Source organism: Panicum virgatum, chromosome 9N (genome assembly GCF_016808335.1).
Source record: "Panicum virgatum strain AP13 chromosome 9N, P.virgatum_v5, whole genome shotgun sequence".
Lineage (NCBI taxonomy): Eukaryota > Viridiplantae > Streptophyta > Magnoliopsida > Poales > Poaceae > Panicum > Panicum virgatum.
The window spans coordinates 24,700,982-24,845,160 of NC_053153.1; the positions used below are offsets into that span (position 1 = coordinate 24,700,982).

Sequence of the window (144,179 nt, forward strand, 5' to 3'; positions counted from 1 at the left end):
CTAGTCTCTGGTAAAAATTTGAGAACCAAATCCTTAGTAAAACTTTCGGTAGATTTAATCTTTGTTGATGGCTTGCTGTTTTTAATCTTTTTATCACCTCTGCTATATAAGTGTATAAAATCTGGAAAAATTTCAGTACTGAGTTTATGCTTTGAAGTTGCTTGCATAAAATTTGTAGCACCAGAATCCATGTTGAACATTCTGTACAAAAATATGAAGTAACTAGAGTAATCCATTTGCATGAATAGTTATAGTTTTTGCTCTATGATAGATGCTGAAATTTATACCCTGAATGTTCAAGTTTGAATCTGAGTTACTTTAGTGTTTCATCACTAGCTCTTTAGTAGTTGTGTTGTTAAGGAATAATGAAAGCATGCTATGTGTTGAAATTGAAAATGAAAACCCAAAACCCCACTCATTCATGAATAACCGTAGTTATGCTTGCTACTCTATAAACGATTGCCCATGCAATGAAATGTGAAATCATCACTAAATTAACTTTCGTGGACTACAACTTTATCGTGAAGGAAAGAAATTATATCCCTGAATAACTCAAAATCTTGCATTGCATATAGAAACGGTTAACCTCGCGGACGGAGACTACGAACTGGTGCCCGCGGACTCTTGTGCGGAGCAGGAGGTTAATCTGAACTGTACTAACTTGTCTCAAGACCTGGGCCAAGCCCCAGAAGCTTTTCTGTCTGACAGTGCCCAAGAAGGCAAGCCCCGGAGCATAATCCCACTATTTTTCCGAATTACCATTCTGCTATCTATTTATTAATGTATGGTAACAGTTGGTTTTCTGCATTTAAGTTCTCTAGGCGTTGATCGAAAACCCTAGATGCATGATCCATAGGAACCTATGTTTGATACCGGATCTTTTTATCGACTAGTTGCCATGCTAAATAGGCACGGTAGAAGTCGAGTGGTTCCCTGCCTCTCGCGAGCAAATAGGAAATGTACTGACTTTATTTCCTGTTGAAATGTAAGGACAACAGGCGGGGTTGTGTAGTTGTGATACCCCGCTGGTGTAGTCAAAAATGGCTAAGGTCGCGGTGTGTGGCTCATTTTGTTAAGCGTTTGAAAGTACTAGCCACATACCGAGAAATATGGTAATCGGTAAGCTTAAGTACCTGATTGGACCGGCGAGTGGAACGATCTCGCACCCTCCTGGTAGAAGTAGGGTTTATTTTTATGTCGCGACGTACGGGTGCAGAGTGGTCGGACTCTGTAGTCGGGGAGGGTGTTCCGGATCCACGGACTGGAAAGAAAGGGGAAAAGTAGCGTGGGCGGGAGCGAAGTCGATCCCCATGCGTGTGGTCTAGGTTCCCCTGGCCAGGTTGAAATTCGATTCAGAATCGTCCGCCTCTCACGGCATGAGATTGCTTAATGATTTCGGTCACATAGAGCAACAAGTGGAATACGATGATGAAAATACTGCTGGTTGATTAAATGATTGCTCTACCATGTTTGAGTAGAGTTAGTTGCAAATTTAGAATGGTTAATTCCTCTAGAATCTGGCTAAGTAAAACCTGAAAGTAAGGATCAACACTTAGCGGCATTTTTGGCAAACAAACCTTACCAACCAAAAAGCTTGCATGTCTAGCTATCGGACTATGTTATATCCGGAGACGGGTCAGTCTTGCTGAGTATTAGTATACTCAGCCTTGCTTGTGGCACTGTTTTTTAGGTACTAACTTTGAAGATCTGTTTGCGAGTCTTACTTGGCCTTGCACTCTGCCTCCGGGTTGGTCTGTTGAGTGGGATGGCCCTTCAGCTGGTGCTAATCACCCTCCCGCTGAGTGACACATTCGTACGGGCTTTACCGATGCGTCACGTTATTTCGTTAGTTATCTTTTAATGCTTCCGCTGAACTTTGAGACTTGAATAATTTGAGGAGCTGGAACTCCGTAGTACTTCACTAGTCTGAACATGGTTTGTAATAAATTTTTCTTTCCGCTGCAATCACTCTGAGATGTATGAAATGGTTTGTGTTGTAATCTCTGGGCTCACCTTCGTGTGAGTGTTGTCTGCTGATCCTGGAATAGCGTGGCTTTTATCGAGGCTTCACTCGAGGAACTACCGGTGAGTGCCAAATTGGGTCAGAGTTGCTTAGCAACGAAGATCAGTGCACCCGGGCCCAGTAGTTTTGGGTGGTTCCGCCACAGCTGGTATCAGAGCTCGCAGACAGCCTACCAGAGATGACAACCTCGGTTTTCAAACAACAATTTAAAACTTGACTTCAAAACTACCAAAGTTTTTGAAAGAGTTTAGGATCTCCAAGGACAAGTCTAGGACGTAAAGCCCTAGGGAATCTTATGGGTATAATCAGGTGGCTTATTTTGTATGGCTAACTTCCAGCACATTACTTTTCAGTATTTAAATTCCGCAATTTAAATTCTGCAACTACATCGTCGCCGCGGAGGTATGCTTACTCAGTCAGCTGAGGGAGTCTGACCTTCCCGTCGGTGATGCGAGCCGAACGCTGGAGCTCAAGCAGTGGCCTACTTGAGCTGCTGCCCATATACCAACTTCGGTTGAGTATATGGGGAGTAATAGTTCGAAATTGGAATTCAATTCCCCGTCAAAGACGGTACTCAGTCAATACGTTGTTTCGATAACGTATGCTTAACGTTGTCCATACGGCGGTAATGGTATGGATGCCGATTCTATAGTGATCGGTAATGTATGGGGACGCTTTCGTGAGTGCTGGCACGAAAGGTTCATTTTATATACTGTCAATCTTCTGCAGGTACGCTAACTCGAAATCGAATTATAGGCTATCTAGCTATATCGAGTAGCTATATAGTGAGAGACGTAATAGGTATGCCACCAAAGTCATTGCGGAAGACCAAGATTACTTGGCAGTTTTTCCTTGGTGAGGACGTATAGGTTCTACATTCATTCTCAAAAAGATTAGCAAATAAATCTCTGGGGAAATCGCAAGCAAATCAGTTAAAACACTATCCTAAGGAGCATCCAGAAAGTCTGCAACCTGGTTTCCAAGAATTTTAACCTTCTGTTAAGTCACTCAAATCGACTTGGGGTAGTAAGACTAAACGATGTTTCCTAAGTTATCAAGCTGCTGTAAAAATTTGAAAATTTTTGAAGCCTTCTAGCATGGTATTTGTATTTTTGGATCAACCCTGTGTAAAACTGTTAACTCTGAACCGTCTATACAACTGAAATTTTTCGACCTTTATAAGTTGCTCAAACTAAAAATCGTTCAACATGAAAGTTGTAGACAACTAAGTGATGAGATTACCATAAAAATTTGAAGAATTTTTGACGTCTAGGTTGAGAGTTATAGTCAAAATACACCCTCTCTGGACACTCAGTTTTCCTGGTTGACGTCACTCCGAATACCTGATCATATCACCCCCATGGAGTCCGAATTGATCTTAGTGGTGACTAGATGAATTGTTCCTTAATATCAGAGGGATCTTGTGTAAATTTTTGAGAATTTTTTAAGCAAGTTCTCTACAGTTTTGGCCATTTCTTTCACTGTTCCAGAGTTAGTAGTTCTTGTTACCATCAGCTGATCCATCGGTCTTTTGTTGGGACAGATGGAAGAGCTGCTGGTCGTTGACGCGCAGGGGCACGTGCATTCCGCTTGCCTGCACTGGGACGGGTTTCCCCGCCGTCTTTGGGAGCTGTTGAGTGCAGCCGGTTACCTCCAGCCACCGGTTTACGATGGCCACGAGTTTGTGGAGGACGGAGTTCGTCGCTGCAGTGTGACGATGGTGATCCCGCAGCACCCGCTCAACGGGTGGGAGCCGATCGTGACTCAGATGGTCGGTCACTACCTGCTGGACACCTGGGAGCTTACCGCCATGAGGGCGATGACCACCTTTTGCTCTTTGCGCCCTCTGGAGGTGGTTCTGACCGCGTTCGGGTTGTTCCCTGCACCTGACCCGGCAGACCCGCTTTGGCTCGACCGGATGGCACACGTGGACGTGGTCACTACCCTTGACCCGGTCGGGGCCCTTCGGACGACAGCGAGGTGCTTGGACGGTCTCTACAGACTTCACACTTACCAGGGTTACGCCGTCGCTCAGTTGGTGGACCACGCTCAGGCCTTGCACCTGGCGGTCCAGCTGAGAGATGGGCAGCTTCAGGAGGCTAGAACCGAGCTCGAGAGCAGGGCTACTCTTATCGCCCAGCTCCACGGCCAGGTTCACGAGCTTCAGGACACTGTGTCGGATCGTGACGCTACGATCAACTTCCTGGAGGACCAGTTTCACGACCTGCAGCTTGAGATGGACGAGGCTCAGGGGCAGCTCCACGCGATACAGCACGCGCAGGATGCCCTTCACGCACCTCCCGACGAGATGCAGGTGGACGAGGAGGACGAGCCCCAGGAGATAGAGGGCGTTTCAGAGATGGACTCCGAGGACCAGGCGCCGCAGCCCGCACCGGTTGAGGTTCACACTCCCGCGGCGAGTGAGGCATCGGTCAACATGTAGACCGAGGCGCTGTTTCTTAGCTTTTGTAGACTCCTCTTAGTGTGGCCTACTTTTGGATCATGGCTACTAGGCTAACTTAGAGTTGAGTAACCCCCTTAGTACTGATGTTAGGAGTGACCAAGTAGAAAGGAGAGAACGATGGATGTAATGAACCCCTAATGCTACTAGTGTTAATTATCAGTGATCTGCAAAAAGCTGAAGGCAGCAGTTAGTTCGAATTTTTATCCTCTTTTCCTTTCGGATTTAGCTCCTGAGTTGAATACCAAAGTTGTTCCAAATTTCATCAGGAACCTGCTCGCAAAATTTCAGCCCAAACGGATTGGTATTGCAGGAGATAATCGCAAATTACAGAAGCTCTGTTTTCTGTGAAGCAGAAAAACCAGAGGAGGAGTAATTGAATTTTTCGACTAACCTACTCTGGAAATCTGACTTTGTGATGACTACCAAAGTTGTAGATCATGAAATTTCCTATCTCTTGTAAAAATTTCAAGTCCATATCATGTACCGAACTCCAGTTATGAGCGTTTTCGTATCGCTGGTTTTGCTGCACAACCTGATTAAGCAATTTCCAGTATTTCCATGTCATTTTGAGATGTATATTCCATTTGAAATGATGATAATGATGAGCCTAATGCAAAAGTACTCACATTTCAGATGGTTGGATCAACTCGAGGCACCCCTAGTGGTTTTGGAGCCGGAGGGAACGGCGATCCACCTCCACCTCCTTCACCAGTGGGTATTGCTGAGGTTCTTGCTGCCCAGACAGAGATTTTGCGGCAGTTGGTTCAAGCTCAGCAACAACCGCGGGGTGGGCATCATGCTCATCACGCACAAGAGGCGAGCTACCAAGATTTCCTCAGCACTCAGCCTCCGCTGTTCAATAAAGCGGATGAGCCTCTGGACGCTGACGCTTGGATTCGCACGATCGAGTCCAAGTTTTCTCTATTGACTACTCCTTGTTCCGAAGCGAACAAGACTCGCTATGCCGCGCAGCAGCTTTGCGGATCAGCTCGTATGTGGTGGGATCATTACCACGGGATGCTACCGGCTGATCATGTGGTGAATTGGAATGAATTCAAATTGGCTTTTCGAGATCATCATATTCCAGCTGGACTTCTTGACCGTAAGCTCAACGAGTTCTTGGCCTTGACTCAGGGCACTCGTACCGTGGTGCAGTATGCTCAAGTATTCCATCAATTGTGTCAGTATGCTGGACATCATGCCGATACCGACGCTAAGAAGCGTGAACGCTTCCGTCGAGGCCTTAGTACCAAATTACAGGAGAGGCTAAATCTTGTCCGAGCAGACTCATTCAATGAATTGGTGAATATGGCTATATCTCAGGAGGATCTAATTTCTGCACACCGCGCTGAAAAGAAGCGCAAGGCACCTGCTGGACCCTTGAGTGCCTCTGCACCGAGGTATCGTATTGTGCAAAATAACCCACCCGCGTCCTCTCAGAAGGCCCCTCAGCCAGGGCGTTGGATTATTCGGCCTCCTCAACAGCAGCAGCAGACTCGATTCGGGCTTCCCCAGCAAGCTCGATTTGCACCTCAGCAGCAGCAGAACGGCCCTAGGCCGAATGCTCAGCCAGCCGCTCGCCCCGATAATAATAACCGCTGTTTCAGATGCGGGAGTCCGGATCACTTTGCTAAGATGTGCCCCCAGGCGGGACAATCTCAAGGGCAGGCTTCTCGCAGGAATGATCAGAACAAGGGCAAGAGGCAAACCATTCAAGTCAGGCAGGGCCGACTTAACTTCACCAACCTTGCTGAACTACCCGAAGGAGCACCAATCATGTCGGGTACATTCTCTATAAACCAACACCCCACAGTTATCTTATTCGATTCTGGTGCCTCTCATAGCTTCATTAGTTCTAAATTCGGAGCAAGGGTTGGGTTAGATTTCTGTCACACAAAAGGGTCATTCATGATATCTACCCCGGGTGGTAAAGTCGCATCAAACCAAATCGTTCATAATGCGCCACTTAGTTTGGGTAGTAAAACTGTTCCTACCACTTTAATCTTGTTGCCACTAGAAGGTATGGACATTATTCTGGGAATGGATTGGATGAAAAGACATGGGGTAATGTTAGATATCTCTTCCCGAGCCGTTGAAATAAATTCTCCAACTCATGGTCATTCGGTTCTATATTTACCTCATCACCAATACAACAACTCTTGTGCCTATGCCATGAAAGATATTCGTCTCGAAGATATTCCGGTAGTCCGTGAATATGTAGATGTTTTTCCGGAGGATTTACCTGGTATGCCGCCAGACCGGGATATCGAATTTGTCATTGAACTTCAGCCTGGTACAGCACCTATTTCAAAAAGGCCATACCGAATGCCGCCTAAAGAATTGGCTGAACTAAAAATCCAGCTACAAGAACTGTTGGACAAGGGTTTTATCCGCCCAAGTGCTTCACCTTGGGGCTGTCCAGCATTGTTCGTAAAGAAGAAAGATGATAGTCTGAGGTTGTGTGTTGATTACCGGCCTCTCAATGCGGTGACCATCAAAAATAAATATCCACTTCCCCGCATTGATGTATTGTTTGATCAATTGGCTGGAGCAAAGATTTTCTCCAAGATTGATCTTCGTTCGGGTTATCATCAAATTAAAATCCGGCCTTGCGATATTCCCAAGACCGCCTTCTCAACCCGATATGGTCTCTATGAATATTTGGTTATGTCTTTCGGTCTCACCAATGCTCCGGCTTATTTTATGTATCTCATGAACTCGGTATTTATGCCGGAACTTGACAAGTTTGTCGTGGTCTTTATTGACGACATTCTGATCTATTCCAAAGATGAGGCAGAACATGAGCAACATTTGCGCATTGTTCTTCAACGTCTCAGAGATCATAAGCTGTACGCAAAATTCTCCAAGTGTGAATTCTGGCTGGACACAGTCAAATTTCTGGGTCACACTATATCTAGTGAAGGCATTTCAGTTGATCCCAGCAAAGTACAAGAAGTGATGGACTGGAAACCTCCTACTTCAGTTCATCAGATCCGCAGTTTTCTCGGCTTGGCGGGGTATTACCGCAGATTTATTCCGGACTTCTCCAGAATTGCTAAGCCCATGACAGAACTACTAAGGAAAGATGTCAAGTTTAAATGGAACACGAAGTGTGATGAAGCATTCCATACATTGAGAGCACATCTAACCACTGCACCAGTCTTGGCTCAACCTGACAACAATAAACCATACGACGTTTATTGTGATGCTTCAGGCACTGGTCTTGGTTGTGTTCTAATGCAAGACAATCGGGTGATAGCTTATGCTTCCCGAGCTCTTCGGCCACACGAGCTAAATTATCCCACTCATGATCTGGAACTAGCCGCCGTTATTCATGCTCTCAAGCTTTGGAGACATTATCTTATGGGCACTCATTGCAATATCTATACCGACCATAAGAGTCTCAAATACATTTTCACTCAAAGTGAGCTGAATATGAGGCAACGAAGATGGCTGGAATTAATCAAAGATTATGATCTGGAGGTTCATTATCATCCGGGCAAGGCGAATGTTGTAGCCGATGCGCTCAGTCGCAAGGTTCACTGCAATTGCCTATCAATGGAGTCATATAATGACACATTGTGTGCTGAAATGCAAAGGCTGAAATTAGAAATTATTCCTCAGGGCTCTTTGAATCATATTTCGGTGGAACCGACACTCTATGACCAGGTCATCATGGCACAATTACACGACAAAAGTGTTGGTATCATCAAGCAGCAAGTAGTAGAAGGTGAAAATAAATATAAGTGTTTCCGAGTGGACCATAAAGGAATTTTGTGGTTCGAGGATCGCCTAGTCGTTCCCAAGAATCCTGACCTGCGGAAACAAATCCTGGACGAAGCACATCTCTCTAAATTCTCTATTCATCCGGGCAGCACCAAGATGTACCAAGATCTCAGGCAAAATTTTTGGTGGACTCGCATGAAGAGAGAGATTGCCAAATATGTCGCAGAATGTAACACCTGCCAGAGAGTGAAAGCGAGTCACTTGAAAGTTGCTGGAACTCTCCAACCTCTACCGATTCCGTCTTGGAAATGGGAAGATATCAGCATGGATTTCATCGTGGGCTTACCAAATACTTCTCAGCACCATGATTCCATTTGGGTCATTGTTGATAGGCTCACAAAGACTGCTCATTTTATTCCAGTGCATACTGAATATCGAGCCAAGAAATATGCTGAGCTCTATATGGATCGGATTGTCTGCCTACACGGTATACCCAAAACAATTATATCGGATCGTGGTCCTCAGTTTGTGGCAAGGTTGTGGGAGCAACTCCAAGAGGCTCTCGGAACTAAATTAATTCGAAGCTCAGCTTACCATCCACAGACTGACGGACAGACCGAAAGGGTTAATCAAATTCTTGAAGATATGCTTCGAGCATGTGTCATCCATTATGACAAGAACTGGGACAAATGTTTATCCTTGGCGGAGTTTTCTTATAACAACAGCTATCAGGCCAGTCTGAAGATGGCACCCTTCGAGGCCTTGTATGGTCGACGGTGTCGAACTCCTTTGAGTTGGTCCCAGACCACGATTTGCACGTCAAAGGATGAGCTCTATACGAACTAATGAACTGAAATAGTGATGATTCTACTATGCATAAGGTATAATCTAGAATAGCAATAAACAATATAGTATTGAACATGATCAATTAAGCACAAAGCCAGAACTATAGCAATCAAGATTAACTTGATAATTACAAGAGAAAAGTAGCAATTAAAGGATTAAGAACAATACCAGAAGCTCTACTTCTCCTAGTGACTCCAGAGCCAAGCGAAGCTTGATCTCCTTCTACTTCTAGCTAGCTAACTATGCCCTAGGATAGGGAACCCTAATGATCTTCTGAGGAAGCCGTCATCTTCCGAGAATTATGAGGTATTCAATGAGAGAGATATGCCTCCAAGGAAGGGAGGGGTCTACCCATATATTTATACTCCGGTGGAATGAATATGAGCCCTCGGATCAAACCGACTTAGATGGACGGCGATGCGGATGGATTCGGAAACCCTAGTGCGGGCCCACAAGTCGGTCGCGCACCCTGGCTAGGTCGGTCGCTCGCCCTAGCTGACAAGTGGGCCCCAGCCTCGGTCAAGTGTCTTCCCGAGTCTTCTGGAGTATTCTTCCACCGACATTGCACTGGAATTCTGTTTTCCTTCTCCGTTTACGTATTCCTCCGTCTTTTTATAGATAAATCCCTGCAAGTATACAAATTCACCAAAACTGTGGAACTCTGCCAGTTTGAACCCTAATCTTTCATTTCTTCTCTGATTTATCCCATTTCTCATGTCCATTTGACCTTATATTTTAGACCATAAGAGCCGTTAACATTGTTCTCTAGAGGTGGTTCTAACCTAATCTCTTCATTAGCATCATTATTCTCATTTCTTGCATTACCATCCTCATTACCAGCCAGTTCCTCATCTTCCAGTTCTTCAACTTCTCCATCATTATCAGGATCACTAGGATTGCTGACTTGATCAAAGCCTTCGACTTTGAAGGTGATAAGAAAGAGCTCCTTCTGAAAGACAAATACTCTCCTTCTAGGCACCCTAGTTGGGTCCCTACACTGAATCTTGACTCTAACAGTGCTGAAAAAGTTGTTGAATAGTGTCTGCCAATCAACTTCCACCATTAAGCCTACACTTGATGCCACTTCTCTCATAGTATCCCAATCAATCCATTTGGGGGGTATTCTCATGATCAGAATCCACACCCCAGTTAAGCTGCCCACAGGTTCCACATCACCACTCCAAGCCACCACATTGGGTTTGTTCAACTGAAAGGAGGAGGCCTTTCCAATAACCAGATTTTTCAACTTTCCTATGTGGTGGGAACCTAATGATGTAGGTCTACTCTTCTGTCTTGTTCAAGTGCCAGGCCCAGCCTTTGTCAAACAGCTCCTTTAGATTCCCCACTATACCCTCCTCATCTATCTCACCTCTTTCTATCTTGAACCTTCCAAAATTATCAATTCCACTCCAATGACTAAACCTATTTCCTCTAGCAGCAACATCAATATAGTAGAAACCCAGACCACGATTTGCACTTGAGTACTAAGCTGTCATTGGTGTCTTGGACCATTCTAGGCACAATTCAACTCCATGATCTGTTTTGTGGCAGATAAAGCAAATCTTTGGATTGTTACAGGATGAGCTCAGGTGCCCAAATTCACCACAATTAAAGCACATAGCATGGACACTACCCTCAATACCAGCAGCCCGACCCATGTCTACAATAGCAGCCTCAACAACAACAACCACAACATCATTACCCTGACCAGCCTGAACCCTAGCATTGCCTCCCTGATTCTGATTAGCATTCTACCCTAGAGCAGGTTGCTGACGCCCAACCTGCTGGTTCCCACTCCCACAACCTCTACCCTGCATCCCTCCACTCCTAGGTTGAGCACCCTCAGGACGGAAGAATGGAGGATTTGGGTTTACCTGAGGGGGATTTGGGTAGAAGCCATAGGGGTGCTGTCCTGGGTGGTTGAAGAACGGCGGTGGAGGAGGATGCTGTGGGGGCGGGAACTGGAATTGGTTCCAGCCAGTAGCACCCCAAGCATCCTAGTCTTCTTTTGGAGCTCGAGCCCTCAATCCGCGCCCTCTTCCATGCGCCACCATAGCCTTTACCACCTCCACAAAACTCGCCTTCTCCCCTTTCCTCCAACAATCTTCAGCAAAAATTGAGCTTGACAGGATCTTTCACCCACCGTTCGCCTTCACCAACAGGATGACAATCTTCAGGGGTGAAGGATTTGGACTCCCATAGGTCCTTTCGGATCCAGACGAGGCCCTCCCCTTTTGCCATAACCCTAGCCGCCATGGCGGGAGAGGAGGATGGGAAGGACCACAACTATCCCAAGAAGCACTGAACCTCTTCTTCATCTTTGAACTCCAGTCGGGTTTGGGCCATGGATGTCGTCTTCCTCCGCACATCCGCACGAACCCGAGACCTGGCAATGGACGGATGGGATGAAGCCACCTGCTCCAATCTCTCGGAGCCACATCTCCCCCATTCTTTGGGGAAATAGACAGGTGGGGTAGGAAGCGGAAATGACTTGAGATGTCGTGGGGGTGTCCCATGCTCCGAACCGGGTATGACGGTGGACGAAACGTCGCTGGAAAGCCGTCCGGGGTGGCCGGAAACGTGGGGGACGAGTCGCCCCACCATTCGCCTCTCATAGCTCCTCAACAATTCCGCTTCCCCTGATTCAAGGGACACTTCTATGTGACGATTATGTTCTAGGCTGAAAGTGGACAACACACATGGTCAATCCTTAGTGCACCACGTGGCATAGTAAAACGAGACACGAGGCCCATTAAAAACACAACACGTGGGCCAATTAAAACGCGACACGTGGCCTTGTACAAAAGAGACACGCGACTTCACTTAAACTAGACACATGGCCAGCTTAAAATACAAAACGTGGACCATTGAAAATGTGCCACATGTCGCAACCTTGGTGAGAAACATGGCCTAATGAAAATGGGACATGCAGCCCATTACAAATGTGCCACATGGAACGTTAAAAACAAGCCACATGGCGGGTTAAAGAAGAGCCACGTGGCACCATGAAAACGAGCCACGTGGCTAGTGAAAACACGCCAAGCGACACATTACCAAAGCGCCACGTGCCAGACTAGGAATGGGCCATGTGGCCCAATGAAAATGCGACACGTGGCTAGTTAAAACAACAACACGTGGCATTGTTGAAAAGTCCATGTGTCGCTTTCCTAAAGGGACACATGTCTCAAGGTAAATGCCATGTGTCCATATAGTAAAGCATCGGGTGGCCATCAGAAAATTCGACACGTGTCCCATTGGCATAGCGACACACGACCAGTTGGGAATGTGACACGTGGCCCAATAAAAATGGGACACGTCATGCTAACAGACATTAAACGGACATTTGATGGACGTTTGGGCTGGCCATTTATGACGGAAAACAGCGTTACCCTACAAATAGAGTTCATCATAGTAGATCACGTTTCTACGAAGAAACCGATGTTCCGTCACGCTTGATCAAATCTGACACGCGTTCTATGACTACTCATTTTTTGTCATAAATTCATCACTGAAGCTTTGCTGTGACGGAAATCGGCTTTTCTGTGACAAAAGTGAGCCGTCATAGTAGCCAAAATCTCTACTAGTGATGACGGACATGGCAAGTGAGGGAAATTGGAAGGACTGCGTCGGATGTTCTTGCAGGCAACCACTTTCATGGTGGTGGCATCGTGCAACCTCAACTGCTCCATAGTGCTCGTGCTCGTTCTTGTGCTCAGCAAACACCATGTCTCATACGAGCACCCATGAATCTAACATGTCTGCATCCCACCATACGCATGGGGTAAGTTGATCGGGGTTAGGGGGTGAGAATCCCTAGTTTGGTTTTGGCTAATTGATGAAACCATAAGTGCTAACCATATTTTTAAGACTATTTTACAAGTGGTTAAGCACGTGGCTCTCATGGTGGAGAGACGACATCCTTTTGGTGTAAGCCCAACCCCGAGATCACTTGATCCAAATCTAAAGCCTCCAACATGTGATCAATGGAAACAAATGGCTCAAGGCGAAGGTATAATCATTAGGGCCATTTTGTTTCACACCCAAGACACTATAGAGAGTGTGGGTGATTTAGGATAAATAACCAAACTATCAAGAGGGGACAAAGTTCATTCACTTGGTTATCATTTTGTGCCTCTAGGTCATGACTAGGTGCATTGCATTTGAGGACTTAGAGAACAAAAATAATCCTAATGATGAAATATAAAAGTTGGTAACAATTGGCCAAACTTTTCTTTAAAACTTGGTGTTAGCAAACTTACAAAAGAAACGACGCAAAAATCTGATCGTGAAAAGGATCACATCACATTGCTTAGAGGAGCAGCGGATGCTACAGTAGCATCCGGTGCCTATGCACTGAAGCCTCCGGTGGCTCGGCGCGCGGCCAAGCAGTTGCACGCAGCGGTGCGTCCGCTGCGGCACGACAGCGGTGCGTCCAATGATGCGGGCCCACATGCGGTGCGTCAAATAAACACCAAAACTCGTGGAACTCGTTAGAAGTAGACCTTATATCTATATGTTGAATTGCATTTTATATCATTTTATGTGATTGTTGACGCTTAATTTTATGAGTTAAGAGCCGTCAAAAAGTTCCCCCACACTTGCTCTTTACTCGTCCTCGAGTAAAGGTTAAAGATAAAAGTAAACGTGAGTATAACATCTTAAGATATTTAGCCAACATAAAAACGATCCCAAAACATTCCTTACACAGGTGGGATATGTGGCATTGTCTAACATATATCCTTGGGCAGTTGAAGAGTGGAACAGCTCTCAAAGCGAAGTCATCTTCCCAAATTCTCATCTCTGTAACTTGGAGTTTTTAAAATTTTCAAAAGAAAAGCATAGATCATTTATACTCCTCAAATGATAGTCTCAGATCGCTCAACAGTGTATGATTTCTCACCAAGGCATTTGTTTTTACCTTCTTTAACATCCTACTTCTAGAAAGCTTATGTGGAGTTTAGGTATGGCAAGGATGGAGCATACTTACCTTGCATGTATTGTCGAGTCAAAGCTCGGATCCGAGGAGAGAAGTGCCATACTCTTAGATCAAGACGTGCATGTGTGTGGATATATATGTGGCTATCCTAATTCTACTATGCTCATATGGAAACTATGCTTCTCTTGCTTGGAATTTGGAAATGCTTCCAGGAGGACATGGGCTATTCTTTCTTTCTCTTTCTTCTTTTTTTTTTCTTTTTTTCAGGTGGGTAGCTTCGTACCCCTAATTCTACTGCGGACACTTGTCCATTTTTTTCATATGCTTTGAGCTTTTGCTCTTTTTTCATCTTCTTTTTTCTCTATCTTTTTTTACAGCCCATACTTCCTTTCTGCAAAAATATTTATGCAAGAGAAACACTTGAAATTTTGAGCATTTATTTGATAAAACCTATCAAGCATCTTTTTTCTATCTACTTCCAGTGTAGGAGTAGAACATTTTGTATGGATCAAAAAGGCATGTTTTTGCGCCTACTCCCAGTGTAGGAGTAGTGCATATATATGTGGGTGTACGTGAATCTCGATCTTGGGAGCATGATAAGTCTCTCAACAAGGGTCAACAAGACTTGACAAGACTCAACACAAAGCAAGCAGCTTATGTAGAAAGTATAAAAAATCATGTAAAGCATATATGGCTCCGGTCAAGGTTCACCAAACAGGTGGGAATTGGTTCGGTTTGACCGGTTACCGGTCAAACCGGTCCGGCCCGGTTCCGGGCCCAAATTCAAAATTTAAATTTAAATTCAAAAAAATGAAAATTCCCAAAAAAATTCCTAAAAATACTTCAAGGTGCGACGAATCTAATGGTGTCAAATTTTCTCAAAAAATCATTCATTTAGTATAGTTTGCGGGGATTTGAAGTTAAACAAAAAAAACGTGCATACAAAAGTATACAAATACAATGTAAAAGTAGTACAAAAGAGGGTTAGAGGGTTCATTTAGGCTAAAATATGTTATACAAATATTTATTTAGTATAGTTTGTGGGCATTTGAATTTAAACCAAAAAAGAAAAAAAATTGAATTTGACCTGTTACCAGTCAAACCGACCGGTAAACCGGTCAAACCGGCCGGTATACCGGTACCGGACCGCGCCGGTTTGGCCGGACCGGTCGGTAATTAAAACCCTGGCTTCGGTAGGAATTTCATTACCATTGAGAAGCATGTGACACTATGGTTTTATTCATTTTTATCAACAAAATCTCCAAGCACTTTGAATTGAACCGGTAGGATTTCTAAGCCAGAACTATATCACACTCCACAACAACTTAGTCAATATGATTGTCCTATAAAGTTGTTTTCCCACAAGCATATGTATATGTGTGACACCTCAGGTGTTAGCACATCTAATGCAATCAAGGTACCTTAGTTAAAGTTAAAAGAAACATTTGAGAAATTAATTCAAAAAGAAAGGATCAAATAAAAGACAAATCATACAAAAGAAATTAAAGGAAAAAGAAAAAGGAGTGGGAAGCAACTCAAAATTTATTTCAAAAATTGTGCACAAAATTTTAGTTGCTCATGAGAGGTGTTTCAATTGACATGTGCTCAATTGAACTTCAGCCAAAATCAATTCAAACACTGAATAAAACTAAAGTCCTTTTGTGCAAATATGCAAATGTACCAATAGTTCAAAATGTGAGTTTCAAATGAAATTTTGCATAACACAAAAGTTGAAGATCTTGAAAAGTTATGCAAAAGTGGTATTCAACACTTTTCCATTTGAGCCCTCCAATTAGGAGATAATTTTTGTTTACCGAGAGGTCCCTGAAATTTTCAGAAATCGCAAAAGAGCCCCTACCTCCATCTCTTTCTCCCGGCTTGCTCTGTTTCAGCCGCCGCCTGCCGTACGCCGCCGGTGGACTTCGTCCACCGCGCGCCCGCGGCCAAATGGACCCGGGGAAACCTCTCCACGCCACCTGGCCTGCCCCTTGGCGCCCTCCCACGCCCACATGCGTCCCAGGCCGCTCCCGAGCCGCCACGACACCCCGGCCGGCGCAGCGCCGCTGCCCTCCTCCGCCCGCTCGCCGTCGAGCCACCCAGGACCAAATCAACCGCCCCCAGTCACTGCATTCCTCCCCAGGAGCTCCTTGGCCTATAAAGACCCCCAGCACCCCACAGTCGCGCCCCTTCTTCCCCTTCTTCCTCCTCCCGCCGCTCCGCCATGGCCGCCGAGATCCAGCTCGCGCGGACCGGCTAGCCCAGCCCCACATTGCCCCCTCCGACCACCGCAGCAGCTTCGCCACCTCCCAGTTAAGCTCCACGCGCGCGGAATCGAATACAAATTTTGTAACATTCACATTTGCAGAAACTCAACCGAATTTAATCTAGGGAAAAGATTAAGAAAATCAACTTATGCATGTTCATGAAGTTCTGCTCATCAAATGACCTTGATTTTTGGATATGTTATAACTAATGGGATGCTAAGATCACAGTAAAAAGATGACACCAAACCAAAACAGTTATCAGGTTAGAACAATCAAGATTCTCTAATCTGTTGTTAGCATTCTCGATTTAATTCTGGAAAATATGTACATGAACTTGCTCTGAAAATTTTACTACAGCCTTGTGCCACTGAATCTCTGCAAATCTCTAAATTTCAAATTTATTAGAATTCATTTGCTTTATACCATGATTTATGCTTGTCTTATCAACTTAATTCCTTATATATAGTTCTTATGCTCAGAAAAATCCATGTTTATTTCTGGAGTCTCTTTTTAGCTCTGTGTTCCTGTCTAAGAATTTTGAGCTGCATTTACTGAGTTTTGCCTTGGTGAATAATCATGCTTAGCATCTTAGGGCTAGATTTACTATTTTTGTTCTGAGTAATCTACAATGTTTCTGATCTTTATTTTTGGGCATGATCTTGTTTAGAGTATGTTCTACCCGTGATAAAAAGTTCAGATGCAATGCTGGTCAGATGCATCTTGAGAAATTTATGCAAACTCATGTTAAGTTAACTGAATAACTAATTTAGTATAGTGAGTTAAATCTTGAAAAATTTTCTGGAGTATGTTTAACTCAGGACTAGTCTCTGGTAAAAATTTGAGAACCAAATCCTTAGTAAAACTTTCGGTAGATTTAATCTTTGTTGATGGCTTGCTGTTTTTAATCTTTTTATCACCTCTGCTATATAAGTGTATAAAATCTGGAAAAATTTCAGTACTGAGTTTATGCTTTGAAGTTGCTTGCATAAAATTTGTAGCACCAGAATCCATGTTGAACATTCTGTACAAAAATATGAAGTAACTAGAGTAATCCATTTGCATGAATAGTTATAGTTTTTGCTCTATGATAGATGCTGAAATTTATACCCTGAATGTTCAAGTTTGAATCTGAGTTACTTTAGTATTTCATCACTAGCTCTTTAGTAGTTGTGTTGTTAAGGAATAATGAAAGCATGCTATGTGTTGAAATTGAAAATGAAAACCCAAAACCCCACTCATTCATGAATAACCGTAGTTATGCTTGCTACTCTATAAACGATTGCCCATGCAATGAAATGTGAAATCATCACTAAATTAACTTTCGTGGACTACAACTTTATCGTGAAGGAAAGAAATTATATCCCTGAATAACTCAAAATCTTGCATTGCATATAGAAACGGTTAACCTCGCGGACGGAGACTACGAACTGGTGCCCGCGGACTCTTGTGCGGAGCAGGAGGTTAATCTGAACTGTACTAACTTGTCTCAAGACCTGGGCCAAGCCCCAGAAGCTTTTCTGTCTGACAGTGCCCAAGAAGGCAAGCCCCGGAGCATAATCCCACTATTTTTCCGAATTACCATTCTGCTATCTATTTATTAATGTATGGTAACAGTTGGTTTTCTGCATTTAAGTTCTCTAGGCGTTGATCGAAAACCCTAGATGCATGATCCATAGGAACCTATGTTTGATACCGGATCTTTTTATCGACTAGTTGCCATGCTAAATAGGCACGGTAGAAGTCGAGTGGTTCCCTGCCTCTCGCGAGCAAATAGGAAATGTACTGACTTTATTTCCTGTTGAAATGTAAGGACAACAGGCGGGGTTGTGTAGTTGTGATACCCCGCTGGTGTAGTCAAAAATGGCTAAGGTCGCGGTGTGTGGCTCATTTTGTTAAGCGTTTGAAAGTACTAGCCACATACCGAGAAATATGGTAATCGGTAAGCTTAAGTACCTGATTGGACCGGCGAGTGGAACGATCTCGCACCCTCCTGGTAGAAGTAGGGTTTATTTTTATGTCGCGACGTACGGGTGCAGAGTGGTCGGACTCTGTAGTCGGGGAGGGTGTTCCGGATCCACGGACTGGAAAGAAAGGGGAAAAGTAGCGTGGGCGGGAGCGAAGTCGATCCCCATGCGTGTGGTCTAGGTTCCCCTGGCCAGGTTGAAATTCGATTCAGAATCGTCCGCCTCTCACGGCATGAGATTGCTTAATGATTTCGGTCACATAGAGCAACAAGTGGAATACGATGATGAAAATACTGCTGGTTGATTAAATGGTTGCTCTACCATGTTTGAGTAGAGTTAGTTGCAAATTTAGAATGGTTAATTCCTCTAGAATCTGGCTAAGTAAAACCTGAAAGTAAGGATCAACACTTAGCGGCATTTTTGGCAAACAAACCTTACCAACCAAAAAGCTTGCATGTCTAGCTATCGGACTATGTTATATCCGGAGACGGGTCAGTCTTGCTGAGTATTAGTATACTCAGCCTTGCTTGTGGCACTGTTTTTCAGGTACTAACTTTGAAGATCTGTTTGCGAGTCTTACTTGGCCTTGCACTCTGCCTCCGGGTTGGTCTGTTGAGTGGGATGGCCCTTCAGCTGGTGCTAATCACCCTCCCGCTGAGTGACACATTCGTACGGGCTTTACCGATGCGTCACGTTATTTCGTTAGTTATCTTTTAATGCTTCCGCTGAACTTTGAGACTTGAATAATTTGAGGAGCTGGAACTCCGTAGTACTTCACTAGTCTGAACATGGTTTGTAATAAATTTTTCTTTCCGCTGCAATCACTCTGAGATGTATGAAATGGTTTGTGTTGTAATCTCTGGGCTCACCTTCGTGTGAGTGTTGTCTGCTGATCCTGGAATAGCGTGGCTTTTATCGAGGCTTCACTCGAGGAACTACCGGTGAGTGCCAAATTGGGTCAGAGTTGCTTAGCAACGAAGATCAGTGCACCCGGGCCCAGTAGTTTTGGGTGGTTCCGCCACAGCTGGTATCAGAGCTCGCAGACAGCCTACCAGAGATGACAACCTCGGTTTTCAAACAACAATTTAAAACTTGACTTCAAAACTACCAAAGTTTTTGAAAGAGTTTAGGATCTCCAAGGACAAGTCTAGGACGTAAAGCCCTAGGGAATCTTATGGGTATAATCAGGTGGCTTATTTTGTATGGCTAACTTCCAGCACATTACTTTTCAGTATTTAAATTCCGCAATTTAAATTCTGCAACTACATCGTCGCCGCGGAGGTATGCTTACTCAGTCAGCTGAGGGAGTCTGACCTTCCCGTCGGTGATGCGAGCCGAACGCTGGAGCTCAAGCAGTGGCCTACTTGAGCTGCTGCCCATATACCAACTTCGGTTGAGTATATGGGGAGTAATAGTTCGAAATTGGAATTCAATTCCCCGTCAAAGACGGTACTCAGTCAATACGTTGTTTCGATAACGTATGCTTAACGTTGTCCATACGGCGGTAATGGTATGGATGCCGATTCTATAGTGATCGGTAATGTATGGGGACGCTTTCGTGAGTGCTGGCACGAAAGGTTCATTTTATATACTGTCAATCTTCTGCAGGTACGCTAACTCGAAATCGAATTATAGGCTATCTAGCTATATCGAGTAGCTATATAGTGAGAGACGTAATAGGTATGCCACCAAAGTCATTGCGGAAGACCAAGATTACTTGGCAGTTTTTCCTTGGTGAGGACGTATAGGTTCTACATTCATTCTCAAAAAGATTAGCAAATAAATCTCTGGGGAAATCGCAAGCAAATCAGTTAAAACACTATCCTAAGGAGCATCCAGAAAGTCTGCAACCTGGTTTCCAAGAATTTTAACCTTCTGTTAAGTCACTCAAATCGACTTGGGGTAGTAAGACTAAACGATGTTTCCTAAGTTATCAAGCTGCTGTAAAAATTTGAAAATTTTTGAAGCCTTCTAGCATGGTATTTGTATTTTTGGATCAACCCTGTGTAAAACTGTTAACTCTGAACCGTCTATACAACTGAAATTTTTCGACCTTTATAAGTTGCTCAAACTAAAAATCGTTCAACATGAAAGTTGTAGACAACTAAGTGATGAGCTTACCATAAAAATTTGAAGAATTTTTGACGTCTAGGTTGAGAGTTATAGTCAAAATACACCCTCTCTGGACACTCAGTTTTCCTGGTTGACGTCACTCCGAATACCTGATCATATCACCCCCATGGAGTCCGAATTGATCTTAGTGGTGACTAGATGAATTGTTCCCTAATATCAGAGGGATCTTGTGTAAATTTTTGAGAATTTTTGAAGCAAGTTCTCTACAGTTTTGGCCATTTCTTTCACTGTTCCAGAGTTATTAGTTCTTGTTACCATCAGCTGATCCATCGGTCTTTTGTTGGGACAGATGGAAGAGCTGCTGGTCGTTGACGCGCAGGGGCACGTGCACTCCGCTTGCCTGCACTGGGACGGGTTTCCCCGCCGTCTTTGGGAGCTGTTGAGTGCAGCCGGTTACCTCCAGCCACCGGTTTACGATGGCCACGAGTTTGTGGAGGACGGAGTTCGTCGCTGCAGTGTGACGATGGTGATCCCGCAGCACCCGCTCAACGGGTGGGAGCCGATCGTGACTCAGATGGTCGGTCACTACCTGCTGGACACCTGGGAGCTTACCGCCATGAGGGCGATGACCACCTTTTGCTCTTTGCGCCCTCTGGAGGTGGTTCTGACCGCGTTCGGGTTGTTCCCTGCACCTGACCCGGCAGACCCGCTTTGGCTCGACCGGATGGCACACGTGGACGTGGTCGCTACCCTTGACCCGGTCGGGGCCCTTCGGACGACAGCGAGGTGCTTGGACGGTCTCTACAGACTTCACACTTACCAGGGTTACGCCGTCGCTCAGTTGGTGGACCACGCTCAGGCCTTGCACCTGGCGGTCCAGCTGAGAGATGGGCAGCTTCAGGAGGCTAGAACCGAGCTCGAGAGCAGGGCTACTCTTATCGCCCAGCTCCACGGCCAGGTTCACGAGCTTCAGGACACTGTGTCGGATCGTGACGCTACGATCAACTTCCTGGAGGACCAGTTTCACGACCTGCAGCTTGAGATGGACGAGGCTCAGGGGCAGCTCCACGCGATACAGCACGCGCAGGATGCCCTTCACGCACCTCCCGACAAGATGCAGGTGGACGAGGAGGACGAGCCCCAGGAGATAGAGGGCGTTTCAGAGATGGACTCCGAGGACCAGGCGCCGCAGCCCGCACCGGTTGAGGTTCACACTCCCGCGGCGAGTGAGGCATCGGTCAACATGTAGACCGAGGCGCTGTTTCTTAGCTTTTGTAGACTCCTCTTAGTGTGGCCTACTTTTGGATCATGGCTACTAGGCTAACTTAGAGTTGAGTAACCCCCTTAGTACTGATGTTAGGAGTGACCAAGTAGAAAGGAGAGAACGATGGATGTAATGAACCCCTAATGCTACTAGTGTTAATTATCAGTGATCTGCAAAAAGCTGAAGGCAGCAGTTAGTTCGAATTTTTATCCTCTATTCCTTTCGGATTTAGCTCCTGAGTTGAATACCAAAGTTGTTCCAAATTTCATCAGGAACCTGCTCGCAAAATTTCAGCCCAAACGGATTGGTATTGCAGGAGATAATCGCAAATTACAGAAGCTCTGTTTTCTGTGAAGCAGAAAAACCAGAGGAGGAGTAATTGAATTTTTCGACTAACCTACTCTGGAAATCTGACTTTGTGATGACTACCAAAGTTGTAGATCATGAAATTTCCTATCTCTTGTAAAAATTTCAAGTCCATATCATGTACCGAACTCCAGTTATGAGCGCTTTCGTATCGCTGGTTTTGCTGCACAACCTGATTAAGCAATTTCCAGTATTTCCATGTCATTTTGAGATGTATATTCCATTTGAAATGATGATAATGATGAGCCTAATGCAAAAGTACTCACATTTCAGATGGTTGGATCAACTCGAGGCACCCCTAGTGGTTTTGGAGCCGGAGGGAATGGCGATCCACCTCCACCTCCTCCACCAGTGGGTATTGCTGAGGTTCTTGCTGCCCAGACAGAGATTTTGCGGCAGTTGGTTCAAGCTCAGCAACAACCGCGGGGTGGGCATCATGCTCATCACGCACAAGAGGCGAGCTACCAAGATTTCCTCAGCACTCAGCCTCCGCTGTTCAATAAAGCGGATGAGCCTCTGGACGCTGACGCTTGGATTCGCACGATCGAGTCCAAGTTTTCTCTATTGACTACTCCTTGTTCCGAAGCGAACAAGACTCGCTATGCCGCGCAGCAGCTTCGCGGATCAGCTCGTATGTGGTGGGATCATTACCACGGGATGCTACCGGCTGATCATGTGGTGAATTGGAATGAATTCAAATTGGCTTTTCGAGATCATCATATTCCAGCTGGACTTCTTGACCGTAAGCTCAACGAGTTCTTGGCCTTGACTCAGGGCACTCGTACCGTGGTGCAGTATGCTCAAGTATTCCATCAATTGTGTCAGTATGCTGGACATCATGCCGATACCGACGCTAAGAAGCGTGAACGCTTCCGTCGAGGCCTTAGTACCAAATTACAGGAGAGGCTAAATCTTGTCCGAGCAGACTCATTCAATGAATTGGTGAATATGGCTATATCTCAGGAGGATCTAATTTCTGCACACCGCGCTGAAAAGAAGCGCAAGGCACCTGCTGGACCCTCGAGTGCCTCTGCACCGAGGTATCGTATTGTGCAAAATAACCCACCCGCGTCCTCTCAGAAGGCCCCTCAGCCAGGGCGTTGGATTATTCGGCCTCCTCAACAGCAGCAGCAGACTCGATTCGGGCTTCCCCAGCAAGCTCGATTTGCACCTCAGCAGCAGCAGAATGGCCCTAGGCCGAATGCTCAGCCAGCCGCTCGCCCCGATAATAATAACCGCTGTTTCAGATGCGGGAGTCCGGATCACTTTGCCAAGATGTGCCCCCAGGCGGGACAATCTCAAGGGCAGGCTTCTCGCAGGAATGATCAGAACAAGGGCAAGAGGCAAACCATTCAAGTCAGGCAGGGCCGACTTAACTTCACCAACCTTGCTGAACTACCCGAAGGAGCACCAATCATGTCGGGTACATTCTCTATAAACCAACACCCCACAGTTATCTTATTCGATTCTGGTGCCTCTCATAGCTTCATTAGTTCTAAATTCGGAGCAAGGGTTGGGTTAGATTTCTGTCACACAAAAGGGTCATTCATGATATCTACCCCGGGTGGTAAAGTCGCATCAAACCAAATCGTTCATAATGCGCCACTTAGTTTGGGTAGTAAAACTGTTCCTACCACTTTAATCTTGTTGCCACTAGAAGGTATGGACATTATTCTGGGAATGGATTGGATGAAAAGACATGGGGTAATGTTAGATATCTCTTCCCGAGCCGTTGAAATAAATTCTCCAACTCATGGTCATTCGGTTCTATATTTACCTCATCACCAATACAACAACTCTTGTGCCTATGCCATGAAAGATATTCGTCTCGAAGATATTCCGGTAGTCCGTGAATATGTAGATGTTTTTTCGGAGGATTTACCTGGTATGCCGCCAGACCGGGATATCGAATTTGTCATTGAACTTCAGCCTGGTACAGCACCTATTTCAAAAAGGCCATACCGAATGCCGCCTAAAGAATTGGCTGAACTAAAAATCCAGCTACAAGAACTGTTGGACAAGGGTTTTATCCGCCCAAGTGCTTCACCTTGGGGCTGTCCAGCATTGTTCGTAAAGAAGAAAGATGATAGTCTGAGGTTGTGTGTTGATTACCGGCCTCTCAATGCGGTGACCATCAAAAATAAATATCCACTTCCCCGCATTGATGTATTGTTTGATCAATTGGCTGGAGCAAAGATTTTCTCCAAGATTGATCTTCGTTCGGGTTATCATCAAATTAAAATCCGGCCTTGCGATATTCCCAAGACCGCCTTCTCAACCCGATATGGTCTCTATGAATATTTGGTTATGTCTTTCGGTCTCACCAATGCTCCGGCTTATTTTATGTATCTCATGAACTCGGTATTTATGCCGGAACTTGACAAGTTTGTCGTGGTCTTTATTGATGACATTCTGATCTATTCCAAAGATGAGGCAGAACATGAGCAACATTTGCGCATTGTTCTTCAACGTCTCAGAGATCATAAGCTGTACGCAAAATTCTCCAATTGTGAATTCTGGCTGGACACAGTCAAATTTCTGGGTCACACTATATCTAGTGAAGGCATTTCAGTTGATCCCAGCAAAGTACAAGAAGTGATGGACTGGAAACCTCCTACTTCAGTTCATCAGATCCGCAGTTTTCTCGGCTTGGCGGGGTATTACCGCAGATTTATTCCGAACTTCTCCAGAATTGCTAAGCCCATGACAGAACTACTAAGGAAAGATGTCAAGTTTAAATGGAACACGAAGTGTGATGAAGCATTCCATACATTGAGAGCACATCTAACCACTGCACCAGTCTTGGCTCAACCTGACAACAATAAACCATACGACGTTTATTGTGATGCTTCAGGCACTGGTCTTGGTTGTGTTCTAATGCAAGACAATCGGGTGATAGCTTATGCTTCCCGAGCTCTTCGGCCACACGAGCTAAATTATCCCACTCATGATCTGGAACTAGCCGCCGTTATTCATGCTCTCAAGCTTTGGAGACATTATCTTATGGGCACTCATTGCAATATCTATACCGACCATAAGAGTCTCAAATACATTTTCACTCAAAGTGAGCTGAATATGAGGCAACGAAGATGGCTGGAATTAATCAAAGATTATGATCTGGAGGTTCATTATCATCCGGGCAAGGCGAATGTTGTAGCCGATGCGCTCAGTCGCAAGGTTCACTGCAATTGCCTATCAATGGAGTCATATAATGACACATTGTGTGCTGAAATGCAAAGGCTGAAATTAGAAATTATTCCTCAGGGCTCTTTGAATCATATTTCGGTGGAACCGACACTCTATGACCAGGTCATCATGGCACAATTACACGACAAAAGTGTTGGTATCATCAAGCAGCAAGTAGTAGAAGGTGAAAATAAATATAAGTGTTTCCGAGTGGACCATAAAGGAATTTTGTGGTTCGAGGATCGCCTAGTCGTTCCCAAGAATCTTGACCTGCGGAAACAAATCCTGGACGAAGCACATCTCTCTAAATTCTCTATTCATCCGGGCAGCACCAAGATGTACCAAGATCTCAGGCAAAATTTTTGGTGGACTCGCATGAAGAGAGAGATTGCCAAATATGTCGCAGAATGTAACACCTGCCAGAGAGTGAAAGCGAGTCACTTGAAAGTTGCTGGAACTCTCCAACCTCTACCGATTCCGTCTTGGAAATGGGAAGATATCAGCATGGATTTCATCGTGGGCTTACCAAATACTTCTCAGCACCATGATTCCATTTGGGTTATTGTTGATAGGCTCACAAAGACTGCTCATTTTATTCCAGTGCATACTGAATATCGAGCCAAGAAATATGCTGAGCTCTATATGGATCGGATTGTCTGCCTACACGGTATACCCAAAACAATTATATCGGATCGTGGTCCTCAGTTTGTGGCAAGGTTGTGGGAGCAACTCCAAGAGGCTCTCGGAACTAAATTAATTCGAAGCTCAGCTTACCATCCACAGACTGACGGACAGACCGAAAGGGTTAATCAAATTCTTGAAGATATGCTTCGAGCATGTGTCATCCATTATGAGAAGAACTGGGACAAATGTTTATCCTTGGCGGAGTTTTCTTATAACAACAGCTATCAGGCCAGTCTGAAGATGGCACCCTTCGAGGCCTTGTATGGTCGACGGTGTCGAACTCCTTTGAGTTGGTCCCAGACCACGATTTGCACGTCAAAGGATGAGCTCTATACGAACTAATGAACTGAAATAGTGATGATTCTACTATGCATAAGGTATAATCTAGAATAGCAATAAACAATATAGTATTGAATATGATCAATTAAGCACAAAGCCAGAACTATAGCAATCAAGATTAACTTGATAATTACAAGAGAAAAGTAGCAATTAAAGGATTAAGAACAATACCGGAAGCTCTACTTCTCCTAGTGACTCCAGAGCCAAGCGAAGCTTGATCTCCTTCTACTTCTAGCTAGCTAACTATGCCCTAGGATAGGGAACCCTAATGATCTTCTGAGGAAGCCGTCATCTTCCGAGAATTATGAGGTATTCAATGAAAGAGATATGCCTCCAAGGAAGGGAGGGGTCTACCCATATATTTATACTCCGGTGGAATGAATATGAGCCCTCGGATCAAACCGACTTAGATGGACGGCGATGCGGATGGATTCGGAAACCCTAGTGCGGGCCCACAAGTCGGTCGCGCACCCTGGCTAGGTCGGTCGCTCGCCCTAGCTGACAAGTGGGCCCCAGCCTCGGTCAAGTGTCTTCCCGAGTCTTCTGGAGTATTCTTCCACCGACATTGCACTGGAATTCTGTTTTCCTTCTCCGTTTACGTATTCCTCCGTCTTTTTATAGATAAATCCCTGCAAGTATACAAATTCACCAAAACTGTGGAACTCTGTCAGTTTGAACCCTAATCTTTCATTTCTTCTCTGATTTATCCCATTTCTCATGTCCATTTGACCTTATATTTTAGACCATAAGAGCCGTTAACATTGTTCTCTAGAGGTGGTTCTAACCTAATCTCTTCATTAGCATCATTATTCTCATTTCTTGCATTACCATCCTCATTACCAGCCAGTTCCTCATCTTCCAGTTCTTCAACTTCTCCATCATTATCAGGATCACTAGGATTGCTGACTTGATCAAAGCCTTCGACTTTGAAGGTGATAAGAAAGAGCTCCTTCTGAAAGACAAATACTCTCCTTCTAGGCACCCTAGTTGGGTCCCTACACTGAATCTTGACTCTAACAGTGCTGAAAAAGTTGTTGAATAGTGTCTGCCAATCAACTTCCACCATTAAGCCTACACTTGATGCCACTTCTCTCATAGTATCCCAATCAATCCATTTGGGGGGTATTCTCATGATCAGAATCCACACCCCAGTTAAGCTGCCCACAGGTTCCACATCACCACTCCAGATACTTAAGGAAGCCACCACATTGGGTTTGTTCAACTGAAAGGAGGAGGCCTTTCCAATAACCAGATTTTTCAACTTTCCTATGTGGTGGGAACCTAATGATGTAGGTCTACTCTTCTGTCTTGTTCAAGTGCCAGGCCCAGCCTTTGTCAAACAGCTCCTTTAGATTCCCCACTATAACCTCCTCATCTATCTCACCTCTTTCTATCTTGAACCTTCCAAAATTATCAATTCCACTCCAATGACTAAACCTATTTCCTCTAGCAGCAACATCAATATAGTAGAAACCCAGACCACGATTTGCACTTGAGTACTAAGCTGTCATTGGTGTCTTGGACCATTCTAGGCACAATTCAACTCCATGATCTGTTTTGTGGCAGATAAAGCAAATCTTTGGATTGTTACAGGATGAGCTCAGGTGCCCAAATTCACCACAATTAAAGCACATAGCATGGACACTACCCTCAATACCAGCAGCCCGACCCATGTCTACAATAGCAGCCTCAACAACAACAACCACAACATCATTACCCTGACCAGCCTGAACCCTAGCATTGCCTCCCTGATTCTGATTAGCATTCTACCCTAGAGCAGGTTGCTGACGCCCAACCTGCTGGTTCCCACTCCCACAACCTCTACCCTGCATCCCTCCACTCCTAGGTTGAGCACCCTCAGGACGGAAGAATGGAGGATTTGGGTTTACCTGAGGGGGATTTGGGTAGAAGCCATAGGGGTGCTGTCCTGGGTGGTTGAAGAACGGCGGTGGAGGAGGATGCTGTGGGGGCGGGAACTGGAATTGGTTCCAGCCAGTAGCACCCCAAGCATCCTAGTCTTCTTTTGGAGCTCGAGCCCTCAATCCGCGCCCTCTTCCATGCGCCACCATAGCCTTTACCACCTCCACAAAACTCGCCTTCTCCCCTTTCCTCCAACAATCTTCAGCAAAAATTGAGCTTGACAGGATCTTTCACCCACCGTTCGCCTTCACCAACAGGATGACAATCTTCAGGGGTGAAGGATTTGGACTCCCATAGGTCCTTTCGGATCCAGACGAGGCCTCCCCTTTTGCCATAACCCTAGCCGCCATGGCGGGAGAGGAGGATGGGAAGGACCACAACTATCCCAAGAAGCACTGAACCTCTTCTTCATCTTTGAACTCCAGTCGGGTTTGGGCCATGGATGTCGTCTTCCTCCGCACATCCGCACGAACCCGAGACCTGGCAATGGACGGATGGGATGAAGCCACCTGCTCCAATCTCTCGGAGCCACATCTCCCCCATTCTTTGGGGAAATAGACAGGTGGGGTAGGAAGCGGAAATGACTTGAGATGTCGTGGGGGTGTCCCATGCTCCGAACCGGGTATGACGGTGGACGAAACGTCGCTGGAAAGCCGTCCGGGGTGGCCGGAAACGTGGGGGACGAGTCGCCCCACCATTCGCCTCTCATAGCTCCTCAACAATTCCGCTTCCCCTGATTCAAGGGACACTTCTATGTGACGATTATGTTCTAGGCTGAAAGTGGACAACACACATGGTCAATCCTTAGTGCACCACGTGGCATAGTAAAACGAGACACGAGGCCCATTAAAAACACAACACGTGGGCCAATTAAAACGCGACACGTGGCCTTGTACAAAAGAGACACGCGACTTCACTGAAACTAGACACGTGGCCAGCTTAAAATACAAAACGTGGACCATTGAAAATGTGCCACATGTCGCAACCTTGGTGAGAAACATGGCCTAATGAAAATGGGACATGCAGCCCATTACAAATGTGCCACATGGAACGTTAAAAACAAGCCACATGGCGGGTTAAAGAAGAGCCACGTGGCACCATGAAAACGCGCCACGTGGCTAGTGAAAACACGCCAAGCGACACATTACCAAAGCGCCACGTGCCAGACTAGGAATGGGCCATGTGGCCCAATGAAAATGCGACACGTGGCTAGTTAAAACAACAACACGTGGCATTGTTGAAAAGTCCATGTGTCGCTTTCCTAAAGGGACACATGTCTCAAGGTAAATGCCATGTGTCCATATAGTAAAGCATCGGGTGGCCATCAGAAAATTCGACACGTGTCCCATTGGCATAGCGACACACGACCAGTTGGGAATGTGACACGTGGCCCAATAAAAATGGGACACGTCATGCTAACAGACATTAAACGGACATTTGATGGACGTTTGGGCTGGCCATTTATGACGGAAAACAGCGTTACCCTACAAATAGAGTTCATCATAGTAGATCACGTTTCTACGAAGAAACCGATGTTCCGTCACGCTTGATCAAATCTGACACGCGTTCTATGACTACTCATTTTTTGTCATAAATTCATCACTGAAGCTTTGCTGTGACGGAAATCGGCTTTTCTGTGACAAAAGTGAGCCGTCATAGTAGCCAAAATCTCTACTAGTGATGACGGACATGGCAAGTGAGGGAAATTGGAAGGACTGCGTCGGATGTTCTTGCAGGCAACCACTTTCATGGTGGTGGCGTCGTGCAACCTCAACTGCTCCATAGTGCTCGTGCTCGTTCTTGTGCTCAGCAAACACCATGTCTCATACGAGCACCCATGAATCTAACATGTCTGCATCCCACCATACGCATGGGGTAAGTTGATCGGGGTTAGGGGGTGAGAATCCCTAGTTTGGTTTTGGCTAATTGATGAAACCATAAGTGCTAACCATATTTTTAAGACTATTTTACAAGTGGTTAAGCACGTGGCTCTCATGGTGGAGAGACGACATCCTTTTGGTGTAAGCCCAACCCCGAGATCACTTGATCCAAATCTAAAGCCTCCAACATGTGATCAATGGAAACAAATGGCTCAAGGCGAAGGTATAATCATTAGGGCCATTTTGTTTCACACCCAAGACACTATAGAGAGTGTGGGTGATTTAGGATAAATAACCAAACTATCAAGAGGGGACAAAGTTCATTCACTTGGTTATCATTTTGTGCCTCTAGGTCATGACTAGGTGCATTGCATTTGAGGACTTAGAGAACAAAAATAATCCTAATGATGAAATATAAAAGTTGGTAACAATTGGCCAAACTTTTCTTTAAAACTTGGTGTTAGCAAACTTACAAAAGAAACGACGCAAAAATCTGATCGTGAAAAGGATCACATCACATTGCTTAGAGGAGCAGCGGATGCTACAGTAGCATCCGGTGCCTATGCACTGAAGCCTCCGGTGGCTCGGCGCGCGGCCAAGCAGTTGCACGCAGCGGTGCGTCCGCTGCGGCACGACAGCGGTGCGTCCAATGATGCGGGCCCACATGCAGGCGTAGTTCGAGTCCCCAGCAGACTCCACGCAGCAGCGTCCGCTGCTCGCACACCGGTGCGACTGGTACATTCTAGAGAGCTCCCAGGCTCCCTCGACGCCGCACCGGTGCATCCGCTGCCAGGCCACCGGTGCGTCCGGTGCGGCCTGCAGCGCGCACGCCAATGGCTCTCCCCGCGCATAACGGCTAGTTTCAAATCAATGAACACGGGCATGACACGTGGCCACACCGGTGCGTCCGGTGGACCCGACCAGGCTGATAACGACTAGTTTACAACCCATCTCTATTTATAGTTGCTTGGCCAGCTTGGGGTCTTTCTCTTGTGCGATTTTCATTATCATTCATCCATGGACACCAAACAAACCCTCCCAACTCATCTCTAAGAAAAATCACTCACACATATTGAGATTGAGTTAGCTCCAATAGTGCATTTCATCTAGTTCATCATCTAGAGGCACTTTGATAGGCGAGCGAAGGTTCTTCTTCCTATTACTCTTGGCAATCACCGTTGCCTAGTCGGTTTGGAGCTTGGAGGCAGTGTGGAGGAGGTTGTGTTTGTTTCCGGCCACACCCGCGAGGATTCATTGTGAAGGGTTCTTGGGCTTTCCCAGAAAAGCACCTCTAGTGGATTGAATCGTGGAGTTGAACGCTCCCATCTTGTGTGATTGTTGTTGGTATTTCTTACGTTCACATATGAATTCGCAAGCGCATGGAATACTGTTGTAGCTTTTACCCAGGAGTATTCCAGGGATCGTATTTATCCACATGGAAACAATGGTTAAAGAATTTGATAATTAACAATCATGTATCCACTAATTAGTATACCGACTAGACTATTGTGGGGGTATGTGATAATAGATAAGAATTTTGTATTGTAATTGATCACACACAAGAGAACTCAAATAAGATAAAATAGCAATCCAGCTAGATGAGAGGACAACGGGAGAAAACAAGGTTCCTGTTTACTTTTCCATTACTGTGGTTCTATTCTAGATCAGACCATAGAGATAAGCTAAGCAAAAGTTAGACATAGCGATCACACCTTAACACTTCGGAGCAACAGTTCCTTTCCGATCCTTGAAAAGACTAGGAAGGGGTGATCAGGAGAAGGCTGCCAAAAGCTCTACGAAACACCAACCCGAACGTGGTGGAATACAAAGGCCTGGTCGGAGCTGTCACCCCCGGGGCTACCACAACAATCCGAGGGGTTGGGAGCAACCTCAGGTAACCCACAATCTAGACACCACATCTAAACTATCGGTTACTACTCTAATCTCTCAATAAAACTAGAGCACTCGGTCGAGCGGAGATCCCATATTAAGATATAAAAACTATATTCTAAACAAACTTAGCTAAATCACTAAAAGTATGAACTAGAAAACCATAAAGAATTCAATAATTAGAAAAGATAAATATATTAAATACTTGAGTCTTACAAAGGAGCGATAAAAGAATTATACCGGACCTCTGAGGACTCCTCTGGAACTTCTCCCTAACTCTCAACTATCTATACTACTACATCTTGAATAAATGAAAAGGAGTAGCTCTTGTGGTGTGTTGTGTGTTGTAGAGGGGGGGTGCCCCTCTATTTATACAAGAGAGGAGTGTGGCCTTTTTACACATGGACCCCTAAGATATGGCGGTGTACATCCTGCTAACGCGCGAGTGCATGGAAGAAGGAGTCTTGGAGCTCATCCATCCAACCACCGGAGCAAGGCGGTGGCGAGCCGGCCCACTGGAGGTTTGGTCGAACCCCTGATTCGGCCAAATCAGGAGTGGCCCAGCTGAGGATCAACTTTTGCAGGTGCGTCGGCCTCATCGTTAGCTTTCCAACACCGGGTGGATGGCCCAAAACGGAGTCCGGATGTGTCCGGGGCACCCATTTTACTGAGACAAGGTCCTGCAGCCCGCGCCGGATTCGGACTGGGTTTTGGGCCTCCACTATTTGGGTCAATTATTGGGCTAAATGTCTCATGATGCTCCAATCTTGATTGATGTGCGTAGTTCGTGGTTTTCTTTTGGCCCAATGCGAAGTTGTTTTCAGGTGTTTTCATAATCTTTTGCTATTTGCGCCTGCAAATCAAATAAACACCAAAACTCGTGGAACTCGTTAGAAGTAGACCTTATATCTATATGTTGAATTGCATTTTATATCATTTTATGTGATTGTTGACGCTTAATTTTATGAGTTAAGAGCCGTCAACAAGTTCCCCCACACTTGCTCTTTACTCGTCCTCGAGTAAAGGTTAAAGATAAAAGTAAACGTGAGTATAACATCTTAAGATATTTAGCCAACATAAAAACGATCCCAAAACATTCCTTACACAGGTGGGATATGTGGCATTGTCTAACATATATCCTTGGGCAGTTGAAGAGTGGAACAGCTCTCAAAGCGAAGTCATCTTCCCAAATTCTCATCTCTGTAACTTGGAGTTTTTAAAATTTTCAAAAGAAAAGCATAGATCATTTATACTCCTCAAATGATAGTCTCAGATCGCTCAACAGTGTATGATTTCTCACCAAGGCATTTGTTTTTACCTTCTTTAACATCCTACTTCTAGAAAGCTTATGTGGAGTTTAGGTATGGCAAGGATGGAGCATACTTACCTTGCATGTATTGTCGAGTCAAAGCTCGGATCCGAGGAGAGAAGTGCCATACTCTTAGATCAAGACGTGCATGTGTGTGGATATATATGTGGCTATCCTAATTCTACTATGCTCATATGGAAACTATGCTTCTCTTGCTTGGAATTTGGAAATGCTTCCAGGAGGACATGGGCTATTCTTTCTTTCTCTTTCTTCTTTTTTTTTCTTTTTTTCAGGTGGGTAGCTTCGTACCCCTAATTCTACTGCGGACACTTGTCCATTTTTTTTCATATGCTTTGAGCTTTTGCTCTTTTTTCATCTTCTTTTTTCTCTATCTTTTTTTACAGCCCATACTTCCTTTCTGCAAAAATATTTATGCAAGAGAAACACTTGAAATTTTGAGCATTTATTTGATAAAACCTATCAAGCATCTTTTTTCTATCTACTTCCAGTGTAGGAGTAGAACATTTTGTATGGATCAAAAAGGCATGTTTTTGCGCCTACTCCCAGTGTAGGAGTAGTGCATATATATGTGGGTGTACGTGAATCTCGATCTTGGGAGCATGATAAGTCTCTCAACAAGGGTCAACAAGACTTGACAAGACTCAACACAAAGCAAGCAGCTTATGTAGAAAGTATAAAAAATCATGTAAAGCATATATGGCTCCGGTCAAGGTTCACCAAACAGGTGGGAATTGGTTCGGTTTGACCGGTTACCGGTCAAACCGGTCCGGCCCGGTTCCGGGCCCAAATTCAAAATTTAAATTTAAATTCAAAAAAATGAAAATTCCCAAAAAAATTCCTAAAAATACTTCAAGGTGCGACGAATCTAATGGTGTCAAATTTTCTCAAAAAATCATTCATTTAGTATAGTTTGCGGGGATTTGAAGTTAAACAAAAAAAACGTGCATACAAAAGTATACAAATACAATGTAAAAGTAGTACAAAAGAGGGTTAGAGGGTTCATTTAGGCTAAAATATGTTATACAAATATTTATTTAGTATAGTTTGTGGGCATTTGAATTTAAACCAAAAAAGAAAAAAAATTGAATTTGACCTGTTACCAGTCAAACCGACCGGTAAACCGGTCAAACCGGCCGGTATACCGGTACCGGACCGCGCCGGTTTGGCCGGACCGGTCGGTAATTAAAACCCTGGCTTCGGTAGGAATTTCATTACCATTGAGAAGCATGTGACACTATGGTTTTATTCATTTTTATCAACAAAATCTCCAAGCACTTTGAATTGAACCGGTAGGATTTCTAAGCCAGAACTATATCACACTCCACAACAACTTAGTCAATATGATTGTCCTATAAAGTTGTTTTCCCACAAGCATATGTATATGTGTGACACCTCAGGTGTTAGCACATCTAATGCAATCAAGGTACCTTAGTTAAAGTTAAAAGAAACATTTGAGAAATTAATTCAAAAAGAAAGGATCAAATAAAAGACAAATCATACAAAAGAAATTAAAGGAAAAAGAAAAAGGAGTGGGAAGCAACTCAAAATTTATTTCAAAAATTGTGCACAAAATTTTAGTTGCTCATGAGAGGTGTTTCAATTGACATGTGCTCAATTGAACTTCAGCCAAAATCAATTCAAACACTGAATAAAACTAAAGTCCTTTTGTGCAAATATGCAAATGTACCAATAGTTCAAAATGTGAGTTTCAAATGAAATTTTGCATAACACAAAAGTTGAAGATCTTGAAAAGTTATGCAAAAGTGGTATTCAACACTTTTCCATTTGAGCCCTCCAATTAGGAGATAATTTTTGTTTACCGAGAGGTCCCTGAAATTTTCAGAAATCGCAAAAGAGCCCCTACCTCCATCTCTTTCTCCCGGCTTGCTCTGTTTCAGCCGCCGCCTGCCGTACGCCGCCGGTGGACTTCGTCCACCGCGCGCCCGCGGCCAAATGGACCCGGGGAAACCTCTCCACGCCACCTGGCCTGCCCCTTGGCGCCCTCCCACGCCCACATGCGTCCCAGGCCGCTCCCGAGCCGCCACGACACCCCGGCCGGCGCAGCGCCGCTGCCTCCTCCGCCCGCTCGCCGTCGAGCCACCCAGGACCAAATCAACCGCCCCCAGTCACTGCATTCCTCCCCAGGAGCTCCTTGGCCTATAAAGACCCCCAGCACCCCACAGTCGCGCCCCTTCTTCCCCTTCTTCCTCCTCCCGCCGCTCCGCCATGGCCGCCGAGATCCAGCTCGCGCGGACCGGCTAGCCCAGCCCCACATTGCCCCCTCCGACCACCGCAGCAGCTTCGCCACCTCCCAGTTAAGCTCCACGCGCGCGGAATCGAATACAAATTTTGTAACATTCACATTTGCAGAAACTCAACCGAATTTAATCTAGGGAAAAGATTAAGAAAATCAACTTATGCATGTTCATGAAGTTCTGCTCATCAAATGACCTTGATTTTTGGATATGTTATAACTAATGGGATGCTAAGATCACAGTAAAAAGATGACACCAAACCAAAACAGTTATCAGGTTAGAACAATCAAGATTCTCTAATCTGTTGTTAGCATTCTCGATTTAATTCTGGAAAATATGTACATGAACTTGCTCTGAAAATTTTACTACAACCTTGTGCCACTGAATCTCTGCAAATCTCTAAATTTCAAATTTATTAGAATTCATTTGCTTTATACCATGATTTATGCTTGTCTTATCAACTTAATTCCTTATATATAGTTCTTATGCTCAGAAAAATCCATGTTTATTTCTGGAGTCTCTTTTTAGCTCTGTGTTCCTGTCTAAGAATTTTGAGCTGCATTTACTGAGTTTTGCCTTGGTGAATAATCATGCTTAGCATCTTAGGGCTAGATTTACTATTTTTGTTCTGAGTAATCTACAATGTTTCTGATCTTTATTTTTGGGCATGATCTTGTTTAGAGTATGTTCTACCCGTGATAAAAAGTTCAGATGCAATGCTGGTCAGATGCATCTTGAGAAATTTATGCAAACTCATGTTAAGTTAACTGAATAACTAATTTAGTATAGTGAGTTAAATCTTGAAAAATTTTCTGGAGTATGTTTAACTCAGGACTAGTCTCTGGTAAAAATTTGAGAACCAAATCCTTAGTAAAACTTTCGGTAGATTTAATCTTTGTTGATGGCTTGCTGTTTTTAATCTTTTTATCACCTCTGCTATATAAGTGTATAAAATCTGGAAAAATTTCAGTACTGAGTTTATGCTTTGAAGTTGCTTGCATAAAATTTGTAGCACCAGAATCCATGTTGAACATTCTGTACAAAAATATGAAGTAACTAGAGTAATCCATTTGCATGAATAGTTATAGTTTTTGCTCTATGATAGATGCTGAAATTTATACCCTGAATGTTCAAGTTTGAATCTGAGTTACTTTAGTGTTTCATCACTAGCTCTTTAGTAGTTGTGTTGTTAAGGAATAATGAAAGCATGCTATGTGTTGAAATTGAAAATGAAAACCCAAAACCCCACTCATTCATGAATAACTGTAGTTATGCTTGCTACTCTATAAACGATTGCCCATGCAATGAAATGTGAAATCATCACTAAATTAACTTTCGTGGACTACAACTTTATCGTGAAGGAAAGAAATTATATCCCTGAATAACTCAAAATCTTGCATTGCATATAGAAACGGTTAACCTCGCGGACGGAGACTACGAACTGGTGCCCGCGGACTCTTGTGCGGAGCAGGAGGTTAATCTGAACTGTACTAACTTGTCTCAAGACCTGGGCCAAGCCCCAGAAGCTTTTCTGTCTGACAGTGCCCAAGAAGGCAAGCCCCGGAGCATAATCCCACTATTTTTCCGAATTACCATTCTGCTATCTATTTATTAATGTATGGTAACAGTTGGTTTTCTGCATTTAAGTTCTCTAGGCGTTGATCGAAAACCCTAGATGCATGATCCATAGGAACCTATGTTTGATACCGGATCTTTTTATCGACTAGTTGCCATGCTAAATAGGCACGGTAGAAGTCGAGTGGTTCCCTGCCTCTCGCGAGCAAATAGGAAATGTACTGACTTTATTTCCTGTTGAAATGTAAGGACAACAGGTGGGGTTGTGTAGTTGTGATACCCCGCTGGTGTAGTCAAAAATGGCTAAGGTCGCGGTGTGTGGCTCATTTTGTTAAGCGTTTGAAAGTACTAGCCACATACCGAGAAATATGGTAATCGGTAAGCTTAAGTACCTGATTGGACCGGCGAGTGGAACGATCTCGCACCCTCCTGGTAGAAGTAGGGTTTATTTTTATGTCGCGACGTACGGGTGCAGAGTGGTCGGACTCTGTAGTCGGGGAGGGTGTTCCGGATCCACGGACTGGAAAGAAAGGGGAAAAGTAGCGTGGGCGGGAGCGAAGTCGATCCCCATGCGTGTGGTCTAGGTTCCCCTGGCCAGGTTGAAATTCGATTCAGAATCGTCCGCCTCTCACGGCATGAGATTGCTTAATGATTTCGGTCACATAGAGTAACAAGTGGAATACGATGATGAAAATACTGCTGGTTGATTAAATGGTTGCTCTACCATGTTTGAGTAGAGTTAGTTGCAAATTTAGAATGGTTAATTCCTCTAGAATCTGGCTAAGTAAAACCTGAAAGTAAGGATCAACACTTAGCGGCATTTTTGGCAAACAAACCTTACCAACCAAAAAGCTTGCATGTCTAGCTATCGGACTATGTTATATCCGGAGACGGGTCAGTCTTGCTGAGTATTAGTATACTCAGCCTTGCTTGTGGCACTGTTTTTCAGGTACTAACTTTGAAGATCTGTTTGCGAGTCTTACTTGGCCTTGCACTCTGCCTCCGGGTTGGTCTGTTGAGTGGGATGGCCCTTCAGCTGGTGCTAATCACCCTCCCGCTGAGTGACGCATTCGTACGGGCTTTACCGATGCGTCACGTTATTTCGTTAGTTATCTTTTAATGCTTCCGCTGAACTTTGAGACTTGAATAATTTGAGGAGCTGGAACTCCGTAGTACTTCACTAGTCTGAACATGGTTTGTAATAAATTTTTCTTTCCGCTGCAATCACTCTGAGATGTATGAAATGGTTTGTGTTGTAATCTCTGGGCTCACCTTCGTGTGAGTGTTGTCTGCTGATCCTGGAATAGCGTGGCTTTTATCGAGGCTTCACTCGAGGAACTACCGGTGAGTGCCAAATTGGGTCAGAGTTGCTTAGCAACGAAGATCAGTGCACCCGGGCCCAGTAGTTTTGGGTGGTTCCGCCACAATATGGAACAATCTTTAGGCTAGCTTATATATCAGAATATCATACACATGATACTTTTCAAAATTTTAGATTAAGTGTGGTCCTGATTCATGTTAAGATTGCATATGAAGCATGTCGAGCAAAATGCATGAACCAAGAAGGTGGGAAAGACGTCAAACCAGCGTTTCAAAGTGAAGCATTAGTAGTTGAACCTGGCAGCATCATTGATGTAGGTTGAGAACTTCCACTTCTAGAGATTGGGGGATCGTTTCCCCCACACTTGGTTCAAAGTGTGTTCTTCTTTTGGAGACGTAGATCGTAGTCCCTCCTTGAGCGTCTTTTGCCTACAATGGCGGGCGAAAATTTGATCTTTGTTGATACGTCAGCCATCTTCATGGTCAAAGATGGAACTTCATGTGGATACTTCGTCTTCTGCAAAATGTTAGTGGATGCATACCCGAAGGGTTTGCAACAATTTTAAATAAAGGGTTGTTGTCCACACTTTTTTATTTTTTTAATATCTTTTAATGCTATGTTAATGGAGAGTTGATTAGTTTATTATGTTTGATTTTGAATGATCATCATTTTATCCTTTTTTGAAACATAAAATTTAAAGGGAGATGAGGGGAGTGTTGCACAAACCATCGTTGAAGATGAAGGAGTTAAATAAGTCTGAGTGGGTTAGCTAAACCAAAGGTTCAACCTATCCTCTCTGAGATTGTTCGTCTTGTCCTTCTTGCATGATGATCGTTCAATGTTGTACAATGTGTTGGTGGGAGATCTCGATTGAGAATGTTCAGTGTGCATAAGATGTCTCCCCCACACTTATTTTTATACCTAGAAAAACAAAAACATACAACATATATATGGACTCTACCGGTTGGAACACCAGTGAGTCGGCCATTTTTTTTATTGTTATAAAGAAATTTTATTTATTATTATTTTTATTATTTTATGTTATCATGGTGAAGAAAAAAAAACTAGATCCATGGTTCCATGAAAATTAAACTCAAACTCAAATAGCATGGATCGAAAAGAATTGTCATGATAGTTTTTTATCATTATTTTATTTTAGCTCAACCAACTTTTTACATTACAACCAACAAGGCAAAGATAAGATTTATAAAATCAACATAGCCTTAACTCATCTCCAAAATAAATTACTTCCATTATTTATGAAAATATTACTCAAAGTTCATTAACCAAAGTTCAACACCATGACAAAATTTGATTAAAGAAGGTCATTTTAACCTAAGCACCATGCTTAATTTAAAAGACCTATGGGTGTACCAATTGAATACAACCAAACTAGAGCATATAACATAAACATAAGAAGCATGAAGTTACATGATCAAGATATATTCTTATGGAGACAAAATTGAGTGATGGTGTTGGTGAACATTTATTACCTTTTTACATACCTGAGTGTGTTTGTCGATGACGGAAGTAGATGAAATCTTGGAATTACCGCCTTAATTTCATGATCACGTATAGCCCCACTCAGGTGAGTAGTAATACTTTTTTTTCTTTTTTTAAGCAAGACGGAGCTAACATCTTTCTTTTTTTTAAGATTGCCCTTGGTGTGCATGGAACTGGAAAACAAAGCTCTCATTCTCCTCCCACACACTTGGACTTTTGTGAAAGTCAAGTGTGCTGAGCTGAAATCTCCTTTGTGAGTGTGTTCTATCACCATTAGTGTGATGTAGCTCTCATGTTCTCCAATGTTATATCTTCCTTCATTCTTCTTGTTCTTGACCTATAAGGGTTAGTGACAAGAATACCCGAAGGTGCATACAAACGTTGACAATACGCTCTTGCCTTTCATTGATATTTATATCCCCATTTTTTTAATAATTTTTTTGGTGTTGGCTGCACTCTAACATGGTTCAAGGTGAAGATAACTTGCAACAGAAGACAAACTAAATATAAGTTGATACTTACATTTCGTCCAACCATGATGAATGATTTGTGTCTCTAGTGCAAAGTTATTTGAACTTCAACATATGCCTTGCTTCATCTCCAATTTGAATCTATCTCTTGACTTACCCAAATTTGAATTTGAACATTTCCTACAGGGGTTAGTCCAACAGAACAACCAGAGTCTACACAAGCAATTTTTAGTTCAATAAACAAACTAGACTCCATGTCTAATTTGATTAAGGTAAGCTAGTTAACCAAAGCTCCATGCTTAATTTAAAAGCCCATAGAAGTTTGTCGAGTACTTCCAAACCAAAAATTACTAGCATAGAAACAGGAAGCATGATAGCATTTAGAGATTAACTCAAAATGCGATGAAAAAAACATGATCAAGGTGAGAGTTATTTTTTATATTTTAAATGCAAACAAAATGGATGCAAATAAGAAACCAAACATGCAGTGGGTTTGATATGCAAAAATAATTCAAACTAAGTGGAAAGGAATGCATGAATATTTATTTTCTCTTTTTTTTAAAACAAATGCATAAATATGAAAATTATTTTTTTATGCAAACAAGATATAAGCATGCAATGAAATTGAATTGAGAAGATAAACTAAGTGGAGCAGATACATTAATTTTTATAGAATAAACATGCAGTTGAATGCAAGAATTAAAATATAACTGCTCATCAATTTTTAAGTCCATGAGCAAGACTTTCTCACCTTCTGATCAAGCTTACCATGACTCACAATTTGATTTTTAAACTTTGTGAGTAGTGCAGCATTTCTGAATTCTTGTGAGATGTCTCTTTCTCCATCTGCATAGAGTTAGTGTGTACATATATATACCTATCTATGAGATGGCAGGGTGGTGGTTTGATTGTTCATGAATGATAGGACACCCCTCATGATGATTATAAATTTTTTTAACCCACAAAAGCTTGTGGTAAACTAGATTAGCAGATATCAAAATTAATATTAAAAATTTTATGCCAATTGTTTCCCCGGCAACGTTTTACGCCAATTGTTTCCCCGGCAACGGCGCCAAAAAGCTTGTTGGTATTTCTTACGTTCAAATATGAATCCGCGTGCGCACAGAATACCATTGTAGCTTTTACCCAGGAGTATTCTAGGGGTCGTAATTATCCACAGGGAAACATTGGTTAAAGAATTTGATAATTAACAATCATGTATCCACTAATTAGTATACCGACTAGACTATTGTGGGGTTATGTGATAATAGATAAGAATTTTGTATTGTAATTGATCACACACAAGAGAACTCAAATAAGATAAAATAGCAGTCTAGCAAGATGAGAGGACAACGGGAGAAAACAAGGTTCCTGTTTACATTTCCATTACTGTGGTTCTATTCTAGATCAGACCATAGAGATAAGCTAAGCAAAAGTTAGACATAGCAATCACACCTTAACACTACGGAGCAACAGTTCCTTTCCGATCCTCGAAAAGACTGGGAAGGGGTGATCGGGAGAAGGCTGCCAAAAGCTCTACGAAACACCAACCCGAACGTGGTGGAATACAAAGGCCTAGTCAGAGCTGTCACCCCCGAGGCTACCACAACTATCCTGGGGTTGGGCGCAACCTCAGGTAACCCATAGTCTAGACACCATGGTCAAACTATCGGTTACTACTCTAATCTCTCGATAAAACTAGAGCACTCGGTCGAGTGGAGATCCCATGTTAAGATATTGTTGACACCAGATTTTGGCACGTGTCAAGGAAGGGTGTTGCAAAGGGGAAAAGGTTCTGCATTGTACGATCGGTGGATTTGGAGGGGTGGTCGCATGCCATGGTTGAAAATCTTGCTGACCGAGGAAGGGGAGATTAACCAGATATTTTGGTTTCGGTTTGGCAAGAGTTATCTTATTTTTAGAATAGTTTTTTATTTCTTAAGATAGAATCTACTTTGCCGTAATCGGCTAGGATTGTGTTAGCGTGGGTTATAAATATGAGCCCCCCCGGCTATTGTAAAGATTGATACACATCCAACAAACACAAATTTACTATATTTGCAATTTACTTTCTCGTCGGCGGCTCCGCCATCTTTTTCTTTTCCGCAAGTTCTTTCAAGCTGATCAAGGACGCCTCACATTCGAGCGACTTGGTTTGCTGGTAAGTTTTTGTTTACCGAGTAAATATAAGATTTAGCTTCCGGGCGCATCGTTGTGGCTTCATTCATATCTATTCAAAATTTATCGAATTTATCTAAGCTTTGATCTCGAGCGTATCGTTGTTTTCTCGTTTAGATTCATTCACAAACTACCCGGCTTAGTGATTTGTTTAATCGGCTGTAAGCTCCTTGTTTATCACGATAAATTTGTAAAGCCAATTAGATTGATCATAAGCTTAGCATTGTCCAGATCCATACATTCATGGGTTTGTACATTGTTATTTGTCACGTGTCGGCTTTAGATCTAGCCGTCTAGTTGCTTATCGGCATCGGCAGCTCATTGCTGATCCCTTGTAGATCGCTTTTATTACACGCTCACCATACCCGATCTATTGTTGTCTTCTGTATCGGCAGGGCCTTGCAGAAACGCCGCGTAAGAGTGATTCGGAAATCCAGCCGATACACTCTTGAATTTGACGGTTTGCTGTTTCTTTGTCAATTTACATGTCAAATTGACTGGCACGCCTTGGTTCAAAGCAAGTGCAGTCCGGGCTTGGCGTACGGGGCTCCTGAGCTTGATGTGTGATCATCTCGCGTCAACACATCTTTTTGCACGCCCGGTGGGATAAGAAACATCAAGATGTCAACTGACTGGAAAGCAGAGGTTTCTGAGCATAACCAGATCCCGGTCGACAAAGATAAGCTGAAGAAAGAACAAAAGGCAGAACTCCAGGCGATCGTGGAAGCTTTTGAGCGGCAGTGCCTCTTATCCTACAGTAACAACAGAAGTGGAGAGGTAATCAAAAAGTATAATTTTCCTACTCTTCCACCCTACAATGAGTCACAGAAGGAGGACAGGATGATACATCAGATGAATCTGGTGATCGGACACACTTTTGTGAATCATGCTCCGATCATGGCTAACTATGTCCACAATGCTGTGCTCAAGACGCTGCAATATAGGAGGGCACTTGGCTTTGTGGGACCGGCCTATCAACGGGCCAGTCAGATGGTTTTTTCTCCTACTGGATTGGCTACTGGGACATCACAGATTCATCCTCAAGCTCAGGCAGATGAGGGTGTCATAAATGCACAGCCGATTAGTACTGTGGCATCAACATAGTTTCCTCCTATGTACACCAATTCCATGCCAATGGCTACATATGCACAGGGAAGCTTCATGTCAGGATACCCAGCTGGTTGGGATCCTACTACTGGACTTGGTATGCCTCCAGAATACATGATTGCATCTCCAACAGGGCAACCAAGTACATCGGCTTCTCAGCCGATGAATCAGCAAGTCAATGCGTCAGCTCCACAGCCGACCCAGACTCAAGATACCGCACCGGCTTCACAGCCATCGGTTACACCTGCGTCAGTACCTTCGCCAGCAAGCCCAAGCAACGTGTCGGCCCCATGGCTGACGCCTCAACAACAGAATCTGGCAATGATACTACAGCCCAAGTCTCCTATAGAAGTCCTGGCAAATAGGATTCCCCATGTCAACGGGGTCACCTGGGTTTTCCATGATCTTGCGACTGGCTTTGTGCATCACGTGAATGTGCCCAACATACCTCCTATGGCACAACAGCAGCCTAGTCAGAGGGCAACACAGAGCAGTCATGGTAATGAATTGGTGCTCTACCAATCACCATCCAATCAACCCCCTCAGCAAGTCACACAGACCGCATCGGCTGCTCAACCGATGACCACACCGAATGTCCAGCCAGTATCGGCAGCATTGCCGATGACTCCACCAGCACCACAGACGGCATCAGCTGGTGGTCAACAGATTGACTGGGCGTCCAAGATTGCTGAGGTGATGAGAGATCAGTTTGGTTTGAAGCCAAAGCAGCAGAATCTGATGTACAGAACTCCATATACAACTGCTTATGATCATTTGCCATTACCCCACAAGTACAAGCTTCCAGATTTCACCAAGTTTTCTGGACAGGGGGAAGTCTCCACAGTGGAACACATCAACAGATTCATCATACAGTGTGGAGAAGCAGCTCAGAACGACGCATTGAAGGTGCGTTTGTTCTCCATGTCTTTGTCTGGATCGGCCTTTACGTGGTTTATGACGTTGCCAGCCAACTCCATAATATTCTGGGCCGATATGGAGAAACAGTTCCACTGGTTCTTTTACTCTAGTATAGAAGAGATGAAACTGACCGATTTGACCAACCTGAGGCAAAGGAATGATGAATCGGTCGCTGCCTTCATTCAGAGGTTCAGAGATGTTAAGAACCGGTGCTTTAGTCTGGTTCTATCTAATCAGCAGCTTGCAGAGGTTGCCTTCCAAGGACTCCTGCCACACATCAAGGAGAAGTATGCTTCCTGGGAGTTCTAGAGCATGAATCAAATGGCTAACAGGATGACAGGGGAGTCAAGACCATATGAGCAGAAGAGGAGCAACTTTCAGAAGAAAATCAATTTCGTTGACTGCTCTGATACTTCTGATTCAGATGATGACCAGATGGTAGGATCGACTGAATGGGTTCAGAACAATAAGAAGCTGATCTCATGTCCTTTCGGTAATAAAGAACCCGAGAAGTATGGGTTTGATATTACCAAGGCTGACAAGATCTTCGACCTGTTACTGTCAGAGGAGCAGATTAAGCTAAAGCCATATCACAAGATCCCGACAGATCAAGAGTTGAAGGATATCAAGTACTGCAAGTGGAACAATGCAACATCTCATGACACCAATGAGTGCAAAGTGTTTCGTCAGCAGATACAATCGGCTATAGAATAAGGTAGGCTTAAGTTTGAGGCACCCAAAAAGCCGATGAAGATTGATGGGCATCCGTTTCCAGCAAACATGGTGGATGTTGGAAAGAAATGGAATGCATTACAAACGAAGATGCTCCCATCACAATCGGCCAAGGATTCTGGAGCTGTTGATCCCAAAGCACAGGTAACGGCTGATGAAACCAAGGGTAAGGAGCCGCAACGGAAAGAAGAATCAGCGGCGCCAAAGAAGAAGGTCACGTCTCAGATGTTGCTAAACAAGTTCCAACGTGATCAAGAAAGGAGAAAGTACAGAGAAGAGTCTGCATGACGACATGAAGGGCACTGGAGATGTCCTTTCTTTATGTACTGTTGGGAGGAAGGCTTGACTCTGCCGACAGTGGATAACTGTCCAGAGTGCAATGGTTTCTACTATGAAAACCGATCGCACAAGAAACCACGTTTTGACCAGAGGCCTCGAGTGCCGATCATCAGAGGGAGAGATGATCACAGACGCATCTCGGTACATGATCGGCTGGGGGGCAGGGTTTCGGTACATGATCGGCTGGGAGGCAGGACCATGCTAAGTGATCCTGCAGGAGGGAGGATTTCTGCTGATGAGCGAGTTGAATAAGCTGTTGCTGCTCGAGTTCCAGATGAGTACCCACATCGCAGGGATCCAGAGAGAGAGCCTGTTCATGATAATATTGATTGGCCTCGATGGTGTCCGAGAGGTTTGACCAGATCGCAGAAGAGACGATTCAGAGGTTGCGTCAGATAGAGGCACTGGAGGAGGATGAGGAGAGAAGGGATGCTCCCAGGAGAGGGGTCAGGTCAGAAGTTTGGCGTATCAAGCCAAAGGCTGATGATGGACAGCAATCAGGATCATCGGCTACAACTGTTAACATAGCTACCATGCTTCTACCGATCCAAGCAGTCGGTTCTCCAAACCATTCCTAATGGATGAGTTCCTAGAAGATGAAGGGAAGTTGGGGCACGGGTTTACGTCGGCCGATGCATTGGAAGAAGTAGACATTGGAGATGGAGATAGATCAAGGCCGACGTTTATTAGTGCTAAGTTAGATCCCGAGTATAAGCAAGAGTTAGTCAAGCTGTTGAAAGAATACAAATATTGTTTTGCTTGGGAGTATTATGAGATGCCAGATTTGGATCGGTCTATTGTTGAACATCGGTTGCCTATCAAACCTGGGCATCGGCCACATTAGCAAGGTTCAAGGCGGTGTAATCCTAAGATCTTACCTGATATAAAGGCCGAGATCACAAAGTTAATAGAAGCAAAGTTCATCTGGCAATGTAGATATGCTGAGTGGATATCCAATGTGGTTCCTGTATACAAAAAGAATAGGAAACTACGTGTATGCATCGACTTCAAGAATCTCAACAAAGCTATGCCGATGGATGGTTACCCAATGCCAGTTGCCGATATATTGGTGGATGCTGCTGTAGGAAATAAAGTGATCAGTTTCATGGATGGGAATGCTGGATATAATCAAATATTCATGGCTGAGGAAGATATTCATAAAACTACATTCAGATGTCTAGGGCATGTCGGTTTGTTCGAATGGATTGTCATGACTTTTGGGTTGAAGAACGCTGGAGCAACATACCAGAGAGCCATGAACTGTATTTTCCATGAGATCATTGGCAAAATTGTTGAGATTTACATTGATGATGTCGTGGTGAAATCCAAGGGGTATCAGGAACATTTAGGACTTACGCAAAGCTTTGGAATGTACTAGAAGACATGGATTGAAGATGAACCCTAACAAGTGGGCATTTAGTGTGTCGGCTTATCAGTTCCTTGGGTTTATGGTTCATGAAAGAGGGATTGAGATTAGTCAGAAAACTATTACAGCCATTAACAAAGTAGTGGCTCCAGAAATAAAAGTTGAACTTCAATCATTGATCGGCAAAATTAATTTTATTCGGAGATTTATTGCTAATCTATCTGGTAAAATACAGCCGTTCAATCCTCTATTGAAGTTGAAGGCCGATCAGAAATTTGTATGGGGAGAAGCACAGCAAAAGGCATTTGATGAAATCAAGCAGTATCTAACATCGCCTCCTGTGTTGGTTCCACCACAAAAGCACAAGCCGTTTAAATTATATTTATCGGCTGACGAACGTGCTATCGGATCGGCCCTTATTCAAGAGTTCGAGGGAAAAGAACGTGTGATATATTTTGTCAGTAGAAGACTCTTGAGTGCTGAAATCAGGTATTCTCCTGTTGAAAGATTATGTCTTTGCTTATACTTTTCCTGTACCAAGCTTAGACATTATCTGTTATCGGCTGAGTGTGTTGTGGTAAGCAAAGATGATATTATTAAATACATGCTCTCATTGCCGATTCTGAGTGGGAGAATTGGAAAATGGATTCTGGCCTTATCAGAATTTGATCTGAGATACGAGTCGGCTAAAGCGGTTAAAGGGCAAGTCATGGCTGATTTTGTTGTTCAACATTGTGGGCCAGAATTGGGAGTTGTCGATCTAGTTCTATGGACATTGTTCTTTGATGGTTCATTATGTGGAGTTGGATCTGGAATTGACATTGTCTTGGTGTCGCCTGGGGGGGGCAACGTTTGAGTTGTCTTTTCCAATAGAAGCTACGGCTACCAACAACCAAGCTGAGTACTAGGCTTTGCTTAAAGGAATTCGGCTATTGCAAGAGATCGGAGCTGATGCAGTAGAAATATTTGGGGATTCCATGTTAGTGGTCAATCAGTTGATCGGCATATATGAATGTAAAGATGATATCCTACGAGTCTATCATGAAGAGTGTTGCCGATTGTTGAGAGAAATCAAAAAGGTCACTATAAAACATGTACCCAAGCTTTATAATGGAGATGCTAATCGGCTGGCACAGCATGCTTCTAGTTATCGGTCGATGGAAGGTGTGATGACTTTGGAATTACCTGCTGATGATTGGAGGAAGGAGATTGTAGAGTATTTGGAAAATCCCTCCAAGAAAGTAAGCCGGAGGATCAGATTTCAAGCGGCTAAGTATGTGTTGCTAGAAGGGGAATTATATTATCGGACGATTGATGGAGTCTTGCTCAAATACCTTAATAGGGAAGAAGCTAAAGTCTTAATGGGAGAGATACATGAAGGTGTTTGTGGGTCACATCAATCGGCATATAAAATGAAGTGGGTGATCAGGAGAAACGGATACTTTTGGCCAACCATGTTAGAAGATTGCTTCACTTATTATAAAGGTTGTTAAGGGTGTCAGAAATTTGGCAATGTGCAGAGAGCACCGGCATCGGCTATGAATCCTATTATTAAGTCGTGGCCATTCAGATGATGGGGAGTTGACTTGATTGGATAAATTTATCCACCATCCAGCAAGAATCACAAATTCATATTGGTAGCAACAGATTATTTCACCAAATGGGTTGAAGCAATTCCTCTGAAAACTGTGACGTCCAAAGAGATGATTGAGTTTGTGAAGGAGCATATTGTGTATCGATTTGGTACTCCACAGACCATCACAACTGATCAAGGCAGTATGTTTATTTTAGAGGAATTTGGAGAATTTGCTGCGAGTATGGGGATCAAGTTGTTGAATTCTTCTACGTATTATGCTCAAGCCAATAGTCATGCAGAAGCTTCCAATAAAGGGATCATCAAGTTAATTAAGAGGAAAATTGACGAACAGCCAAAGAGGTGGCACACGACTCTTAGCTTTACGAGCCTACAGAATTTCTTGCCATGGGGCTACCAAAGTATCTTCGTACCAGTTGGTCTATGGGCATGAAGCTATACTTCCATGAGAAACTCGGCTTGGTTTTAGACGGGTTACATTCTAGGATCAGTTAACAGCCGAAGATTATACCACATTGATGAAGGATGAATTGGAAGATTTGGCTGGGCATCGGCTGAACGCTCTCATCAATATCGAGGCTAACAAAGCTAGAGTGGGCCGATGGTATGATAAGAAAGTAAAAGCCAAATCTTTTGACCAAGAAGACTTGGTGTGGAAACTGGTCTTGCCGATACGAACAAAAGACCCTAAATTCGGCAAGTGGTTCCCTACATGGGAGGGGCCATACAAGATTATTAAATGTGTTCTTGGGAATGCGTACATTTTGGAGACACTAGAGGGAGAAGAGTTTTTCAGTGCGCTTAATGGCAAATATTTGAAGAAGTATTACCCAAGTGTGTGGGTAGATGCATAACCGATTACACAAAACAATCGGTTGGTTTCAAGTATAGCCGATACAGAAAAAGTATCGCCTTTAGAACAAAATAAGAAAAGACTTGATCATGTCATAATGCGTTCGAGTGTTTTCGTGGCTGATATGACATATATCACCCTTAGATCAAAAATACAGTCCAAGCATATGGTTCGGATCTAATTCGGATTTCTCGTCCAATTTTGGATCTTGGAGATGGGTTGGTTTGTTCAGCGCGATGGATGTGGATTGCAAGATAGAAAATTAAATCGATGCGCAGTAAAGGCAAAAACAGGAAGCAAAGGGGGGAGGACACCCATCCATTAATTATATTTACAAAGAGCCAGATAGGCTGTTACATGCTACAACCTAATCTGACTCTGCTCCGAAGAGGTTGCTGACAACCCCGTCCAAGCTCACGTCGGCCACGATGGCGTCGGCAGGAAGACTGAGGTCGTCAACCAGCTCGTCGAAGGCATCCCGCGCCGCGCCCCACTTGGGGAAGACAGGTTCCCACTGCCGGTAGTCTGCCACGGACATGTGGGAGACGACGGCGATGGCCCTGGCGGCACCCGCATGGACCCCATGCTCGGCGACCTCCGTGACGCGGGCCGGGATGTTCCGAAGGCGTGCGGTGACGGTGCTTCCCCTCGCGTTCACCGAGTCTATGGCGACTCGGGAGGCTTCTAGGAGGGTCTGGACCTGCGACTCCAAGTCTGGGAGGTGGAAAGATTAGAGCAAAAACTTGGAGAAAATCACCAGCGAAGGCATGGCCAAGAGGACTCACTTGCGACCTTGGTGTCGGCGTTGGTGAGATGGCCGCGGATGACAACCTGATCCGTCTGTGCCCGGTCGAGGTCGCGGCGGGCTTCGGCGAGTTGGCGGAGGAGGTCGCGGATGTAACCCCGGGTGCCCTCATCCAGGTTCTGGAAGTTGGCGGGGAGCTCGACGGCGGCGTCTCTGCAGAGATGAGAAAGTGGTCAGAAGAAGATCTGAGATGCAGCATTGATAAGAAAAAGAAGCATTTTACCCGAGGCGAGGACGGAACGGCGGAGGAGCGCCGGAGGAACCCTCGCCGACACGCTTGTTGCTGGCCATTTGCTTAGAGAAAGGAAGAGAGGCTAGGGTTTTTGGGAGCTTGAAGAAGAAGAAGGCAAAGAAAGCTCTGGCCGATGGAGAAACTACAGTGCCGATGGGGTAATTTATAGCCCAAGATGGAGGAGATGAATCGGTTGCGTGCCCCGGTGCAGCTTTTACCCCTAGGATTAATTGAGGGGCATGAAGGTAAAAAGACGGAAGATGAATCGGCAGATTCCCGTTGTGCGGATGAGAAGATGAAAGGCTGAGGGCAAAGAAGAGATTTTCGCTCGCCACCCGCACGAGAAGCGAGATAGCAGTAAGTGAAGAGACCGTTCGACAGCGTAATCATGACAAAACTTAATTTCAAAGTAAAAAAGACATTTTTACTCCGAAATTGGGGGCATGTGTTGACACTAGATTTTGGCACGTGTCAAGGAAGGGTGTTGCAAAGGGGAAAAGGTTCTACATTGTACGATCGGTGGATTTGGAGGGGTGGTCGCGTGCCACGGTTGAAAATCTTGCTGACCGATGAAGGGGAGATTGACCAGATATTTTGGATTCAGTTTGGCAAGAGTTATCTTATTTTTAGAATAGTTTCTTGTTTCTTAAGATAGAATCTGCTTTGCCGTAATCGGCTAGGATTCTGTTAGCGTGGGGTATAAATATGAGCCCCCCGGCTATTGTAAAGATTGATACACATCCAACAAACACAAATTTACTCTACTTGCAATTTACTTTCTCGTTGGCGGCTTCGCCATCTTTTTTTTCCGCGAGTTCTTTCAAGCTGATCAAGGACGCCTCACATTCGAGCGACTTGGTTTGCTGGTAAGTTTTCGTTTACTGAGTAAATCTGAGCTTTAGCTTCCGGGCGCATCGCTGTGGCTTCGTTCAGATCTATTCAAAATTTATCGAATTTATCTAAGCTTTGATCTAGGGCGCATCGCTGTTTTCTTGTTTAGATTCATTCACAAACTACCCAGCTTAGTGATTTGTTTAATCGGCTGTAAACTCCTTATTTATCACGATAAATCTTGTAAAGCCGATTAGATTGATCATAAGCTTAGTTTTGTCCAAATCCATACATTCGTGGGTTTGTACACTATTACTTAACACGTGTCGGCTTTAGATCTAGCCGTCTAGTTGCTTATCGGCATTGGCAGCTCATTGCCGATCCTTTGTAGATCGCTTTTATTACACGCTCACCATACCCGATCTATTGTCGTCTTCTGTATCGGCAGGGCCTTGCCGATACGCCGAGTAAGAGTGATTCGAAAATCCAGCCGATACACTCTTGAATTTGACGGTTTGCTGTTTCCTAGTCAATTTACATGTCAAATTAACTGGCACGCCTTGGTTCAAATCAAGTGCAGTCCGGGCTTGGTGTACGGGGCTCCTGGGCTTGGTGTGTGATCATCTTGCGTCAACAGATATAAAAACTATATTCTAAACAAACTTAGCTAAATCACTAAAAGTATGAACTAGAAAACCATAAAGAATTCAGTAATTAGAAAAGATAAATATATTAAATACTTGAGTCTTACAAAGGAGTGATAAAAGAATTATACTGGACCTCTGAGGACTCCTCCGGAACTTCTCCCTAACTCTCAACTATCTATACTACTACATCTTGAATAAATGAAAAGGAGTAGCTCTTGTGGTGTGTTGTGTGTTGTAGAGGGGGGTGTGCCCCTCTATTTATACAAGAGAGGAGTGTGGCCTTTTTACACATGGACCCCTAAGATATGGCGGTGTACATTCTGCTAACGCGCAAGTGCATGGAAGAAGGAGTCTTGGAGCTCATCCATCCAACCACCGGAGCAAGGCGGTGGCGAGCCGGCCCACTGGAGGTTCGGTCGAACCCCTGATTCGGCTGAATCAGGAGTGGCCCAGCTGAGGCCCAACTTTTGCAGGTGTGTCGGGCTCGTCGTTAGCTTTCCAACGCCGGGTGGATGGCCCAAAACAGAGTCCGGATGTGTCCAGGGCTCCCATTTTAGTGAGACAAGGTCCTACAGCCTACGCCGGATTCGGACGGGGTTTTGGGCCTCCACTATTTGGGTCAATTATTGGGCTAAATGTCTGATGATGCTCCAATTTTGATTGATGTGCGTAGCCTGTGGTTTTCTTTTGGCCCAATGCGAAGTTGTTTTCAGGTGTTTTCATAATCTTTTGCTATTTGCGCCTGCAAATCAAATAAACACCAAAACTCGTGGAACTCGTTAGAAGTAAACCTTATATCTATATGTTGAATTGCATTTTATATCATTTTATGTGATTGTTGACGCTTAATTTTATGAGTTAAGAGTCGTCAACAATTGTGAGGCGCCCTTTTGTGGGCTCGGGCGTGGATCCCGATTAGCACTTGAATCACCAAGTGGAAAGCTTCCACAACGAGGACATAGCATGCCGGCGAGCCGTGAACCTCGGGATAAATTGATTGTGTCAATTTGATCTCCCGCAAGGTTTAGATATTGTTGATAACTCGGCATTCTTGGCATTCTCATTGTGATTGATCAACCTGGTGATTGGCATTGGTGATTGGCTCCGAAGGCGTCTATCCAAAAGGCGCGGTTTGCACATTTCATACCCACTCCCGCACATTTCTTACTTTACTTCTTGTTCTTAGTTTGTTTAGCTAGAGTAGAAGTAGTTAGAGTAAGTAGCACACTAGAGTAGCTCTTTGTTGCTTGCTTAGTCGCTAGCTCTCTAGTGTAGTTAGTGCAACTAGCCTAGCCTTACTTGTGTAGTTTAGCTAAGTCTCTTTAGCTAAACTAGTTTTTCTAGTTAGTTTTGGTAGCTCTCTTCCTTGTGCCTTAGTGGTAGCTTTGTGCGGTTGGTGTGAATAGAAATAGACAACTAGACTTGTGGATAGGACGGCTTGCAACCTCGAGTAGGCTAGCGCCAAATCGCATCACGCGGTTTGTCTTACTAATAATCTTTGTCTAAGTTTTCTTGAAGGAATTTTTATAGGCTATTCACCCCCCTCTAGCCATTTAGGACCTTTCAAGTGGTATCAGAGCCGAGGCACCGTTGATTTGAGGCTTAACATCCTAGAGTGTTAAAATGACTCAAATTCAAATCAACCACATGGGGAAGCCACCACACTTTGATGTCAACGACTATGATTATTAGAAGAGCAAGATGAAGGCTCATTTGAAATCAATGAACCCGCAAGCTTTGGGGAGTGGTTGAGAAAGATTTTGTTGTTCTTGATCCCAACAACACCACTCCAAGAGACGAAGAGAATCTCCAACTCAACGACATCGCCATCAACACCTTCTATGATGCCTTTGATCCAAAGGTGTTTGAGATGATCAAGGACCTTGAGATGGCCCATGATGTATGGAAGAGGCTAGAAGAATCATATGAGGGCACCAAGGCGGTGAAGGGTGCTAAGCTCTACATCCTCAAGGGCAAATGGGGGCACTTCAAGATGGAGGAGAATGAGGGCATTCCAGAGATGTTCCATAGGCTCCAATGCATATAAAATGAGCTCAAGTCCTTGGGCATGAAGATTGAAGATGAATACATCTCACACAAGTTCCTTCTAGCCTTGCCAGAGAGGTTTGAGACCTTGAGGCTAATCATCTCAAAAGAAGGGCTTGACAAGGTCACTCATAATCAAGTTCTTAGGGATGTCATGACCCAAAAGACATGGCCCAGTGACTCTCCCGCGGGGCGCCTGGTTGCCTCGCATCGCGGTTGGATCAGCGACGGACGTGGGAGATGCGCGACTGGCGAGTAACGTCGAAAGTAGCGACTGCAGAGGATCTTGTTCCCAAAAAAGGCACCGAGAAATTGTCAAGGGCATGCCCGTGATTTTCCAGAAGTTCAGAGCGCTCACAGTAATTTCGCGCCGCCACCCGGCGCCAAATGAGGACTAAAATGAAAAAAGAACCCAGGATGACACAATTTCCCACTCCACTCGAATTAGAACCCTAGCGGCAAAAACCTCGGTCCGCGCCGCCGCCGCCTGCTCCTCCCGTCCCGCCGCCGGCGCCGCCACCCGCTTCCGCCGAGAGGCTTGCCGTCCGGGGCACTCTCGCGTGGCGCCGCGCCTCTCTACGCGCAGCCGTCTTCCGCCGCCATGATCTGCGCGAGTAAACGCCTTCCCCCCCTCTGCCTCGCATCTCCGCCCCGTAACCCTAGCTTGCCTGATCCGTCGCCTCGTGAGCTAACTCGTCCCGTGTCGCTTCTCCGCAGTCTCCGGCGAGGTGCCGGACGAGCCGGTGGTGTCCAAGAAGTCGGGGCTCCTCTTCGAGCGGCGGCTCATCGAGCGCTACATTGAGGTCGGTAGCTCCGTCCCAGATCCCGCGCTGCAATTTTTTATTCGGGAAAATTGTTTCTGCTAAATTCATGAGGCGGCGGTGGCGTTGCAGGACCATGGCAAGTGCCCGGTCACCAAGGAGGAGCTCAACATGGACGATATCGTGCCGGTCAAGACCAACAAGGTGAGGCTTCCATGGTATGCTAACAAGTTGTTGAAACAACATCTTCCAGTAGCACTAGCATACGTGTGGACTGTAGAGCATCACAGTAGCCAATTTATGTCTCGTAAGGTTGCTTGAGATATTTTTGAGCAAGGTAAGGAGGGGATCCCTTGCATCATGTGAAGAAACCAAATTATGCCATAAGATTGTTGTGAAGTATCAAACTAGCAACAGGTAGCACATTGCCAGTCTGCACGTACTTAACACTACTTAAGCAAGTAAAAGCCTATGAACCATACATCTGAGATTCAAAAGAAATCATAAAATATTGTGGTTTGGGATCGGTTCGTAGCCGCTGCATAATCCTTTATCTATTGATGTTTTCCTTGGTCGGGTGATGCGAGTGGACAAAAAAATATTTTAGGGTTTTAGTTTACTGTCATAGGAAATGATATACATGGCCAATCCTAGATCGATATCGTGTTGTTTAATGTTTTCTTTTTGCACTATGCTGTTAGAACACTATCCGATAGCTGCAAAGGAATTGTAGCTCTTCTGCTACTTGCAATGCAAAAATAATTTCCAAAAAATCAAGCTGATGAAATCGATGAAAATTTGATTGATTCTTTTGTCTGCACATTTAAAACATTGGGAAAATTCGATTCATGCCACCACAACTCCGTGAAATTGGGTGTCACGTTCAAAATCATACCACTCAATGGCATGATTTTCAACATGAGATCTAATTTCAAGAAATTGGAGTGGCATGGATCCATCTGACCCTAAAGCATTTGACCGCTACTCTGAAATTTTGAGGACTGAATTTATGAACTTTTGCATTCACATTGATTGATGTATTTATTTTAGGACTACAACAGTTGTCTTATCGCTCATTAGGTTAATGACTCTTGACGGTCTCATGCAAACCTGAAATATTTTATTACTGCTGTTCCAATATGCCAAAACTCTTGAAGAACTCTATCCTTGGCAGGTCGTGAAGCCGAGGCCTTTGCAGGCTGCAAGCATTCCAGGACTTCTTGGGATATTTCAAAACGTAAGGGGTTCCAACCTTCGCCAGTTATTTCTACCAGGCATATCTTAGCATATCTAAACTCTGATTATGAGTTGTTGATGACATTTCTTTGATTTTTTATTAGCATTTGTATCCTGTAATGCAAAAAAACGTGTGTCTGGGTACAACACAGCATGAGCGCCTGAACCCCCTCCAGGACCAGTGCATTTGCTCACGCCATTTTGTGCTTAAGCGCAAAGCGGCAGGGTGCAAAGCGGTTGCCTTTCCCTCCTCCGAAAACCTTTGCATTTTTAACTTATCTGTGACCTGTATGCTGTTGCTATTAACTATACGTGCCTTTAAATCTGCACAGTCTGGTCTCTTCTATACTTTTTATCGAGGTTTTAAACAGCGTTCATAGCGGCCTTGCAGCATTGTACCAGAATAGACTGTACCACTTATAGCAGCATGTATTCACACCACTATAGATAGCGATAGAGGATCTACAGAATCAATAGCTGGCTATTTAGGACCCTGCTATTTATATTATGGATGGACAGATTAGACAGCTCTATCCCATTGCATCCATGTGTGTCCATACTACTATTAAATCCTGCAGAGCTTACCCTCTTCTACTGTGTAGTTAGTAGCAACAGCATATTACTGAAGCTTTATTTTCATCTGCCTCCTACCGGAAAGCTGTTTTCTAAACAATGCGCATGCTAGTAGATCCATAATTGTTCGGTAGGAGGCTATCCTACATGTAATATGCTAAATTGTGATCAATCAAATATTGCTCCAGGTTATGGATTGAACTTAAACACTACATGCTGGTGAAACATTCCTATTTAATACTTGCGCATGATGTTGCTCATGCACGTGCTTTTTGCGCCTTGCACCTAAGGTGATTTAGTTCATCTCAAGTGTGCTTTCCACCTTTGGCTGCATGAGTGTTCTATTTGAAAGTGAATATGACAATTGACCTTTTCTTATGAATAACCTTGAATAGTTTGATGGCTCTTTACTATCTTTAATTATCATGAAATTTAATATCTTTATGCGATCCATGTCATATTACTTCCCTTTCAAAAACATTTGAATCATGATCCTATCTAGCACTAAGCAGGACTTGTTTTTCTTGAACTTTGCAGGAGTGGGATGCTCTTATGCTTTCTAATTTTGCTTTGGAGCAGCAGCTTCACACAGCAAGACAAGAACTTAGTCATGCACTCTATCAGGTCTTTCTTTTACCTATGCATTTTCTCCATATCCTGTTTATGGAATATGTTATAGTTTGCTTGAAACAATATATCAATGTTTGTTTTTAGCGTAGCATAAGTCTGTTAATTAGATTGATCAAGGGTTTGTTTGGCTTTATTGTAGCTTCTCCATAGCTTTGTAGTTGGAGCATGGTAGATTCATGTTGAACTTACCACTTCAATTGAGGAGACTGAGTTTCCCTCCTCACACTAGTTGTGCTAGGATGCCAAATCATTCAGTAGCTGAACTATGTTTGCTCGCTCCATCCATCTTTAATGGCTTATAACTCTTTTTTGGACATATAACCTTTGTTTGAAGATGACTTTTTTGAAACAAGATTGGCGATCTTGAATTACGATCTGTATTTATATAATAAAAAAGTGTAGTTTTGCATGTTGCCACAAGCCTGAAGCTTACTCTGACAGTAGTTTGTACTAGATGTATTTTTTTTAAATATGCTGAGATTATAGTGAACTTATAATATCATGGAAATACTTTTTTTTTGCTGAAAATATACTCATGTGTTTCAAAATTCAGTCACAATATGCAAAAAGGTTTACATGGTTTGATTGCTAACAACCCTAGGCATTTTTCTTATTTGTGAATGGATGGAGTGTCAATTTTTGCATGTGTTACTCTTGTAGGTTTTCTTGCTGGTTGACCTTGAGAGGAGCATTGGTCTTGCATTTCAGTGCTAAAAAATAGGCTTGACTGCCAAAATTTATATTGTTTACTTCAGCAGTGCACGTTTTAATGGTTGTTGACTTAATGGCACTGGGCATTTATTTCTGGTATTTAAACTGAACATATGCTGAGCTATTGATAAGGGATTCTATTTTTGTTTCCGTTTGCATTATAAAATATACGAAACGATGGTTTGGTCTGCATTAATGCTTAACTGGAACTAGGAGTCAACTGAAGTACTGAACCATAAATATTATTAGTGTAAACTGCTAATTCATTTTTAAAGATACATGTCTAGTGGTCAACAATCTCAACTACTGAGTTCTTTTGGTAAAGAACTGTACCTACCTTAGTTTCTTCAATTTTTGATAGAAAAACTCTGTATGCTCACATTCTTATTACTGCTAGAATTTTCTGCTGCATCGAAGTTCAGACGTTAAACTCGTTCTCAACTAAATGGTTTGGTTATATACGTTTTTTTTTTCAAAAAGAAAGAAAGAAAGAACATTATCTGGTAACTGATCTGTGTACTTGCTTTTTTGTCCCTTCCAGCATGATGCTGCCTGCCGTGTTATAGCCAGATTAAAGAAGGAAAGAGATGAGGCAAGAACACTTTTGGCTCAAGCTGAGAGACAGATTCCTTCATTAGTTGCCGGAGCTGCTCCTGCAGCTGTAGTTTCCAACGGAAAAAGAGGTATCAGCTATTCAATGTGATACTAACTTAACCTCACATCATAAATGGAATTCCCTACTGTGAGCACAACTGTATCTACAAGTTCAGATTCTCCCTATAAATTGATCATTCAACTGTATCTATAGCAATGGAAGATGAAATTGGCCCTGATGGCAAGAAGATTCGTCCTGGTATCAACCCTGTCATGATTGAAGAACTTACAGAGTGCAATACCATGCTTTCCGCACAGCGTAAGAAAAGACAGGTATACATTGTGCACCTTATCAGTGTTAAAAGTAGAACAAGGTCAAAAACATTCATTATGGTAGTTATACTTTTATCAAAAAATTTCTACGTGGTAGGTTAAGGCTCTAGTTTCATACCCTTACATGGTAGTTTAAGCTTTATTTGCATTTTGTTGTTCAGTTAGTAACCATTTCTTTCTGTTTTCTCTTAGGTTCCGCCAACTCTGGCACCAATCGATGCACTTGAGAGATATACTCAGATCAGCAGTCATCCCCTTCATAAGACAAACAAACCGGGCATTTTGTCCATGGACATTCATCCTTTAAAGGTTAGTTTGTTACTGTGCCTTGTTTGGATATTGTTATTCCTGAACAAATCGAATCACACATTGTTGTTACTGGACATAAGGTTAGTTTGTGGCACTTCTCGTAAACAACCACCAATAGGGGGCATCCCATTACACCTTATGATTTTGTTGCCCATTTATATCAAAGTGTTTGGAGTGTACTTCGCCTTGATATGGTATATCAGTGAGCAGGAAAACCAGTGTTTTGTTCTTGAGGCAAGAGCCTTCTGTGAAAATGTTGAGTTATACTCCTTTACAGTCACTAGTTTCAGTTATCATCATGATATTATCGATGTACCTTTATATTAATTGGAGCTTTGCTTATTTCAACTTTAGATTAGTTAAATTGGTGGAGAATTTTGTTCAGTTTATTCAGTTACTTTATTCTCATGATGGATTCACAGGACATTGTTGCAACTGGGGGTATTGATACAAATGCAGTACTGTTTGATCGGCCATCTGGTCAAATCTTGTGCACACTTACTGGTCACTCAAAGAAGGTCCTTTCCCCATGTGCTTTTAAATTTTACTGTATCCTCTATAGTTTTCACCAAATATCTTTCTAAGGCTGTTATAACACTATACTCCATCACACAGATAACCACTTTGAAGTTTGTTCCACGTGATGAACTCTTTGTAACTGGATCCGCAGATAAGGTAATTTCCATTTATTATGGGTTTATTTGGTAATCGCAGAAATAATAGGTCATAGTAATATTGGATTACTGACTTATTCTCAAATGTTGCAGACTGTTCGCATTTGGCAAGAGAGCGAGAATGGGAACTATAACTGCATCCATACATTGAAAGATCATACTGCTGAGGTTAGTATTTAGGTTGTCTGGTTTCTGTAATGGTGCTTGCTTTGTTAATTCCGCAATTATCCTGTCTTTGGTAGAATAGCTTCTTCAGACAGCATTGATATGCTATTTAGGTTGTATGGTTTCAGTAATGGCACTTGCATTATTCCACAATTTTCCCATCTTCTGAAGACTAGTTTCTTCAGACAGCGGTTAATATGCTCCATGCGTAGATTTATATTCCTTTGTTTGCATTCAGATTGCCATTGCTGTAAATTTGGCAAGGCATACAAATTTGCTATTATTAATTTGGTTATCTGATTGAAAGACTTTATGGTTTGACGTAACAATAAACTGAGGTGAAATTTATATGGTAAATTATAATTTGCAAAATGTTTTCTGATGGATATATATGATATGTATATGTTTTTATCACAAAGTCATAAGAAATATGACTCTTTTTCAGTCAAGTTTTCTTGATTATTGCACTCTGAACTGTTTTACTAATTTATCAATGCTAGTAATTACAGAAATGTGAAATGCTCCCTGTCTTGTTCACTTCTGTACCACAACAGTTCTTGGCACCTTTTTAGTTAGCAGGGATTGTAGTGCTACTTCAATAATTCCTGTTTAATTTTTTAGGTACTTTCTTATTAATAAAAAGCCTATTGTTCCTTTTTGTATTCTTGTAGGTTGAAGCTGTTACAGTCCATGCAACTCAAAAGTATTTCGTGACTGCTTCCAAGGATAACTCCTGGTGCTTCTATGATATTTCAACAGGGTCTTGCCTCACACAGGTCACCTCCTCCCTCTACACACATGAACACAGCACTTGCACATATTCTTACTGCTCATCAATATGCAAATAAATATGCGTGATTATTTCACCAGGTTGGCGAGGCTTCAGGACAAGAGGGATATACTTCTGCATCATTCCATCCGGATGGTCTTATCCTTGGAACTGGTACCACTGATTCTGTTGTTAAAATTTGGGATGTGAAGACTCAGGTATGATTTGGTATTATGCATCATTTTATTCAAGAATATATTTTTAGGTGATCATGCTATTGAGACACGCCTGATAATGAATATTTTCTATCTGTAGGCACAGGCCGCAACGTTTAAGGGGCATGTTGGACCAGTCACTGCTATGTCCTTCTCTGAAAATGGTTACTTCCTTGCGGTAAGTACTTTTCCATAAAAGCAGTGCACACAATGTTGAATTTATTTGGTGTCTGATTTTCTCCCATCACATTGCAGACCGCTGCTCATGATGGTGTCAAGCTTTGGGATCTTCGGAAATTGAGAAATTTTAGGACCTTCTCTCCTTATGATTCAGAGACGCCGACCAATGCTGGTAAGTAGGTTGTGAACAACCACAATGGTGCACATGCTTGCATCTTTATAGTTAGAGCTAATTGAACAAGGTCATCTGAATTATGAAATTCACTATGCACATGTTACTTCGATACTGTACCATCCTTTGTGGTATTCAGAATGTGCCTGTTTTCTTTAGTATTTATTTGTTCTTTTCAAGTATATTGTGCTTAATCATATGATATCACTCTTTTGTCCTGCAGTGGAATTCGATGTTAGCGGAAACTATCTTGCAATTGGTGGTTCAGATATAAGGTACTTTCCTGTAACTTGAGTCCTATTTGTAATTACTGGCATTTGAGGGTCCATGAATTTCCTGGCAATGTTATTTTGGGGGTTCCTATTTGTAATCTAGTTAAGGTATATGGACCTCCAGTTTGCAGGCTGGTTACTTGATTGCCTAGTGGTTGCTGAGTTCTTTTAGATTGTTTTGCTATACATGCCTGTTACTTGTTTAAACTTTGTTGATTTTCAAATTAGTTGCTTTTGATGTGTTTTGTATAGTACGGTCATACTTATTCCACAAGAGACTGCTTGAAATGCTATGGTTTCTTCCATTGAGTCACTTAAAAATGAGAATGCAATTATGCGTTGGTCTCTGGGCTTCTGTCTGGTACAGATGTTAAACTTTATAGACAAGACCACACGTGTATCTGCATTATTTTTGTTGCATAAATAATATGAACTCCTTGGTCCCCATGTAGAACCTGACAAATATTAGAATTATGTTTTCAGTATTAAACTATTAATGCCTAGTATAAATGCTTCTGCAATACAGAAGAATAATCCCTAGTGGTAGCAAACTGAAAGACTGCCTTCTGACCGTGTCTGTAGGGTTTACCAAGTAGGTAATGTCAAGGTTGAATGGAATCTTATCAAGACATTACCAGACTTATCAGGAACAGGTATATCCCTCTTTTGTCGCAGTCTTTGATTACCATCCCAACTTGGAGCACACTGATGACCTACTGTTGTGACATGTCCTTACACAGGTAAAGTAACTTCTGTGAAGTTTGGAGCCGATGCTAAGTACATTGCCGTAGGTTCTATGGACCGCAACCTACGGATATTTGGACTCCCTGGGGATGACCAAATGGAGGAATCAAACACAGCAGCCGAGTGAGGAAAACCATTGTACTTGATTTATTTCTTTTTGCGATGCTCCTGCTCTCGTTTGATGATAGGGCTGCGTGCGCATGGATACATCACCACTGCAAGAGGGAAGGAAGGGAGCACTGGGCTTGGCTTCGGTCGGTGTAAACAAGCTTGTGACATTATTGTATTGTAGGGCTTACTAATTCGTCTGATGAGGATATGAATTGTTTTGTTTTGAACACGAGTACGATGCTGAAGTCCCCTTGCAGAGAGTTAAGCGATTCAAAGGTCCTTTCTCTGCTTCTTTATCACATGTAGGCGCACTGTTTCAATGTCTAGTTTGCGAGTGTGGCCCAAGTAGTCTGGTCGGTAACGGACTCCGCTGCAGGTTATCCACTGTCGGCAACGTGTAGGTGTCGCTGTCAGTTTGAAACCAGGGCTGCAAGAGTTACATTTCTATGTTTCTTTTGTTTCTATAAAGGAGTCGAAAGAACGGAAACTCTTTGCGGTAAATACCTCCTTAGCAAAACGAGCTACTGTGCAGCTCACCAGAATATGGTCGATGTCTCCGAACTTTTTTCTATTGTACGAAATGATAAAAAAGGTACTGTTCTACATGCGTCGAAGTCTAGTAATCTTAGGCAATAAAAATTCTTCTCTAATTATATTTGCACTATCAAATATGCCCATGAGTTACCATGGTCGAAGGTCCTGTACGGGTCGTGGCTGTTTTTTTTTATGGTGGCTGATTTTTTTTTGTGCGATGGGTTTTTCTTCGATGTGGATTTTGTTGTGTTTTCACTGCACATTTTCTCTTTATGACTCGGAAGCAGTTCCTCTTTTGTGCTTTTTCTAAAGATTTGAAACATCATATTGAAAGATTGGTTGGCTGTTGCCACCACTTTTGTTTAGCAATTCTCTCATTGTTCACTATCTTTTCCCTCTATCACATTTACCCTTTTTATGAGTTGGGTGCTATGATTTTCTAAAGCCTTGCCCCCTCCTCTCACATCCTCTCACTGCACATTTTCTCCTTATGACTCGGAAGCAGTTCCTCTCCAATACTGCAAAGGGACTCTCCTTCACTGACGTGTAGGCTCCATTGCACTCGGACCCACACGTCAGCTGATATGAATTGGGTCCGATCTTCTGAAAGGTTCAAGATAACCATCTATTTGACCGACTCGAGACACCGCTTCGGCTTCAAATCCAAAGAGCTGACCCCACAACCATAGCACCATGAATCCTATGGTTATCAACCAAGCTATTGCCGGTCGACCACGCCAAGAAAGCTTACTCTTGCCTACGAAACGAAGAACACAATCAAGTGCACGGAGAAGCAACCAAATCACAAAAAGCAATTGATTCAACTCATGATTGAGGTTCTACAACTGATGAACGGTGAACTGTTCTAGACAGATTCGAAATAAGCAAAACCCAAACCCTAGAGAAGAGGGTGGCGGTTGGATAAGTAGTCTTAGGGGCGGTCAATACCCTCTGGGCGCAACCCTAATGGGCCTAAACAAGATACACGGTCCAGAAGACCAAAAAGCAGTGGCACAGCACTGAGGCAGATTCTGGACGCCAACTTGTTGAATATTTTCCCGTCAACTCCGGATGAGTTTGGGCCTGGAACCAACGTCATTTGAAAGGTTATCTTCTTAGCTTTCCATCCATATAAAGATCTCCCAAATTCGAGTCCATATGCTACCTGGGTGGCCGTTTTAGTGCAGACTGCTCCTGGACATCGAAACAAACCCACGGCCAACTTGTTTCGATCCTCCCTCTTGACTTGGTCGCCCTAACTGATCCTGCACGTCTCCAAGCTCATCTCCAAGCATTCCTTCACCTTCTCCATAGTTCCTAATCATAATACAATTATTAGTAGCAATCTATCCTCATGATCATACGTACAAAGAGGTGTTTAGAAACAAGCTCACCTTTAGATCCAATTGTCGTGCTCGAGCTCTAGTTATTGAACCTTGAATGTTGTTTGTATCTAAAGAAGTGATGTCCTTATCATCCTCCCCCTCTTGAATCGGAGTCGTTCTCGACTCAAGCTCATCTTCCTCTTCCAAGTATGCCTTCAATCTGAAATGTTAAAGGTGGGACTAACCCCTAACCCGGGAGGCAATTCAAGATTATATGCATTGTCATTTCTTAATTATTTTAAATGGACCATCAACCCTAGCCATCCCGTTTGACTTTCTTAATTCTGGAAATCTATCCTATCTCAGGTGTAACCAAACTAAATCTCCCCAGTTGAAGCTTAATTTTCTGTTTACCTTTACTACCAATGATTTTATACTTTTCATTTATCTTCTCAATGTTGTGCTTAGTTGTCTCATACATTTACAAATAAAATCAGCATGTTTCTTGACATCACTATGAATCCTCACTAGTAAGTAAAGGTAATATATCAATTGGAGCAAGAGTATTAAAACCGTACACTATCTAAAAAGGACTTACCTTGGTGGTAGAATGTGTTGCCCGATTGTATGCAAACTCCACACGAGGCAAACATTCTTTCCATACCTTCAAAAAAAATTTCTTCAAAATAGCCCTTAGCATGGTGCCAAAATGTCCTATCAGCCCTCCTTCATGCACTTCTTGTATCAATAAAAGACGAATGGAACCAATTGGAATGCATATGCGGTTAGCTCTAAACAAAATGCCATCATTGATCACAAATTTGTTCCATGCACGACCCTCTCTAAATTCAGTAACACATCTTTAAAATCAGTAACAAAACTGTTACACCTTGGATCGGTCAGACCGGTCCCTCTGACCGATCAGACTGGTCAGGGCCAGAAAACTCCAAACCCAAGTTAAAGAGTTTCACTTGATCCACCAAGCTAAGACTTGATCATCAAAGTAGCTCAAAGTTAGTTCACAAAGATTTCTCTCAAGATTCTCAGTTGGGTGACTTATAAGCACTTTTAACCGTTGTCAATCAACCAATGTTGCATTTCTCTTAATAGTACAATATACCTATACTTAAGATTAAATATAAATCACAGATCATCCACTTGAGTTTTGAAACACTTTAACTTTGACATACGTGGTAAGTCGTTGCTTCACCCTACCAATTCGCACATAGTAAACTGTCGGTTCACCAAAGCTTGCTTAGTCCCTCGTACTAGTCATCTCGGTTGGTTTTTTCGTCACTTACCTTCACCTTATTGAGTTGAGTTTTGCACATCAACAATGAATTATATTTTTCATTCTCATATCTTTATATCTTTGTCTTGCATTGTAATTATGAACCTTTGATCCTTTTGACAAAGAACTATTCATATGTCAAGCCATAATTAGAAACCTTCATTGATCAAAGCATGAACACTTGTTTTTATTTTCCTTCACAGTATGCTTGACTTTCAACAATATTTTCTTTTTGTTTGATTCTTCATCACATGAGTCAATGACATCAAACATACCTATACTTAAGATTAAATATAAATCACAGATCATCCACTTGAGTTTCGAAACACTTCAGCTTTGCCATACGTGGTAAGCCGTTGCTTCACCCTACCAATTCGCACATGGTAAACCGTCGCTTCACCAAAATTTGCTTAGTCCCTCGTACTAATCATCTCGGTTGGTTTTTTCACCACTTACCTTCACCTTATTAAGCTTTGCACATCAACAATGAATTCTATTTTTCATTCTCATATATTTATATCTATCTTGCATTGTAATCATGAACCTTTGATCCTTTTGACAAAGAACTATTTATTATGTCAAGCCATAATTAGAAACCATCATTGATCAAAGCATGAACACTTATTTTTATTTTCTTCACAGTATGCTTGACTTTCAACAATATTTTCTTTTTGTTTGATTCTTCATCACATGAGTCAATGACATCAACTCTTTTACAAATAAATCCCTGCTCATGATATCTTCAATAAAAATATTAGTTATTTAATCATATTGTCATTCAACTCACCAAAACTCATTAGGGGTCTTGATGCACTTACAATAATTCATCTTTATCTCTTGGTAGGGCTACCAAAAAAGTTCAAGATTTGTGAGCTGTTTAAATTTGACTTACTAAAAACTCAATTCTAGCTAGGCTATACTAGGAATCAAGTCGGGCTTGGACATAATCTAGAGCTCGCGACCTCCGATGTTCCGAGATCGAGATGAAGCTCAATTATTTTTATTTTGCATAGCATGTATATACACCCTGCTACCTCTATTAAATTTCCAATCATTAAAAATTATAATAATATAGCTGGGGACTAGAACCTTCAGGCCCTGTTTAGTTGGTGAAAAATTTGCTACAGTACCCATCACATCAAATCTTTAGACACATGCATGGAGCATTAAGTGTAGTTGAAAAAATAACTAATTACATAGTCTAACTGATTAGTATGAGATGAATTTTTTAAACCTAATTAGTCTATAATTTGATATTATTTGTCAAGTAACAATGAAATATGCTATAATATCAAACCCAAACTTTTTCACCAACTAAACACACCATCAGTTAGCTAGGGAGTTATTGTATCCGCACAAGCTAAAATAGGTATAAAATAGTAAATCTAAAGATTTAGATATGCTTCTCTTTTCATTTATTCGTAAAATTAAATCTGTCTTTTATACTAGCATTTTCTCATCTACCATCAATGCTGAGTCTGCTGTTGTGGAGTCGCTGTGTCATGGTCTTAAGGCCAGTCTCAATGAAAGTGTCATAGTAATATCATGAGAATTAAATTTACTGACATAGTAAATTTTTTATGAAAAAAAAGATGAAGAGTGTTATAAAATATGAGAGGAGTGTGTGGATAACTCATCCGATTTGATTATCTAGTTTGATCTTGGTAACTGTGTGTGGATAATCCTTTCACTAAGACTGGCCTAAAAAAAAAGTTCAGATCGACCTCGGCTCGGGATGCTCCGGCTTGAGGTGGCAGGCTCACTCGAGCTCGGCTCCGGGCCTCGGTTCATCTCCTCCCTCTGTTTCTTTCTTCGACCTTTCCCTTCTCTCGGTCTCGGACTCTCTCCTCCCTTGCTTTTCCTTCCCTGGCAGCGACGACTGGGCGAGCGGCGGCGCCATTTATCACACGGTCTTCGCCCAGCCCTTTGCCTGCGACGAGCATCCACCAGGTATGCCCGCCCCTTCTCTTTCCTTCTGCTGTGCGAGACGGAGCACCCTAAACCCTAACAAAACCATCTGTATTCGGATCTGAATCCAGTTAAAATATATTTCCTACTAACATGGATTTCGTTTGCAAAAAACATCGGGTGTACATGTGTACACCCATGTCCTATGCTGGGTCCGCCCCTGCTTCCCATTTGGATCTTGAGAATACTGAGTAGTGGCTTCTTGATTTGTTTTCCTCTTTGATTTTCTCCTCCCCCCATTCTGATCCATGACTTGTAATTCATTTCTCGCACCACTGAGCAGTGCTAGTGCTCCATTATGGGGTCATGTAACCATTATAAATCAGGTGGAGTCAATATTCTCTGGTGAGGCAAATAATGCTCACTGGAGAAATTCACTAGCTACATTAGAGTTGAAGCTGACTTGCTGCAGAAAACAGGAGAGGGAATTATAAAAGTGTCCAAAGGTGTCATATGATATGCTTTGAGATATGAGTAGGGAAGTTCAAAGGTGTCAAGAACTAGTGGCAGACTGGCAGTTTCCTAAATTTGACACTTGCTATAATGATATGCTACCTTAGCATTGTTGTTTATTTATTTAAAAAAATTCTGAAACGTACGCCACAGTTTTTTTTTTTGAAAAATCTTGTATCTGTTTATCCGTATCGGGTCCTGGTACTGATACGAGTATCTGTATCTGCGATTCACCTGACAGAGGAAAGCTGAGTTACTGATTAATTAATTCCTGTTGCAAATACGGCATATGTCTCTCTAACTAGATGTTCTTTGGCTCTGCCCAGAGTCGTATATTCAGTCAACTCAACAAGCCAAGTTACATTACTATTGGATTGGACAGCTGTTATACATTTCAAGAATACCATCTTTCCCTTGAAGGTTAGAGTGACATTTCTGTCTTGAAGGTCCTTTTGAGTATTGCTCTCCGCGCTTGCCACACAGTGTTCTTGAAGGTTCACTGTAGTAGATGATTCCAGTGTTCTTGAAGGTTCATTGTAGTAGATGATTTTCTTTTATCTGTTCCTGAACGACGACTAGTTACACTGGTCATTTTGAACTTTGATTTGGACCTGATGCAAATTTCTTGACATCTGGGCTAAGTTCTATTGACCAGGTAGCTTCAGAAATATTTCATGTGAAACTTTCTTCTTAAGCCCAAAGTGCTTCAGAACTCTGGGAATCTAATGGAGGACAGACCCTGCACTAAGTGGGATGTCATTTTAAGCTACTGCTTTACTGACTCAGAAAATGATGGATTGATGGAACCTTTTCTTATAACGCAGATATTACTCTGAATGATGGCAACTCTGAAAGATGCTGCTGCAAGGAAGCCTGTACTGGCAACAATCCGTCTTATTGTTTCAGCTGGTGCTGCACGTCCTGCACCTCCAGTTGGTCCAGCGCTGGGTTTCTATCGGCTCAATTTGATGGCTTTCTGCAAGGATTTCAATGCCAGGACCCAGAAGTACAAGGCAGACACTCCAATGCAAGTCACCTTAACTGCTTACAAGGATAGCACCTTCGAGTTCGTTGTCAAGTCACCCTCAGTATCATGGTTCCTCAAGAAGGCTGCAGGAATAGAAACAGCCAGCAGTCGCCCAGGCCACAGCAATGTGTCATCCCTCACTCTCCACCATGTGTATGAGATTGCAAAATTGAAGCAGGCTGACCCCTTCTGCAAGCACATGTCGCTTGAGGCGCTGTGCAAGTCCATCATTGGCACAGCTAACTCCATGGGCATTGAGATTGTTAAAGATCTATGAGAAGCTTAGTCAAGGAAGAATTCCGTGACATTTGCATGTTCCTAGTTTTTAGTTCGTTCTGGAGAGGTAGAACTCTGTAATCTTACTGAGCTTTCTACCATCGTGATGTCTGATGCCCTTCTGGACTTTTATACAATTTCTGGTATACCCTTTGGTCCAGCCTTTTTTTTTCCTTTTGTTGTTTTTTTTTGGTGGGCAACTTAACTGGTATTTGTGGTTTCACGATGGTGTTTCAAATAATACATTGCAATCCTAGTATCTTCCACATGGATATGTTATACTTTGGAAATGATCGAAAATTGCTGACTGAAGCTCATCAGATTCTTATGCCATAGGCCAGTCTGGAATGTAGTATTTGTTGATAAGTGAAATGCAAATCTGTAGCTTGCCTTGCCCTGTATATTTTTGCTGTACTTTACTAGCCGTTTTCAATTTTTCATGAAGCATTCAATGGAAAAGCATAAGCACGGAATGAAGCATTCGGTGGAAGAGCTAGCGAAGGCAAATATTTAACAGAAATATGCCTGACATTCAAATACATTAATCTCATTAAGAATGGTGAAGTTGTCTACTTAGTTGTCACTTTGCTCGTGCCAAGGATGATCATAAAGCAAGACCTTGCTGCTTTGTTAAATAGTTGTCAGGCACATGTAAGCAATACAGTCCAACAACTAGAACAGTTCCTGAGCTTCAGGAAAGATGAGGACATTGGAAATTTGTCAATACAACATGCTTGCTTAAGTTCAGTACAACATTTCAAACCGGTTGTGGTTTGGCGCAACTGCAAAATTCCCAATATCAACTAGGGATGCAAATTTTCATTTACAACAAACTCACATGCACCATGTAACTGGTAGAAAATTGAATGCTAAACTAGCCATTGGCTACTTCCATCTTTGTTTCCAAATTGCCTAAGGTAACTTTTCCAGATTCTTGGGCACTGATGTGTAATAAAAAAAGGGAGAAGTTTTAATTGCTGATCTCTTCAAGAACAAGATATTGCAGGGCTACTGAGTATTTAGCTTTTCTTGCTTTTTTGGTTTCACTTTCTGAACTCCAAATATTCTTTAGTATGTAGGATCCTGTGCCATCAGCTACAAAAGGACAAGAAAAATTATTTAAACATGCTAACTCAAGCAATATTAAACCTCAATTCAGCCATGAACAACATAATTGGAACTAGCTTATGAAATAAAAGAAAAGGTCAATTGGCATTTTCAATAATAGATCTACAATTTTGTGCAGATTATTTGACAGGTAGTTTGACATGTTCACCTGGGTATTTTAAGTTGGATAAATAATATCATGCCCCAACATGCTTTCTATTCTGAGTACGTCAATGTAAACTATTCTACCATCTCAATGATCGAAACTTTTCAGGTGATAAGTGGCAACACAAAAAGAATTGCATAATAAAAGTAAGAACTGAATGAATAAGAATAGTGTCTACTACAGGATTTACCTCGGATTGTATGTATGGAATTTATCCATCTCTTGTAAATAAACAGTGATCTTGGGGTATCACCTTGCTGTACATCAGATAGTAATAGATTGCAAGAACCAAGGGTTCCAAGCTTTGCACTATGAAAGAGATTTAGATGGTTACTCCAAACAACAAACCAGTAATAAGAAATTCCATGATTTTTCATTGACTGCATCACTTACTTCGCATGTGCAATAGCATTGTGGCACAAAGCTAATACACGGACCATTGCCAGATCTCGAGCTCTAGTAGTTCCATATCTTTGTTGGCAGCTCCTATTACAGTTTCAGCCAGGTCAGAACTACCTAAATAGAAAAATGAAGACTGCAATTCTACTATTGTGTACTGGTGTATAACTTTTTTGTATAGCGGAAAGTGGAATCAAACACAAACGCTTTTTCAGAGGTTATATTATCCCTAAAACATAGAGAAGTAGTTGTGCTATAAGGAAATGCTTAACAACTGATGACAGCATTCTAAATGAGATATTCTGAACTATGGGACAATATGAAACCAAGTAATATGTACAAAGGATTGAGTATAACATTAACAATTCAATAAAGAGCACACAACAAAATATCTGTTTTTCAGATATCAGTGCCCTCAATTTCGTAATTTAAGTTTGCTTAGAAGAACATAAAAGGGGCATTTCAAGGTTGCTGCCTATTAGGAAACAAATGCTGAATCAGACTTACATGCCATGGCATGAAGTTAACAATATATGTAGAAAAAATGTCATTAACATCACAAGACAGAACAGAAGTTACACCTTTCGGAGAAGAAATCTGCAAAATCGTCAACAATGACTGCAGCAGGGAAGTTGTCAAGAAGGTGAAATGCAGCAAAGTACTTTCTGATTTCATCACCATCTTCAATGTATCTAGTTGCAGATAACACATAATTTGAGCAAAAATTAGCCATCGCTGCATCAAACGGCTACCATTTAGCAAAATTTAGACAAGAGACTAAGAGAAAGAACAACCGGCATCACAGTCTATTGAATACACAACGTTGCACAATGCCACAATCTATCACCTTCATGACGACAAATATGAAGAAAAAGAACCACATCCACGAGTCAAAGATCCCTTACTTGATTTGTATCCTCTGAAGTAAGCTCATCGATGGATCAACACCCTGGAATCAAATGAGAAGGTGTGGCTTCAGAAAATGAGGAACATCGGTCCAGCACGTGCAATCCCCGCAGGTTGCTCCCGTTCCCCGTAAGCAACGCTGCCAAGCAAACGAAGGCTCCTCACCTGGGACAAGAAAGGGGGGTTGCTCTCCAGCCTCCCCTTGCTGCAGATGAACACCACGCCGCGGCCGCTCTCCGCCGCGCGGTTCACCGCGAACTGGAAGAGGAGCGAGGTCTTCCCGCTGTCCTTGCAGCAAAACAGGAGCACGGCGTGATGCGTGGGCCGCTATGCTACAGCTCGATCCCGGCGCGGCGTGTACGCGAAGGACGGAAGGAGCTAGCTGGAGCAACGCGTGGTGAGCACGAGGCGCGTACCAGCACGGGGGGCCCGAGAGCAGGATGATGCCGGCGCCCTCGTCCCTCCTTGGGGCGGTGGAGGTGGAGGAGAAGAACCTCTCCATCTCCGCCGGGGATTAGCCGACGGGGGCGCGGAGGAGACGGGGGTGCCGGCGACGTGTTCGACGGAATGGCAGCGTGTGGGGGTGGCGGCCTGGCGGGGCCAAGCGGGAGCAGAGTCTGTCAACGAGCCGAGGTCGATGCCTCGATCGAGCCCAGGGCAGCTACAGCTAGACGGGTACCTCGAGCGGACCTCGACGAGCTCGGCTCGGATAACGCTACTTGGAGTTGGAGCCCGAGCTCGGCTCGAACAACGCTACTTGGAGTTGGAGCCCGAGCTCGGCTCAAATCAACTCGAGAACCGATAGGCCAAGAGAAAACGGGATCGAGCCGGCGAGCAGCATTAGCACAGCAGGGGCCAGGGGGAGATGGAAATTTGGGAGTGGGCTTGGCCGAGTGCGATTTGTCTCGGGCCTTGGCCCTTGCCCCTCGGCCCTTTTTAAACAACGGTCTAAGCATGTGCAACTCCGCTGGAGGAAAAAGTCTTATCTTTACCTCCAAATATAGGTCGAGTATGCTTCAATCTTAAACTCGAAAACAGGGTATTTTGACTCTTCGGACTCGAAACCGGATATATGATCTCCCTTTGTGGTTTTTCGTAAATGGAGAACTAAATAAAAATACCGGTTTCTAAGACATGTAACATTTATATTTGTTATGATAGAAAATGAACTGATCATTGATGGGATAACTTCTAAATATTTGCTACTAGAATATAGATACATCTTCTAAATCTTTGCTAGTATCTCATCAAAAGTTTACAACCTTACCATTGGCATTCTATATTTTTTCTATGATTATATATCTAATACAATTATTATGAATTATGGAATTGCTGGCTAGCTACATGGTTAACTCCCAAGTCCAAACGTAGGATCCAAACGTGCAGCCATCCGCGAGCAGGGAGGCGCACTATAATGAAGTGTCATAGAAAGGTTTTGCAGGACGATGAGCATATAGCTGAGATACTTAAGAAGTCTACGAGGATACAACACTAGGGCGCGAAGACAGGTGATGTGATGCAAGTATGGCCTAGATGATACTCAATGTATTCATGTTCATGCACATCCAGCTTTAAGATAAATCACATCTTCTTCACTCAGTGTAAGCAACAACTACCTCTCCTGCATCTGGACAAGGTGCATCAAATCCACCAAGTGAGAAGACAACACAAAATAATCCACAGATTGCATGTCAAAGAGAAATTTAATAGTTAGTGTATCAATATCAAAATACAATAGGCAGCCATCTTGCTAAGGGCCTATGTAGGCCACAAGATCAAAACATTCTTGCAAGACACTATGGGTCCGTTAGACTTAACCAGCTAATTTTAGCTGGATGGATCCAAATGGGCTGGGTTAACGCAATAATAACCGTTTAACTAGTTGAATACTAACTATCTAATTAGGTAAGCCTAATTTCAGTTTGAGTACGGTGCATATCCAATCTCTTGTGAATTAATTGGAGATATTGAAAAATAAAACCATATTTCATATAGTAGTATAAAAGAATGGAAAAGAATATGTGATGTTCCTAATACTGGTTTAAGAGATACATAGTTGGCACCCAATAGATACTAAAGAAGACATGACTTTTGAATATTTACTATTACTACTACTTAAGAAAAAGTGACACACATTGAGCATGTGAACCTTTTAGTAATTGAATGTTTGTTACAACTAATTTGGAAGCTTTACAATAAAGTAGTAGGAGATATTGGAATATATCTATACTTATTTCTAAAGCGAGTAAGATTTCCACCTAAATTTTTTTGTTTGGTTCATTGGTTTGGTCCATCTTGTGTCACTGACAGGTGAGCCTTTAGTCCATCCCATATGCGAGTCGGACCAGCTTTCCGACCATAACTCGACTAGATCTCTACAAATTAACGCACGTGCAACTATGTGTATCTAATACTTATACCAACTTTGTTTGCAGCAACGTGCAGGCATATTTGCCTATCTCCTCTCCTAATTGTAAAGTAGGGTGTAAATCCTTCCGTTCTACTTTAGCTTCGTCCGTCCAAGCAAAATAGGAAATCCCTGACCGTGTGCGTATTAGTTTACGTTTTCTAAAGTTTTCTCTGCTCCAGCTATAAATCCTATTGGCAAGACTATACACGGTCTTCATACCCCATGCCGACGGTGATACAACAGCATCCATGGTAAAAGATCAGCACATGTCGCTTTCACCCAGGCATGATGCTCCTTCCTCTCTTTGCCTCTTCTCTCTCTCTCTCTCTCTCTCTCTCTCTCTCTCTGACACGGACATTCACCTTGCAAGTAAGCATGCATTATGCAACATGCTTCTTTTCTCTTTTATTCAGAATAATTCTACAACCAAATATCCAATTCAGGAACGGTTGATGCGGCTAGATTGCTCATATTCTTTTGCACACTTTGAGATCCATTACAAATATATTTTTAAAAAATATTTTAAATTCATAAATTTACACTTTGGAAATATAATATAAATGCAGTTTTATCATCGACACTATCTTGCACACATGTAAGAGGTGACAGGGCCGTCTCCAGAATTTGGAGGCCTATGTGCGAAACACAAATGGGGGCCCTAAAATATATGAAATCGTATCTAATAGAAACAAGGCATGTACTTTCACTAAATAATAGAACTTCAATATATATGATTCATATAGTATTTAGCAGTCTATCAAATGATTATTGATAAACAAGTCAACATAGTACTGACCTCACATTCCATGAAAAAGCATCATCCTTCTAGTGTTTGTTGAAATGAAAGCCTCAATTATATCTTCATAATTAATCTTCTCCAAGACATCAATTTCAAGTGCTATCGTCGCTAGCCCATTAAGTCGTTCTTGTGTCATAGTTGAACGCAAGTAAGACTTAAACAACTTCAGTTTAGAAAAACTTCTTTCTGCAGATGCAACAGTCACAGGAATGGTTAACAAAATTCTATATGCAATAATAGCATTAGGATAAAAGGTCATAATTTTTAACGGAATAATCAATTAATAGTCACAATCAATTCTTGTTGACTGATGTACCGCATTGCAGATTATACACTTGCAAAGATCATAATTTTTAACGGAATAATCAATTAATCAAACAAACTAGGATACCTACTGGATAGGAATTTGGAAATTAGAAAGCAACAACAAAACTAGGTTAAAGGTTTAAAGCTCGGTGCCATGTGCTCACCTCAAATGTCTAATGCGGCGATGGCGTGCAGCAATGACCGGTGAGCGGTGTAGGTCAGCAGGTGCAGGCGTGGCGATCGGCGACCCGGCGACGGAGCTGCGACGGCGTGACGCGGCGAGCCGGCGACGGCGCTGCGCGGCAAGCTGGTGATGGTGCGGCTGGCCGCTGGCGGCGCGGCGACCGGCGACGGCACGGACGGACGTCGAGCGGAGGGAGGGACGAGCGCTGCGGTCACGTCCAGGCGATCGGTCGAAGGAAACTAGGAAAGGAAGCATCGGCGACGGCGACGATTCGTGTTCTCGTGGAAGCAGGCCTGCGTGGAAAGAAGCCAGGAAGGCAAGTCAATGGGCCACTCTGCTTCATTGGCCGACGGTTCGTGACTTCGTGTGCTGCTATGGACCTTGACACTATCGATTTGCGGACCCTTAGTTTTTGGAGGCCCTGCGCAGCTGCTCACCCTGCACATGGCCTTCAACGGGCCAGAGAGGTGAAAGAGGAGAAGAGATGAAGCTAGGGTTTCAAAGGAGTTGACATAGTTGTTGTTTTCAATTGACATTACAATATTTCCTTGTGGCATCAAATGGTATCGCAGGATCTATGGTCTGGTATGAAAACTTGACTATAAGTATTTTATTATAAGTTAGGGATTGCATAATAGCTGGTCGAAACTTTCACTGTGTTTTTTCATAGAAAGATAAATGATGTGTCTAAGGTATGTATAATCTTTGCAGTAATAATAAAGCAAATAATTATGTAAACATGTAATGTTAGCCCGTAGCAACGCACGGGTATATTTAGCTAGTAAATTCTTATGTGCATGTGAACCTCATAGTGATTGAATATTTGACATAGCTAATGTTGGAATCTTTACATTAAATACTAGAAGATATTTGGAATATGTGAACCTCGTAGTAATTGAATATTTGGTATATCTTTACAACAAATAGCAACATATATTTGGAAGGTAAAAATTATTGCTCTGCATGCAAACCTCATAGTAATTGAATACTTGATGCAACTATTTTTAAAGCTTTACAGTCAAGTAATTGAAGCTATTTAGAAGATACGTATGTGAATCCCGTAGTAGTAGAATACTTGATACAACTAATTTTGGAAGCTTTACAATCAAATAATAGAAGACATTTGGAAGATATGTATGCGAATCTTGTAGTAATTGACTGCTTGGTAGAACTAATTGAATACTTGGTATACTAGTACCAAATAATTTTGAAAAACAACCAAGTAATAGAAGGTATTTGGAGATATATTGTTGTCGTGCATGTGAAGCTTTATATTAGAGTACTAGAAAATATTTGGAAGATAGTCATTAAACCGTTAAGATCTTCTTAGCTGCAAAATATCTTCTCAAAGATTTTTCGTATTTTTCATCATTTTGAACAACTAGTATAATAAACAAAATAAACATATTAAATAATATTCTCAACAAATGTATTATCTACATGCTTGAAATAACATGTGTCAAGGATACCATGTGTGTTATTGTACATGACCATAATGCGGATTGTACCCACTATGAGGAAAGATAAATATATAGTAATATGAAAGTTGTATTTTATTGTTACGCTGGTATTACAACAGTATAATGATATCTGTGTGTCAAATTTACATTTGATAATTTTATTCTTTAGCAAGATAATTATATGATTTGCACCCATATAACATATCTACGTTGAACTCATTTATTTTACCTTAAACTCACTATTTTAGTTCGCACTCCAATCATATACAAGATTACTCAACTTGTGGTTGCAAGTTGAGACTAACAATATTGATGATGATATAGTTCTAAGAGCTAAACTCAAACAAGTTCATATATTTGAACATATATATTAACGTTGAGAAAAAAGCTAGTACGAACTCATATGCGCATAATTTAAATTTGGACAATACCACATGTGGCAGAACCGCCTAAATTATCCCGGCTCAAGTGCGTAAACCATCACCATAAAGGCAACATTAGCTTAAACGCACTTCAAACGGAACAATTTTTGGTCTGTCGGGTAACGTCCCGATACAACCACCGATTCTCGGATCGAACAAGCATACCCCGCACGAAGGCGAGTTCAGAGATATTACAACCACAATTTTACAACTCAGGCATAATAATGATTACAAACCAGTTAAACGCATTATTACAAAGCCAACTTAAATAACAGTTATACAAGCTATGATTATAAGTTCAGAGTCTAAACAGCGGAAGATGAAACACGATGACTACAACACGTCGCAAAAGTATACCAAGCTAGCCCAAGCATGGTATCACTCGTCATAGTCATTGCCGGCCGAAGACGTATCCCATTCTACGGACCAGCCAGGAGGCAATGAGCAAGGATAGGTTAAGCTAGCGATCTGATCCTCAAAACTCATACCTGAAAAAGAGTTTCAACAGCAAGGCTGAGTATTCTAATACTCAGCAAGACTTAACCGACAATGGGTATAAGTAGCCCACTTTAACTAGACTATGCAAGGCTTTGTGAGGCTCTGGTTTTCCTTTTGTTGAAAAGCAATAAGAGTATGTCCTTACTTTTAAGTTTTAGCTTCAAGATTCTAGTTGATTAACCATTCTATGTAAGCAGCTACTATCCAATCATGGTGGAACTTCTAAGCAAACATCAAGATTAATAAGAATATTGTTGCTCTTATTACTCTGTGTGGCAGATCAATTAAGCAGTCTCATTTCATCGTGAGAGGCGGACGATTCTGAATCGAAATTCAACCTTGCAAAGGACAACCTAACACACGTCTGGAACACCGTCGGGTCATTCCCAAACAACCGTTGACCTTTCTTTCCGGCTTGTGGATAGTGTCACTCTCCCCGACTACAGGGGTCCAAGGCCGAACCTTGTCCCTTGAAGTCGTAGTGTTGCGCAACATAAAATAAAACCTATCCCTACTGAGAGAGTGAAAGGTATATCCACTCCCCGGTCCAATCGGCTACTAGGCTTGCCGCGTACCATATTTACGGCATGTGGCTAGTACTTTCAAAAACTTAACCGGCACTACCACACACCGCGACCTTAGCAAGTTCATCAACACAGACGGGGTCTCACATAAGGTCATGATATCGAACACAACCCCGTCCGTCGTCCTTATATTGATAACAGAAAGTAAACAGGCAATTCCTATAAAGCTCGCGAGTGACAGGCAATCACTCGACTTTTACCGGTCCTATAAGCTTAGCAATTATTCGAACTCAAGTCTAGTGTTCAGTACATAGGTTCCTAGGATCATGCATCTAGGGTTTCAATTCAACTCCTATGAACTGTAAATGCACAAGTAAAATAATACAGTAAATGATATTAATTTGAAGTATAGGTTATGTCCGGGGCTTGCCTTCTCGGTAGTCGCTAACTATTTCAGCTCTAGGCTCTTCCAAACTTTGGTCCGGGGCTTCAGTTAGTACGGCGGTGTTCACTTGAGCTTCGAGATCACCACCGTCAGACTCCGGAATCAGCTCGTACGTCCCGTCCGATAAGGCAGTCGTATCTAAATGTAATGCAAGAACAACATTAAAAACACACATGGGCAATCGTTTATAGAGTAGTTAAATGACAAATTTAACTACACAAGGCATCATGATCGACAGCACAAAAGAAGTTAACTAACTTCATAAAATGAGTGGTGGTGATTTCCTATACGATTAAGTCATGGTTTGTAAATAAATCAACAACTCAGAATACAAATAGTAATAAAATCTACCAAAAATTACACTAAACAGAACATGAACAAAGAAATCTACCCTACAAAAATCATATCAAGACATGTAACCATTTAATCACAATAAATCATTTATGCAGGCAACACCTAGTACAAGCTTGAATTATACAGATCAAAATAGAGAAAAACAGAAGCTCAAAATTTAACAGCAGATCTACACAGGGATTATTTATCTACTGTGAATTTTTCATGATTTTATCTACACAGAATTAATTATGAGAAAATAAACAAAACAGACATCATTTTAGAAAGATTCAATTTTAGCTTCTGTTCTAGCCATGAACTAAGGCTTAAACTTCCTGGACAAGTTAAGGTATTCCAGATGAACACTCAGGAATATTTTCAGGATTTAACAAGAACAGAAACTATTTATCATAAATAAAGTATACTAAACAAGGATTAAATCAAATAAATAGCTACAACAAAGAACTGATCATGAAATTTTTATATCAAAGCTAGTGTAATAAGAGTAAACTATCACCAAAATTTCAGAGCAATATCAGCTTTCAAGCATCACATAGGAAAAAAAAAGATTAAAGAACAAGTATTTATATACCTAGTAACACAAATCAAAATCTACAGCAAAAACTTGCAACTAAAGCCTAACATATTATGGTTCTACTGCATAGAGCTCTTCAAGAGGATTCCAAAACATCAAGATTTGCTATTTTACGAATTTTCTACGAATTGATATTGAATTTCAAAGATCACTGCTAGAAATAACAAAGAGGTCCTTGAAGCACTATTCAAATGAGTCTAGGGCCATGCAGATAACCCCCCGGGTTTTCTTGAATTTGAATCCGAGGTCCCTGGCCGGCAAACAAGAACAGAGCAGGGAGGGCGCGGCGTTTCCCGGCGAGGTCCGGCTCCGGTGACATGGGGAAAGTTGAGGAAACACTAGAGGAGGTCGAACCGCACCCTATGGTGCTTGGAATCGAGGCTAGGGTGGTCGGATATGGCGGATCGACGGAGGAGGGCGGTCGGCGGCGGAGAGGACTCGACGGCGAGGGGGTTCCGGTGGTCGAGGGCGGAAGAGAAGGGGCTGGGAAGCTGCGCGGGGTCACGGTGGTGCTCGCTAGGGGGTCAGAGTGGGCGGAGGAGCTGCAGAGAGGCGGCTCGACGGCGGTGTCAAGCTCGCCGGCGTTCAAGGTGGAGCGGCGGCGGCGTTCTGAGCTCTGGGAGCGGGGAAATGGCAAAATAACGAGGGGATTAGCTTGCGGGGTATATGTAGTGCTGTTGCGCGTGCTAGGGGAGGGCGGCGGCTTCGGCCGCGGGCTTGCCACCGCGGCGGCGAGGTGGCGGCCACGCGGGCGGCTCTGCGCTCGGTGGGGGCGCGTGGCACGACAGGGGGAGGCACAGCACGATGGCAAGGGCGGCGGGGAGTTTCTGGGCGATGCGTGGAAGCTACGAGGAGCAGGAGGTGGCGCGGGGAGGTGGCTCTCCACGGCGGGCGGGCGGCGCACGGCTCTGGCGGCGAGCAAGCAGGCAAGCAGGCAGGGGAAGAAGACAGGGACCCAAACGAAATTTCCAAAATTTCAGGGGCCTATCTGTAAAACATCGATAACTATTAATCTAGGGCTCAAATGAAAAAGTGCCCAACATGAAAGTTGTTCAACTTTTCAAGATCTACAACTTTGATGTTGTGCAAAAACTTATTTGATCAAAGATTTAAGAGCTAATTTTTAAAACATAAGAGGGATTTTGAATTCCAGGAATTTTGTCTTTTTCAATGCAATTTCACTTTAAATTTAGACTTAAAAGCAAAATTTGCTGCCATGCAATAAATGCTCTGAATTTTGCAAAAACACCCTCCACAAAAGCTATAACTACACAACCTATTCAACATAACTATAGAAAGGGCCTTGCATAAAATCATAATTACACATATAACCTTTATATTTACAAAAAGATCCTTTTTCAAGCAATTCAAGCACATGATGCATAATTTGATTCTAATTACCCTAAATTGGCTATTTAAAACTCTGGGCCGTTACACCACAACTAAGATTGATGAGGGGAAACATGGAGATGTAGGATGTCCACCAGGATTTATATTGACAAAAAATGTTAGGATTTGGTCTTCTAATTTTCGGAGCAAGATACATACACACAATACACAAAAGTGATGTGCAGAGCAAAAGGAATGATTTACCATATACGTACTAGGTAGTATAACTCCTCACGTGTGCGCACGCCAACAATTATGTATGAGTCAATGTATTAAACTTGACAAGCCAACAAAATTAATATGCTTAGAAATCCACCAATGGAAGTAGCTCAAGAAAAGGTGGGAAATAAGCTCATTGGCTCATTGCAGTACTAAGAGCTTGGCTAATAAAGTCGCCAGCAGCTGGCGGAAAAAAAATCCAACGTGGCGAGTATTAAATGCGGCAGCGTAGTAGGAAAGAGCAGCACAACGCATGCAGCCAATATGCCGCTGAGCACAGCAGCAACGCAGCCAATAGAGATGCAGGCGCGCGCATTCGCCCGCTTTTAGCCAGCGACTCGTGACTCGCTCATTTCATTCTCTCTTTTTGTTTCTCACTCCACGTTGGATTCGGGTGATGTGGCAGTTTATTTTGCTAGCTGATTGTACATTATTATACTTGCTCCAAAGGCACGTTGGCGCGTGCGCTTTCTATGTCGTCTGCCTTCAACCGTTACAGAAAATCCATGCTAATGAAGTCATAATTATTTTCAACCGTAGCCTGTCAACCTTGAAACTGCAGCCATATACATGGCACAATTCACTGTCTCCATTTCCTCAGCAAGCTCTGAAAGTTCCATTCCATCTTCTATCAAGGGTGGCCAAAAGACATTTGAGGTTGAGTCAATCCAAGTCAATCCCCCAAGCGGATCTGACCCCACAACCCGTTACCCCGCCTCAACGGACCTAGGCACGGCTGCACCTACACGGCGCACCCTCCTCCTCCATTGCGCAAAGAATAAATCAGAGGGCCTGCACTTCTCTCCCATGGGCCATGGCCCATAGGAATACCGTTAGAACGATGCACAGTGGCAGCGGAATTTAACATCAGGATTTCTTGGGAGATTTGCGTCAGAGGTGATGAACAGTCTGCTTCACCTGCTCTCTCCCCAGGAAGCCAGAAAGAAGCGACCTTTCTCTTCTCCCCTCTTCTTCTCCTCCACCGAGGAGAGAGAGGACTTTTAAGGTTTGCACACATCTCCTCCCCCTGGGCGCGTTTGTTTTTGATCTTGTTAATCGTAGCATCTGCTGTTCTGAATCGTCTTCCTTCGGCGATGTTGACGGTTTGGGGGTGGTTCATCGCTGAATCTGTTGGTTTCATCGTTTCAGGCCCTTTCCGCACCCCATCGCCGCCGGATTTCGCTGTTATGCGGTGAATCCCTTCGCGTCGATGGGCACATCGGCTCCCGGATGAACTAAAGATTTGCATTCTGATGGGATAGGGGGCGCTGCTGGTCGCGTTTCTTGGGGACCCATCCATGGTGTCCGGTGACATGTCGAGCTCACCTTTCCCCCACTAGCTCTTGACCGGGGAGTGTTGCTTGGTCCCTGGGGGTCCCCTTGAGTTGTTCGTTTGGGGGAAACCTGTGCGGCTGCTTAAGGTTTCCTGATTCGGGGTTTCAATGGCGCCGGTGGGGGGTGTTGTGGATATCAGCTCCGATGAGGAGGACGTTCTCCTCGGCGATGCCCTCGCGCCCTTTGACCCCCACAGATGGACGGCAGACCTCTTCGATGTGGTTGATAATGCAACCGGGGGGGATTTCGACGACCTCGTGATTATGAGTGAGATATCGGCTCCACCGGCACTGCATCAGACAGCCAAACCTGATGACCTCGTGGTTATGAGTGAGTTATCCTCCCCCCCTGTGCTGCAGAAGGGGAATGCTGATGCTGGTTGGGACAAGGACGATGATGACTGCGTGGTCCTAGATGGTGACCCTGATAAGGCGGTTACTGTTGCCGATGAGGAGGGAAGCGTGGGAGATGGCAGCTCGGATGAATTGCAGATAGTTGCGGAGAAAGGCCCGGTATGTGATTCCTTCCTTTTTGATCTGTAGCACTAGCACTGCATTGTGTACATGCCATAAAAGACCCTTTTATATTTTAGAGCATGTGTAGAGAGTTGAATCATTGAGTTGCATACTTGCATTTATGTATTAGTAGGAGAAGCTCTGCATAAAAGGCTAATGATTCTCTATATTTTAAGCTGTGTGTGTAGTAGTTATCTTGTGCTGATTTCTTGTTATGCCTATGTGTGGCTGAGAAGGTAGTTAGTTTCTGCAATGTGTGGTACATTGATTTCATGTTGTTAATGCTGTGGGATGTATCCTGAGGTCCGTATACTATGAAAGTGCTTGAACGTGCATTGCTGTAGTGTGGTATGATCAACTTAAGTGCGTATACATTTCTGTCTGTATGGTTCATATTGATATTGCCGGGTGTTTGTTCATGTGAAGCCTTTTCGTAGAAACTACAATCAATCTTCACTAGTATTCTTTTAATATTTGCTTTTAGCAATTGTTCTACTCTTTTGCAGATAGCATGCAGGGACTTCCCTCATTCACGCCATTTATGTTCAAACTTGCCCTTCAGCACTACTTCTCACGTGAAGCATTGTGTCATGGTCAGTAACGGACATTTTCACTCCTTGATATCGTTGGCACACATTTAGTCAAACATGCTAGAAGAGTAACCAATAAAATGTTAGTAATGCAACTATACTATTGTTTTTCCAAATGCAGTGCCACTGTTATGTATGTGACGCTCCAGCTCCATGCAAATATTGGGGTAACAGTATGTCAGCTAATGATCATTGTCATGCTACGGATAAGGAGCCAAAATGGAAACTAATGAGGCAAGTATTCAGGGGATGCCTGCCAGCATCTAGTCCAGAAAAACTCCAGAATGACTTGTACTCAGCAACAGTGTCGCCCAGACAGCAACCTATGCAGTGTCATGGTGCAGTCCCTCAATCACCTCGGTCTTCAGTATTACATGTTGGTTACCCTTCTCGTGCCATCCAAAGTCGTCTTGTTAATGAAGGGAGTCATAACCGGCATCACTCAGTAAGAGTCTCACTGAGTGTAGGGGGAACAGTCAGTTCACCAAGAGCTGGAAGAGGTACTAGCAGTGCTCATATTGCTCAAAATACTCATTCACGTGCAATTTTCGAAAGAGCAGGGGCTGTTTCTCCGGGCTTTGCATCCCCAAATGCTAGCCAATTTGGTTCTGCTGGTCCAGATAATTCCCTGATGCACCAGGTATTGCCACATGTATCTCAGCCAGTTCAAGTTGCACCTGCAACCAATGCTTTCACTGAAACTGCTCAGAACAATCCTTTCCAGAGATCTTTCAGTGCACCAATAGCATATCAGGTGCAACAAGATCAGCCAGCGGCATATTATCAGGTTGCCACAAATGGGATGGATGTCATAGGGCCGCAACTTTCACGGTGCACCTCGCTGGTAACTGAGAGAACACAATGCCTGCCTGAACCATTAACAGATGTTTGCACAAAAAGCTGGCAAGACATACTTGCTACCGTGGCATCTGATCTGGGGGTGGCAGATTACGATATCAATACTGCAGAGTCTCCACATGTAATGACTGACTCTCAACCTGAGCATTCCACAACAAACCAGGTTTTCGGTCTTCAGCATGAGTCTGTTGCAGCAAAGGAGAACTTGACATCTTCTCATATGCATGATTTATCCGGTCACACAACAGGTGACAATGTTCAGGCAGATCATCCTCTGGAAACAGCACAGAATTGGAACCATCCGATTGGCGGGAATGATTTTGTGAGTGCCCCTGCTGATGTGTTATCGGTAGATGAAGCTACTCACCAGCTTGAGGTGTCAAGTCTGGAGTCTGCAGACATACACTTTGAGCTCGACTGGAGTTAAGCAGTGCCTGGCTGCCCTTGCATTTCAGGGGCACCATAAACAATAAAATCGATGGCATCGACATGCCTCTCTCTAGGTTTCCTTCAGAGGAGACAGAGTAGATGTTCCTTGTACAGTATGTAGAACCTGTGGTAGAAGTGTCTTGCTACCTATGCTGTTGTTAGCATGTCGTCATGTCAGTCGAACTTGTGTCTTGGCCTCTTAGGGCTTAGATAGTCATGCCTCTTAGGGCTTAGATGCTAACAGCTACCCCCCCCCCCCCCCCCGCCCTGAAGTTGGGGGGCCCCAGAATTTCAATCCCATACTGCTGGTGGATATATCAATGGTTCAAATCTGTTGCCAAATTGCGCGTTTGAGGCAGTACCCTCGCCCATAGGTCTACCTCCTTACAATCTGAACTTTTCAGGTACATTTGGTTGAGTTGGATATCAATTCTTTTAGCTGCTGGATGATGTATTCATGGCTCACAGTACAATGTACACAGATAGTGAGTTGGTTATGAGGGCACAGGAGCTGGAATTAGATGAAATGATTGGTTTTGCTGATCCATCATCTGCAGCACTTGTTCTGTTCTTCAGTCTACAGCTTTCCACATTTGAATCACTGTGCGAAGAGCAAGGTCTTCGATTTCCTCCTGTCATGATGGATCGAAGGCGTAGTGCATGTCGACGGCGGAGACGATGTGCCAGGTGCACCGCGTCCCCCTGGCGACGAAGACGAGGTCGCCGGCGCCGAACTGGATGGCGGCGTCCGGCGAGCCCTCCACGGTGGCGCTCACCCTCCCTCTCACGACGTAGCACGTCTGCCGCGCGCCGTAGCTCAGCTTGTACCTCCCCGGAGGGCCGCCCCACCTGCAATGTGTTCCAACGGCAGCAGGTGACGCCACGTGTTTCGCGACCCGTACAAATGACAGCGTGCTCGTCGTCGACTCACTTGGGCCAGGACCTGACGCCGAGCTCCGACAGGCGAGCCGCCGCCGGCCTCCGCTCGACGGTGACCGCGACCGTGGCAGCGGGCGGCGGCGCATCGACGGCGTCCGCGCCCACCGGCGCCGAGCCGGAGCTCGAAGCCATCGAGTCGACACTGCAGAGGAACGATCCGACGAGGCAGGAACGAAGCCGTCTGCAGTCTGCTGCAGCGCTGGGATTGGATTCAGATTGGTTTGGTTTATATCAACGCAGGACGCAAAGGGGAAGTTCCAAGCTGATTTGGAGTTTGCTCTCCCCAGCCCAACGCACATGGACGGAAACCTTTGCGACTACTCGCCGCCGTCGTGCACCGCACCTCGACATGTCGGCGGCGGGCGGCGGCGGGGTATCTCGTTTGCCTGCTGAGTATTGCCTGTGTCGTTGGCTCGTTGCCGGTGGCGCCTGGTCAGAAGCGTTGACCAAGCGCCCGGTCGATGACGTGGCGACATGAGATTGGGCCTAGCTATACAACCCCAAGTGTTGACCACTTTACAAGTTCACAATTGGAAGGCTGCTAGGGTCTCCTTTTGCAACTGCCGTCCATGATGGTGACCACTTCTGAATTTACAAATGGCAGTTCAACTCAAACATTCCACCTGCTCTGCACCCTCCAAAGTTCAGAGGCTTTGCCTCGGTCTATCTCTGTTCAGCCAACAGAATTTCTAGAAGCACAGATTCAAGTGGCCAAAAATCAAATTTAAAAAGAGGGAGGAACTTTCAATTCCTTGTGCTGAATGATACTCTAGCTCGCCATGTATCTGCGGACTTCTAAACAACGAGCCGTTCTTTTATTCCGGGTCCTTTGTTTTGTAGCTGACAACACAAATGGCATGATTCTGACGGCACCTGTCTTCTGTCTAGCACACTGGCAAAGGAACTTGGCCACCAGGCGTGGATGAGACAGCCAAGGTAGACCAGCCAGCCAGTGCGCCGAATCTCACGGCACTATGCCAGCCTGAAACATGAACAGCAGGCACGGCATGATCAGCTCAACCAGGAGCAGCGGCAATTGAGTAAAGCTGTCTCCTTTGCATCTCCAAAGCAGGAGGTAACTGTGCTTACCACTTGACAAGCAAACGGAAGCGTCTTTTCCGGCGATTTCTCAGAGGATAGTCCTGTGCACGATGAACAACAGAAACTGTAAGCTCACAAAGGTTGAAAAGGGTACCATATCGACGGCTTATAAGGTGATAAGGTCGTAACTGATTGTTGAATATATATGCGCAGAAATGATAAATCATGTAGGACACATACTCCCAATATCAATCAAACCCAATTCCAGCAAAAGCATAACAGTTTTGGTACATTTTAAGAGGAATTGGATAGACATTATGCAGAAAAGTAATTGAAAGGCATTCTTGAGGGAGCTATAATCATTTTTTTTAGACGGACAGGCGAAACTCGCCCTGCCCCATCTATTTCATAACAAACAAACAAAGCAAACATGGATCTGTTCAGGTTTACAGCACTAGAGTTGCACAACCAGGTAATGACAGAGTAAGAGCCAGGCCAACATCGGCCAAGAGAGATTCAAGCAAACTTATTACAAAGAACGACTGAAAAGACCATCCAGCAAAACCGAGCTTGGATCACAGCTTGCCAGCAGCCAGCTTGAACTTCTTCAGGAAGGGATTGCCAAGGGGTCTTGAGACGATCCTCCAAAAAGCTGCACCATCGGGCAATATTGTAACACTCAGCTATTAATTCACTGCAATTAAGCTAATTAAGTTCATTAGTTTCGAACCTAAATAATAAACCATAAGTTAGCAATCTTTTTGTCAGTCTAACCCGACCGGTCTGATCGGTAGGAGCGACCGGTTTGACCGGCGGACGCTGGGCCAACCATTTTTTTTCTTGGGCCCACATCATTTAAACCACTCTTCTCTCTCCCAACAACTCACTCATCCTCACCAGCTCTCTCACTCACCTTCCCCGAGCTCACCCCTCTCCCCAAGCCCTAGAGTTCCAAATCCTCACCCCAACTTGATCCCAAGGCCGGAAAAGAGATTAAATCGGCGTGGGATGTGTTCCTCTCCACGGTTCCCTCCCTGGGGTGCTTGGGATTCAAGTTCTTGTGCACAAAGGAGCTCACTCAAGGTATAAACGCTTGTGTTGGCCGATCTCCTTTTCTAGATAGTTTTAGGTGATTTCCTCTGGTCAAAAACCTCTAAAGGTATACCTGAACTAGTGCCTAGAAGGGTTTAAGGATTTGTTGGCGATTTTCTCCGCGCCAAGGATTCCAGCTTTTGGTCTGGGTTGGACCGGTCTGACCGGTAGGGGTCCGGACAGTCCGGCCACGTGTCCGGATACTCCGGGTTTGTGGTAGTCTGGACATTCCGGGTTTAGGTCCGGATTCTCCGGACTTGGGAGTCCGGATACTCCGAGAATACGTCTGGATACTTTGGATTTTTTATCTCGAGTCGCACACAGGCCAGACCGATCTGACCGGTTTGGTATACCGGTCTGACCGGTGCTAGCCGGGCTGAGAGGGTTCAATTAGGGTTAGTTGGCACAATTGAATATAAATTAATTTGGTTGTTGATTACTTGTAATTTTTGCAAGTCATGCATGCATTCTCTCATATCATATGCATATGCATACGTATAGCAGCCGCAGCGGAGGAGGTGATATACGAGGTGGTTGCGGAGCCCCCGGAGCCATTAGAGCAGGCCCAGCAGGAGGAGAGGCATGAGAACCAGGCCCAGGGCCCAGTGGACCCCGGTGTTGAGCAGCAGACGCAAGGCAAGCCCCGGTGCACATTCTATTATTTCAAATTTATGACACCTAAATATGTATCTATTACTTGTGCATTAGATTTAGGAATTATTTGGAATCCTAGTTGCATGATCCCTAGGTTCCCTTGAGTTATACTAGTATGTATAAGACGATAGAAGTGCTATGCTTAATGGTTCTCGATAGAAGACGAGTGATCTCTGGTCACTCGCGAGAAATAGGATGATTAGAAGTCGAGTAATTTCCGGTTACTCGCGAGATACAAGATATATTAATATTTCAGTATATGAGTTGTTGAATTTGATATGTAATGAATGGAGAATTGAGACCGGACGGGAATGATGAGGATATGTAGGTATGGCAGCAGGACAGGGTTCCTGGGTGTCAAAGTCCCATCTGAGTCGGTTAAGGACCGTACCGTTGTTGGCCCTGCTGATCATGTTTGAATTGTACTAACCGCATACTGGGAGTCAGAGGTAGTCGAAACCGGTAAGCCGAGTACTGCTTTGCTTCGAAAGTACAGGAACCCGCACCCAACTCCTAGGGCGAGTCGAGAGACCGCGGAGAAAGGGGTCGCATATGTTTACTTTTGGTGGTCTCACGTAGGGCTCGGCTGACTATATGTCGTTGGGCTGGTTCCTGTAGTCCGAGGCGGGGAGGGGAAAGGTTGGTGCGTGGGGTCCGACGGGGCTTTTGCGTGCCGTGTTGGTTAGGTCCACCTTGCAAGGTTAAATCGAATCGATTCGCCGTCAGTCGCTCTCGGATATGAGCACCTTGATCACTGCGTCTCATCGTAGTGTTATGACGAGATGATGAGTATATTTATATACATATGATGATGAATACCTTGAATTATTATTGATTGCACCACCATGTTTGCTATAGTTGATTCATGCAAATATTAGAATAGAGTTAATTTGTATAGAATCTGGGGCTAAAATACTGAAAGTAAGGAATTACTTTAGTCGCTTTTCTGCAAAATAACCAACAGCCAAAAGACTTGCATGTCTAGATATGTGGGCTAAGTTATACCCACTGGTCGGGTAAGTCTTGCTGAATATTAATTGATCAGGGCTTGTTGCTACCCAAATTATTTCAGGAGCCCAGGACGTTGACTTCTGCCCTACTGTGCCAAGTTCATCTGCCGCAGTGCAGAGAGGTGGAAGATGGATGAGCGAGACCCTTAGACTAGGGCGTTGGCGGGCTGCACGCTTGCGGGCTGAGCGTGCAGCCTCTCTGTTTTGTTGCGACTGGTCTGACTGATAGTCCTCGGCCGGTCTGACCGGTGTGGCTAACCGGTCAGACCGGTGGTGTTAGGCTGTGAGTGGGCAGCAGTGTAGTGTAGTCGTTGTTTGGGTGTAAATTCTAGTTGATAGTTGTAACACTTGTAATTTATGTTTGTATTTAAACCAGGTTTGTAAAATTATTGTAGTTGAACTCTTTTTGTAAAAGTGATGGTTATTTCTATTATTGTCGTGTTGTTGTATTTTCAAGTATTCGTCGTGCTTGTACCATCTGCGCCCGCCTTCGCGTGGGACTTCCGGTGTTGTTTCGATCGGGCCGTGGGTTGAGAAAGAATCGCCAAATTAAGCCATTAAAGTAATGCGCCCGATGTGTTCAAATAATGGCCATTACGCTTAATTTAGATTTTTAATTTGGCGGTTCCGTCACAAATATCCTCCTTCGAAGATGTTGGAAGCAGGGGCTTCATGCACGTCCACAGCTTCCTGAAAACAAGCTTGATGTCTGACCATTTCTGTCCACGAAAAACAAAATCATTTCTGATTAGCCACAAGCACCAAAGACTCCTGCAGAGATTGTGTTTGTAGACTTAATTTTTTTTTGTCAGCAATCCATTTCCTTGCCATGTCTGTTTAAGAATTAATGACAACACCATTAAAATCAGAGACACACTTCCAGGCTTGCTTAGCCACAATGCAATCATAAAAAAGATGCTGGACAGACTCAGGCTCACAGCAGAATTGACAAAGTGGGGGCTTCTCAACCCCTCTTTTTCTCAGGTTATCTAATATAATCGTGAAGTACTTGTACTGCTCCTTGCATCCCCACAACCAGTGGTATCAACAAGCTGTGAAGCAATAATGACAAAACTAAATGGCGTGCTCCCACCATCATAAATCTGCGAGCATGATCAAAAAACAATATGAGACACAGAAGAAGGCAGAAGAATATTCAGAAATTTCAAAAACGGGATATATTTAGCCAAAAGCTCTACAAGTCCATCGTTCCATCTCCTTGAACAAAATAACAAACCATGTACTCTTCTGAATCCTCACAGGTAGATGTAATCATCTATGTCATCGTCATCTTAATAGTGAAAGCCATCATCCAAGTCCGAAGTAAATTCAGAAATTTCACAAACTGGATATGTTGAGCAAGAAGCTCTACAAGTTCATCTTTGAAGATCAGAACAAGCATTGTAATCTTTATCTTCTATAAAAACATGTTCCAGGAAGATGCAATCATCTATGTATATTCATCTTAGTAGTGAAAGCCATCATTCAACATTTCAGTAAGCATGCAGTAGTCGCCTCAATCAATACTGAAACAAGGGATATTGCCAGCTTGACTGTTGGATACAAGGAAATGGGTACCAGATGGGTATCTGTGACAGACCCGCCGAGTTAAAACACTTAATTAAGCGTAACCGCCATCATCTGAAGGTATCAGGCGCATTAGCTTAATTAAGTGTAACTTGACAGGCTGCTTTCAACCCACAGGCTGACCGAAACACACCAGAAGTCTCGCACGAAGGCGAGCGCAAAAGGTACCAGCACGATACAATCTTACAAAAATAGCAAAATATATTAAGGCTTTTACAAACAGCTTTAAATTTAAAATTTACAAAAGAAATGACAGCACGGAAGAGAATCTAACTTATTGAGCATTTTTACTAGAGAATAAATAAAACAAACTAAATAAGCCGAGGACTACCGAGACGTGAAGACAATGCGCCACATCGAGCCCACCGATGGGAAACCTAGTTAGCTTCTATACCTGAAATAGGGTAAACAACAAACCTTGAGCAACTAATACTCAGCAAGACTTACCCGACCAGTGGGTATAACTTAGCCCACATCTCTAGACATGCAAGACTTTTGGCTGGTGGTTATTTTGCAGAAAACAGCGACTAAAGTAATTCATTAATTTCTATATTTTAGCTCCAGATTCTATATAAATTAACTATAGTCCAATATTTGCTTAAACCAACTATAGCAAACATAGTGGTGCAATCCATAATAATTCAATGTGTTCATTATCATATATAAATAAATATACTCATCATTCCATTATAACACTACGTTGCGACGCAGTGATCAAGGTGCTCATATTCGAGAGCGACTGACGGCGAATCGATCCGATTTAACCTTGCAAGATCGACCTAACCAACACGGCACGCAAAAGCCCCGTCGAACCCCACGCACCGACCTTTCCCCTCTCCGCCTTGAACTACAGGACCGCCCCACCATCATATGGTCAGCCGAGCTCAACGTGAGACCACCAAAAATAAACATATGCAACCTCATTTCTCCGCGACTACTCGACTACCCCAGGAGGTGAGATGGAGTCCTGTACTTTCGAGGTGAGGCAGTACTCGGCTTACCGGTTTCGACTACCTCCTACTCCCGGCATGCGGTTAGTACAGTTCAAACATGATCAGCAGTGCCAACAACGGCTCGGTCCTTAACCGACACAGGCGGAACTACACCTCTCCCGCCCGGTCTCAAGCTTCCATTTATATCAAAATCAACAGCTCGGAACCGGATTGTCAAATATTATATATCTCGCGAGTAACCGGAAATTACTCGACTTCTAATCATCCTATTTCTTGCGAGTGCAAGAAGTCACTCGACTTCTATCGAGAACTATTAAGCATAGCATTTCTATCGTCCTATACATGCTAGTACAACTCAGGAAAACCTAGGGATCATGCAACTAGGGTTCCAATCAACTCCTGAAACGTAATGCACAAGTAATAAATACATATATAGGCGTCATAATTTCAAATAATAGGATGTGCACCGGAGCTTGCCTTCGGGCTGCTGCTCGACACTGGGCTCAGCTGGGCCTTGGGCCGGGGTGCTCAAGCCCTCTTCCTGCTGAACTTGCCCCTGCTGCTCCTGTGACTCGGCGATCACCTCGTACACGGCTCCCTCAACGGTGGCGTCTACACGTATGCAAATGATATGAGAATGCATGCATGGGTTGCAATCTAAAAATAGACAATGACTAGATGCAACTACTAGTAATTTACACAAAAAATGCACTCCCAGGCCCAAAACATTCCCCAAAAATCCGGAGTATCCGAACGAATACCCAGAGTATCCGGACTCCCAAGTCCGGAGTTTCCGGGCCTATATCCGGAGTTTCCCCCGGAGTGTCCCAAACCCGGAGTATCCGGGCTTATACCCGGAGTTTCGCCCGGAGTGTTCCAAAACCAGGAGTATCCGGGCTTATACCCGGAGTCTCTGGGTCCGACAGCATTTTCGCCCCAAAAACTGAAATCTTGATTTTGGCAAAAACCAACCCACCAAAATCAAAACCCTTTTAGATCCTAGTTGAGGGATGCATATAGAGTTGATTGACCAAAAGAAATCACTTAGAACCTCCTAGAAACATAGATCGGGGCGGCACAAGTTGAATACCTAGGATGAGTTTTTCTTGAATGAAGAACTTGAAATCCAAAGCCTCACCGAGGAGGAGCACATGGGGGAAAGGGTTGTCCATGCCGATTGAAGCTTCCTTAGCCTTGGAATCAAGTTGAGAGGGAGGATTTGCACTCTAGGGCACTAGAGAGAGGGAGGGAGCTTATGAGGGAGAGGGAGAGCTCATGAGGGAGAGGGAGAGAGTGCACGTGAGGGGGAGAGGGAGAGTGAGCTGTGAGGGAGAGAGAGGGTGAGATCCCTGTTTTAATGATTGTGGGGCCCAGAGGATACAAATTACATAAACTAGGAACTCCATGTCCGGAGTATCCGGGCCTATGGCCAGACTATCCGGGCAGGGTGTTACAATCCTTCCCCCTAAAAGAAATCTTGTCCCGAGATTTAAAAGGAAAGCAAGGGTCAAATATTGACCTCTAGGAATTGTATCGGACTCATGAAAGTTGGACATTTTTAAAAGAAACTAAGGAAATATTTGGAAGAAGAAAAACGCTTCAAGTCACCTGCATCAGACCAAACAAGGAACGGAACACCGGAACACATCAAGTCGTTCAAGTGAAATACACGGAGAGACTCTCGATGGATATTAATTAGAAAAGATTACATCAAGGATGTCTTTCCATCTTTGGTTGGAAGCTGGAACCATGATTATACTAAGTGAGTTTCAAGGAGCTGCTGGAATCAATATAGAAAGGGCATCAAGGCAAGTTTCTGCTCAAGAACATTCTTGTTCAATATCGTTTATTAATTAGGTAATATGATGCAAGATGTACATGTTACTATGCAGGTCAATGGCTATGATCCCCAGAAATTCAAACATCAAACAACCCGTTAGCACACTCTCCGAGAGCCTACCCCCTTAAAGAACAAACGCAGAAGAAATAAATTCTAAATATTGCACAAAAAGGAATGATTGTGTAGTTTCATCCACACGTACTTAAGCACCGGCGCGCTCCCAGGAGCACAATCGCGTGGCGGCCGCACACACGAGGCCCTAGGTCTCGTCGCAGCACTATAAGTCATGGGGCAAATCTCCACCACATAAGATCCCATAATAACACTCCGAATAACACAAATGGATCGGAATAGATTAAGTAAGCAGAAAGCAGCCAGAAAACATTTTCAAAAGTACGAACACATATAGTCAGCCAAACTACCACCAATGTTTCCCTAACCTTGTATGGCCCAATGCAATGTGATGTGATGTGATGCAATAATGTGGTTGCTATGCAACAAACATGCGACCTTATTCATGTATGACGAATATAAGCACGCATGATGACAACAATGAATGCAATCAAGTTTTTAATTTATTTATATTTATTTGAGCAAGAATGCAAACGGTCCACATAAGATATAGGAATCAAGGTGAGTAAAAATTAAACAATATCAATGCTAGAAGAACAACCAGATGTTCTTAGTCATCAAGGATGACTGGGATGAATTATCTTGGAGCATTTGAAGGTATGGCCCAACGATGAGGATATACGGTTTCAAATTACCATTGACCAAGAGTAGGAAACATTATTATCCAGATAAAAGGAAATGGTCATTGAGCCACTAATGAGTTATCGATAGCATGGTTATGAATTGGAGGTCAGACTAAGATAGTCAACCAAGGATATCGCCTAAAGATCACATCGTTATTTCGACCCTCAAGGGTAATAGCAATCGACCAGAAGACTTCATCCTCAGAGACAAGAAACACAGACCAACACCAAACTCGTATCTTTGAATTTTAGTTGTTTAAACGCGAAGATAGGTTTTGCTCAATTACAGCGCACTAATCTTCCTATTTTTCTAACCACATCAGGTCCGACATCATCAAAAGTGAGACGTGCACAGCGCACAGAAACTCATGCGGAGATACTAATAAACATCCAAAACAAAATAACATGTATGATATGATGCACGCATGACCTATACGTCCTCACAAAAAAATAAATTTTTGCCCATCAATCCATGGCAATATACGAAGACCATTCGGTGGCACAATACGTACTCTCACTATATACACTAGCAGTCTACTATGAACTTTCCCTACGTAAGCGGGGTTAGTGTACCTACAGAAAAATCACAATATATACATCTATTCATAACTACTACATGGCTAGAAGTTAGTTGATATTATATATATAGCCACCTGACATATCCTATGCTATATAGGGCTTACGATCTAATCTCTCCTAATCCCTTAATCGCAAATCAATGTAGATTTCTGAAATTCATTTTTAGTCTTGAAAACACCAAAATAATATTGCTGGTACCCCCTGGTACATTTCTGTGACAGACCCGCTGAGTTAAAACGCTTAATTAAGCGTAACCGCTATCATCTGAAGGCATCAGACACAATAGCTTAATTAAGTGTAACTTGACAGGCTGCTTTCAACCCATAGGCTGACCGAAACACACCAGAAGTCTCGCACGAAGGCGAGCGCAAAAGGTACCAGCATGATACAGCCTTACAAAAATAGCAAAATATATTAAGGCTTTTACAAACAGCTTTAAATTTAAAATTTACAAAAGAAATGACAGCACGGAAGATAATCTAACTTACAGAGCATTTTTACTAGAGAATAAATAAAACAAACTAAATAAGCCGAGGACTACCGAGACGTGAAGACAAGGCGCCACATCAAGCCCACCGATGGGAAACCTAGTTAGCTCCTATACCTGAAACAGGGTAAACAACAAACCCTGAGCAACTAATACTCAGCAAGACTTACCCGACCAGTGGGTATAACTTAGCCCACATCTCTAGGCATGCAAGGCTTTTAGCTGGTGGTTATTTTGCAGAAAACAACGACTAAAGTAATTCCTTAATTTCTATATTTTAGCTCCAGATTCTATATAAATTAACTATAGTCCAATATTTGCTTAAACCAACTATAGCAAACATAGTGGTGCAATCCATAATAATTCAATGTGTTCATTATCATATATAAATAAATATACTCATTATTCCATCATAACACTACGTTGCGATGCAGTGATCAAGGTGCTCATATCCGAGAGCGACTGACGGCGTATCGATCCGATTTAACCTTGCAAGGTGGACCTAACCAACACGGCACGCAAAAGCCCCGTCGGACCCCACGCACCGACCTTTCCCCTCCCCGCCTTGAACTACAGGACCGCCCCACCATCATATGGTCAGCCGAGCTCAACGTGAGGCCACCGAAAGTAAATATATGCATCCCCATTTCTCCGCGACTACTCGACTACCCCAGGAGGTGAGATGGAGTCCTGTACTTTCAAGGTGAGGCAGTACTTGGCTAACCGATTTCGACTACCTCCTACTCCCGGCATGCGGTTAGTACAGTTCAAACATGATCAGCAGGGCCAATAACGGCTCGGTCCTTAACCGACACAGGCGGAACTACACCTCTCCCGCCCGGTCTCAAGCTTCCATTTATATCAAATTCAACAGCTCGGAACCGGATTGTCAAATATTATATATCTCGCGAGTAACCAGAAATTACTCGACTTCTAATCATCCTATTTCTCGCGAGTGCAAGAAGTCACTCGACTTCTATCGAGAACTATTAAGCATAGCATTTCTATCGTCCTATACATGCTAGTACAACTCAGGAAAACATAGGGATCATGCAACTAGGGTTCCAATCAACTCCTGAAACGTAATGCACAAGTAATAAATACATATATAGGCGTCATAATTTCAAATAATAGGATGTGCACCGGGGCTTGCCTTCGGGCTGCTGCTCAACACTGGGCTCAGCTGGGCCTTGGGCCGGGTGCTCACGCCACTCTTCCTGCTGAACTTGCCCCTGCTGCTCCTGTGGCTCGGCGATCACCTCGTACACGACTCCCTCGGCGGTGGCGTCTACACGTATGCAAATAATATGAGAATGCATGCATGGGTTGCAATCTTAAAATAGCCAATGACTAGATGCAACTACTAGTAATTTACACAAAAATTGCACTCCCAGGCCCAAAACATTCCCCAAAAATCCGGAGTATCTGGACGAATACCCGGAGTATCCGGACTCCCAAGTCCGGAGTTTCCGGGCCTATACCCGGAGTTTCCCCCGGAGTGTCCCAAACCCGGAGTATCCGGGCTTATACCCGGAGTTTCGCCCGAAGTGTTCCAAAACCCGGAGTATCCGGGCTTATACCCGGAGTCTCCGGGTCCTACAGCATTTTTGCCCCAAAAACTGAAATCTCGATTTTAGCAAAAACCAACCCACCAAAATCAAAACTCTTTTAGATCCTAGTTGAGGTATGCATATAGAGTTGATTGACCAAAAGAAATCACTTAGAACCTCCTAGAAACATAGATCGGGGCGGCACAAGTTGAATACCTAGGATGAACTTTTCTTGAATGAAGAACTTGAAATCCAAAGCCTCCCCGAGGAGGAGCACATGGGGGAAAGGGTTCTCCACGCCGATTGAAGCTTCCTTAGCCTTGGAATCAGGTTGAGTGGGAGGATTTGCACTCTAGGGCACTAGAGAGAGGGAGGGAGCTCATGAGGGAGAGGGAGAGCTCATGAGGGGGAGGGAGAGGGAGAGAGTGCACGTGAGGGGGAGAGAGAGTGAGCTGTGAGGGAGAGAGATAGGGTGAGATCCCTGTTTTAATGATCGTGGGGCCCAGAGGACAAAAATTACATGAACTAGGAACTCCATGTCCGGAGTATCCGGGCCTACGGCCGGAGTATTCGGGCAGGGTGTTACAGTATCCGTCCTTTTCGTGATCCGACAAGTTTCATTTAATCAACAAAGATGCTCAAGTTCAGCTCTAACTGCTGTAACATGAGATATATAAATCCCAGCTTCATTGAGGCATTGAGCTCGGAAAGAACTGATTCCCCAAATTCATTGTTGGCCACCTGAAGAAAACAATAGGCTGGGTGAAATGCATACTAGTGGAAGATGAATTGGTATATTCTACCCTGCGATTGAATGCTACAGTGAAGTCTATTGGGTGGTGGAAGCCTTCAGCAGAAGGGTTGCCTTGGATATGAGCCTCGTGTTGAAGCCGAGACGATCCGCGCATGTCAGCGCGCTCCCTGGATGTGTAAGAAAAAATGTTATCATGGAACCACCAATGGGGATTCAGCAGCAAGGAGGCAGCAGGGTTTTTTTTTTTTTGGGAATTGGAGGCAGCAGGGTTTGTCAATGGGCTACATTGTACGGCCCAACACGAACCAGACAACCAGTGCCAGGAAGCCCACTCAAAAGAGCCCAGCTCAGCACCAGCATCTCACCCAGCCCCGAGCCGTTCCCAGCTGGCCAGCTCCACCCCACCTGTATAAAACCGCATCACCCTCAAACCCTCGCAAACCCTAAGCGCCCGCCTCCCACCCGCTCCCCGCCGCCGCCGCCGCAAGCAGGACCAGCCAGGATGCCGGCCGGCCACGGGCTGCGCTCGCGGACGCGCGACCTCTTCGCGCGCGGCTTCCGCAAGAAGGGGTACATCCCGCTCACCACCTACCTGCGCACATACAAGATCGGCGACTACGTCGATGTCAAGGTGAACGGCGCCGTCCACAAGGGGATGCCGCACAAGTTCTACCACGGCCGCACCGGCCGCGTGTGGAACGTCACTAAGCGCGCCATCGGCGTCGAGATCAACAAGCAGGTATAGAACGCAGATCCCCATTTTCTCCCCCTCGCTGCCGAGATGCTGCGCGCAGCTGCTCAACTGATTATGTTGGGCGTTTGTCTTGGCGCGCTGGAGACTCTTTGTGGGTCTTGCTTTAGGAATCGGGACGTTTTGTATGATTTAGATTGGCGATAAGGTTATGGTGTTATGTTTCGGACTTACATTTGTAAAATTTGTGCGGCTTGTTGATTGTTTCAGTGCGAGATTAGGTTTTGTAGTTGCAGGAATGGGCAGCTATACCCATTTCTTTTGAAGGCTAAACTCAGATCATGAACAAGATTAAGTCTGCTCTGTATGGTCTGGTAGTTGTATTATGTGGTCATGCGCTTCTTTGTATGGTCTGGTAGTTGTATTATGTGGTCATGCGCTTCTTTGTAAAGGTTGGATTATGTCAACTCTGAAGGTGTAGCGTGATTCTAGGTTGCATAGATTTATGTGGCTTCGGTTGGGATGTTTAATTGTAGTTTTGTTATAAGTGTTAGGTTCTCTATTGTTGTGTTTGAAGACATTTGTCTTGTGGTACACACTGTTAGGTGCAACAATGTTAACAATTTGCCAAATTGTTTACTTTGCATGACAAGTTTTCTTTTGCTTCTACATTGGAACAGATCAAAATGCTAATGCTGTGTTAGTTTGTGTTTTGAATTCATCTGTGCTGTAAAATTTGTGTGAAATCTTTAATGTTTACAGTCTGAGGTAGTAGTGGTTGAGACAATCAGTTCATCAGATAAATACAATCTAGGATTGAAGGTCTTAAATGGTTGGTTTGTGTCAAGCTTAGTTATGCTGCACATATGCTATGTGAAAATGGTGATGTTAGTGATAAGGCTGAATCTATGTATACATTCTAATTTCTGATAAATTGATTTATTTTTCAGGTTAATGGCCGCATCATCAGGAAGCGTATCCATGTCCGTGTGGAGCATGTGCAGCCATCCCGCTGCACTGAGGAGTTCCGCCTGAGGAAGGCAAAGAATGACCAGCTGAAAGCAGAGGCCAAGTCACGTGGTGAGGTCATCAGTACCAAGAGGCAGCCGTTGGGTCCCAAGCCTGGCTTCATGGTTGAAGGTGCTACCATTGAGACCGTCACCCCCATCCCTTATGATGTTGTCAACGATCTCAAGGGCGGTTACTAGGTTGCTTGGTCTATCTATCTGGTCTACCAATTCTATATCTGTATTACTCTAGTGGGTACAATTTTGCTCGCTCCGAGGAGTAGTCTGGACCTATTCTGTGTGTTTCTGTTGAAAGATTTTCCATTCTAGGTGCAAACCTGAGTTTGGTAGAACACTCAATACTGTTATCTTTGCTTCTATGGACGAAGATGTGCTTTCTTGAACCTGCTATGGTACCCAAGGATTGTAAGGTGCCACCACTGCCTCTGATCTTGGAGGGATGTCGTTTTGCAGTTATGCTGTAGCCCTCTGATCTCTATTACGTCGGGGTTAACATCTCTATCTGTGGTTTGCACGCAAAGACGTAGCTTGGTTGTTTGGACCAGTAATCTTGATTCCTTGTTATCTAGGACTTGCCCAATTTGTTTGTTTCTAAGATTGATTGAGTCACATTCGTGCACGCATCATGCCTGCGCACGCAAATGGTCTTCCATGATGTGACATGATTGTAGTCTTCCAAGCATAAGAGGTGTTTAGCTTTCGCATGGAATCGATGCGCAATTCTGTGCGATCCCAAGTAGCATTTCGTGTTAGGAAAATCTTAGGTAGGTTCTGTGAAACTGTGCACGATCTCAAACAGCTTTTCGTGTTAGAAACGTGTTAGGCAAGTTCAGAGAGGGAGTATTCAGCGATTGATGCAAATGATATAATTTACTTCAAAGTGGATTCAGACTTAAATAAAACTAGGTGGTACCCCGCGCGTTGCTGCGGGATTTCTTCAATAAATTTTTAACATGAAATTTGAAAGTAGAAAAGTTAAAATGATTGCATAGCAACCACTGCCTCTGATCTTGGAGGGATGTCGTTTTGCAGTTATGCTGTAGCCCTCTGATCTCTATTACGTTGGGGTTAACATCTCTATCTGTGGTTTGCACGCAAAGACGTAGCTTGGTTGTTTGGACCAGTAATCTTGATTCCTTGTTATCTAGGACTTGCCCAATTTGTTTGTTTCTAAGATTGATTGAGTTTGTGTTAGTGACTGAACCTGTCGAACTTCTCAGGCACATTCGGGCACGCATCATGCCTGCGCACGCAAATGGTCTTCCATGATGTGACATGATTGTAGTCTTCCAAGCATAAGAGGTGTTTAGCTTTCGCATGGAATCGATGCGCAATTCTGTGCGATCCCAAGTAGCATTTCGTGTTAGGAAAATCTTAGGTAGGTTCTGTGAAACTGTGTACGATCTCAAACAGCTTTTCGTGTTAGAAACGTGTTAGGCAAGTTCAGAGAGGGAGTATTCAGCGATTGATGCAAATGATATAATTTACTTCAAAGTGGATTCAGACTTAAATAAAACTAGGTGATACCCCGCGCGTTGCTGCGGGATTTCTTAAATAAAATTTTAACATGAAATTTGAAAGTAGAAAAGTTAAGATGATTGCATAGCAACATTCAAAAAAAAATCGATGAAAAACATAAACGGCCCTAGTGGATGTTGATGTGGCATTTGATATAATGGATTCCTATATGATGCGGATAACTTGCATGCTAAGAGAAATAGAGTTAATGACTTTAGTGGGTGTCAACTATATAGGCTATATAGATTATATGAATTTTACTTGCATGTTTTTTTTCAGTATTGGATAGGAATCGATAAACTAACAGAAGTAACATCAATAGAATATTTGATCACATTATAAAAGAATAGGTGCTCAAAGAAATAGAGTATGTATATGAGTCTTTACGTTAATACATTAAAGATTAAAAGTATTGCAAAAATAGAGTATGTACATGACTTTACATTAATAGATTAAAGATTAAAAATATTGCACATAGTAGAGGTCATATGGATATTTTCTTGTTTATTGAACCTCCTAAAAACCGATAAGCTAAAAGAAGAAACACCAATAGAATATTTGATCACATTATAGAAGAATAGGTGATGAAAAAATAGCGTATGTGTATGATTTTACTTTAGTTAATTAAAGATTAAAAGTATTGCATATTGTAGAGATGACATGAATATTTTTTGTAATTAATAAGGTAGTTGAAAGTTAGTGGGACACTTAGTGGAAAATGAGGTGGACACCTTGCATGAAGAGAGAAATAGTTAGTGGATGCTATCTATATAGGATATATAGATTAAAAGGGTATTTAGGCAAAATAACCATCACGTTCACTGATACTTTTACAATTTTATCTCTAGCATCATGTGGGCAACCAGCCAAACCCCATCTTTTCTCACCTACAATACATGAAGTGAGCTTGCCATGGCACAGGCGGGAAGCAAAAATGGAGCTTGATCCCTGATGCAAGTAGTGCGCAAACTTGACGCGAATTTGCAGGACAATATCGGCATCAAACAACGCTTAGCACTCCAAATAGGGAGAACCAAAATTGCGAAGCGTGCCAATGTTGCCTCGGCTACTCTTCCGCATGTACAGTCAAAGGTTCAGTTCCTGCACTTATAACACGACCTAAATAGATTAACTCTCTCGACGAACATATAGCTTAGTTTAACTTTCTCGATGACATTTCGGTCCTTGTTTTATTTTTGATTTTTCTACAAGAAGAAGGGCCAAGCCTTCTTTCATTTGAGGCTTTCCATATCATGAAGAAACATATCATCGCATCCTCAGGCCTTGTATCGTCATGGACAATTCTACTACTGCTATTTTACTTGTATGTACAGTAACTATTGGAGACTCCATTGGAACGAATGCACTTTTCCTTTCTATTGAAGTAGTCATTTACAGACATCCAAAAGAAAGTTGCGGCCGGCTCAAACACAGGCCGTCGACCTCTAGCAGCCTATCGTCCGGCCAAGCAACAGCGCGCAGCAGAGCAGAAGCAGATGAGAGGAGAAACAAGACTGTTTGAAGCAGCACCGAATCAGCCAGTTTCGTGCAAGCACACAGCAGTTTCTACGGATTTCTGCAGGCGATGGTCGTATTCCCCCAACAAGCTCCGGCGATCGTCGGAGCCTGTAACGTGACAAAAAAAAATCATCTTTTTTTTTTGTCATCCCCTCCCGGCCTCGTCACAATCTCGTCTACGCGTAACCTGCTCGAGAGATCGCCCGCTCTCGAGATCCGAGCGCGTTTTCCCTCCCAAAGAAAGCCAAAACGAAAAACCCCGAGCTCCCTCCCAACCCCCTAGACAAAGCGGCGATCGGATTCGGTCGCGGTCAGCTCCGCAGCGCGACGGCGGCCTCGCGCACCAGCGACCCGGTGGCCTGCGCCACGCCGCGCGCCTCCCGCTCCGCGGCCTCCTGGCACAACCCGTCGCCGCTCATGCGGCGCACCAAGGCGGCGAACCGGCGCCAGTTGTCCGGGTGGAAGAGGTCGGCGCCCATGCGCAGGTAGGTGAAGGCCACCATCCGGTCCTCGGCGGCGCGCTCGGCGGCCGTGGCCACCACCTGGTCGTGCGCCGCGCCGTCGTACCGGGGGAGCGCGTTCTCGCCGGCCAGGCCCGCGCCGGCGGCGCGCGCCGCGGCGCCCACCTGCCGCACCAGCGCCTCGGGCATGCACTGCGCCACCCGCGGCTGCTCGTGGTCCCGCATCTCCACGCAGGTGAAGTTGAGCACGGCGCCGTGGCGCGCCAGCAGCCGCGCGATGGGGAGGTACCCGTCGCGGTGCCGCGTGTTGTAGTACCCCGCGGTGAGCTCCGGCGCGTGCGACCGGGTGCCGTAGTGCCAGTGGATGCCGGCCACCTTCACGGAGATCGCGACGGGCGAGGCCGAGAACACGGACGCCGCGCCGGTGAGGACGCGGTCGCCGTGCTCCAGGAGCATCCGCGAGTACCACGACAGGAAGAAGTCGCCGTACTCGGTGCTCCACCCGCCGTTCTCGCGGCGGAAGAAGATGGTGTCCTCCGGCCAGTTGTTGTAGCTGCCGGCGTCGGTCGGCCCGCCGTGGCCCCACTCCGGCTTGCCGGCCGCCACCGCCGCCTCCTTCAGGCTGCTAAGCATGTACTGCACATCATCCCAAACATGCTTGTCAGAAATTTCTTCATTTCTTTTTGGCCGAATCTCTACGATGGCCGATGCGTCATTTATCTCAACCGTCAATCCTCTCCAACCATACCCTGTCGTTGCATTGGAAGGCGCCGATGCCGGGGAACCTCCAGGTGCCGTTGCTCTCCGGGTAGGACGGGTAGCGCAGCTCGCCGGCGGGGCCCATGCCGACTTGGATTTCCTGCAAATATTTTCACATAGATCCGGTAAGCAGAGCGAGGGCAGAGTAATCGTTTGTGCTCGACGGAGAGCTAGAGCACGACGTACGACGATGGTGTTGCCGAGGTAGTCGGCGAAGTGGTCGCGGAAGGCGCGCATGAAGTCGGTGTAGCACTCGACGGGGGTGCGGCCCTTGAGGACGGGCATGGCGTCGCAGCCGAGGGAGACGTACTCGCAGTTGCGGCGGCCCCACTGGTCGGTGTAGCAGAGGTCCCGGTCCTCCTCCATCTCCTCCAGGACCCAGCGCGGCAGCGGGATGGTGACGGAGTCGCCGACGTTGCCGCCGCACTGGTGGAAGGACATGACGGCCTGGACCTTGAGCCCCGTCTTGCGCGCCATCTCCATGAGCTCCATGTACCCGGCGAAGTTGTACCTCCCGGGGCCGTCGCTCTCGGCGATGCCCCACCACACGTCCACCATGACGCCCTCGACGCCCGCGCTCTTGAGCGCCGCCAGGCTCGCCTGGACGGCCTTCCGGCGGTTCAGCGCGGTGCCGCACTTGTTGACGGTGTCGAGCGGCATCATGACGAACACCGGCACCCCCTCACTCCTCCTCGAGGCGCGCTCGGCCGCCGCCGCCCGGCACACCACCGGACGCGCCGGCGGCACCGACGGCTGCAGCCTGAGGCTGGCCGACGGCGCGCCGCCGGCTTTCCTCACGGAGACGGACGACGCGGGCGCCAGTGCCGGCGCCGGCGCGTGTCGAGGCGTGCCGGGCGCGACGGACGCCGCAGCGGCGGCGGCGCTCTGAGCCACGCTGAAGGCCATCGTTTCCTTCCGGTCTGGGTGATTGGCCAACGGCGATCGAGCTGAACTGGGATGGTGTTGGGTTCTTTCTCTGCTTTTGTGGGATCGGATTGGGATGGAACTGAACTGGGTTTTCGTTTCGGTTTTGGCGGGAGTGATCGACCAGATTGTTGTTGGGACGAGAAGGAGGGGAATTGGGGGGAGTATATCGCAACAGGAATCTTTATTCCTAAAATCCAATGGGTGGGGAGGTCGATGAAGGGCGGCGTCGCCGGGGGGGCGCTGTTTAAATAGGCGGCGGCCGGCGGTGGTGGCGGGGAAGGAGCAGAGGGAGATGGTCACGAGCGCGGCGCGTGAGCCGGGGGCCGCGCGACACGTGGGTGGTGGAGAGGGGATGTGTGGTCGGGACGGGGGCAGAGGACGGACGGCCGCGATCGTCGGGGACGCGTGCTAAACTCTTGTGGCATGTGGGCCCGGGTCTTCGGGCCACGTGGATTCAGAGGAACGGGATGGGAGGGCTGGGAGGGAGAAAGCCAGAAACAGAAACGGTTGATGCGCTAGAGCTAGCCAGTTCTATCGGATGACAGGATATACCATGCCCCGTTATGGGAGTGCTTAATCTGGGCAAACGAACTAAACGTGCTCCTGTGCTTAGTTAAACAAAAGTTTTATCTGAAGGTTCTGAATGACACTAAAAGGGCGTGGGTTAATTTTCGTATGACATCGTATATTCCATCGGCTATATATAGAACACTGAAATATTTTGCCTCTTACAGTGTTCCCTTGATAAGACCATAGAATTCAATCAAAGTTGAATGTGATGCATACTATGCCAGGAACAAGATCGCGTGGAGTTGGAGCAAATGGTGTTGCTGCTAGAGGCCAAAGTGACGGGGAGCCCAGGTTCAACCTCACCGACGACAACAAGCTGGAGTCCTTCGCCTGGTGGTGCTTTCATTGAGTTCTAGCGTAGGTCGGTCTGATCCGATTTGACAGTGTGTGCTCGTTGCTGTTTTAAACCCTGAGGCAGGCGCACCGTGTTAGAATAACGCTGAACTGTAATGTTGATCAAAATATGTTTTATCTAAGAAAATAAAGCGAGGGACCTTTGCTCCCAAAAAAAAAACGAATGCGATGATACTTTAGAGAGAAATTCACTCTTGGGTGCCCTAATGACAAATTTCCAAAACTAAGTATACATATTTTGGATAAGGATAGGGAGTAGAGCGCGCTGAGTTGAGTGCAATATTAGGTTTAATTAATCTATGATTAGCATATATTTACTATTGTATCTTTTATAAAATTATAATTTAGTTAGGTTTAATGGATTCATCTCACGAATTAGTCTCAATTCATGCAATTAGTTTCGTAATTAACTATATGTAATATACTCCTAATTGATGTATATGATGTGATGGAAGTTCCAGGATGCAAACGGTACCCGCCACACTCGAGCTAGCCGTGTCCATGGTGGCGCCTTGGTTCGAGAACTATAAATAAAAACACTATAAACGCCGACAGGAGGAAGGATGCACGTATGACGTACTGTAGGCGGCCGAGCAGTGGCCTGGGCAGGCAGGACCACTACGAGCTCCGAGGACGAAGACGACGACGGCCGGATCTCGTCTCGGATCAGCTCACCATCCGGAAAATAAAAGCGACAGACCCAAACATAGGACGAGCCGGATGATTGCGATCAGCTACACGTTGCTGGCCTCGGAGCCATGAAATCGATTCCCTGCGGCCTGCAGGTACTAGGAGTAGGTTGGAAGCTTGTGAGCCGTGGGGTGTGGGGGGCTCCTCATCATTGCTGCACGATTCTGCCATGCGTGACGGCTCACTTCTCGGCTCCGCAGCAGCTGGGTAGGATTCAGTGACTGGTAAGTCAGTGACGTACGTCTCTACGTCACTGAATTTCGCTCTAGCCCGGGTGCGATCACTACTGCAGAAACGCTATTTGTATCGGTTGGGAAACCGTGTTGTCTCGGTTTTCTAATCGGGACCTCCAGGCCGCCCTTTGATCCCGGGTCTGGCAACCGGGACAAAAAGCACCAACACCAACCGGGACAAAAGGGGCTGCCAGCGCCATGTGGCTGGCGCCAACCAATCGGGACAAAAAGGTCCATTTTTTTCCTGTTTCTCTTTTCTCAATTCTTTTTCTATTTTAATTATACTTTTGCATTTCAATTAAACTTATGTATTGAAATTCAGTATGTAAGATCTCCACTAATATATACATATATATAGTTACTTATATAATATTTGTCCTAGATAGTTCCATATATAAATATAAATATATATATATATATATAAATATATATATACACATATGTATTATTGGAGGGCTTAAATATATAATATATACATACTCATAAATAGAAATATAATACATACACACATATATATTTACATAGGTATATTCGTTCTTAATTATATATATACGCGTATATTATCATATTTGCTGCGATTGTCAATGTGAGATTGTCCATCATAATAGAATTTGTCTTTTGGATCGAGGACTTGCTCAACAATAAATCCGGACAATTGTTCTTGAATCGCCATAATTTTTTCCTCCGGTATGAGTTTATCGCGCATCTCCTCGACCTATGGAAAAGGGGGATAATTAATTTCGACTAATTAAAATACGAGTTCAAACATTAACAAGTTTTGTACTTACTTCCTCCTCCCAATCTACTAAGGCTCTTGGAGGACCTATCAGACCGTGGATGTTCTCGCATACATAGTATGCGCATAAATTAGTGCCTTGTTTCTGCCTCATACACTTTAAGAGAGAAGAAATTATCAGGCATTTACATGAATATATAATAAAACTAATGAAACGTGCAACGAATCATCCAAGTGCGTACCGCAAAATCTATCTTGATCTTCAATTCCTTGTCCCATAACCATCATCATGTTAATATCGACAAGTATGAGCATTAGGACCCAGTGTTCACTGCAAGATTATACAGAATAGTTAAGGTTTAAACAATTCGATGATACAGAATAGAAAGAGTTAGACGGAAGAAATCACTCACGCAAAATTGTAAGGAAATAATATCAGTTGCTTGTTGTGATGAACGCTTAAGTACTTGAACAAGTTTTGGAATATCTTATCGGAATTGTCACGTAGAAGCCTCCAATTACAAGTAATTGGGTCGATGAAGCCGAGGTGAGAGTATCCCTTTCTCCTGCAAGTTTGTACCTCAATTCTACATGATACCGAATAAATCTAGGGATCAGTATGTTGAGATCATGCAAAATAGTACGTAAGGAGAGTAAAATACTTACAGAACCCACAAGCCGATCATAGAGATGTCGAGGTCCTTCTGATGGAATAGTTGGTAAACTTCTTCCCAGTTTATCCATATAATGGCCTCCTCCTTAAGAAATCGTCATCTTTAATCTTTGCGCCCTGCATGAAGATGCAATCGCCCATCGCACGTATGTAGTGCTGGTGCAGTTTATCCATTTGTGTTGGAAGCACAGACATTACTTCGGAGGGTACAAGAGATTTGCCCAGCTCATACATCCATTTGACGACCACTTCGGCCTTTGGAATATCTTCTCCCCCTGCAATCTGAGCCGCCGTCAAGTTTGCTTCTTTTAAAAATGTAACAAAATCTTGTTGTTGCGTCGTCGGTCCCACTACGAGAGGCTCTATTTATTGTTTCTTTTGGGCTCCGAGCTGTGGAACGTCGGACGACGATGACTTTGATTGTCTCTTTTTTTTCTCAGTAGTTTTGATAATTGTGCAGTCGTAGTCAGAAGGGGGATCTCTCGGAATGAATTTTCTCTTATTTGCTTCGCACATTCCCTTAAAAAATTTCAAATTTCCCGAATTTATCACTTTCTCGGGCTCCGGCTTCGGCTTCTGCATGAAGTGCTCTTTAACTCTTTCTTGAGTTATCCAGTCGCATTCTTCAAGGCTCATGTCCCAGGGTTTAATAGGAGGAGCCTTAGTTTTTTTCCTCTGTTCCTTCTTCTTAGGAGGCTCCTTAGCCGGTGCAGCTACCTTCTTTGCCGGCGGCTATTTCTGTTTCTTTGCCAGCGGCGGAGGGGGTGACCAAGGAGGTGACGGTGACGCTTGAGTGTTCATCGGCGCATGAGATGATGGTGATGGAGAATGTGCCGGTGAACCTTGCCGAGACAGTGTTGCCCTTGGGGAGTTTTGCGGAGATGCCGGCCTTGGAGAGGCATGCTGAGATTCTGGTCTTGGTGTTCGATCATCCGACTTTAGGACGATGTAGCGCTTATCCCATAGGATGTAGCCATGAATGGCTTCTGCTAGTGTCCTCTCCCCATCGCCTCCAGGAATATCAAGCTCGAGCGTCTCCCAACCCTAGCACACCTGCTCCACGCCAACTCTTGTGTATCCTGCCGGAATTTGCTGGCCGTGGTACACGTTGCCTGGTTGGGTTGGCATGGCGGTACCGTACGCAACATTGAATATTAAGGTCTTAATGACAGTCTGTAGGTCACAAGGTGTTCGCTGGGTGATCTCATCCACTGGAATTCGCTACGGGGCCGTCGCTTCAACTGCGGTCTGGATCCCCGTTGTCTCGACGGCGACGTCTGTGGAAGCGCAGCTGCTTTTCCGCTGAGACAGATGATCGGCTGCGACATTAGGCTCTAGAGGCACCGGTTGCGCTTGCTGTTGCTGGCTCATTGCTATGGCCACTTGGCGTTGAACCTCTTCCTCCAGTCTTTGATCGTGTGACATAAGCCGTTCCTCTAGCCTTCGCAAGTGCTCTTGCTCATCATTCTTTCTTCTTTGCCGACTTCTATATGATTCAATGTAATCCCTGAACCCATACTTCCACTAAACCACGCCTTTGCCTCTTATGCGGTCCAGATGTTCTGGATTCCCAAGGGCGTAAGTCAACTCGTCCCTCTCTCTATCCGGCTGGAATGTTACCTCGGCCGCTGCTTGTATGGCCTCCTGTAGTCTCTGGGCTGCTAGCTGGATTTTTGGCCCATAGATGCAGGCCCTCGTCAATGGGTCCAAGCTTCCCCCGTGACCATAAAACTAGGTCCTTGACCTTTTAGGATAGTTCATGGTCGCAGGTTGGATGCCTCTGTCAAGCAGATCCTGCTCCATCTTCTCCCATTTAGGTATTGCAAGCTTGTAGCCTCCTTGCCCTAGAGTGTGATGGTACACTTTATTCGATGCATTATCTTTGGTCTTCTGCACCTTCTAAAGTCCAAAATCTGAAGACTTGTATTGTACAAATGCATCCCAGTGACCCCTGAGCTTTTCGAGTTTGCCGGTAAACACGGGTGTGGTCCCGATCTTGATATATTTCTTCGTCAAAATTTTCTTGAATGATTGCAGCTGTTCGGCCATCTTGCTCAGGGTCTAGCGCTTGCATATCTCTTCTGATTCAGCTGGAACCATGTAGTTCTTCTTAAGCTCCCGCCAGCACCATTCTTTTTCTCTCTCGGGTACCGTATTCCAATCCTCGCTTGGATTGGAAGCTTTACATAGCCTAAAACTGATCGGGATGTGGTCCCTGACAATACATCCGGATTGTCTTACAAATTTTTTGGCAGCAGCTTCTGGAGCGATCGGTTCACCATCTGGACCAACTTCCGTTATAATGTACCGCCCTTCCAGTTTCTTTGTCGGGCCTCGTTTCGTCTTTTTCTGCTGCGACGATGATCCAGACGGCTATAAAAAGCATTCATATATTTATATAGTATTCATATAGATTCAGATGAAAATATGATTTTCAATACAAGTAAGTATAGTTGTGATATGTACATTAGCACTTTGTTCATCAGCAGCGTCATCCTGAATGGATGGTGCCTCAATTCCATCACCGGATATATTCAAATATATGTCGGTATTGCTGCCATCATCAGTTTGTTCAGGGGCATCTCCTTGTGCACCACCATCTTCAGTAATCATATTCAACAGGTTGCTATCAAGTTGCAATTTTTGACGTGCTTCTAGTGTATCTTTTGTCTTTCCGTAAACTCCCAAGAATGATATCAGGTTGGCGCAAAGATTCTTCGTGAGGTGCATCACATCAATTGCATGATGAACATCTAAGACTTTCCAATATGGTAGCTCCCAAAATATAGATTTCTTCTTCTACATGGACCCATTCCGTTTTCATTCGGAACAGGTTGGCTACCAGGTCCCTTTCTAAAAATAACTTCTAGATCTTTTACCATGTCGAAGACGTCTTTACCACTTCGGTGCATCAGTTTTGTTTGGTGGTCCGCTTGGCCTTTGAAATGTTTACCCTTCTTTCGTACCGGATGCCTGATGGGAAGAAACCGACGATGACCCATGTATACAACCTTCTTACAGTGAGTCAACCATATATTATCGGTATCATCTAAACAGTATGTGCATGCTTTATATCCCTTGTTCGAATGTCCTGAGAAGTTACTAAGAACAGGCCAGTCTTTGATGGTTACGAACAACAATGCTCGTAGGTTGAAGTTTTTCTATTTGTATTCATCCCACATCCGTACACCTTCATCGCCCCAGAGCAATAAGAGTTCTTCGACCAATGGTCTTAGATACATATCAACGTCATTTTCTGGCTGCTTTGGTCCCGGGATAAACACTGGCATCATGATGAACTTCCATTTCATGCAGAGCCATGGTGGAAAATTGTACATACAAATAGTCACAGGCCAATTGCTATGACCGCTGCTCATCTCACCAAAAGAATTCATGTCATCCGTACTCAAACCGAACTTTTTGTTTCTCGCATTCAATTCAAATTCAGGGTACGTTTTATCTATTTTTCTCCACTGCGACCCATCAACGGGGTGTCTCAACATCGAGTCTTGCTTGCGTTCCTCTTTGTGCCATCACATCAACTTAGCATTATCTTTATTTCTAAACAGACGCTTCAAATGTGGTATTATAGGCGAATACCACATGACCTTCGTAGGAACTCTCTTTCGGGGACGCTCCCCTCGACATCGCCAGGATCATCTTTTCTGATCTTGTAATGCAATGCACTGCATACGGGACATGCATCTAAATTCTCGTACTCGCCTCGGTAGAGGATGCAGTCATTGGGGCATGTATGTATCTTTTGCACTTCCAATCCTAGAGGGCAAACAAGTTGTTTGGCTTCATACATTGTGGTAGGCAATTCGTTGTCCTTAGGGAGTATTTTTTTAACAAATTTTAGTAATTCACCAAATCCCTTGTCGGATGCACTATTTGTCACCTTCCATTGCAGCAACTCCAAGGTGGTGCCAAACTTCTTCAATCCATTTTCACAATCTGAGTACAACAACTTACGGTGGTCCTCTAATATCTTCTGGAACTTCAACCTCTCCGTTTCACTCTCACAGTCTGCCCACATATTGTGCAGTGCCTGTCCCAGATCGTCGCTGGGATCATCTTCTGCTACATCTACTTCGGGCTCTTCCATGGGAATATCGTCATTGAATGCACCGAATCCAGCATTCCCGGGAAAGTGGTCGTCAAAATCTTCTTCTTCATTGTCTTCCATGGTAACCCCCTGTTCTCCGTGCTTCGTCCAACAAACATACTTCTCCATGAAACCATTTGCGAAAATGTGGCCGTGTAGGATTCTTGAAGAGGAGTAATCCTTGTTATTCTTGTAATAAACACACGGGCAGCACATAAAACCATTCTGTTTGTTTGTCTCAGCCACAGATAAGAAATAATGCAGACCTTCAATGAATTCATTCGAACGTCGGTCAGCATTGTACATCCATTGCTGGTCCATCTGCATTTTAAAGGAATCGGTTTGAATTCTTTACACGTATCGAATAAATAAAATATATCAAACCTAAATTAAACTAAATGTAACATAACATGAATAATTAAAAGATCTGCAATATCCATCATACATCATGATTAATTAAAAGAAATACTTAATCCATTACAGAATTTAACAAAGGAGTACTCAACATGCAACTTAAAAATTCGCACAACAACACATAGGTTTTCAACCGGCCGTGCGTGGGAAAGCAGAATGCTCTGACGGATTTCTTGCTGGCGGAGAAGAAGATGGCGAGCTGAAACCTCCGAGTTTGGTGGTGACGAACCGTAACGCCGCAACAAATCCTCAAGATTAAAAGGAGGTTCCTCGCCCCTTGCCACACATTTTCTATATTTTTTTTCCAAATAATGGAGCGCTGTCCTATGAAAAGTGCTAGATTTCTTGCACGGACGACCTACTGAAGTTGTGCCCCTCTCTCCAGAAGGACAACGATCACCCCCGCCGGCGCCACTCCCTCCAGCTGCTGAAGCCATATTTTTCTGGAAAACACTTTTATTTTTCACAAAATTATAAATTCTTACAATTAAAATGCAAATATTATTTACTATTATAATTACAATGATCAGATTAATTACTCTTGCAAATAACAATAAAAACATATAAAAAACGAAATCTCTATTAATTGAAAGAAATCTCTATAACTCCTAATTATTTTGACACACTTCAGTTTCAGGAGAACACTCTTTTCAATATCAAGAAACCCTCTAGAAGGAAAAAAAATTATTTCAGAAAATGTATATGTCGGTAACCTCGACCCTGCGGTGATGACACTGTCTTTCTGGGGGACACGATGCTGTACAAGTACGTCAACAATAGGCCAGTCGCAACACCAACATTTACGGTTGATACGAGCACAGCACTTGGCACAGGCAGCATGCTCGTTGATATGCTCTCAGTGCAACAACGACCACGCTGACTGTGCCAAATGTTGTGTTCGCATCAACCGGAAATGCTGGTGTTGCGAACAGCCCATTGGCGACGTCTTTATAAAGCATCGTGTATCCACGAAATTTAGTGCCATCACCGTTGAATGGAGATTAACTGTAGGAATATGGGGTAGCAAAAATAAAAATTTTCTACTGCATAAACAGGATTACTGCAGTCATAGAACACGGGATTACCACTAGACGCGCGGTTGCGGAACTTCTGTAGCGTGTCGGTGTAGTGCAGATGGAAGCCGGCAGTGTAGTTGTGTGAACCACCTCACAAACGGTTCGTCCTTGTGCAGCAAGCGCAGCACCTACACGAAGTCCACACATACGAGAAGAAGCGTCGTGATCCGGACTGCTAGGTCCGCGAGGGCGACCTAGGGCTTGGCGCACAGGAGGGACGGCTTCACGCACGAGAAAAGGCTAGGGTTAGGGTTTTTAGGCGCCCCCTCCTCTATTTATATGGCCCCACCTTGGGTGCCCCCTTTTGGACCTAAATGGCCCATTAGTGCACCTAAGCCCAGTCTAATTCGGATCTCATCCTTATCATACTTCTTTCCCTTAAGTGTATGACCCTATGGGCTCACATGCGAATAGACATGGCCCGAGTACTCTTACTCGACCCAATAGTAGACAGTGGCCTCTAGCAAGACATGTCAACTCCTATGCGCACGTAAAGATCATATCAGACGAGCCGCCACAATATCATATACATGCTTTTCTCTTTGCCTCACGATATTTGGTCTAGCTTAAAGCCGACCACTCTTTCTTGATCCTGTGATTCGGAATCTTTGGTTAACTCTTAACCCTAGCATGGCCATGCATTTCTTGATCCGAATCACTCAAGGGGCCTAGAGATATCTCTCTCTTATAGAGAGGGGCAAATCCCAACTTGACCGACTGTGTCTCATAGTATGCTTCTTGACAGACCCGAAAGCCACCTTTATGACTACCCTGTTACGGTGCAGCGTTTGATGGCTCCTAAGTAAGTCGGTTCACATCTTGAGGACATACAATGATCTCGGGTCATAGGACACAGCGTATATATTGTGTAATGAGAAGTCATCATCTCGTGTTGGGTCAGTTCAATATCATGTCTCACATGAGCCCACATTATTAGTTTGACATCACCATGTCCATGACTTGTGAAACATAGTCAATCAACTAATACATGTGCTAGTATAATATTAATGTGTGTCCTCACATGAACTCCGACTAGGAACACTTTAGAATATTCATACAAGTAAAGAGTAGCACAAATACTTCACATAAGCATTAATCAATTCAAGTTGTCATCCATGAATATTCAAGGAACACTTCCTTAATCATGAATAAAAGGATATATGATTGCCTCTAGGGCATATTTCCAACAGTCTCCCACTTGCACTAGAGTGAATCCAGAATGTATCTAATACCCATTGCTCTTGTGTGCCTCTCATGCTTGGGCTATGGAAGGGGTTTTGTCAACGGATCTGAAATGTTCTGGTCCGTGAGTATTTTGCATATCTTGATCTCACCCCAATCGATGAACTCTCGAATGAGATGAAATCGCCGCATAACGTGTTTACTCTTCTGGTGATTCCTTGGCTCCTTGGCTTGCACAATGGCTACGCTGTTGTCACAGTAGAGATCCAGCGGGCTACAGGCATTAGGGAACACACCAAGCTCAATAAGGAACTTCCTTATCCAAACACCTTCCTTCACAGCTTCCGAAGCTGCGATGTACTCGGCTTCTGTTGTAGAATCGGCCACCGTCTCCTGCTTGGAACTCTTCCAGCTAACAGCACCACCATTTATTGTGAACACATAACCTGATTGGGACTTTGAATCATCTTTGTCAGTTTGGAAGCTAGCGTCGGTGTAACCCATTACAACGAGCTCTTCCTCACCTCCATAGACCAAAAACACATTTTTTGTTCTTCTTAAGTATTTAAGAATGTTCTTCACAGCTGTCCAGTGACTCTCACCCGGATCAGACTGGTATCTGCTTGTAACACTTAGAGCATAAGAAACATCTGGACGGGTACTTATCATTGCATACATAATAGATCCAATTGCCGAAGCATATGGAACTTTGCTCATGTGATCCCACTCATCAGTTGTTGTAGGACACTGACTCTTGCTAAGATGTATGCCATGTGACATAGGCAAGAACCCTTTCTTCGCCTCTTCCATGTTGAACCGTTTCAACACTTTGTCAATATAAGTATCCTGGCTTAATCCTATAAGCCTCCTTGATCTATCTCTATAGATCTTGATGCCCAGTATGTATGCTGCTTCTCCTAAATCCTTCATCGAAAAACTATTTTTCAATGAAGTCTTTACGGACTCAAGCATAGGAATATTATTTCCAATCAGCAGTATGTCATCTACATACAAGATTAGAAATGCAACATATCTCCCACTTTCCTTCTAATAAACACAAGCTTCTTCTTCGTTTTTAATGAAGCCAAACCCTTTGACTGCTTCATCAAAACAAATATTCCAACTCCGAGATGCTTGCTTTAATCCATAAATGGATTTTTGAAGCTTGCATATCTTTCCAGCATTGGTCGGATCGACAAAACCCTCGGGCTGCATCATATACACGTCCTCGGTCAGCTTTCCATTAAGGAAAGCTATTTTGACATCCATCTGCCATATTTCATAATCGAAATATGTAGCAATAGCTAGAATAATCCAAACAGATTTAAGCATCACCACGGGCGAGAAAGTCTCGTCGTAGTCAACTCCTTGAACTTGTGGAAAACCTTTTGCGACAAGTTGAGCTTTATAGATGTGAACATTTCCATTTATATCTTTCTTCTTCTTATAGATCCATTTGCACTCGATGGTTCTCACACCATCAGGCGGGTCTATCAAGTTCCAAACTTGATTTTCCTTCATAGATTCTATTTCGGATTTCATGGCATCTTGCCATTTCTCAGAGTCAGGGTCTGCCATCACCTCTGCATATATTGCAGGCTCATCATTGTCTATCAATAATAATTCTCGCGCTGCGCGGAGCCTTGCTGACCTTCGTGGTTGCGGAGGTGCTTCTATTGCCATAGGCATCTAACTTGTTCAACTACATTAGCGTCACTTGTAGAGTCTTGTCCTATTGGCTCATCTCGAACTTCTTCGAGTTGCACCGTTCTTCCACTTTTCTCTCCTTTGAGAATCTCTTTCTCTAGGAAAAATCCGTTCCGAGTGACAAACACTTTGCCCTCAGATCGATTGTAGAAGTAATACCCTAAGGTCTCATTTGGGTATCCCACGAATATGCACTTATCCGATTTGGGTGCAAGCTTGTCAGATTGGAGTCATTTGACATATGCTTCACAACCCCAAATCTTTAGAAAAGACAAACTGGTAGTCTTGCCAGTCCATATCTCATATGGTGTCTTATCTACGGATTTTGATGGCACCCTAATTAATGTGAAAGCTGCTGTTTCTAGAGCGTAACCCTAAAATGATAACGGTAGGTCCGATTGGCTCATCATTGATCGAACCATGTCCAATAGAGTTCGATTATGTCGCTCAGAGACACCGTTTCTCTGAGGTGTTCCAGGCGGCGTAAGTTGTGGAACAATTCCACAACTCTTTAGATGATTGCTAAACTCGTGGCTCAGATATTCACCTCCACGATCAGATCGTAAAGTTTTAATTTTCTTGCCACACTGATTTTCAACTTCACTCTGAAATTCTTTGAACTTTTCAAAAGTTTCAGACTTATACTTCATCAAGTAGACATAGCCATATCTACTCAAGTTATCAGTGAAAGTTATGAAGTATTGGAATCTACCTCTAGCAATCGAGCTCATTGGTCCACATACATCAGTATGTATGAGTTCCAGTCCGATGCTCTTTCTGGAAAACCTGTGAATGGCGTCTTGGTCATCTTGCCTAGCAAACAAGCTTTGCATGTCTCGTATGACTCAAAATCAAACGAAGTTAGAAGTCCATCCGAATGGAGCTTCTTCATGCGTTTCTCGCTTATATGACCAAGACGACAATGCCACATGTAGGTAGGATTCAAATCAGCAAGCCGAGGCCTTTTAGCATTAATATTACAGATAGGTGAATCATCAAGATTTAAAACAAATAGCCCATTCACAATGGACGCAAAAGCCACAAACATATTATTCTTAGAGATAGCACAACCATTGTTTTCACTCACAAAAGAATAACCATCCTTCATCAAACATGAAGGAGACAGAATGTTTCGACTCAAACTAGGAACAAAATAACAATTACTAAGCTCCAAGACAAATCCTGACGGTAGGTGAAGTTGCATCGTCCCGACGGCCACAGCAGCAACTCTTGCATTATTGCCGACGCGGAAGTCAACTTCTCCTCTTTCAACGCTTCTACTCTTTGTCATTCCCTGCATCGAATTGCATATATGAGCAACCGATCCGATATCAAATACCCAAGAATTAACATAAAAGTCAGCGAGAAATATTTCTGTAATATGAACAACAAGCGTACCCGAGGTGGAAGAACGATTCTTTTGTGTGGCTAGGTACAGCTTGCAGTTCCTCTTCCAGTGTCCTGGCTGGTGACAATGAAAGCACTCCTTGTCTGTAGCTGGTCCAGGTTTAGCCTTGGGTGTAGGGTTTGGCTTTGGGTTCGCAACCTTAGCCTTGCCCATCTTCTTCTTCCAAGAAAAACCTTTCTTCTTGGAAGTAGGCTTATTCTGGATAGCCATCACATGGCCACCACTTGTGCTTTTCTTGATGTCACTCTCTGCCATCTTGAGCATGCCGCACAGCTCATTCAAGCCCTTCTCAGCCCCGTGCATGTGGTAGTTCGAGATGAAGTTCCCATAGCTTGGCGGTAAAGAGGCGAGAATAAAATCAGTGGCCAACTCTTGGCCAAGTGGGAAGCCCAGCTTCTCCAATCTCTATGTGTGACCAACCATCTTGATTACATGCGGACCCACTGCAGCGCCTTCTGCCAGCTTGCTCTCGACAAAGGCCTTGGACACATTGAACCTTTCAGTCCTGGCCTGAGTTTGAAACATGTCCTGAAGCGCCACGATCATATCGTGTGCCTCATGGTTTGTCTCGAACTGCATTTGTATGTCAGGTTCCATGCAAGCGAGCATAAGACAGCTTACTTCAAGGTTGTTGTCACAAGCCTTTCTGTAAGCAGTCTTTTCTTCAGCAGGTGCATCATCAGCAGGCTCTTCTGGTAATGGGGTATCTAGAACATCTTCCTTTTTCTCTTCCCTGAGAACAATTCTCAGGTTGCGGATCCAATACACATAGTTAGTCCCATTCAGTTTGTCCTTCTCAAGGACAGAACGCAATGAAAAGGATTGGGTGTTATTGCGGACCATGATCTACAACAAAATAATAATGCAAAATACTAAGACAAACGTATTCATGATGGAGTGAACGATATTAAGCAATTAACAGAATTTACTCCCACTAAAATCAATATCCCTCTATTGATTCTTAGCGATTCAAGACCCACAACTATCAAGTCGACTAGTGAGGTTTAGCATCACCGCTAGAAGACTAGATAGATCGGTAAGCAACTCTTTGCTAATCATATCACATATGACTCTTGTTGTTGGGTGACATCTCCATGTCTCGCTCCCAACCTTTATGCCCCTAGGTCCTTAACCGTTAAGATGACCTTGTCAAGCTAACCAACCCTTTATGCGTGCATGTATCCGATACAGCCTGTCTAGTCAAGGAAAACCAGTGGCGCCCTAATTTCATAGACCCACCACCAATCGTACAAGACATGTGACAGTGCAAGGTTTAGTTGGTAGGGTATGATAGCTCGAAATTTGTGAGGGATCGTTCTACTTCTACTCTGATGCACGTAGTAGTAAAACGTCAAGAACGGCAAGCACATAATTGTGAATCAGTATGGCCCTTATTCTTCTGGTGATCTCCATCTCCATAGAACTTGTTCACATGTAGATCTCCATCTTCATGGAACTTGTTCACCATGTTGATCTCCATCTCCATGTACATGTGCACCATCCTTCATGTGATGAAAACTCCAAAAACTAGAACTTGCTATTACACCTAATAGCTAGTAAATAAAACTACATTCACGACTTGGATCATCACAGGTTGGCACGCAGGCCATTACATCAAATGCAACAATTCATATGGCTCCGGCCGAATTGTCATAATCACGACACGCAGGTCATGAAACAATTACACACATGCATCACATACACATAGAGGCCATACTGATCACAAAACCTGCAAAACAGAGTTATGTGATTCCGACGTCCGAACTTAAAACGCCGAAAACTCTATCTTCTGGGCTGAATTTTGCAAATCTAAATTTCTTAAAAGCAACACTGGTGTTTTGAACCAAGTCTAACTTTTTCTGTAGATACAAATCGATATAAAGTTTGCCTAAATCCGAGTTCGTATGCAAAAGTTATGATTGTTTTACTGTAAAACACGCTTTTGTAACAAAACGGAATTCGCAGTAGATCCAATCTACTGCCCTATGCATCTCATGCATCTAGCTTATGCTCATAGTTTCGATTCGACCAATCACATTGATCTCCAACCGCAGCGACCGGGTTTATGTGCATCACTTAACTCCGATGGCAGAAAACCGACCGGTAGGAGTATGTCGTTGCACAACCTTCGCAGCTAGTTTACGAAACTGGGTCAATGATAGATCTGAAACTACGCATATCTCCATATGCACATATCCGAATCTATAACGAGACAGCACTGTCTCTTGATACCTCTATAGGAATATGGGGTAGCAAAAACAAAAATTTTCTACCGCATAAACCAGGATTACTGCGGTTATAGATCACAGGATTACCACTAGATGCGCGGTTGCGGAACTTCTGTAACGCGTCGATGTAGTGCAGATGGAAGCCGGCAGTGCAGTTGCGTGAACCACCTCACGAATGCCATTGATTGAGATGCATGATTTATTTGCTCGTTAGCTTGAACTACAACTAGATGACAATAAGCCTAGTCATGTCTTTGGTTTTGCTTTGGTTACGCCTATGTTCATGGATGAGATCAACTTTTACACAACACTCGTATCTATTAAAGGTTACTATATATGTGCAATTCATGCTTCATGTTAGGATAGATCCGTTAGATTAGATGGAAAACCTTGGGTAGTTCTTTGTCGATCCACAGATTGATAAACCTTGGGGGAATACTCTAAGGGAAAAGCTACACGATCCCGTGCGCTTGCAGTATATAAATTGGGGCGTTAAGAAACGTCAACAAGCTTTTCTGGCGCCGTTGCCGGGGATCGGCAACTCGAACCCTAGGACGATCTATCTAGTTTTTTGGACTAACCCTAATTTTTATTATCGCATATACCCTTGTTTTCTTGTTTGTGTCCTTGAAAGCAGGTGGAAAAAGTTAGACATCAAACTTGGACTTTGAGAAGTCCATAATCCACTTCAACAAATTTCAACATCGACAACGTCCACATCGACATGACGGCAACAACATCAAGATTCGCTTTTTAGTGGTAGGTGCTAACTTTTGTTAGTGGCCCAGCATCCGCTATCGAGTCCCCACTCTCCAAAGAAAAATATGATAAATAAGGTACGTCACCGTGTCAATTAATTTTAAAGACTAATGTTTTTGGGAAGAATTGTTTGTTCAAGCAATAGGTATGAAGTATGCCCGCAAAGAAAATCGTGCGATCATCATCATCTATGAAGTGTTACTGTTGTGATGAGTTTTTCATCCAAGATCAGAGAAGTACCATGAGAAAATAATAGATTATTTTAAAGCTCCATCAAGTCTTATTTCCAACAGATTAAGAACCGTCAACTTTGGAGATCGGTGTGAAGAGTTATGGTAAAATCATTCAACGCTGCGCGTTCTGAAATCCCTCTGGATAGATTGCAGCGCCGTAATAAAATGAGCATAACTTCTTTATCCGGAGTCCAATTGGGGCGAATGACCACTTGTTGGAAAGATAATTTGATGCACCTTGCAATGGAGTAGAAGTTTGGTACATGTTATGCACTTGATGAAGGGGAATTCAACGAGGACAGAGGCAGGAGCAACCGACGAAGAAGGTGATGACGATGTCAAAGGATGATTGGAAGGCTATGTATGCAAAAGATGATGATTTGAAGTTGACCAAAGCTGGAGGCAACAAGATGAGAAGAACCACAACACCACCTATCTTCTCCAGTGGGATGCTCGATATACTTCTAATCGAGCGATGCTATCAAGGAAGGAAACCGTTCGGATCATCAACACAAAGCACGGGAGCCTCCTTCGATCCCGACACCTTAGACAAAGCAAGAACCATGGAGACAGACCATTGGAGCCATGCTACTCGCTGGTGAATCAATGGTGATGACCATGAAGCCAAGGATGCACAACAAGACGCTCCGAAGACCACAAGATCAAGATCATCGACATCTTCGGATCGATTCGTAAGAAGTCATTGTTATCATCAATATTATGCTCGACCTCAGAAGAAAATTGCAGTATATTTCTGGATATTCAAAAGCCCCATGAAGTTCCAGTTCCAACAAATCAAGAATGAGGTCAATCAAAGTTTCCTACAAGAAGTTATGGCCAAAACATCGAAGGTCATGCACTCTAAAATTTTCTGGACAGCACGCAGCGCTAAAGTAAAACGGTCATAACTCTCTCGTTTGGACTCCGTTTAAGGCGAATGACCACTTGTTGGAAAGGTGATTTCATAAAATTTTCAATAGAGCTACATTTTGTTATATGTTCTGTTGAGTATACAGGAGATATTCCACGAAGAAGAGGCAGGAGCAACGAGATGAGAACAAGATAGAGAAGATGACGATGACAACAATGAAGGGGAGCTTGGGCGATGCTTTCATCAAGCGTACATGATAAAATTCAGAGGCTTCGAGCAGAGAAAGAACCCCAATGACATTGGCAAATGAAGGCACAAGCGGTCGACCTTCGACAAACGAAGATGTTGCAAACAAACCACGACGGATTACAAGAGCACAACATTCAACACATGGAGACGTGAGAAGCAAACCACGACAGACCACGAAGAGTGCATCAAGATGGCATCTCGCACAAAGCACCACGGCTCCAATGAGTATGAAAAAGCTCCGAGGCCAAGGTATACATTGAATTCTCAAGCTTCTATTGGTTTTGTTGATAATCTTTAAAAATCTCTTGCTCGAACCGATAGTCGGAATGAAAGTTTAAATTCTATGCCTTATTCTTTTCATGATGATAGGCTAGAGTTTCTTGAGAATGTTGATTTTATGCTTAAAGAACCTCTGCCTAATAATGAGCTCCACGCTATGCAAGAAACACATGTTGCATTTAATTACACCATGCCTTGTTGATGAAATTTAATTGAGGATGTGATTATGTTGCATAGGTTTACACTGTAGCAGGGTACTGTTCACGCACGAGAAAAGGGTAGGGTTAGGGTTTTTAGGCGCCCCCTCCTCTGTTTATATAGCCCCTTAGGTGGGCTACCTTGGGCCTCACCTTGGGTGTCCCCTTTTGGGCCTAAATGGCCCATTAGTGCACCTAAGCCCAGTCTAATTCGGATCTCATCTTTATCAGGCTTCTTTCTCTTAAGTGTGTGACCCTATGGGCTCACATGCGAATAGACATGGCCCGAGTACACTGACTCAGCCCAATAGTAGACAGTGGCCTATAGCAAGACATGTCAACTCCTATGCGCACGTAAAGATCATATCAGACGAGCCGCCACAATATCATATACATGCTATTCCCTTTGCCTCACGATATTTGGTCTAGCTTAAAGCCGACCACTCTTTCTCGATCCTGTGATTCGAAATCTTTGGTTAACTCTTAACCCTAGCATGGCCATGCATTTCTTGATCCAAATCAATCGAGGGGCCCAGAGATATCTCTCTTATAGAGAGGGGCAAATCCCATCTTGACCGACTATGTCTCATAGCAAGCTTCTTGACAGACCCGAAAGCCACCTTTATGACTACCCTGTTACGGTGCAGCATTTGATGGCTTCTAAGTAAGTCGGTTCACATCTTGAGTACATACAATGATCTCAGGTCTTAGGACACAGCGTACATAGTGTGTAATGAGAAGTCATCATCTCGTGTTGGCCACATTATTAGTTTGACATCACCATGTCCATGACTTGTGAAACGTAGTCAATCAACTAATACATGTGCTAGTCTAATATTCATTTATGTCATCACATGAACTCTGACTAGGAACATTTTAGAATATTCATACAAGTAAAGAGTTTCACAAATACGTCACATAAGCATTAATCAATGCAAGTTGTCATCCATGAATATTCAAGGAACACTTTATTAATCATGAATACAAGGAAATATGATTGCCTCTTGGACATATTTCCAACATTAACGACGTATACTTGTTTCGAAATAAAGATTTTTTAAGCTTCTAGATTGTTTTAGTGTGAGCATGAACGAATACATCATTAGAGTGTCAAAATAATCCATTCATAATACAAAAAAAATTCTAATATACTCATTTCATTAATTCATTCATTAATACAAAAATCAACTATCCATAATATGGCATATATACAAGTAAATCACATAAAGTGTCTAAACTCATTCTAAAAATTTCTACTATCCACATACTCATCTAAATCTAAAAAAAATCACACCTACATATATATGCAATCTAAATGTTCAAGAAATAAGCTACACATTTTTTTCTATTCCTAAAGCATGAAATGAGCTACACAAGTAATGGAAGAAGAGAAAAACAAGCCTCAAACCTTTAGCGCCGATGGATGGACGGGGGAATTAAAGATCTTCACAAATGTGGTGAAGAAATGAGCAAGAACTGCCTCTCCCGAGCCAAAAACAGCAAGAACAAGTGAGCTGAATGGCTCGGGCGGGAGGAGAGGAAAGAGGATAAGGGGGCCAAGGAGTTTTGTTCCGGTTGGAGACACCAACCGGGACAACAAAAAGTCCCAGTTGGTGACTCCAACCGGGACAAAAGGCCTCTGTCCTCGGCTGGCCCGGCTAGCCGTTGGATCCGGGACAAAAATCACCTATTTTCCCGAATCCAAAAGCAGCCGAAACAAATGACCTGAAACAAATACATGTAATGTAGTAGTGGATGCCCGACTCAGAGAAGGCAAGGGCGTGCCGTGCCGTCCGCACGGTGCGTAGCCGCCGGGCCCGAGCCGCCCCCCTGTCAATTTGTTGATGGGTTGAATTGCCATCTTCTCGGCGTTCCGGCACCGACGCGCACGTTACGGCCGGCACACCAATAGTCTGTCCGGCCTCGCGTACACACGCGCACAATGTGCCAATTTCCTGAGTGTCCATTTGTCTTTTGCCCATTATTGAGTGGCTTGATTAGAACTCGAAAGCGTTTCTTTTGGTGAGGAGACGGGCGGAAGAAGGGCGCACCATAAGATGAAGTGGATGAAAGCGTGTATGTCCTAGAAGAAAGGGCGTAAATTGACCGAGGAACTCACGTTCTCCGGCTCCCATCTGAGCCACCTCCACCGCCGCACGGTCTTGGGGGATGGATTGGGGAGCCTCATCGATTTTTTTTTAAGATTCATCTACATGCAATTGCAGAACTGCTGCATCACATCCGTGACATGTCGTTGTGGCTGCCCTGTTGGTAATATTCTAATTGAATGGTCTACAAACACAATTCCTCTCTAATCTCCACGTTGGATGGGAGGGCTGGGAGGGAGAAAGCCAGAAACAGAAAGGGTTGATGCGCTAGAGCTAGCTAGTTCTATCGGATGACAGGATATACCATGTCCCGTTATGGGAGTGTTTAATCTGGGCAAACGAACTAAACGTGCTCGTGTGCTTAGTTAAACAAAAGTTTTATCTGAAGGTTCTGAATGACACTAAAAGGGCGTGGGTTAATTTTCGTATGACATCGTATATTCCATCGGCTATAGAACACTGAAATATTTTGCCTCTTACAGTGTTCCCTTGATAAGACCATAGAATTCAGTCAAAGTTGAATGTGATGCATACTATGCCAGGAACAAGATCGCGTGGAGTTGGAGCAAATGGTGTTGCTGCTAGGTTGCTACTATGGTCTTTCATTGAGTTCTAGCGTAGGTCGGTCTGATCCGATTTGACAGTGTGTGCTCGTTGCTGTTTTAAACCCTGAGGCAGGCGCACCGTGTTAGAATAACGCTGAACTGTAATGTTTATCAAAATATGTTTTATCTAAGAAAATAAAGCGAGGGGACCTTTGCTCCCAAAAAAAAACGAATGCGATGATACTTTAGAGAGAAATTCACTCTTGGGTGCCCTAATGACAAATTTCCAAAACTAAGTATACATATTTTGGACAAGGATAGGGAGTAGAGCGCGCTGAGTTGAGTGCAATATTAGGTTTAATTAATCTATGATTAGCATATATTTACTATTGTATCTTTTATAAAATTATAATTTAGTTAGGTTTAATAGATTCATCTCACGAATTAGTCTCAATTCATGCAATTAGTTTTGTAATTAACTATATGTAATATACTCCTAATTGATGTATATGATGTGATGGAAGTTCCAGGATGCAAACGGTACCCGCCACACTCGAGCTAGCCGTGTCCATGGTGGCGCCTTGGTTCGAGAACTATAAATAAAAACACTATAAACGCCGACAGGAGGAAGGATGCACGTATGACGTACTGTAGGCGGCCGAGCAGTGGCCTGGGCAGGCAGGACCACTACGAGCTCCGAGGACGAAGACGACGACGGCCGGATCTCGTCTCGGATCAGCTCACCATCCGGAAAATAAAAGCGACAGACCCAAAAATAGGACGAGCCGGATGATTGCGATCAGCACAAGTAGCACAAGTAGCACGAGCCGGATGATTACGACCGGAGCCATGAAATCGATTCCCTACGGCCTGCAGGTACTAGGAGTAGGTTGGAAGCTTGTCAGCCGTGGCGGCCGGCGAGAGGGCGGGCGAGTACAGACGGTTCTGGAAGCCCAGGGTCCTGTGCGCTGCGCAACCTTTCGGTGTGACCGGCCACTGGCCACAGCCCAGTAGGATCGGTGGCCGCCTTCATTGGAACCGGCCGAGCGAGGCCGCGGCGTCCAGGGCTGCAAGCATGCAGATCAGCGGTATCTTGGCGTGACGGGATGGTGCGGAGGCGTGACTAGCCTCTTGCTGCACGACTGCCCGAGCAGGATGGGTGATCGAGTTCCCCGGAACCGGACGACTGCCCAATCGAGGCCGAGTATGGCAGAGTTCTCTTTGTGGGACGGGAGGGGGGGGGGGGGGGGGGGGGGGGGGGCTCCTGATCATTGCTGCACGATTCTGCCATGCGTGACGGCTCACTTCTCGGCTCAGCAGCAGCTGGATAGGATTCAGTGACTGGTAAGTCACCTGACGTACGTCACTACGTCACTGAATTTCGCTCAAGCCCGGGTGCGGTCACTACTGCAGAAACGCTGATTTGTTTCGGTTGAGAAACCCTTGTTGTTCCGGTTTTCCAACCAGGACCTCTAGGCCGTCCTTTTATCCTGGGTCTGGCAACCAGGACAAAAAACACTAACACCAACCGGGACAAAAGGGGCTGCCAGCGCCATGTGGCTGGCGCCCACCAACCGGAACAAAAGGTCCATTTTTTTCCTGTTTCTCTTTTCTCAATTCTTTTTCTATTTTAATTATACTTTTGCATTTCAATTAAACTTATGTATTGAAATTCAGTGTGTAAGATCTCCACTAATATATACATATATATAGTTACTTATATAATATTTGTCCTAGATAGTTCCATATATATATATATACACACACACACACATATATATATTATTGGAGGGCTTAAATATATAATACATACATACTCATAAATAGAAATATAATACATACACACACATATATATTTACAAAGGTATCTTCGTTCTTAATTACATATATACGCGTATATTATCATATTTGCTGCGATTGTCAATGTGAGATTGTCCATCATAATAGAATTTGTCTTTTGGATCGAGTACTTGCTCAACAATAAATCCGGACAATTGTTCTTGAATCGCCATAATTTTTTCCGCCGGTATGAGTTTATCGCGTATCTCCTCGACCTATGGAAAAGGGGGATAATTAATTTCGACTAATTAAAATACGAGTTCAAACATTAATAAGTTTTGTACTTACTTCCTCCTCCCAATCTACTAAGGCTCTTGGAGGACATATCAGACCGTGGATGTTCTCGCATACATAGTATGCGCATAAATTAGTGCCTTGTTTCTGCCTCATACACTTTAAGAGAGAAGAAATTATCAAGCATTTACATGAATATATAATAAAACTAATGAAACGTGCAACGAATCATCCAAGTGCGTACCGCAAAATCTGTCTTGATCTTCAATTCCTTGTCCAATTTGCCTGGATCATTTTTAGCGACTTGTTTCCAAACCCTGTGCATGATTAGAACAATTATAGTCAAGTAACAAAGTGATTCAAAATATCGGTCATCGATGGAGTAGTGGTAGAATTACTTTTTCATCATGTTAAGAAGATCACTGTATTATTCTGGAGATCTCTTTAATGAGTCCATAACCATCATCATGTTAATATCGACAAGTATGAACATTAGGACCCAGTGTTCACTGCAAGATTATACAGAATAGTTAAGGTTTAAACAATTCGATGATACAGAATAGAAAGAGTTAGACGGAAGAAATCACTCACGCAAAATTGTAAGAAAACAATATCAGTTGCTTGTTGTGATGAACGCTTAAATACTTGAACAAGTTTTGAAATATCTTATCGGAATTGTCACGTAGAAGCCTCCAATTACAAGTAATTGGGTCAATGAAGCCGAGGTGAGAGTATCCCTTTCTCCTGCAAGTTTGTACCTCCATTCTACATGATACCGAATAAATCAAGGGATCAGTATGTTGAGATCATGCAAAATAGTACGTAAGGAGAGTAAAATACTTACAGAACCCACAAGCCGACCATAGAGATGTCGAGGTCCTCCTGATGGAATAGTTGGTAAACTTCTTCCCAGTTTATCCATATAATGGCCTCCTCCGTAAGAAATCGTCATCTTTAATCTTTGCGCCCTGCATGAAGATGCAATCGGACATCGCACGTATGTAGTGCTGGTGCAGCTTATCCATTTGCGTTGGAAGCACAGACATTACTTCGGAGGGTACAAGAGATTTGCCCAGCTCATACGTCCATTTAACGGCCACTTCGGCCTTTGGAATATCTTCTCCCCCTGCAATCAGAGCCACCGTCAAGTTTGCTTCTTTTAAAAATGTAACAAAATCTTGTTGTTGCGTCGCCGGTCCCACTATGAGAGGCTCTATTGATTGTTTCTTTTGGGCTCCGAAATGTGGAACGTCGGACGACGACTTTGATTGTCTCTTTTTTTTCTCAGTAGTTTTGATAATTGTGCAGTCGTAGTCAGAAGGGGGATCTCTCGGAATGAATTTTCTCTTATTTGCTTCGCACATTCCCTTAAAAAATTTCAAATTTCCCGGATTTATCACTTTCTCGGGCTCCGGCTTCGGCTTCGGCTTGAAGTGCTCTTTAACTCTTTCTTGAGTTATCCGGTCGCATTCTTCAAGGCTCATGTCCTAGGGTTTAATAGGAGCCTCCTTAGTTTTTTTCCTCTGTTCCTTCTTCTTAGGAGGCACCTTAGCCGGTGCATCTACCTTCTTTGTCGGCGGCTATTTCTGTTTCTTTGCTAGCGGCGGATGGGGTGACCAAGGAGGTGACGGTGACGCTTGAGTGTTCATCGGTGCATGAGATGATGGCGATGGAGAATGTGTCGGTGAACCTTGCCGAGACAGTGTTGCCCTTGGGGAGTTTTGCGGAGAAGCCGGCCTTGGAGAGGCATGCTGAGATGCCGGTCTTGGTGTTCGATCATCCGACTTTAGGATGATGTAGCGCTTATCCCATAGGATGCAGCCATGAATGGCTTCTGCTAGTGTTCTCTCCCCATCGCCTCTAGGAATATCAAGCTCGAGCGTCTCCCAACCCTAGCACACCTGCTCAACACCAACTCTTGTGTATCCTGCCGGAATTTGCTGGCCGTGGTACACGTCGCCTGGTTGGGTTGGCATGGCAGTACCGTACGCAACATTGAACATTAAGTTCTTAATGACAGTCTGCAGGTCACAAGGTGTTCGCTGGGTGATCTCATCCACTGGAAATCACTGCGGGGCCGTTGCTTCAACTGCGGTCTAGATCCCCGTTGTCTCGACGGCGACGTCTGTGGAAGAGCAGCTGCTTGTCCGCTGAGACAGATGATCGGCTGCGACATTAGGCTCTGGAGGAACCGGTTGCGCTTGCTGTTGCTGGCTCATTGCTATGGCCACTTGGCGTTGAACCTCTTCCTCTAGTCTTTGATTGTGTGATATGAGCAGTTCCTCTAGCCTTCTCAAGTGTTCCCGCTCATCATTCTTTCTTCTTTGCCGACTTCTATATGATTCAATGTAATCCCTGAACCCATACTTCCACTAAACCACGTCTTTGCCTCTTATGCGGTCCAGATGTTCTGGATTCCCAAGGGCGTAAGTCAACTCGTTCCTCTCTCTATCCGGCTGGAATGTTACCTCGGCCGCTGCTTGTATGGCCTCCTGTAGTCTCTGGGCTGCTAGCTGGATTTTTGGCCCATAGATGCAGGCCCTAGTCAATGGGTCCAAGCTTCCCCCGTGACCATAAAACCAGGTCCTTGACCTTTCAGGATAGTTCATGGTCGCAGGTTGGATGCCTCTGTCAAGCAGATCCTGCTCCATCTTCTCCCATTTAGGTATTGCAAGCTTGTAGCCTCCTTGCCCTAGAGTGTGATGGTACACTTTATTCGATGCATTATCTTTGGTCTTCTGCACCTTCTGAAGTCCAAGCTCTAAAGACTTGTATTGTACAAATGCATCCCAGTGACCCCTGAGCTTTTCGAGCTCGCCGGTAAACACGGGTGTGGTCCCGATCTTGATATATTTCTTCGTCAAAATTTTCTTGAATGATTGCAGCTGTTCAGCCATCTTGCTCAAGGTCCAGCGGTTGCATATCTCTTCTGATTCAACTGGAACCATGAAGCTCTTCTTAAGCTCCCGCCAGCACCATTCTTTTTCTCTCTCGGGTACCGCATTCCGTTCCTCGCTTGGATTGGAAGCTTTCCATAGCCTGAAGCTGATCGGGATGTGGTCCCTGACAATACATCCAGATTGTCTTACAAATTTTTTGGTGGCAGCTTCTGGAGCGATCGGTTCACCATCTGGACCAACTTCCGTTATAATGTACGACCCTTCCAGTTTCTTTGTCGGGCCTCGTTTCGTCTTTTTCTGCTGCGACGATGATCCAGACGGCTATAAAAAGCATTCATATATTTATATAGTATTCATATAGATTCAGATGAAAATATGATTTTCAATACAAGTAAGTATAGTTGTGATATGTACATTAGCACTTTGTTCACCAGCAGCGTCATCCTGAATGGATGGTGCCTCAATTCCGTCACCGGATATATTCAAATATATGTCGGTATTGCTGCCATCATCAGTTTGTTCGGGGGCATCTCCTTGTGCACCACCAACTTCGGTAATCATATTCAACAGGTTGCTATCAAGTTGCAATTTTTGATGTGCTTCTAGTGTATCTTTTGTTTTTCCGTAAACTCCCAAGAATGCTATCAGGTTGACGCAAAGATTCTTCGTGAGGTGCATCACATCAATTGCATGATGAACATCTAAGACTTTCCAATATGGTAGCTCCCAAAATATTGATTTCTTCTTCCACATGGGCGCCATTCCGTTTTCGTTCGAAACAGGTTGGCTACCAAGTCCCTTTCTAAAAATAACTTCTAGATCTTTTACCATGTCGAAGACGCCTTTACCACTACGGTGCATCAGTTTTGTTCAGTGGTCCGCTTGGCCTTTGAAATGTTTGCCCTTCTTTCGTACCGGATGCCTGATGGGAAGAAACCAACGATGACCCATGTATACAACCTTCTTACAGTGAGTCAACCATATATTATCGGTATCATCTAAACAGTGTGTGCATGCTTTATATCCCTTGTTCGAATGTCCTGAGAAGTTACTAAGAATCGGCCAGTCATTGATCGTTACGAACAACAATGCTCGTAGGTTGAAGTTTTTCTATTTGTATTCATCCCACATCCGTACACCTTCATCGCCCCAGAGCAATAAGAGTTCTTCGACCAATGGTCTTAGATACACATCAATGTCATTTTCTGGCTGCTTTGGGCCCGGGATAAGCACTGGCATCATGATGAACTTCCGTTTCATGCAGAGCCATGGTGGAAAATTGTACATACAAATAGTCACAGGCCAAGTGCTATGACCACTGCTCATCTCACCAAAAGAATTCATGCCATCCGTACTCAAACCGAACTTTATGTTTCTCGCATTCAATTCAAATTCAGGGTACGTTCTATCTATTTTTCTCCACTGCGACCCATCAACGGGGTGTCTTAACATCGAGTCTTGCTTGCGTTCCTCTTTGTGCCATCGCATCAACTTAGCATTATCTTTATTTCTAAACAGACGCTTCAAACGTGGTATTATAGGCGAATACCACATGACCTTCGCAGGAACTCTCTTTCGGGGACGCTCCCCTCGACATCGCCAGGATCATCTTTTCTAATCTTGTAATGCAATGCACTGCATACGGGACATGCATCTAAATTCTCGTACTCGCCTCGGTAGAGGATGCAGCCGTTGGGGCATGTATGTATCTTTTGCACTTCCAATCCTAGAGGGCAAACAAGTTGTTTGGCTTCATACATTGTGGTAGGCAATTCGTTGTCGTTAGGGAGTATTTTTTTAAACAAATTTCAGTAATTCACGAAATCCCTTGTCGGATGCACCATTTGTCACCTTCCATTGCAGCAACTCCAAGGTGGTGCCAAACTTCTTCAATCCATTTTCACAATCTGAGTACAACAACTTACGGTGGTCCTCTAATATCTTCCAGAACTTCAACCTCTCCGTTTCACTCTCACAGTCTGCCCACATATTGTGCAGTGCCTGTCCCAGATCGTCGCTGGGATCATCTTCTGCTACATCTACTTCGGGCTCTTCCATGGGAATATCGTCATTGAATGCACCGAATCCAGCATTCCCGGGAAAGTGGTCGTCAAAATCTTCTTCTTCATTGTCTTCCATGGTAACCCCCTGTTCTCCATGTGTAAGGATCACCGGGGTGTCCGACCCTAGAGGGGGAGGGGGTGAATAGGGTCGCTAATCGCTTTTTAACCTAGGGCTCAATCTAATTGCATAAGATAAACCTAACACGTCCTACACATGCTAGTTATGACTAAGGTTTATCTATGCTACCCTCTACTTATTCCAAAAGACTTGCAACCTATAGCCAATCCTAATCAAACTAACTAGGAAAGTAAAGGTAAGCAAGAAAGAGTAAATGCGGAAACGTAATGCGGTAAGTAAAGCGGTAAGGGAGAGGATATGCAAACTCCCGTGAAGACACCAAGACACACGATTTAACATGGTTCGGTTAGGACACCAAAGTCCCTCCCTACGTCCACGGCCACTTGTCCAACACGAACAAGTGTGATGCCGAGTCTCTTCGCTTGATCACCGTCTTGCCACGCCTCCAAGGCTCCCGACAAGCAAAGGCTAAGTGACGCCAAGTCACAAAGACGAGGTCACCGCCACCGTCTATCTCGAAGCGTCACCACGGCACCGTCTTCACTATCTTGGAGCTTTAACACCAAGTAGGGGCCTCCTTCCCCGCACAAAGTGTCGTTGCCACTCCACACCAAGTTGGAGGGTCACACGACGAGTACACAAGGTGCTTGCCGCAGCAAGGCTTTCTCTCAAGCTAGTTCTCTCAAGAACTAAGCCTAAACAAGCACTAAGCACTCTCACAAGTGTGCTTAAGCCTATATGATGTACAATGAAGCTCTATGGTGGTTGGAGATGATCTTTAGCTCTTGTATACTTCCTTGAACTCCAGCACTCGCAAATGACCCGGCCTTGGGGGTATATATAGGCAGCACAAGCAAATATAGCCGTTGGAGAAAAGCTGCCTGAAATGTGCTTAACGCCGGTTAATCCGACGTACCCCAAAAGCCATCATCGGTTCAACCGGTGTATATAAACTGCTACTTGAAAAACTAGCCGTTAGCAATTAACCGGTGTATCGCCGGTTTAACCGATGCAATCAACCGATGTATGTAAAATTAGCGTCGGTTTAACTGGTGATTGTAACTTCTTCACGTTCTTCCAAAAACCACCTCTCTGGACAACTGAACCGATGCAATTGACCGATGCATCGTCGGTTCAACCGGTGTATGTATTTTCATCGGTCTTCGTTTGGCAATGCACCGACGTATGCATTTTCTTCAACGTCGGTTAATCCGGTGAGTGTATCTTCAGTTTCCAGCTTCTGGACAATTACACCGGCGTGTGTCTTTTCCTTAACATCGGTTCAACCGGTGTATTGAATTTCTTCACAATCTCTTCGATTCTTGTCCTTTGGACCGAAGAGGTTTCAGGGCGCTGCCCTGAGACCCGTAGGGGTGGCCCTTCGGGCCTTGCTACGCCTCTCTTCTCTTTGTCATCACTTGAACCTAAAAGCCTGAGAATAGTCATCTTAACAATCACATTAGTCCAAGTGTTGTGTGTGTCATCAATCGCCAAAATATTATATTGAAATATGGCATGAGAGGCCATTTTCGCTACACCATGCTTCGTCCAACAAACATACTTCTCCATGAAACCATTTGCGAAAATGTGGCTGTGTAGGATTCTTGAAGAGGAGTAATCCTTGTTATTCTTGCAATAAACATACGGGCATCACATAAAACCATTATGTTTGTTTGTCTTAGCCACAGATAAGAAATAATGCAGACCTTCAATGAATTCATTCGAACGTCGGTCAGCATTGTACATCCATTGCTGGTCCATCTGCATTTTAAAGGAATCGATTTGAATTCTTTACACGTATCGAATAAATAAAAGATATCAAACCTAAATTAAACTAAATGTAACATAACATGAATAATTAAAAGATCTGGAATATCCATCATACATCATGATTAATTAAAATAAATACTTAATCCATTACAGAATTTAACAAAGGAGTACTCAACATGCAACTTAAAAATTCACACAACAACACATAGGTTTTCAACCGGCATTGCGTGGGAAAGCAAAATGCTCTGACGGATTTCTTGCTGGCGCAGAAGAAGATGGCGAGCTTAAACCTCCGAGTTTGGTGGTGCCGAACTGTAACGCCGCAACAAATCCTCAAGATCAAAAGGAGGTTCCTCGCCCCTTGCCTCACATTTTCTATATTTTTTTCCAAATAACGGAGTGCTGTCCTATGAAAAGCGCTAGATTTTTTGCACGGACGACCTACTGGAGTTGTGCCCCTCTCTCCAGAAGGACAACGATCACCCCCGCCGGTGCCACTCCCTCCAGCTGCTGAAGCCATATTTTACTGGAAAACACTTTTATTTTTCACAAAATTATAAATTCTTACAATTAAAATACAAATATTATTTACTATTATAATTACAATGATCAGATTAATTACTCATGTGATCCCACTTATCAGTTGTCGTAGGACACTGACTCTTGCTAAGATGTATGCCATGTGACATAGGCAAGAACCATTTCTTCGCCTCTTCCATGTTGAACCATTTCAACACTTTGTCAATATAAGTATCCTGGCTTAATCATATAAGCCTCTTTGATCTATCTCTATAGATCTTGATGCCCAGTATGTATGCTGCTTCTCCTAAATCCTTCATCAAAAAACTATTTTTCAATGAAGTCTTTACGGACTCAAGCATAGGAATATTATTTCCAATCAGCAGTATGTCATCTACATACAAGATTAGAAATGCAACATATCTCCCAATTTCCTTCTTATAAACACAAGCTTCTTCTTCGTTTTTAATGAAGCCAAACCCTTTGACTACTTCATCAAAACGAATATTCCAACTCCGAGATGCTTGCTTTAATCCATAAATGGATATTTGAAGCTTGCATATCTTTCCAGCATTGGTCGGATCGACAAAACCCTCGGGCTGCATCATATACACGTCCTCGGTCAGCTTTCCATTAAGGAAAGCTGTTTTGACATCCATCTGCCATATTTCATAATCGAAATATGCAGCAATAGCTAGAATAATCCGAACAGATTTAAGCATCACATGGGCGAGAAAGTCTCATCGTAGTCAACTCCTTGAACTTGTCGAAAACCTTTTGCGACAAGTTGAGCTTTATAGATGTGAACATTTCCATTTATATCTTTCTTCTTCTTATAGATCCATTTGCACTCGATGGTTCTCACACCATCAGGCGGGTCTATCAAGTTCCAAACTTGATTTTCCTTCATGGATTCTATTTCGGATTTCATGGCATCTTGCCATTTCTCAGAGTCAGGGTCTGCCATCACCTCTGCATATATTGCAGGCTCATCATTGTCTAACAATAATAATTTCCGTGCTGCGCGGAGCCTTGCTGACCTTCGTGGTTGCGGAGGTGCTTCTGTTGCCATAGGCATCTCAACTTGTTCAGCTACATTGGCGTCACTTGTAGAGTCTTGTCCTATTGGCTCATCTCAAACTTCTTCGAGTTGCACCGTTCTTCAACTTTTCTCTCCTTTGGAAACTCTTTCTCTAGGAAAACTCCGTTCCGAGCGACAAACACTTTGCCCTCAGATCGATTGTAGAAGTAATACCCTAAGGTCTCCTTTGGGTATCCCACGAATATGCACTTATCCGATTTGGGTACAAGCTTGTCAGATTGGAGTCGTTTGACATATGCTTCACAACCCCAAATCTTTAGAAATGACAAATTGGGAGTCTTGCCAGTCCATATCTCATATGGTGTCTTATCTACGGATTTTGATGGCACCCTATTTAATGTAAAAGCTATTGTTTCTAGAGCGTAACCCCAAAATGATAACGATAGGTCCGACTGGCTCATCATTGATCGAACCATGTCCAATAGAGTTCGATAACGTCGCTCAGACACACCATTTCTCTAGCAATCTACCTCTAGCAATCGAGCTCATTGGTCCACATACATCAGTATGTATGAGTTCCAGTTCGATGCTCTTTCTGGAAAACCTATGAATGGCGTCTTGGTCATCTTGCCTAGCAAACAAGCTTTGCATGTCTCGTATGACTCAAAATGAAACGAAGTTAGAAGTCCATCCGAATGGAGCTTCTTCATGCGTTTCTCGCTTATATGACCAAGACAACAATGCCACATATAGGTAGGATTCAAATCAGCAAGCCGAGGCCTTTTAGCATTAATATTACAGATAGGTGAATCATCAAGATTTAAAACAAATAGCCCATTCACAATGGACGCAAAAGCCACAAACATATTATTCTTAGAGATAGCACAACCATTGTTTTCACTCGCAAAAGAATAACCATCCTTCATCAAACATGAAGGAGACAGAATGTTTCGACTCAAACTAGGAACAAAATAACAATTACTAAGCTCCAAGACAAATCTTGACGGTAGGTGAAGTTGCATCGTCCCGACGGCCACAGCAGCAACTCTTGCATTATTGCCGACGCAGAAGTCAACTTCTCCTCTTTCAATGCTTCTACTCTTTGTCATTCCCTGCATCGAATTGCATATATGAGCAACCGATCCGGTATCAAATACCCTAGAATTAACATAAGAGTCAGCGAGAAATATTTCTGTAATATGAACAACAAGCGTACCCGAGGTGGAAGAACGATTCTTCTGTGTGGCTAGGTACAGCTTGAAGTTCCTCTTCCAGTGTCCTGGCTAGTGACAATGAAAGCACTCCTTGTCTGCAGCTGATCCAGGTTTAGCCTTGGGTGTAGGGTTTGGCTCGGGGTTCGCAACCTTAGCCTTGCCCTTCTTCTTCTTCCAAGAAGAACCTTTCTTCTTGAAAGTAGGCTTATTCTGGACAGCCATCACATGGCCACGACTTGTGCTTTTCTTGATGTCACTCTCTGCCGTCTTGAGCATGCCGCACAGCTCGTTCAAGCCCTTCTCAGCCCTGTGCATGTGGTAGTTCGAGATGAAGTTCCCATAGCTTGGCGGTAAAGAGGCGAGAATAAAATCAGTGGCCAACTCTTGGCCAAGTTGGAAGCCCAGCTTCTCCAATCTCTGTGTGTGACCAACCATCTTAATTACATGCGGACCCACTGCAGCGCCTTCTGCCAGCTTGCTCTCGACAAAGGCCTTGGACACATTGAACCTTTCAGTCCTGGCCTGAGTTTGAAACATGTCCTGAAGCGCCATGATCATATCATGTGCCTCATAGTTTGTCTCGAACTGCATTTGTATGTCAGGTTCCATGCAAGCGAGCATAAGATAGCTTACTTCAAGGTTGTTATCACAAGCCTTTCTGTAAGCAGTCTTTTCCTCAGCAGGTGCATCATCAGCAGGCTCTTCTGGTAATGGGGTATCTAGAACATCTTCCTTTTTCTCTGCCCTGAGAACAATTCTCAGGTTGCGGTTCAAATCCGCATAGTTAGTCCTATTCAGTTTGTCCTTCTCAAGGACCGAACGCAATGAAAATGATTGGGTGTTATTGCGGACCATGATCTACAACAAAATAATAATGCAAATTACTAAGACAAACGTATTAATTATGGAGTGAACGATATTAAGCAATTAACAGAATTTACTCCCACTAAAATCAATATCCCTCTATTGATTCTTAGCGATTCAAGACCCACAACTATCAAGTCGACTAGTGAGCTTTAGCATCACCGCTAGAAGACTAGATAGATCGGTAAGCAACTCTTTGCTAATCATATCACATATGACTCTTGTTGTTGGGTGACATCTCCATGTCTCGCTCCCAACCTTTATGCCCCTAGGTCCTTAACTGTTAAGATGACCTTGTCAAGCTAACCAACCCTTTATGCGTGCATGTATCCGATACAGCCTGTCTAGTCAAGGAAAACCAGTGGCGCCCTAATTTCATAGACCCACCACCAATCGTACAAGACATGTGACAGTGCAAGGTTTAGTTGGTAGGGTATGATAGCTCGAAATTTGTGAGGGATCATTCTACTTCTACTCTGATGCACGTAGTAGTAAAACGTCAAGAACGGCAAGCACATAATTGTGAATCAGTATGGCCCTTATTCTTCTGGTGATCTCCATCTCCATAGAACTTGTTCGCCATGTAGATCTCCATCTTCATGGAACTTGTTCACCATGTTGATCTCCATCTCCATGTACATGTGCACCAACCTTCATGTGATGAAAACTCCAAAAACTAGAACTTGCTATTACACCTAATAGCTAGTAAATAAAATTACATTCACGACTTGGATCATCACAGGTTGGCACGCAGTCCATTACATCAAATACAAAAATTCATATGGCTCCGTCCGAATTGTCATAATCACGATATGCAGGTCATGAAACAATTACACTCATGCATCACATACACATAGAGGCCATACTGATCAGAAAACCTGCAAAACAGAGTTATGCGATTCCGACGTCCGAACTTAAAACGCCGAACACTCTATCTTCTGGGCTGAATTTCGTAAATCTAAATTTCTTGAAAACAGCAATGGTGTTCTGAACCAAGTCTAACTTTTTCTGTAGATAAAAATCGATATAAAGTTTGCCTAAATCCAAGTTCGTATGCAAAAATTACGACTGTTTTACTGTAAAACACGCTTTTATAACAAAACGGAATTCGCAGTAGATCCAATCTACTGCCCTATGCATTTCATGCATCTGGCTTATGCTCAAAGTTTTGATTCGACCAATCACATTGATCTCCAACCGCAGCGACCGGGTTTATGTGCATCACTTAACTCCGATGGCGGAAAACCGATCGGTAGGAGTATGTCGTTGCACAACCTTCGCAGCTAGTTTACGAAACTGGGTCAAAGCTAGATCTGAAACTACGCATATCTCCATACGCACATATCCGAATCTATAACGAGACAGCACTGTCTCTTGATACCGCTGTAAGAATATGGGGTAGCAAAAACAAAAATTTTCTACCGCATAAACTAGGATTACTGCGGTTATAGATCACGGGATTACCACTAGATGCGCGGTTGCGGAACTTCTGTAGCGCGTTGATGCAGTGCAGATGGAAGCCGGCAGTGCAGTTGCGTGAACCACCTCACAAATGCCATTGATTGAGATGCATGATTTATTTGCTCGTTAGCTTGAACTACAACTAGATACAATAGGCCTAGTCATGTCTTTTGTTTTGCTTTGGTTACGCCTATGTTCATGGATGAGATCAAACTTTACACAACACTCGTATCTATTAAAGGTTACTCTATATGTGCAATTCATGCTTCATGTTAGGATAGATCAGTTAGATTAGATGGAAAACCTTGGGTAGTTCTTTGTCGATCCACGGATTGATAAACCTTGGGGAAATACTCTAAGGGAAAAACTACACGATCCCGTGCGCTTGCGGTATATAAATTGGGGCGCTAAGGAGCGTCAACAAGCTTTTCTGGTGCCGTTACCGGGGATTGGCAACTCGAACCCTAGGACGATCTATCTAGTTTTTTGGACTAACCCTAATTTTTATTATTACATATACCCTTGTTTTCTTGTTTCTGTCCTTGAAAGTAGGTGGAAAAAGCTAGACATCAAACTTGGACTTTGATAAGTCCATAATCCACTTCAACAAATTTCAACAATCGGCAACAAGATGATCGAGGAGCCTCGACATGGAACATCGACAACGTCCACATCGACATGACGACAACAACATCAAGATTCGCTCTTTAGTGGTAGGTGCTAACTTTTGTTAGTGGCCCAGCATTCGCTATCGAGTCCCCACTCCCCAAAGAAAAAGATGATAAATAAGGTACGCTGCCGTGTCAATTAATTTTGAAGACTAATGTTTTTGGGAAGAATTATTTGTTCAAGCAATAGCTATGAAGCATGCCCGCGAAGAAAATCGTGCGATCATCATCATCTATGAAGTGTTACTATTGTGATTTGTTTTTCGTCCAAGATCAGAGAAGTACCATGAGAAAATAATAGATTATTTTGAAGCTCCATCAAGTCTTCTTTCCAACGGATTAAGAAGTGTCAACTTTGGAGATCGGTGTGAAGAGTTATGGTAAAATCTTTCAACGCTGCACGTTCTGAAATCCCTCTGGACAGATTGCAGCGCTAAAGTAAAACGGTCATAACTCTCTCGTTTGGACTCTGTTTAAAGCGAATGACCACTTGTTGGAAAGGTAATTTCATAAACTTTTCAATAGAGCTATATTTTGGTATATGTTCTATTGAGTATACATTAGATATTCCATGAAGAAGAGGCAGGAGCAACGAGATGAGAACAAGATAGAGAAGATGACGATGACAACAATGAAGGGGAGCTTGGGCGATGCTTTCATCAAGCGTACTTGATAAAATTCAGAGGCTTGGAGCAGAGGAAGAACCCCAATGATATTAGCAAATGAATGCACAAGCGGTCGACCTTCGACAAACGAAGATGTTGCAAACAAACCACGACGGATTACAAGAGCACAACATTCAACACACGTTGACGTGAGAAGCAAACCACGACGGACCACGAAGAGTGCATCAAGATGACATCTTGCACAAAGCACCACGACTCCAATGAGTATGAAAAAGCTCCGAGGCCAAGGTATACATTGAATTCTCAAGCTTCTATTGGTTTTGTTGGTAATCTTTAAAATCTCATGCTCGAACCGATAGTCGGAATGAAAGTTTAAATTCTATGCCTTGTTTTTTTCATGATGATAGACTAGAGTTTCTTGAGAATGTTGATTTCATGCTTAAAGAACCTCTGCCTAATAATGAGCTCCGCACTATGCAAGAAACGCATGCTGCATTTAATTACACCATGCCTTGTTGATGAAATTTAATTGAGGATGTGATTATATTGCATATGTTTACAAATAATTGCAAATTTCGATCTTGCTTTGCGCTTGGTCAAGCTCATGACCCTAAAAGAGCACATGTCGGGAGAAGCCCCGAATTTCACTAACCATGCAGGACATGAAACTTAAATGATGAGGAGGAAAACCATGCCCAAAATTTTGAACACCATCATCAACATCTTCAAGTTTCAAGAACGGATGTCGCTAAGCCTCATCAATTTTGTGCACAAGTCTAGAGATTTATAATGCAAGAAAGTTGAATATTCAGGATCTCCATCAAGTCCTCGGTTCAACACATCCATGATCGATACAATTGAAGACCCACGGGAGGAGCTATGTCTCAAACATCGGAGATGCACGTGTTGAAATCAGGACGGGGCAGATTGCAGTGACAGGGAAAAAGGGGCATAACTCCCTCAATTGGAATGCGTTTTGGGCAAATGAAGACTTGTTAGAAAGAAGATTTCGTGCACCTTGCATTGGATCAATTGGTTGGCACAACTCCCAATCTGGACAGAGAGGAAAATCTGTGAAAAGAAAGGTAGCGACGAAGGACAACAAAGAAGGAGGTGACGATGATGTGAGAGACGATTGGACAAATTTTCCATTAAGCGTGATTGATCATGTCCAACATAGGAAGCGGAATAAGAGCTGCATGGAACACCTTCACCTCTTGCATGAAGGACCATGGCTTCGCATCAATTTGAAGGTAAGAAAGTCGAGCTCTATGACTTTAAATAAAGCGCTTTGCGGGAGGCAACCCGATCTTTTATTTTATATATATTAATATGACCGTCTACATTGCACTCTTTAATCGGAATATCAAGTAACATTGTACCATTGCTCTAACAAAAACCATAACTTCATGTTGTTCATTCTAAATGTTATTGAGGGAGCACTTTGTTATTTGATCTTGGGAAACTTTTAGACCTTTTTGTGTACCTATTAGTGTTTAGAGTCTTTTTATTTGTGTCCTTTTAGAGGGAAATATGAAGTGTTGCCCCACCCTTTGATTCTAAACTTGTGGCTAGTTAACTTAGGCTAACTTTTTGTTTTGTTTTAGACCACCTCATCATGTCATATCATTTTGTTCACCCACCTCGTGTTGCATTGCATACCATGCTGTTCGTCTCACCCTTGCATTGCATTGCATGTTGTATTTAAAAAAAACTCTTTTTTTAAAAAAACATTGACTAGCCTCACTTTTGAGATCCTAAAACCCTTAGGAAAACCACTCATAGAGCAATCCTAAAACCATAGGTTATGTTTTTCTATCAAAAAAAAATCTAACTTTTGTTTCTCTCTAGTTTTTTTTAAAAAAACCACCGTAGATAGAATTTCTATACCCAACACTCTCTCTTCAAAATTTTTGTTTTAAGCCAAAAATATAGGAAACCCATAAACCTACTTCTAAAACCTTGTTAGCTCGGTTGCTTGGTCCTTTTCGATAAATAACCTTTTCCTTGACAAAAGCCTCACTTCTTTTGAAGTGTCGCGAAGGCTTTTTGTCACTCTTAGCAATTGTTTTTGAATAAGCTAGTTGCGGAACGACATCGAAAGGTCCTTTCAACCTTGCTAACACTTGTTTTTTCTAACTTTGCATTTGCACTTTGCATCCATTCCATTGTTCATGCCCTCATTTTGCTAGCTTGGTCTCAATCTTATTGATGTATGCTTTCCTATCCATGTAATGCTTATCATGATAGCATTTACCTTTTGCAATCTTGTGTAAACATGGTGTTTAAACTTATTTGCGGACCTCTGTATTTAAGCTCTTTTGACCAAGATAGAAATCTATTTTCCTCTCATTCGCATACACACACCTCCCACTTGCATTCACATACACCCATTAGGTTTAATTTTCACTAGACTAATTATGCCACAAGTTAAGTATCTTAGGGGATGTTTTTGGTTTGTTGGCAATTGTTTCTAGTCCCAACTGGCACCTTAGGGGTAGATTGTGCACTTGAATTGTGTTTACAGGCATGACAAAGCGTTCCCATGAATTCGTGATCAAAGAAGAAATCAAATTCGCCAACACCTCCAAAGTTCGAGAGCAAGCCCCGCTGTTTTCATCAAATTTTGCACATGGACAGAGATGTACAAGGAAGAAAAAGTTGATATTCAGAAGCTCCATGAAATTTCCATTCCAATGCATCCAAGATCAATGAATTTGAAGACCCGTACAAGGAGATATGGCAAGAACATTGAACATTGCGCGTTCTGAAATTCGTTGGGACAGATTGCAGCGCTGGGACGAAATGGACATAACTCTCTTGTTCGGAATCAATTTTTGGCGAATGAGGACTCGTTGGAAAGGAAAATTCGTCCACTTCGCAATGGAGCAATGTTTCAGTACACGTTCTATTCTGGAAATTGAAAGAAAAATTCATGAAGATGAGGCAGCAATGGGACAATGAGGAATTGAAGGAGGCGACGACGACGTGAAGCAAT

The 144,179-nt window shown here is 43.7% G+C and overlaps 6 protein-coding genes across 11 annotated transcripts; 4 read left to right on the plus strand and 2 right to left on the minus strand.

Annotated features, from left to right (window-relative positions):
• The first annotated feature begins 54,346 nt into the window (after positions 1–54,346).
• On the plus strand, positions 54,347–62,672 carry LOC120690539 (pre-mRNA-processing factor 19-like). Its single transcript, XM_039973224.1, has 18 exons — positions 54,347–54,541; positions 54,645–54,730; positions 54,821–54,892; positions 55,863–55,925; positions 57,035–57,121; positions 58,380–58,521; positions 58,647–58,765; positions 58,958–59,074; positions 59,497–59,592; positions 59,690–59,749; positions 59,842–59,916; positions 60,585–60,689; positions 60,784–60,900; positions 60,998–61,075; positions 61,153–61,249; positions 61,473–61,524; positions 62,104–62,174; positions 62,262–62,672. The coding sequence occupies exons 1-18, from the start codon at positions 54,529–54,531 to the stop codon at positions 62,390–62,392; spliced, it is 1,581 nt and encodes a 526-aa protein (XP_039829158.1). The 5' UTR covers positions 54,347–54,528; the 3' UTR covers positions 62,393–62,672.
• A 4,574-nt stretch (positions 62,673–67,246) lies between these two features.
• Positions 67,247–69,524, plus strand: LOC120691104 (50S ribosomal protein L11-like). 4 transcript variants are annotated; one of them, XM_039974073.1, is made up of 4 exons: positions 67,247–67,311; positions 67,400–67,476; positions 68,274–68,367; positions 68,772–69,524. In XM_039974073.1, the coding sequence occupies exon 4, from the start codon at positions 68,784–68,786 to the stop codon at positions 69,249–69,251; it is 468 nt and encodes a 155-aa protein (XP_039830007.1). In that variant the 5' UTR covers positions 67,247–67,311; positions 67,400–67,476; positions 68,274–68,367; positions 68,772–68,783; the 3' UTR covers positions 69,252–69,524. The 4 variants fall into 4 exon arrangements, with proteins under 4 accessions (XP_039830007.1, XP_039830008.1, XP_039830005.1 ...); XM_039974074.1 differs by lacking the exon at positions 68,274–68,367 and having other exon boundaries at positions 67,260–67,311; XM_039974071.1 differs by lacking the exon at positions 67,247–67,311 and having other exon boundaries at positions 67,318–67,476.
• A 327-nt stretch (positions 69,525–69,851) lies between these two features.
• Positions 69,852–72,474, minus strand: LOC120691103. 2 transcript variants are annotated; one of them, XM_039974068.1, is made up of 7 exons: positions 72,245–72,473; positions 71,994–72,111; positions 71,828–71,871; positions 71,504–71,614; positions 70,917–71,009; positions 70,714–70,832; positions 69,852–70,345 (listed from the first exon to the last, which is right to left on the minus strand). In XM_039974068.1, the coding sequence occupies exons 1-7, from the start codon at positions 72,328–72,330 to the stop codon at positions 70,221–70,223; spliced, it is 696 nt and encodes a 231-aa protein (XP_039830002.1). In that variant the 5' UTR covers positions 72,331–72,473; the 3' UTR covers positions 69,852–70,220. The 2 variants fall into 2 exon arrangements, with proteins under 2 accessions (XP_039830002.1, XP_039830003.1); XM_039974069.1 differs by lacking the exon at positions 71,504–71,614 and having other exon boundaries at positions 72,245–72,474.
• Positions 72,475–82,192: 9,718 nt separating this feature from the next.
• Positions 82,193–85,636, plus strand: LOC120689537. Of its 2 annotated transcripts, XM_039971831.1 has the most exons (5): positions 82,194–82,418; positions 82,562–83,259; positions 83,769–83,855; positions 83,974–84,325; positions 84,410–85,636. In XM_039971831.1, the coding sequence occupies exons 2-5, from the start codon at positions 82,855–82,857 to the stop codon at positions 85,135–85,137; spliced, it is 1,572 nt and encodes a 523-aa protein (XP_039827765.1). In that variant the 5' UTR covers positions 82,194–82,418; positions 82,562–82,854; the 3' UTR covers positions 85,138–85,636. The 2 variants fall into 2 exon arrangements, with proteins under 2 accessions (XP_039827764.1, XP_039827765.1); XM_039971830.1 differs by having other exon boundaries at positions 82,193–82,418; positions 83,974–85,636.
• Positions 85,637–98,809: 13,173 nt separating this feature from the next.
• On the plus strand, positions 98,810–100,551 carry LOC120690882 (60S ribosomal protein L21-1-like). The gene is made up of 2 exons (XM_039973750.1): positions 98,810–99,119; positions 100,022–100,551. The coding sequence occupies exons 1-2, from the start codon at positions 98,883–98,885 to the stop codon at positions 100,277–100,279; spliced, it is 495 nt and encodes a 164-aa protein (XP_039829684.1). The 5' UTR covers positions 98,810–98,882; the 3' UTR covers positions 100,280–100,551.
• Positions 100,552–102,969: 2,418 nt separating this feature from the next.
• LOC120692492 (beta-amylase 1, chloroplastic-like) lies at positions 102,970–105,261 on the minus strand. Its single transcript, XM_039975804.1, has 3 exons — positions 104,542–105,261; positions 104,345–104,455; positions 102,970–104,232 (listed from the first exon to the last, which is right to left on the minus strand). Exons 1-3 carry the CDS (start codon positions 105,259–105,261, stop codon positions 103,447–103,449), a joined length of 1,617 nt encoding a protein of 538 aa, XP_039831738.1. The 3' UTR covers positions 102,970–103,446.
• Between the last annotated feature and the right edge of the window lie 38,918 nt (positions 105,262–144,179).

Bases quoted from the DNA above. Each gene is read 5' to 3' on its own strand.
- LOC120690539 (XM_039973224.1), top strand. The intron at 59,917-60,584 runs GTTAGTATTTAG...GTATTCTTGTAG, and splicing joins TGAAAGATCATACTGCTGAG to GTTGAAGCTGTTACAGTCCA. The intron at 61,076-61,152 runs GTAAGTACTTTT...ATCACATTGCAG, and splicing joins AAAATGGTTACTTCCTTGCG to ACCGCTGCTCATGATGGTGT.
- LOC120691104 (XM_039974073.1), top strand. From the start codon at position 68,784: ATGATGGCAACTCTGAAAGATGCTGCTGCAAGGAAGCCTGTACTGGCA.
- LOC120691103 (XM_039974068.1), bottom strand. From the start codon at position 72,330: ATGGAGAGGTTCTTCTCCTCCACCTCCACCGCCCCAAGGAGGGACGAG. The intron at 71,615-71,827 runs GTAAGGGATCTT...ATCTGCAACTAG, and splicing joins CTTCAGAGGATACAAATCAA to ATACATTGAAGATGGTGATG. The intron at 70,346-70,713 runs GTAAATCCTGTA...GTCCTTTTGTAG, and splicing joins TTCCATACATACAATCCGAG to CTGATGGCACAGGATCCTAC.
- LOC120689537 (XM_039971830.1), top strand. From the start codon at position 82,855: ATGGCGCCGGTGGGGGGTGTTGTGGATATCAGCTCCGATGAGGAGGAC. The intron at 83,260-83,768 runs GTATGTGATTCC...ACTCTTTTGCAG, and splicing joins TAGTTGCGGAGAAAGGCCCG to ATAGCATGCAGGGACTTCCC. The intron at 83,856-83,973 runs GTCAGTAACGGA...TTCCAAATGCAG, and splicing joins ACGTGAAGCATTGTGTCATG to TGCCACTGTTATGTATGTGA.
- LOC120690882 (XM_039973750.1), top strand. From the start codon at position 98,883: ATGCCGGCCGGCCACGGGCTGCGCTCGCGGACGCGCGACCTCTTCGCG. The intron at 99,120-100,021 runs GTATAGAACGCA...TTTATTTTTCAG, and splicing joins GCGTCGAGATCAACAAGCAG to GTTAATGGCCGCATCATCAG.
- LOC120692492 (XM_039975804.1), bottom strand. From the start codon at position 105,261: ATGGCCTTCAGCGTGGCTCAGAGCGCCGCCGCCGCTGCGGCGTCCGTC. The intron at 104,456-104,541 runs GTACGTCGTGCT...AAATATTTGCAG, and splicing joins ACCTCGGCAACACCATCGTC to GAAATCCAAGTCGGCATGGG. The intron at 104,233-104,344 runs GTATGGTTGGAG...GATGATGTGCAG, and splicing joins CCTTCCAATGCAACGACAGG to TACATGCTTAGCAGCCTGAA.